This window comes from Doryrhamphus excisus, chromosome 4 (genome assembly GCF_030265055.1).
Source record: "Doryrhamphus excisus isolate RoL2022-K1 chromosome 4, RoL_Dexc_1.0, whole genome shotgun sequence".
Taxonomy (NCBI): domain Eukaryota; kingdom Metazoa; phylum Chordata; class Actinopteri; order Syngnathiformes; family Syngnathidae; genus Doryrhamphus; species Doryrhamphus excisus.
The window spans coordinates 25140029-25284207 of record NC_080469.1 but is presented as its reverse complement, the minus strand read 5'-3'; the positions used below and the strand labels follow the sequence as shown (position 1 = coordinate 25284207).

The 144179-nt window shown below is 35.0% G+C and overlaps 4 protein-coding genes and 2 non-coding genes across 6 annotated transcripts in view; 3 read left to right on the top strand and 3 right to left on the bottom strand.

Annotated features, from left to right (window-relative positions):
* cfap299 (cilia and flagella associated protein 299) overlaps positions 1-2561 on the bottom strand; it is a 70671-nt gene extending 68110 nt beyond the window's left edge. The window contains exon 1 of the mRNA XM_058070057.1: positions 2423-2561. Coding sequence (XP_057926040.1) covers positions 2423-2530 — 108 coding nt within the window. The 5' untranslated portion in view covers positions 2531-2561. The remainder of the gene's footprint in view (positions 1-2422) is intronic.
* A 96-nt stretch (positions 2562-2657) lies between these two features.
* Positions 2658-2730, top strand: trnar-acg (transfer RNA arginine (anticodon ACG)). The gene has a single exon. It is a non-coding gene; the product is annotated as a tRNA-Arg (tRNA).
* Positions 2731-3204: 474 nt separating this feature from the next.
* On the top strand, positions 3205-3277 carry trnaa-agc (transfer RNA alanine (anticodon AGC)). The gene has a single exon. It is a non-coding gene; the product is annotated as a tRNA-Ala (tRNA).
* A 3433-nt stretch (positions 3278-6710) lies between these two features.
* On the bottom strand, positions 6711-13124 carry fgf5 (fibroblast growth factor 5). The gene is made up of 3 exons (XM_058071161.1): positions 12902-13124; positions 11920-12023; positions 6711-7407 (listed from the first exon to the last, which is right to left on the bottom strand). Exons 1-3 carry the CDS (start codon positions 13122-13124, stop codon positions 7048-7050), a joined length of 687 nt encoding a protein of 228 aa, XP_057927144.1. The 3' UTR covers positions 6711-7047.
* Positions 13125-23923: 10799 nt separating this feature from the next.
* prdm8b (PR domain containing 8b) lies at positions 23924-29668 on the bottom strand. The gene is made up of 4 exons (XM_058070811.1): positions 29326-29668; positions 28068-28292; positions 25536-25767; positions 23924-25444 (listed from the first exon to the last, which is right to left on the bottom strand). The coding sequence occupies exons 2-4, from the start codon at positions 28284-28286 to the stop codon at positions 24165-24167; spliced, it is 1731 nt and encodes a 576-aa protein (XP_057926794.1). The 5' UTR covers positions 28287-28292; positions 29326-29668; the 3' UTR covers positions 23924-24164.
* A 26442-nt stretch (positions 29669-56110) lies between these two features.
* On the top strand, positions 56111-143358 carry antxr2a (ANTXR cell adhesion molecule 2a). Its single transcript, XM_058069994.1, is given in 18 exon segments — positions 56111-56621; positions 60918-60989; positions 67153-67224; positions 67304-67385; positions 67468-67572; positions 67676-67744; positions 69413-69493; positions 72900-72960; positions 74514-74609; positions 78460-78529; positions 92372-92450; positions 92519-92614; positions 104494-104517; positions 104519-104545; positions 104608-104697; positions 108963-109133; positions 109205-109285; positions 141189-143358. Coding segments are annotated over 18 exon segments (1485 nt in total). The 5' UTR covers positions 56111-56451; the 3' UTR covers positions 141228-143358.
* Positions 143359-144179: the final 821 nt, after the last annotated feature.

Genomic DNA, 144179 nt, shown 5'->3' with positions numbered 1-144179 from the left:
TCATTAAATTGCAGTATTTTTCAAAAGAAAAATTATTACTTCTTTTTGTGAAAGTACAACTTTTATTTTTTTTTATAAAATGCAGTATTTTCTTGTCACTTTTTCTTTGAATTAGAACTTAAAAGTGCACGATTTTCCAACAAAAATATTTTTCTCATGGACTAAAACTTGTTTTTCCTCTGAAAATTGCCTTTTTTTAAAAATATTTTAAATTTTTTTCCTGTAATTATTACTTTTTTATTTTGTAAAATTGCAGTATTTTCTTATCAAAAATATTTTTCATCTCATAAAAGTCAAATGTTTTTCTCATTAAATTGCAGTATTTTTTTTTAAAAGAAAAATTATTACTTCTTTTTGAGAAATTATAACTTTTATTTTATGTAAAATGCAGTATTTTCTTGTCACTTTTTCTTTACTTATAGTAAAATGGCAATGACTTTGTGTAAATATTTTGCGTAAAATTGGTATTTTTTAATAAAAATTACCACTTATTGAATCATAAAAATTGCAAATTATTCATTTTAGTTATTTTAGTTTTATTTAGTCATTTAGTTATTTAGTCTTTTTAGTTTTATTCAGGAATTTAATTTTTTTTCCTGGGATAATTGAAGTATTTTTTTATTAAAAAAACTATTGCATTTTATTTCTTGCAAAATTGCAGTATATTCTTTTAAAATATTTTAATTTTTTTTTGCTTATAAAGCAAGAGTGGATTTTTTAAAATACTTAAAAATACTTTAAAAATACTTCACTTTGAGCAACTTTCGACAAAACAAGTGCCGCAAGGCATGCTGGGTAGCCAGAAGCCAGGAAACAATACGTATTGCGAATAAGGCGTCCATGTTCTATGAATAAAGATCGAGTGAGGGGGGGTTTCAGACCCGAGCTCTAGAGCTGACGGTTCGATCCCGCGGCTTGCCAGCTCGACGCCGCCAAAGCGCCCCGCCGCGCCCCGCCGCGCCCCGCCGCGCCCCGCCGTGCGCCTCCACCAGAGAGCGGAAACGCTGGCTTCGCCCGCCGTCTTTTGATGTGGCGCCGCAAAAAAACGAGTCCCCAGTTCTGATTTTGGCACAAAAGCCGTTTTCTGCATGAAGGAGCCGACTCAGCGGGAAACCTGGACTCGTACCCGCAACATCCATCCTGGCGACGGAGGTGATGATTTTGTAACGTGACCTCTTCCACCGCCGCTGCGCCTCTCTCCCAGGGCAGGCCCCGCTCCGTCAAAAGGCCCAAACAACGCCGGCCAGGAAAAACAGGCCCCGCTGAGGGATGATTTATCAGAGCCGGGCATTATCGGGTCAGCTGACCCGGCCCGGCCCGACCCCGGTGGGTTAAACAGTGATTGACGACAGCTGATTAGCAGGTCAGATACGGCTTGTTCTGCCCTGGTGTGGACACAGGTGTCCAAACAAAGCAAATGGAGCTATCCTTCACAAGCCTGCCATCTAGTGGACAAAAGGGGGAATTACGTCAAAGACAAAGGAGCCCTTCTACTTAAATAATGTTGTTTTACCCGTAAACTCTGCTTCGCTCTTTATTTTTAATGTTACATTACCCAAGTTTGACTACTGTCTTCCTTATTATCTTTAGATTTTTCATAATACATATAAATATGAATTCTATCATAATTAAATAACCTAATTTAATAATTACAGGTATTTTGCTGCCCCCTAGCGTTACAATTGTGAAGTTGCACCAGACTACATTAATCATTTTGGAAATATTGCGTTCCCTCGCAGAATGGCAGCGTAAAACTAGGATATCATGCACGATAAAAATTATTACATAGCCCTACCGATGCATTGTTCGATACGGCATGGATTATATGACAATTAAATAGTCAATACGGAAGAAAATTACATTTATAATTATATTATTATTATTATTATTGGTTGATTGGTTGAAATGGACGACCCGGAAGCTGATGAACATTGTAAGGTCACCCGGCTCCGCAGTCTTTGGCTAAGGAAGTTAGCATTGTCAACACAAATTTGCAGTATTTTCGTGAAAATATTATATTATTTTTTTCTCACGAATTATTTTTTCTCATAAATAACATTATTACATTATTTTTTAACTTTTCTTCTTTCTCTCAGTATTTTCCTGCATTTTTTTACTTACTTGTTTTATTTTTTTATTTACCTTATTGCAGTTTTTAAATCAATCAATCAAAAGACAGCAGGTTTTGATGTGAACACTTATTCATTAAATTGTTTATACACCGATGTTATTAATACGCCGATTACAAGATTATGTTTTGTTGACTTTGAATTTTTATTTTGAAGTTCCTCCGACACGTGCTCATAAACATATTCGAAGGTTTATCTTAATTCCGCAGTTTAGTCAACCCAGTTCGGCTCTAACTAGGAAACCAGTAGTCACCAGACGTTGAAGTCAAAGTAGCCCAACAAACTTCACTCACTTTCAAGTAAAACAAATCCATCGGTGTCACTTTGGAGTCCAAATAGTCCTCGTAGGCCTTAAATTGGCCCACCGGGTCCTGGAAACGATTGGCTGTGTTGACCTCCATCTTTTACCGGTGTGTGTTTGGAACAGAAGTTACCATGGCGACAATTCTAACTTTTTACGACAGTTGACCGGAAGAAGTCGTGAGAAGTTATATTGTTTATAAACTAAACGTACGTGTGTTAGACACAGGGCTAGTGGCGCAATGGATAACGCGTCTGACTACGGATCAGAAGATTCTAGGTTCGACTCCTGGCTAGCTCGAAATTTTTTCACGTTGTTTTATCTTGAAATAAAATGCTTGTTTTTTTTGTTGTATTTCATACACAGCATTCAATTTAACTAGTTTATTTTTACTGATGGTCAAAAAATAAGTATTTTTCACGTGGTCTATGCGAACTCCAACGTAGGCCGTACTAGCTAACAATGGTCTGATAGATTGGTGGCAGACATGTTGTTTTTGTTTCCCTCCTGACCTTACATTGGACCACAGTGATGTTAGTTCCATGTTGGCTATTCGGCTCCTGCTTTAGTGAACGCCTGGAAAGAAAACCTGGAGTGTAGTTTGTGAGAAAGTTTTTTTGCACAAAACAATTTGGTTAAATATGTTAGAGAACACATAGCGGAAAACTCAAAGAGTACTTAGTTCGTGGTACAAGTTATTTTATACAGTGTGATTTCATTTGACATATGAGAAAACTATTTAGTTGTTCAGTTTGTGGCCGAGCAGCTTCATCAGGGGAATTAGCTCAAATGGTAGAGCGCTCGCTTAGCATGCGAGAGGTAGCGGGATCGATGCCCGCATTCTCCAAAGAATTTTTTTCTTTTTCGTAGAAGAGATGTTGGGATCGGAAACGAGTCCAGGATCTATCCCTCAGCGTCAAACAAAAACCCCAAACCGTATCCTGGCCCTATTCTCTAGACTAGTCTCTTGTCATGTAATAGTGAAGAAACCCAGTCCGGGATTAAATGTTACCAAGTACAGAACACTAATTCGAGCCCCATACCAGATATCTACCCCAAATACAGACTTTGGTCTAAACCTAAACCCAGTCCTAACTGCATTCCCTGGTAGTATGATAAGATTATTGTCGTAAAATTCCAAATTTTTCTCTGTCGATGACAATATTTTTCAGGTAATATTTTGACTTTATTCTTGTAAAATTACAGCTGAATTTTCCATGTTATTTTCTTGTTATAATTATGAAATTAGGGGGTTATTTTGTTTTGTTTCTGTTTTTTTCTTTAATATTTCAACTTTTCTGTAAAAAAAACTTTCAGTTAAAATTGTGTTATTTTTGCTGATATTATGAGATCATTCTCCTAAAAATTATGTTTTTTACATAATATTTTGACTTTATTCTTGTATGAAATTAGGGGGTTATTTTGTTTTGTTTCTCATACTATTATGACTTTATTTTTTTTCTTTAATATTTCAACTTTTCTGTAAAAAAAACCTTTCTGTTAAAATTGTGTTATTTTTGTTGATATTATGAGATAATTCTCATAAAAATTATAATTTTTTACATAATATTTTGACTTTATTCTTGTATGAAATTAGGGGGTTATTTTGTTTTGTTTCTCGTACTATTATGACTTAATTTTTTTCTTTAATATTTCAACTTTTGTGTAATTTTTTTGTTAAAATTGTGTTATTTTTTTTACATAATATTTTGACTTTATTCTTGTAAAATTACACCCGATGTTTCCATTTTTGTTTTTTTTGTTGTTATTTTCTTGTTATAATTATGAAATTAGGCGGTTATTTTGTTTTGTTTCTCATACTATTATGACTTTATTTACTTTTTTTTAATATTTCAACTTTCTGTTAAAAAACCTTTCTGTTAAAATTGTGTTATTTTTGTTGATATTATGAGATGATTCTCATAAAAATAATATTTTTGGGTATCAATTTCGGTATTATGTTCTGGTATATATATTGATGTAATTCAATACGACTGCATGTCTTTATTTGGCATATAAATCTTCATACAATACCATACATGTTTATTATAAAATTTCAGTACAAAAATTTTTTTTTTAAAAAAATCAGAACGTGATCACATCACAGCAGGCAGTGAGATATACACTTTCAATTATTAATTTTTTTTTGTTTTTTCAGGCATAACACATATTTTTTTACATATTAAATAAATTCCCCAAAAAGTGGATTTATATTCATGTCCAATGAAATATTGTCATGTGATAAGAATTGACCTTAAATATTGTAGTGTACTGTAAGTGTTGATCAAAACATTCAAAAATCAGTATGACACAGTAGAATTATCCAAGCACATTAATAAACAATAAATCAATATCTTAAAAGTGATTATTATTAGCTGGGAATTTGCTAGCATCCTCTCCAGAGACTCGGGGTCCTTCCCGGCTGTTCGCCATCCGATAGGGCCACAGCTTGAACCACCAGGTCGTGACTCTGGATTTTTTTGACCCGGAACAGCCGGTGGCTAAATTGATAGATTTGATGGACACTTTTCTTCCCGAGGCCTCACAGCTCCGGTTTCTCGTTTCTTTGCTTTCTAAAGATATAAAAAGAGATAAAACAAGCACATAATGGGACACACCACCAAAATAGTACAAGTATTGTATGTTGTCATGAATGTACATGTTACTACATGCAATACTTGTAGTATTTTAAGCATGAGCGCTCAGCTGGGAATTTTTGGAGGTCTTTCCAAAAGACCCAATAGGCGGAATGGGCGTGTCCCATTATGTGCATTGTTAGCTGCCTCTTTTTAGCTGTTTTGATATCTTTAGAACACACAAGAAAGATTAAGGATTTTGGATGATGGGCAAAATTTTGACTTTATTCTTGTAAAATTACAGCAGATTTTTCCATTTTTGTTTTTTTTTGTTATTTTCTTGTTATAATTATGAAATTAGGGGGTTGCTTTGTTTTGTTTCTCATACTATTATGACTTCATTTTTCTCTTTAATATTTCAACTTTCTGTTAAAAAAAACTTTCTGTTAAAATTTTCTTATTTTTGTTGATATTATGAGATTATTCTGATAAAAATAATATTTTTTTACATAATATTTTGACTTTATTTTTGTAAAATTACAGCTGATTTTTCAATTTTTTGCTATTTTTGTTATAATTATGAAATTAGGGGGTTATTTTGTTTTGTTTCTCATACTATTATAACTTAATTTTTCTCTTTAATATTTAAATTTTCTGTTAAAAAACTTACTGTTAAAATTGTGTTATTTTTGTTGATATTATGAGATTATTCTTATAAAAATAATATTTTTTTACACAATATTTTGACTTTATTCTTGTATGAAATTAGGGGGTTATTTTGTTTTGTTTCTCATACTATTATGACTTTTTTAAAATGATTTTTTTCTTTAATATTTCAACTTTTCTGTAAAAAAATTCTGTTAAAATTGTGTTATTTTTGTTGATATTATGAGATTATTCTCATAAAAATAATATTTTTTTACATAATATTTTGACTTTATTCTTGTATGAAATTAGCGGGTTATTTTGTTTTGTTTTTCATACTATTATGACTTTTTAAAATGATTTTTTCCTTTAATATTTCAACTTTTCTGTAAAAAAATTATGTTAAAATTGTGTTATTTTTGTTGATATTATGAAATTATTTTCATAAAAAGAATATTTTTTACATGATACTTTGACTTTGTTATTGTAAAATTACAGCTGATTTTTCTATTTTTGTTTTTGTTATCATTATGAAATTAGGGGGTTATTTTGCTTTGTTTCTCATAATATTATGACTTAATTTTTTTTTTTAATATTTCAGCTTTTCTGTTAAAAAATTCTGTTAAAATTGTGTTATTGTTTTGATATTATGAGATTATTCTCATAAAATAATATTTTTTTACAAAATATTTTGACTTTATTCTTGTAAAATTACAGCTGATTTTTCTATTTTTCTATTTTTGTTTTGTTTTTGTTATTTTCTTGTTATAATTATGAAATTTTTTTGTTTTGTTTCTCATACTATTATGACTTCATTTTTTTTTTAATATTTCAACTTTCTGTTAAAAAAAACTTTCTGTTAAAATTTTGTTATTTTTGTTGATATTATGAGATTATTCTCATAAAAAGAATATTTTTTTACATAATATTTTGACTTTATTCTTGTAAAATTACTGATGATTTGACAGTTTTTACTTTTTTTATGTGCTGTAGACTGCAAAAACAGCCCCCGGGGAAAGGTAAAAAGGGCCCCCGGGGCCGCACTTTGGACACCCCTGTCTTAGATGCTACATGGTGCTAACGCTAGCACAAGTCACATGCTACAAACGCGTCTGGCTTCGGGACGGAAGTATTCGTCTTTATGTTATGTGTTAGCATCTCAGAGTGTTAGCAAGGCGGCTAACTTATTTTTGCTTTCGTTATTGCTTGCTAGCAGGATTAGCGTTTGGGGGTAACTTTTCCGAGATGCCTCGCTAATCTTGCTAATCTCGCTAACGGGATGTTATCGGTCATGTAGCTAGCTGTGAGCATAGACAAACAATAACAATCCAACTACTCCGAGGTAGCAAATATTGGGAATGTTTGGAAGTCGATACTCGTAACGACGCCGCGTCACTTATCCAAAACGATACTTGGGCCAGTACTTGACTTGTCTGGGCCGCGTTGCCACACGGACGTTGGTTCGATCCGGCGGTTTGGGCGGCGGCGGAGGCGATTCCTGCCGCTCTTTGCCTCCGTCCGTGATGGCGAAGCCGCGCTGGGCGCCGTCGTGCAATCCGACCCTGGGCAAGAAGTGGGTGGAGACGTGCTGGGGTTTGACCCTGGGGCTGGAGCCCATTTTGGCTTTGCCTCGCTTGTTGAGCGCCACGAACCAGTCCCGGCCGGTCCTGTGGTTCCTGTGGATCACCGAGGCGTACGTGTTGTAGCTGTTCTCCTGGAAGCGCTCCCGGAACTTACAGTCGTCCGTGAACAATTCCTACGAGACAAGACCACACGGAAGAGATCAGTCACAACACCTTGGTGTCCTCCCGGTGGAACTGGAAGCGGTGGCCGGGGACCGGGAAGTCTGGACTTCCCTATGAGACTACTGCCCCCAAAACCCGGACCCGGATAAGAAAATGGAATGGGTACTTTTGAAAATTCAGAGATATGATTTTGCCATTTTTTTTCTGTTGTTACATTAATTTTTTAAGGCATTTTTAATGTTTATTATGTTTTACATTTTTACACTTTTTAAGTCATTTTTATTTGTTTTTAAAATATTTTTAAACCTTTATTTGTCATTATTATTTGTGTTTTCGTTATTTTTATAACTTTTTTTTTACTGCTTTTATATTGTATTTTCATTTATTTAAGCCATTTTAACGTTTATTATTTATTATGTTATATATTCTTACACTTTTTAAGTCATTTTTATTTTATATACTGCTTTTATATATTTTTATTTATTTAAGCAATTTTGAATGTTTATTATTTATTATGTTTTATATTCTTACACTTTTTAAAGTCATTTTTATTTGTTTTTAAAATATTTTTAAACCTTTATTTGTCATTTTTATGTATGTTTTAATTATTTTTATAACTTCAGTAATTTTTTACTGCTTTTATATTGTATATTTTTTATTTAAGCCATTTTTAATGTTTATTATTTATTGTGTTTTATATTCTTACACTTTTTAAAGTCATTTTTATTTGTTTTTAAAATATTTTTAAACCTTTATTTGTAATTTTTATGTATGTTTTAATTATTTTTATAACTTCAGTAATTTTTTTAATTTAATTTTTTAATTTTTTTACTGCTTTTATATTGTATTTTTTATTTAAGCCATTTTTAATGTTTATTATTTATTATGTTATATATTCTTACAATTTTAAGCCATTTTTATTTTATATATTTTATATACTGCTTTTATATTTTTTTATTTATTTAAGCAATTTTGAATGTTTATTATTTATTGTGTTATATATTCTTACACTTTTTAAGTCATTTTTATTTGTTTTAAAAATATTTTTAAACCTTTATTTGTCATTTTTATGTATGTTTTAATTATTTTTATGACTTCAGTCATTTTCTTAATGCTTTTATATTGTATATTTTTTATTTAAGCCATTTTTAATGTTTATTATTTATTGTGTTTTATATTCTTACACTTTTTAAAGTCATTTTTATTTGTTTTTAAAATATTTTTAAACCTTTATTTGTCATTTTATTTGTGTTTTAATTATTTTTTTTATAATTTCAGTCATTTTCTTACTGCTTTTATATTGTATTTTTTCATTTAAGCCATTTTTAATGTTTATTATTTATTATGTTTTATATTCTTACACTTTTAAAAGCCTTTTTTGTTTGTTTTTAAAATATTTTAAACCTTTATTTGACATTTTTATGTATGTTTTAATTATTTTTATAACTTCAGTAATTTTCTTACTGCTTTTATATCATATTTTTTTTTACATTCATAAGGTTTTTTTTTAACACTGACAATATTTAAGCCATTTTATATTTTTCATTTTTTTTTACACCTTTTAGTCATTTTAATTTTTATTTCATTTTTTTCATTTAGTTTTAGCTTTAAGTCTGTTTGTTTATGTTCTGACTGGATTTGGCTAAATTTTTTCGGAATTGTCAGAAATGATAAGGGAAGGAACTGATTACATTTGGGACCATTACATTTCTCTCATTTTTGGCTGCTTTTATATTGTATTCATATTGTATTTTTAAAGTCATTTTTGTATTTTTTTAATCCATTTTGATTGATTTTTCCACTTTCATTTAAGTCATTTTTATTGTATTTCTGTGTATTATTTATTATTAATGTATTAATGGTATATTTTTTACACCTACGCTTTTTTGGATGTATGGATTTTTTTACATTTTAAAATGTATTTTTAAAGCCATTTTATTTGTCTATTTGTTTTGTCATTTTTAAAACTTTTAAGTCATTTTATTTGTATTTATTTTTCGTTACCCTTTCATTGATTAATTTTACTTATTTACTTATTACTAATATTTTTGTTTACACTTGCATACAATTTAAATTTGCATGCATTTGAATTTTTTAAACTTTTATTTAAGCTATTTTAAATGTTTTTTTTTAATTGTATTAAATTTTATTTCATTTATTTGTGTTTTTTTTTAGTGCATATTTTGGTTCTTTTTGACAAGCCGAGCGGGCTTTGAAGGAAGCCGCTACATACTAGCTCTCTGCTGAGGGGGATTTGGTGAAACAAAACCGATGTCCCGCAGGGGGGGTGGGGGTGGGGGGCGGGGGGGGCCCTAATCGCCTGCTCGATTTCCACTTCAGCTGTATGTTATCAAGCATCCCAGACTGGACCTAATCTTCTCTTCGCCTTTAATACACGCTAACCGGGGGCCCTGATGCCTGCCAACGTTCCCGCTCACGACCCCGGGTCCCCGTCCAGGCCGGGACGCTGTGCTGTGATGAAAGGATTTGGGTCTCTGTGTGTGTTTGGGAATTTTGGAAAAGTCTTCCGAGTTGTGGCAGCAGTTTGTTCCGCAGCTTTGAAAGCAAAACAAAGGCCGAACAAGATGCGGAGTTAGACAGGGGTGTCCAAAGTGCGGCCCGGGTGCCATTCACAGTCATAATATGAGAAATTTAGGTTGGGCAAAAGTAAAAAAAGTTAAAAACTAGAAACGCACAACCCCATATTGTCACTTACACCGTAAATATTAGTCTTACATTTATAACACCTAGCATAACAGCGCTAAGTGTCTACATCTGAAAATGCTAAAAATGTTTATATAATTGTTAGCATGCCAACAAAAAGTGTACGTTTATATTCGTATGCTGATGTTTGCATGCAAGCAATGGTAACATGCTAACGTTAGCATGCTAACACCTAGTACTCATGGAAAAGCAAAAAAGTTAAAGTTAGTATGTTAAAGTTAGGCTGCAAGAAATGCTAACAACATGTTAAAGTTAAAGTTAGCCTACAAGAAATGCTAACAACACATGATAAAGTTAAAGCTGAAGCTGAAGCTAAAGCTAGTTAAAGTTAAAGTTAAAGTTAGCCTACAAGAAATGCTAACAACACATGATAAAGTTAAAGTTAAAGCTAAAGCTAAAGTTAGCCTGCAAGAAATGCTAACAACACATGATAAAGTTAAAGCTAAAGTTAAAGTTAGCCTACAAGAAATGCTAACAACACATGATAAAGTTAAAGTTAAAGCTAAAGCTAAAGTTAGCCTGCAAGAAATGCTAACAACACATGATAAAGTTAACGCTAAAGTTAAAGTTAGCCTACAAGAAATGCTAACAACACATGATAAAGTTAAAGTTAAAGCTAAAGCTAAAGTTAGCCTGCAAGATTAGCCTGCAAGAAATGCTAACAACACATGATAAAGTTAAAGCTAAAGTTAAAGTTAGCCTACAAGAAATGCTAACAACACATGATAAAGTTAAAGTTAAAGCTAAAGCTAGCCTGCAAGAAATGCTAACAACCCATGATAAAGTTAAAGCTAAAGTTAAAGTTAGCCTGCAAGAAATGCTAACAACACATGATAAAGTTAAAGCTAATGCTAAAGCTAGGCTGCAAGAAATGCTAACAACACATGATAAAGTCAAAGCTAAAGTTAAAGTTAGCCTACAAGAAATGCTAACAACACATGATAAAGTTAAAGTTAAAGCTAAAGCTAAAGTTAGCCTGCAAGATTAGCCTGCAAGAAATGCTAACAACACATGATAAAGTTAAAGCTAAAGTTAAAGTTAGCCTACAAGAAATGCTAACAACACATGATAAAGTTAAAGTTAAAGCTAAAGCTAAAGGTAGCCTGCAAGAAATGCTAACAACCCATGATAAAGTTAAAGCTAAAGTTAAAGTTAGCCTGCAAGAAATGCTAACAACACATGATAAAGTTAAAGCTAATGCTAAAGTTAGCCTGTAGAAAATGCTGACAACACATGATAAAGTTAAAGTTAAAGCTAAAGCTAAAGTTAGCCTGCAAGAAATGCTAACAACACATGATAAAGTTAAAGCTAAAGTTAAAGTTAGCCTACAAGAAATGCTAACAACACATGATAAAGTTAAAGTTAAAGCTAAAGCTAAAGTTAGCCTGCAAGAAATGCTAACAACACATGATAAAGTTAACGCTAAAGTTAAAGTTAGCCTGCAAGAAATGCTAACAACACATGATAAAGTTAAAGCTAATGCTAAAGCTAAAGTTAGCCTGCAAGAAATGCTAACAACACATGATAATGGTACAGTAAGGGATTATACATTGTCTACCCAAGAAAATAGCAAAAACAATGCTAGTATGTTAAAGTTAGCATGCTAGAAATGTTAATTTTAGCATGCTAAGCAAGCAGCGTTGGATGCACGTAACCCAGGGTTGAATGCGTATTCCATTTCCTGTTACCACCGGGTGGCGCTGACACGAATTCAGGAAGACATCTGAGTTATTCGTGGTTACAGTTCAGTAGTGAATTGGCCCCGCCCACATCTTGAGGCTAGCTAGCATGGCGCTCACCGTGGCGTGGAGACGCCCTCTCTTGTTCATGGCCAGGAATCGGTTGCTGAAGACCCCTCGTATGCCGATGACCCCCTGGGACACGGCGAAGAGCTCCAGGACACCTGCAGACACACGGTATTTTTTATTTTTTATTTTTTATTTTTTATTTTTTATTTTTTATTTTTTATTTTTTATTTTTTATTTTTTATTTTTTATTTTTTATTTTTTATTTTTTATTTTTTATTTTTTATTTTTTATTTTTTATTAAAAAATGTTTTACTTCATAATATTGTTAAGTTTATTCTACTTTTTCTCTTAATGTTTTAATATTTTTCCCCAATTTATGTTATATTTAAAACTTTATGCTTGTAATGTTTCTTTTTTTTTTTTAATAATTTTAATTTAATTTATTTCCAAAATATTTTGGCTTCATTCTCTGAATTTTTTCCACAGCAAAAATTTTCCAAAAATGACATGTTTGTTTTTCTCATAACATTTAAAAACTTTTAAAACTTTTTTAAACACGATTTTGAAAAAAATATTTCCTCATATTATATAAATATATATAAATATAGTATAAATTTTCATTAGATAACAGCTTTTTCATCTTCATATTTTGACGGCAGTTTTGTAAAATTATTATTTTTCATGCGTCAGTGATCTTCATGTATCAGTTATGATGCAAAAAGGAAAAGTATGATGATAACCGTAGAACCAGAATCCAGTTATTAGTTTATTAGAGTATTATAGTATTCAGTTTCAGCGTCCGGTGTTCGCTTTTTTTTACACTTGGATGACAAATAAGAACGTTTAAACGGCCACCGTTTGACCCTGGAACAGACTATTTAGTGCGACAAAAGCCCCTTTTTTTTTGGAGGTCAACCAGCATCACTTGAATGGATCGCGGATCTCCAACTTCAAACCGGACCGGAAGCACGTGAGTTGGACTACTTCCAAACGGCGCACGTGAAGCCACCCAAGGGGGGAGGAGGAGACTTACTGAGGCGGTGGGGCTCATGGCTGCCGTTGACTCTGCCGTCGGGATGGATCTGGAGGTGGAAGCCGATGCCCACCCTGCAGTAGAGCCGGCACGTCCTGCGCCCCGAGCGGACCTCCTTGTAATCCTTCTCCTCCTCCTTCTTCTCCTCCTCCTCCTCCTCCCCGCGGGTCGCCTCGGCGCAGAGCAAGTGGGCGAAGGCGACGACGTAAAGGGGAAGCTTCATGCTTCCCGACCCGCTAGGACATTTTCGGAGGCGCTCCCGAGTGCGTGCGTGCGTGTGTCCGCGTGTGCGTGCTCGCACCGGCGGTGGGCATGAGGATATTTATACTTCCGGTGATCTCACTGCCGCCAGCCTGCACGCATGCACGCCCGCGCCAAGACGCACCGAGCGCGTATTTTACGCGCACTGGAATCCTCCAGTATTAGGATGGCCGGCGCCGTATTCACGTCTAATTAGTAGTAATATTAGTAGTAATAGTAGTAATTAGTAGTAATATTACCTTCTCTTACTCTGTTTGCTTTGGAAAATAATTACTTTCCCAAATATTCTTATGAATGGAATTATTAAATGCTAGTCATTATTTTTCGAGATTTTAGCAAAAAATTGGATGTTATCCGGAAAAAGTTCTAAACAATTTTTAAATAAAAATCTTCTCGCTTTTTAAAGTCTATATTTTTTTGTAGAAACTCATCAATTTGAGAAAAAAAATTATATTATTGCCAAAAAGCTATAAACTCATTTTAATTTTTTTTTATTTTTAGAAAACTTGTAATCTTTTTAGAGCTTTGTAGAGCTTTTTAGATTTTAGAAAAATATATTTGAAAAATGATATAAATTTGAGAAATGATATAAAAATCTGTAAAGAAAAAAAAATCTAATTAAATCTGATAATATTCATTTTATAAATGAATCGAGAAGGACTAAAAATAAAGTCTATTAAAAATCTATAAACGTATTTTTTAAATAAAAGTCGTAATATTTCAAAGACACTTTTTTGTAGCTTTAAAAAAATATATTTGAAAAATTGTATAAATTTGTGAAAATAGTTGGGTATTTTTTTGATAAAAATCATATTTTTCTAATTAAATCTGACAATGTTTATTTTAAAAATGAATCATAGACTAAAAATAAAGTCTATAAAAAATCTATAAACGTCTTTTTTTTAGAAAAGTTGTAATATTTCAAAGACACTTTTTTGTAGCTTTAAAAAATATATTTGAAAAATTGTATAAATTTGTGAAAATAGTTGGGTATTTTTTAAATCATATTTTTCTAATTAAATCTGACAATGTTTATTTTAAAAATGAATCATAGACTAAAAATAAAGTCTATAAAAATCTATCAACGTCTTTTTTTAAGAAAAGTTGTAATATTTCAAAGACACTTTTTTGTAAATTAAAATTTTTTTGAAAAATTGTATAAATTTGTGAAAAAATTGGGTATTTTTTTGGAAAAAATCATATTTTTCTAATTAAATGTGACAATGTTTATTTTAAAAATGAATCATTGACTAAAAATAAAGTCTATAAAAAAATATATAATCGTCTTTTTTAAGGAAAGTTGTAATCTTTCAAAGACACTTTTTTGTAGATTAAAAAAATATTTGAAAAATTGTACAAATTTGTGAAAATAGTTGGGTATTTATTTTGAAAAAAATCATATTTTTCTAATTAGATCTGACAATGTTTATTTTTAAAATTAATCAAGGACTAAAAATAAAGTCTATAAAAAATCTCTAAACATAATTTTTAAGAAAAGTTGTAATATTTCAAAGACACTCTTTTGTAGATTTAAAAAAATATTTGAAGATTTTTATAAATTTGTGAAAAAATCATATTCTAATTAAATCTGACAATGTTTATTTTAAAATGAATCAAGAACGACTAAAAAATAAAGTCTTATCATGAAGCTGTCAAAAAATTGGATTTGTGAGCGAGTCAGATTTTCTTTTTTTAGTCGGCCATTGTTTTATTTAAAAAAGTAACACTTCAGAGAATAAAGTCTTATAAATAACTTTATTTAATATTTAAATATTATTTTAAAAAATAATTTAAAAAATCTTAAAATAAAGTCTTGTAAAGTTGAAATCTTTCAAACAGCAAGTTTTTCTAGCTTTTCTGAGCCTATATATTTTATAAAAAATTCATCTATTTGGAAAAAAACCCTCAAGTCATACAGTCTGGTCATTGGGGTGGGTGGAGGCGGGGCAGCTAGCATACACACTGAGTGCAGAAAAGTGTAATAGTCGAAATGAAATGAGTAGATTGTGATATATTGTCATGTTTTTAAATACCGGCCAGTTGGCGTATGAGGCTAATTGTCCGGGGGCCCGGCTGGGCCCGGGCGGGGCCCGGGTATATGTCGCCTGCTATGTAAACAACGCAGTGCTCTTCTAATGGAGCGCCGTTCCTGCCTCGCAGAGCTAATCCCCCCCGCAGTCCCACCAACTCGGAGCGTCCGCTGATCCCGGCTTTTAACGGCTTCTCAGTCCAGCGGGGTTCTGGATGCGAGCCCGAGCCCGTGATCCATCTGAGGGGGTCCGGCGTCCTCCATCATCAGAACGCCGCGTTGACCTTCGTGTGAAGATGATGAAGAAACCATTTGCAGGCTAATTGCTCCTCTGACATGAGACCCGTCATCACAGCTTCCGCTTTGGGGGCTTGGCGTTGGCATCCATCTCCTGCCTGGGATTTCAACCTTCCACTCTTACATGAGCAATACGCTGCAAACACCAAGGTGGAACACACCTAAAAAAAAATTTTTTTAACAAACAAAAAATTACTACTTTTTTTGTTTTGTTTCATGTAATTATTTACATTTTTCTTGAATTCATGCCACCAAAAATTTATTTTTTTTCTTCATAATATTAAAAATTTATTTTCATAAGATTATTTCTTTTTTCTCTTAATAATTTCATTTTTTCTGTTTTTTTCCTGCACTATTTTTTCATTTCTGCTTGTAAATGTATTCCCAGAATTTATATATATTTTTATATATATTTATATATTTTTTCTTTTTTCTATGTTATTTTTTAAAAAAAATGATTTTTTTTTCATAAAATTCCACATTTATTCTCTCTTAAAAAGGCTACTTTTGCATAGGATTATGACTTTTTTCTCTCAATATTTTCATTTTTTCTGTTTTTTTCCTGCACTATTTTTCAATTCCTGCTTGTAAATGTATTCACAGAATATATATATTTTACTATATATTTATATGTATATTTTTGTTTTCTTTTTTCTATGTTATTTAAAAAAAAACATTGACATTTTTTTCATAAAATTCCAAATTTATTCTCTTAAAAGGCTACTTTTGCGTAGGATTATTTATGACTTTTTTGTCTTAATATTTTCCTTTTTTGTTTTGTTTTTTTCTGCACTATTTTTAAATTCCTGCTTGTAAAAGTATTCACGGAATATATATATTTTAATATATATTTATATATATTATTATTTTTTCTTTTTTCTATGTTATTTTTAAAAAACATTGACATTTTTTTCATAAAATTCCAAATTTATTCTGTATTAAAAAGGCTACTTTTGTATTTTGTATTCCCAGAATATATATTATTATTATTTCTTTTTTCGTGTTATTTTAAAAAAACATTGACATTTTTTTTCATAAAATTCCAAATTTATTCTCTCTTAAAAAAGCTACTTTTGCGTAGGATTATGACTTTTTTCTCTTAATATTTTCATTTTTTTTCTTTTTTTTTCCTGCACTATTTTTAAATTCCTGCTTGTAAATGTATTCACAGAATATATATATTTTTTGTTTTCTTTTTTCTATGTTATTTTTAAAAAACATTGACATTTTTTTCATAAAATTCCAAATTTATTCTTTCTTAAAAGGCTACTTTTGCGTAGGATTATGACTTTTTTCTCTTAATATTTTCATTTTTTCTGTTTTTTTCCTGCACTATTTTTCAATTAAAATATATATTTTAATATATATTTATATGTATATTAGTATTTTTTCTTTTTTCTATGTTATTTAAAAAAAAACATTGAATTTTTTTTTCATAAAATTCCAAATTTATTCTCTCTTAAAAAGGCTACTTTTGTATTTTGTATTCCCAGAATATATTTTTTAGATATATATTTATATATATATTATTATTATTTCTTTTTTCATGTTATTTTAAAAAAACATTGACATTTTTTTTTCATAAAATTCCAAATTTATTCTCTCTTAAAAAGGCTACTTTTGCGATTGGATTATGACTTTTTTCTCTCAATATTTTTATTTTTTCTGTTTTTTTTTCCTGCACTATTTTTCAATTCCTGCTTGAAAATGTATTCCCAGAATATATATATTTTTTGTTTTCTTTTTTCTTTGCTATTTAAAAAAAAACATTGACATTTTTTTTCATAAAATTCCAAATTTATTCTCTCTTAAAAAAGCTACTTTTGCGTAGGATTGTGAATTTTTTCTCTTAATATTTTCATTTTGTTTCATTTTTTTCCTGCACTATTTTTAAATTCCTGCTTGTAAATGTATTCCCAGAATATATATATTTTTTGTTTTCTTTTTTCTATGTTATTTTAAAAAAAACATTGACATTTTTTTTCATAAAATCCCTAATTTATTCTCTCTTAAAAGGCTATTTTTGCGTAGGATTATGACTTTTTCTCTTAATATTTTCATTTTTTCTGTTTTTTTCCTGCACTTTTTTTCCCTCCCAGAATATATAATTTTTTGTTTAATTTTTTCTCTGTTATTAAAAAAAACATTGACATTTTTTAAATAAAATTCCAACAGTTAATATTTAGAAGTCTGATGACAAGCATGGAAGTGGAGGCGGAGCTTAATGCGACACATGACACCATGCAGCGTTGCCAACGTGTCCCGGGTCCATCCTGAGGTTTTGGTAGCAGATCGGGATCCCCGTTCCTTTGAAGCCCCCTTTCCCAAAATCCTTATTTACTAAAGAGTCCTTGTCCTTGCGGTCCTGGCTCCTCCCCCAGGACCCCGTGGAACAGGTGTGCCATCAATCTCTCGCCAGCCAAGTCTTTGCCGTCGACGCCATGCCAGCGATTCCAGTCCGGGATATGTCGTGAAGACAGGTACCAGAGAGGTCGGGGGGTCAAGTGAGGGGGGGCATGATGGGTAAATTTGTCTCCTGTCACCGGATGACACTTTAGCTTGTGGAGGTAAAAATAGCAAATGGTCTGTTTTTACATCACATGGCCATGATGTCATCATCCAGCAGGAGGTGGCCGGTCCTAAACCCGAGGAACTTCCTTCACATTCACTGTGTGGGACCGCTTAGGACTACAGAGACCCACAGGGGGCGACACCAGACTACATTGAACCACAGTGGACTACGTACCATTCCGTAGGATGACTCAGGACTACTACATAGGACGACATGGGACTATATAGGACTACTACATAGGACGACATGGCACTCCATAGGACGACATAGGACTACTACATAGGATGACATGGGACTATATAGGACGACATAGGACTACTACATAGGATGACATGGGACTATATAGGATGACATAGAACTACTGCATAGGGTGACATGGGACTATATAGGACGACACAGGACTACTACCTAGTACAACAAAGGGCGACTACATAGGATGACATGAGACTATATAAGACTACTAGATAGGACGACATTTGACTACTACATAGGATGACATGGGACTACAACATAGGATGACATGGGACTATATAGGACTACTAGATAGGACGACATTTGACTACTACATAGGATGACATGGGACTATATAGGACTACTAGATAGGACGACATTTGACTACTACATAGGATGACATGGGACTACAACATAGGATGACATGCGACTATATAGGACAAAATAGGGCTACTACATAGGATGACATGGGACTATATAGGACCACTAGATAGGATGACATTTGACTACTACATAGGATGACATGGGACTACAACATAGGATGACATGGGACTATATAGGACTACTAGATAGGACAACATTTGACTACTACATTGGATGACATGGGACTACAACATAGGATGACATGGGACTATATAGGACCACTAGATAGGACGACATTTGACTACTACATAGGATGACATGGGACTACAACATAGGATGACATGGGACTATATAGGACAAAATAGGGCTACTACATAGGATGACATGGGACTATATAGGACCACTAGATAGGACGACATTTGACTACTACATAGGATGACATGGGACTACAACATAGGATGACATGCGACTATATAGGACAAAAAAGGGCTACTACATAGGATGGCATGGGACTATATAGGACCACTAGATAGGATGACATTTGACTACTACATAGGATGACATGGGACTACAACATAGGATGACATGGGACTATATAGGACTACTAGATAGGACAACATTTGACTACTACATTGGATGACATGGGACTACAACATAGGATGACATGGGACTATATAGGACCACTAGATAGGACGACATTTGACTACTACATAGGATGACATGGGACTACAACATAGGATGACATGGGACTATATAGGACAAAATAGGGCTACTACATAGGATGACATGGGACTATATAGGACCACTAGATAGGACGACATTTGACTACTACATAGGATGACATGGGACTACAACATAGGATGACATGGGACTATATAGGACTACTAGATAGGACGACATTTGACTACTACATAGGATGACATGGGACTATGTAGGACTACTCGATAGGACGACATTTGACTACTACATAGGATGACATGGGACTATGTAGGACTACTAGATAGGACGACATTTGACTACTACATAGGATGACATGGGACTATATAGGACTACTAGATAGGACGACATTTGACTACTACATAGGATGACATGGGACTATATAGGACTACTAGATAGGACGACATTTGACTACTACATAGGATGACATGGGACTACAACATAGGATGACATGGGACTATATAGGACAAAATAGGGCTACTACATAGGATGACATGGGACTATATAGGACTACTAGATAGGACGACATTTGACTACTACATTGGATGACATGGGACTACAACATAGGATGACATGGGACTATGTAGGACAAAATAGGGCTACTACATAGGATGACATGGGACTACAACATAGGATGACATGGGACTATATAGGACTACTAGATAGGACGACATTTGACTACTACATTGGATGACATGGGACTACAACATAGGATGACATGGGACTATGTAGGAAAAATAGGGCTACAACATAGGATGACATGGGACTATATAGGACTACTAGATAGGACGACATTTGACTACTACATAGGATGACATGGGACTACAACATAGGATGACATGGGACTACAACATAGGATGACATGGGACTATGTAGGACAAAAAAGGGCTACCACATAGGATGACATGGGACTACAACATAGGATGACATGGGACTATATAGGACTACTAGATAGGACGACATTTGACTACTACATTGGATGACATGGGACTACAACATAGGATGACATGGGACTATATAGGACTACTAGATAGGACGACATGGGACTCCATAGGACGACATAGGACTACTCTATAGGATGACAAGGGACTCCATAGGACAACATAGGACTATATAGGACCACATAGTATGACGTAGGAACCCATGGGATGATGTAGGACCACATAGGATGACATACTGTAGGACCCCATAGTATGATGTAGGACCCCAAATGATGATGTAGGACCCGATAGGACGACATACGACAACTACATAGGATGACGTGGGACTACGTATATAGGACCATATAGTATAATACAGGACCATATAGTATGATGTAGGACCCCATAGTATGATGTAGGACCCGATAGGATGACATAAGACAACATAGGCCACATTGGCTAACATGTTTGTGTGAGGAACGCCGCCACCTTCTGGAACGGGAAGGTAGTGGTAGAGGAACCTGCTCTTTGTCAGCAACTAGCTGTGTTTGTCCTTGACCTGTCCTTGACCTGCGTGTCTCCGAGCGGCATACATCAGGGTTTGGCCGTGCACCTTGGCCTGGTGTATTCTGGGATCTGGCTACCTGCTCGCCAGGCGTGTCAGCAAAACGTCTGAAATGGAAAAATATGGCGTGACCGTGGGGGGGTCGGGGGGGGGTATGAGTGTGTGTGTGTTGGGTAAGTGTGGGGGGGGGGGTGAAATGGAAGTGCTAGCTTAGCAGAGATATAAAGTGTCCTACCATCCAGTGATGCCAGGGCTAATGTTTCAGTGGACCAATGACACAAGTGACAAAGCATGAGGTCACTAAATATCACTGCTGTGTGTGTGTGCGCATGCGCGCGTGTATGCGTGAGTGTGTGTGTGTGTGTGTGTTGAGATTGACCGGCTAGGATTGCTGACACGGGAGGAGGCGCGTGCCGATGTGAAATGAGATGCAACGGCAGGGACATGCGCACCAACGTTCATCATCACGTGACCCCGGAAATGATAATGGTTTTCCCTCTGTGTTTGATTACGTTGCGTGTTTTCCTCATTCATTATATTAGCTGTAATTCTCTCTTCTGCCGCTGAGCGTCGCTGTTGATCCGTCTTTGACTGTCTCTTTTGCACACGCGCGTGTCTTCATTACGTTATCGAATCTGCCGCGTTAAAATAATGTTGTTGTTTTCTTATTTCCGTCTAAATGTCGTTTTATCGAGGCATAAGCTGATGATTTATTTATTTATTCTTTTCTGTACCACCATAATCTGATGCGTTTACTCAATTGTGTTGACTTTATTGACGAAAATAAACACGGTTATTTTCTTTCAAATCCCACCATCACACACACACACACGCGCTTCGAACGTACAGTAACTGTAAAACCACTGTAAAAAAATAAAATAAAATAAACCTAATTAAATATGAAATGTGTTTTTTTAATAACGTGGAGAAAATGTGTAATAATAATAATAATTATGGGTGTATTTTGCGGATTTTTTAAATAGCAAATAAAGCAGATTTAATAATTATATTTTTAATAATTATTTATTTCTTTATATAATTGTACAGTGTGTACCTACATATGAATATATATATAAGAATTTTTAAAATTGTTTATTTATTTGAAATAAGTGTGTTTTCTGGTATTTAATTTGCACCAAAATTAAAGCAAACGCGGATAAATTCATGTTTCCGTGTTGTTTGCTTCAAATTAAAATAAAAAAAGAAATAGGAAGAAGAGGTTGATTTTCAAAATAAAGCATTTTTTTTAAGAAAATGTGTATTAATAATTATCGGTGTATTTTCCGGATTTTTATAATAGCAAATAAAGCAGATTTAATAATTATATTTTTTAATTAATATTTTTTTCATTTATATAATTGTACAGTGTGTATCTACATATAAAGATATTTATAATAAATTTTTTAAATTGTTTATTTATTTGAAATAAGTGTGTTTTCTGGTATTTAATTCGCACCAAAATGAAAGCAAACACGGATAAATTCATGTTTCCATGTTGTTTGCTACAAATTAAAATAAAAAAATAAGGAGGAAGAAGTGGTTGGATTTCAAAATAAAGCTTTTTTTTAAAGAAAATGTGTGTAATAATTATCAGTGTATTTCCCGGATTTTTATAATAGCAAATAAAGCAGATTTAATATTTTTTTATTAATATTTTTTTTCATTTATATAATTGTACAGTATGTATTTACATATAAAGATATGTATAATACATTTTTTAAATTGTTTATTTATTTGAAATAAGTGTGTTTTCTGGTATTTAATTTGCACCAAAATTTAAGCAAACACGGTAAATTCATGTTTCTTTGTTGTTTTCTTCAAATTAAAATAAAAAAAATAAAGAGGAAGAAGAGGTTGGATTTCAAAATAAAGCTTTTTTTTTTTAAGAAAATGTGTATTAATAATTATCAGTGTATTTCCCGGATTTTTATAATAGCAAATAAAGCAGATTTAATAATTATAATTTTAATTAATATTTTTTTCATTATATAATTGTACAGTGTGTATCTACATATAAACATATTTACAATAAAAAAAATTTAATTGTTTATTTATTTGAAATAAGTGTGTTTTCTGGTATTTAATTTGCACCAAAATGAAAGCAAACACGGATAAATTCATGTTTCCGTGTTGTTTGCTTCAAATTAAAATAAAAATAGAAACAGGAAGAAGAGGTTGGATTTCAAAATAAAGCTATTTTTTTAAGAAAATGTGTATTAATAATTATCGGTGTATTTTCCGGATTTTTATAATAGCAAATAAAGCAGATTTAATAATTATAATTTTAATTAATATTTTTTTCATTATATAATTGTACAGTGTGTATCTACATATAAAGATATTTATAATAAATTTTTTAAATTGTTTATTTATTTGAAATAAGTGTGTTTTCTGGTATTTAATTTGCACCAAAATTAAAGCAAACACGGGTAAATTCATGTTTCTATGTTGTTTGCTACAAATTAAAATAAAAAAAATAAGGAGGAAGAAGTGGTTGGATTTCAAAATAAAGCTTTTTTTTTTTTAAGAAAATGTGTATTCATAATTATCAGTGTATTTCCCGGATTTTTATAATAGCAAATAAAGCAGATTTAATAATTATAATTTTAATTAATATTTTTTTCATTATATAATTGTACAGTGTGTATCTACATATAAAGATATTTATTATAAATTTTTTAAATTGTTTATTTATTTGAAATAAGTGTGTTTTCTGGTATTTAATTTGCACCAAAATTTAAGCAAACGCGGATAAATGCATGTTTCTATGTTGTTTGCTTCAAATTAAAATACAAAAAAATAAAGAGGAAGAAGAGGTCGGATTTCAAAATAAAGCTATTTTATTGTCATTGCATTCAACATGATTCGATCAACTGTCAAGTAGCAAACTCTCCGCCAAAGAGGAAGAAACACCAAAACGATTCCAACGGGACACAAAATGGTACACTTTTGCATTTCAGATCCAGCCGTTTATTCACAGGTGTCGGATCCTAGAACATGCACCCCCCCCCCCCTCCCTAAAACCCCCAACCCCATCCCACCCCCCGACCACCCACCACCACCCCGCCGTGTGGTCTTTTTACTCTATATTTGTAGTATTTGTCTATAAAATACAACTCACTGTACATTTACACGCCTCCACCTTGAGGCCCCCCAGCTCCGGAGCTTGATAAATAGATTCATTTCAGATTCATTTCAGATTCAGTTCAGATTCAGTTCAGATTCAGTTCAGATTCATTTCAGAGTCACAATGCATTTTCACACACACAAAAAAAAAAGGTGTAAGAAGTCCAAGGTGCAAAGGGGGTCTAGTTGTGGGAGGTCATGTGACGTGACAGGTGATGGCGCTCCCGGAAGGACTCGTTGCAGATGGGGCATTTGAGCTTCTCCTCGCGCCGCCGCTTGACCAGCGGCTCCATGGCGTACTCCTTCTTGTGATGCGAGCGCATGTGGTAGACCAAGTCCGAGGTCATGCGGAAGGAGGCGTTGCACTTGGCGCACCAGTTCTGCGCCGGCAGGCACAGCGAGGTGAACGAGGGCGGCAGCAGGGTTAGAGCCGAGGGCATCTGGAGCTGTATGGCGCCCGAGTTCTTGGGCCAGAATGTGGTGGCGGCGGCAGCGGCGGCGGCGTACACGAAGGGGCTCTGCTTAGCCATGCCGCCCGGCACCGGGCAGTTGGCGCCTAGCTCGGCGCCCTGCAGCTTGGCGGCGAGGTGATCGGCTTGGTAGAGGCGGTTGGACGAGATGGTGTCCCCCACCGCCGGGTGGCAGTCCAGCAGCTTGGGGGGCATCACCAGAGGGGAGATCTGCGAGAAGGACGAGCGGGCCGGTTGGCTGAAGGCGCTCTTCCTCTCGCCCCCGCCTCCGCCGCCCTGCTGGCTCACCGAGGTGAAGGCGCTCCCCATGGGCGGCGTCTGGGGCGGCTGGGTCTCCGACAGCACCTGACGGATGTTCAGGTGCTTCTCCGAGGGGTTGCTTCCGGGCCGCCCGCCGTCCTTGTTTTCGGAGTTGGCGCCGGACAGACTTTTGCTGCCGCCGTGGTTCTTCAGGGTCTGGGCCGACTTCTTGACCTCGGTGAAGGCGCTGCGCTTGGTCTCGGAGATCTCTGAGGGTCCCGAGGAGGAAAAGGACCGGTGGTTCTCCTCCAGGCCGTACACGCCTCTGTAGTTCTGCGCCGACGTGGCCAGCTCTTCTTTGGACTTGGACTGCGACAGAACGGGCCTTCGGCACTCCCTGTCCTCCATTTCGGAGAACTTCCTCTTCCCTGAGCTCTCGCTGCAGACCTCCGCCTCCTTGTCCCTCAGCGGACTGGTCCGGTTGTTCTCTAGATCCCGAGCCAGGTTGTGAAAGTCCGTGGAAGGTTTGTTGTTGTCCTGAGGGCTCCCGAAGCCCTCGGAGCGGCCCAGCTTGGGGCTGGTCCTAGTGGGTGTCACGTTGGCTCGGTCCGGGCTGCTCTCCTTAGCCGGCTCCTCGTCCGCCCCCGTCAGGCTCTGTAGTCTTTTGGTGCAGCGGAACCGCAGGTGGGCCAGGTAGGGGAACTCGAACTGGAATCGCTGGCTGCAGTCCGGACACGAGCTGTGGGACGAACCTTTTCAGGAGAGACGCGGTTCTTAGTCTCAGGCGGCACACGGGACAGACAGAACCCCTGCAGGTCTGAAATCCCCCCCAACGAGTCTCACCTTTGCTTTTAGGCGGCGCCCTGCTGGAGCTGAGGAGCAGAAGCTCCACCAGGTCTTTGCCGTACCAAACCAGCAGCTCCTCGTCCTTCTCGATGCGACGTAGCGAGCGGTAGAAGAGCTGGCCGTTCTTCACGTAGGCCTCCAGGTTCTGCTCCTCTTTGTCCCGAGCCGACTGGACCAGCCGGAGCCACATGAGACCTTCTGAGGTGCTGTTGGCCGCCGACGTGTCCACCTGACACACACACACAAAAATTATAGATTTCTCCAAAATATTTCATTCTAACAATCAACCATTTTTATTATTAGTTATTTTGTAACATAATTAATCAGAATTAACTTTTTTTCAAAATGTTTTCATTTTTTTATTCTATAATTATTTTAGGATTGTCTAATTTGTGGGCACAAATATTAATTTTTCCATAAAATGAGAACATAATTCATTATTTTGTAACATAATTAATCAGAATTAATTTATCGTAATTAGTGCTTATTGTTCTTTTAATCCATTTTCTTTTTTTCTATCATTTTTCTATGCTATAATTATTCTAAGATTGTCTAATTTGTGGGCACCAACTCTTTTGAAAATATTAATTTTTCCAGAAAATGAGAAAATAATTCATTATTTTGTAACATAATTAATCAGAATAAATTTATCGTAATTAGTACTATTTGTTCTTTTAATCCATTTCTTTTTTTTCTATCATTTTTCTATGCTATAATTATTCTATGATTGTCTAATTTGTGGGCACAAACTCTTTTGAAAATATTAATTTTTCCATAAATTGTGAAAATAATTTGTTATTTTGTAACACAATTAATCTGAATTAATTTAGCGTAATTAGTGCTATTTGTTCTTTTAATCCATTTCCTTTTTTCTATCATTTTTATATTCCATAATTATTCCATTATTATTATTTTTCCATTATTATTATTTTTCCATAAAATGATAAAATCTGCTGTTGCTGATATTTTAAAAGAAAACCGTTTGACATGAGATTAATATTCCAAGTCATGTAATTTTAATATTAATATTAATATTTACTAATAAACACTAATATTACACTTATTATTTTTCAGTCTTTATCGTGGACGGTAACAAAAACAAAAGCAAAAGAACCATAATGCTTTTGATTCATTTTCGCGTTCACACTACTAATTCATTTCCAATGTGGATTCGGTTCTTTCTGCCGCATTTCAGGCTCTGATGGCTGCTCGTCACGTTCGTCATCGGCCTCCGCGTTCTATATTTTTTATCAAGCACCGATTCCGAATTGAAACCACTTTCGGTCCGTTTACACCCGGTGTGAAATGGAAAAAGAATTCATCTGTTCTAACTGAAGATGTAGTCGCTTTGTAATAATCAACTGAATGAGGTTATTTTCCTATGTAATGGATGTATTTTTAACATTAACATCAACTTAAATGCTACTTAAGTGTGGTTGTTATTATCGTAAAATTATAACATTTTCGTCATAATACTTATTAAATGATTTTTTGTTAATATTTCATTTTTTTCAATTTCTGCTATTGTTTTTTAAAAGAATATTTTGTATTTTTTTTAATATCATTTGTAAAATGCATTTTTAACATCAACTTAAACGCTACTTAAGTGTGGTTGTTATTCTCGTGAAATTATGACAGTTTTTGTCATAATAGTTGGATTTTATTTTCATACAATTATAACATTTTTGTCGTATTACTTAATAAATAATTTTTGTATAATTTTTTTATATAATTTGTAAATGGTATTTTTAACATCAACTTAATCGCTACTTAAGTGTGGTTGTTATTCTCGTGAAATTATGACAGTTTTTGTCGTAATAGTTGAACATTATTTTCGTACAATTATAACATTTACGTCACATTACTTAATAAATAATTTTTGTATAATTTTTTAATATAATTTGTAAATGGTATTTTTAACATTAACATAAACGCTACTTAAGTGTGATTGTTATTCTCGTAAAATTATGACAGTTTTTGTCGTAAGAGTTGGGCTTTATTTTCGTACAATTATAACATTTTTGTCATATTACTTAATAAATAATGTTTGTATAATTTTTTGTGTAATTTGTAAAATGTATTTTTAACATCAACATAAACGCTACTTAAGTGTGATTGTTATTCTCGTAAAATTATGACAGTTTTTGTTGTAATATTTGGACTTTATTTTTCGTGATGTTACTGAATAAATAATTTTTTGTTAATATTTCAATGTTTTTCAGTTTCTGCTACTGTTTGTTTAAAAGAATATTTTGTATTATTTTTTCATATAATTTGTAAAAGGTATTTTTAACATCAACTTAAGTGTGGTTGTTATTCATGTAAAAATTATGACAGTTTTTGTCGTAATATTTGGACTTTATTTTTAAAAAATTATAACATTTTCGTCATATTACTTAATAATTTTTTGTGAATATTTCAATATTTTTTTTTGTTTTTTAAAGAATATTTCGTATTATTTTTTTAATATAATAACACAGCCGGCGTGAAAGGGAAAACGACGTCTCCTGCTCGAACCGGAAGCCTCACCCTGAAGATGTACGGCGCCGTCCGCTTGTCGGTGGCCTTGAGCGCGATGAAGGCGATGCTGTCGTACATGGACGTGTGGCTGAGGACGCACGGCCCAAAGATGGCGCTCTCGGGCACGTCGCAGGTGGTGTAGACGCTGGTGAAGATGTCCGTCAGACACTGCTGCACCGCCTTGGCGTCCCCGTCCCAGACCACCTTGTGGGAGCTCGACTCCTCCATGGCAAACTGCAGGGGGGGGGGTTAGGGTTCAAACAGGAAGTTTTTAGAATGACTTATTTCAACATTTTGGTTTGTTTTAATTAATTCCAACTTCATTACGGCAGCACCCCCATAATAATAATAATAATAATAATAATAATAATAATAATAATAATAATAATAATAATAATAATAATAATAATAATAATAATAATAATAATAATAATAATAATAATAATAATAATAATGTTAATACTAATTAGTAGCTTAATTATTATAATAATCAACAATTAAAGTATGTTATTATCCGAAAATGTGTAATGTTTTTATTTATTTATTCTAATAAACACCCCCCCAAGCCGAGACGCATTCAAGTGCACGCTCGGCTTTCTGTTATTTGAAATGAAAATTAAAAATTAGAATTATTATTATTATCCCCCCCCTCCTCCATTGCTCATTTACATAATCCGCCACTTTGCCCCTTGTGAGTAATTAAAACCGCAACGACACTTCATTATTTTTATTTCCTTTTGCGCGCATGAGGCTTCCGAGGCGCAAATTTGCACAAAAAAAAAAAAAGTTCGTTTTTATTAAAATTATATTTCCATTCAGGAATATTGTTGGATTAAAATTTAAAAAAAAAATTATATAATCGACAGAAATTCGATTATATGTTCCGTATAGATAAATAATGCTTACGGTTTGAAATGAAGAAAATTAAATAAAAATGTTTAATTGTGTCAAAAATAATAATAATAATCAAATAAAAATCAAATTTTAAATAAACAAGCTGATTGTATTTTGTTAATAATAAAGCTCAACACTCAAGCTCCCCCCCCGCAGCAGCTCAGCCGTCCCCCCGCCGTCGGAGCACCGCAACCGGGCAGCCACGGAGGCCGGGGGCCGGTGTCCCCTTCCGCGCACCTGCCGAACCCCAGCCGGTTTTAAATCAGCGCGGTTGGAATCGAACCTTCTTTTGTGCCATTCAAAACATCCTTGTCTCTGTTCCAGCCCCCCCCAAATATAACCCCCCCCCCCTTTTCACCAAAAGCCGTCCTACCTCTTGCGCAGCCTCGGAACCAATAATCCACAACTGGGTCGGCGCCTGGAACCACCGGAAAAATTAAAAAATTAAAAAATTAAAAAATTTAAAAAAAATTTAAAAATAAAAAGCTTCCCTTTTGAAAAAAAAAAAAAAAAGAATAAATGAGTAATAAAAGGGCGGAGTTAATTCTGCGGAGGTTCTGGTGCTCCTGACGGTGTCACAAGCACAACATGTCCCCCCCGCCCGGTGCCGGAGGAGAGAGGCGCGCTGGTGGACGTGTTCCGGTGCTGTGGAGGACTCGCACGCCGACCAGCGCGTTTTGTTGGCGGGCACATAATCTCTCCAATGAGGCGTGTCACTCTGCCTCTGTCTCCTCCTTTTAACTCTTCACTGGCACCGGTGGACCCCTCCCCTCATCACCCCCCCCCCCCCCCCCCCCCCACCTCCAACTCATCATCCTCATTACTGCTGGAATTCTCATCAAAGTGTTTCTCATTTTAATGTTTCATTTATTTTATTCTATTGTTTATTTCTTATCATATATCATAAAGATGATAATTGCATGGATCCGAGTGGAGGTTCGACTTGAACAACCTTTCCAGGTTCCGGCTCCAAGCACCGGCCATGACTGGTAACATCAGCCGGTACTGAAGTCTCCTCAGGCGGCCTCGGTAAGCTCAGCGTCCCGGTGCTGTGCGGTGGAGGCTCCATGCTGCAATACCCCGAAGCGCGCTTAGAGGGCGCCAGTGTCTAATACTGCAAGCGTTTCTCTATTTGCTGCAAAGTGAGTGATAGCATGATTCATTGATTTATATATTTTTTTTATTATTTTTTTTATGAAAAAAGAGGAATATGATGATGACAAATTGATGACGGTATTAAAGTGTAATCATGGACTTTTTAGCTCCACTTGAAGCGACTAATGATACAATTTGAAGATGTCTCGTCTTTTTAGGTGTTTGTCCTTGTCCTAAATAATAAATCTATCACACGGAGGATAAATGTCAGCTCTGCATCAACAAATAAGACCATCATAGCCTCATATTTTTTTTTCAAATAGTCCAAAATAAATCAGCGGCTACAAAGAGAATGCATGAAAAATGAGCTCATGTACTTTTCATTAAAATGTTTACTTATTTTTCCAAGCGACTCGCTGACTAAAAGAGGTAGAAATGACATTTAATAATAAAAAAAAATCCCACCACATACCGTTATTTATTATTTGTTACATTTATGATACCTATTACACAGCCCGAAAGGAGAATGATAAATCATAAAGCCTTTCTTGTATTAAGAATGTAAGCCATCACATGCTAAGCCGTCATGCTCAATAACAACACAAACAGTCTACATTTCTCCTAGATGAACTTTTTCATTTCATCTTTAAATTTTTTGTTTTATTGTACCTAAAAAAAATCAGTCTATGTGCCACAAACGGCCCCCGGACTGCACTTTGGACACCATTTAATTTGATTTGTAACAATCAACTGAATGAGGTTATTTTCCTCATAACATTGCGATGTTATTCTAGTAAAATTATGACATTTTTTGTCGTAATATTTGGACTTTATTTTTGTAAAATTGTAACATTTGTGTCATATTACTTAATAAAAAATATATATATATTTTGTATAATTTTTTATAGAATTTTGTATATAATTTTATCAACTTAAACGCTACTTAAGTGTGGTTGTTATTCTTGTAAAAGTATGACATTTTTTGTCGGAATATTTTGACTTTATTTTCATAAAATTATAACATTTGTGTTATATTACTTAATTAATATTTTTGTGAATATTTCAATTTTTTTCAGTTTCTGCTATTGCTTTTTAAAAGAATATTTTGTATTATTTTAATAGATTTTTTTATATAGTTTTATCAACTTAAATGCTACTTAAGTGTGGTTGTTATTCTCGTAAAATTATGACATTTTTTGTTGTAATATTTGGATTTTATTTTTGTAAAATTATAACATTTTGGTCCTATTACTTAATACATTTTTTTGTTAATATTTAAAAAAAAATCAGTTTCTGCTATTGTTTTTTAAAATAATATTTTGTATTATTTTTTATATAATTTGTAAAATGTATTTTTAACATCAACTTAAATGCTACTTAAGTGTGGTTGTTATTCTCGTAAAAATTATAACAGTTTTGTCGTGATATTTGACTTTATTTTTGTAAAATTATAACATTTTTGTCATATTATTTAATAAATATTTTTTTGTTAACATTTGAAAAAAAAACTTAAATAAAAAAAAAAATTAAGAATATTTTTTTAAGGCTTAGCGTATACAAAACATGTACATGTGTACAAAAAACTGTAAAAATGTGGTAAGGTACCGCATATATTTTTGAGATGTCTTTTCCGCGAAAGAAAATTGCATATTTTTGGAGATAAAAAAAAGCTAAGAAATCAATGAATTTGCAATAAATTATCTTCATCCATTATGTACCAGCTAAAATGCTTTTATGTGTACAAAAAAGTACACTTAAAATATACATAAAATATAGTAAAATCCCTCATTTGATACACTCCTGAATACTACTGCAGTATACACACTGTGACGACCATCATGGCGTCCGCACGCCATTGTTTGGAGGGAAAAACACACTTTGACACTAAACGTGTTTAAGTGCACCGCCCCGTTGCAACCAGCAGAGGCGCTGTTGGTTTGCTGTCGGTTAAAAGCAACATAAACAATCAATATATCTCTTTTTAAAAAATACATAAATTAATAGAAAAATTTAAAAAAATATAATACTAATAGAAAATAATATAATATAATATATGAATTAAAAAAATGTAAAAATTAATAAAATATAAAATGAATTAATCCAAGAAATGTAGTGTAATTCATTTATTTGTATGTAACGTTTTCTAGATACTGAAGACGAAACGTAGAACTACGACTTTCTAAATCATCGCCATCTGATCACCGAAAACACGTTTTTTTTTTCCCCGCATCCGTCAACCAATTTAGTAGTAATGTAAAGCATTTAAAAGCTAATTGGTGCGTTTGTTCCCAATACAAACAAGATTAATGCGTCAAGACCGGCGCTAATCCTGCATTCCGCTGACGAGCAAGTAAATGCTTTAATCCTTCACATGAAATGAACTTGTACACACACACACACACACACACACACACACACGCACACGGGCGCTAACAATAATAAAAATACCGTTGAAGGGACTCAAGGGAAGAGAAAAAAAAAAAGAGGAATAAGAGGAAGGATGAATTAATAATGAGCCACTTTTCTCGCGCTATCCGGCGATTATACAAACGGGGAAAGCGGCCAGGAAATATTGTGTACGGCATATGGCACTTCAGCTGCCATATGTGCCAGTTTTCACAGAAATTGGCAATGACGGCCATGATGGTCAGCAGCGACTGCCAAAAACACAGCCAGGCCCGAACAGAGGGAGTTGGGGGGGGGGGGGGGTGTGGGGGGGTTGATAGCGTATAGCGTTGATGGCTGGCGAGGAGTCCTAGCACCACAGAAGAAGAAGCGAGCGAGAGAGAGAGAGAGTGACGGTTTAGGTCACATGGTGGGACAGGGGTGTCCAAACTTTTTCCTCCATCGAGGGCCGCATATTAAAAATTGAAAATGGTACAATATAAATTTAATTGAAAGAAATACATTCATTTATTTAAAATTTATTTATTTTTTTTTATTTAAAAAAAGCATTTTTTTCTACCCATTTTTACATTTTTTATGTATTTTTTTTTCAAATATTTGAAGATTCAACTTAAATAATAAAAAAACATTTTTTCTGAAATATTATGACATAATAATCCTGTAACTTCCCCCAGCTTTTCTTTTTCTTATAATGTAATGTAAATGTAAACAAAATATATATTTATTATAAATATATTTTATATTTTATTTTATATATATATTTTTCCTAATAATATAATAATATGTTATATATATATTTATTCTGTGTTATAATATAATATTATTATATAATATTGAAAATATTATAATATTATAATATAGAATTAATATATAAAAAACATAGTTTTTTTAAGAATAAACCTGTGATATTATGACAGAAAATAATAACATTTTGGTCGAATAGATTTAAAATCATCAAGAAAAAAAATGTTTTTTAATAACAGTATTATGTGAAACATTCAGAAACAATTTTTGCAAAATTATATTGGGGGAAAAAATGTATAATATTATAAGAATAAAGCCAAAATATTATGGGAATAAAGTCTTAATTACAAGAAAAATATATCGTTTGAAATATTTGGAAAATTAAAAAACAACAACAACAGCAAAAATTGAAAGAAATGGCTGGAATTTTAAAATAATTTAATTTAATTTAAAAAATTGGCAAAAATCATACAATTTAACAAGAAAAATTGTCAATTTTATGAGAATAAAGTCAAAATATTAAGAAAAAAATAGTTGCAATCCAACAAGAAAAAAGTGGCAATTTTACAAAATAAAGTCAAAATTTTAAGAAAAAAAAAGGTCTCAATGTTATGGAAAAAAAGGGACAATTCTACAACAATAAATTCAAAATATTAAGATGAAAAAGGTATAATTTAGCGATGCAAAAGAAGAAATTTTATGAGAGCAAAACTGTTTAATTCTGAGGAAAAAATAATAATCTAATTTTTGAAATATTTTATATTTTTTGTCAATAACATAGAATTTGCGGGAAAAATTGTAACATCAGATTTTTTTTTGTATTTTTTTTTTGCTTTTTTTTTTGCCGAAAACTGATATGGCAATATTATCCAACTGTCAATTTCTGATACTGATATCAGCCGATAATGATACCGATACCGATACCGATGTGTGTAACATGACATATCACCGGTGGACATATGTGTTTTATAAAGCATTATTTTAAATATCGTTTTTGAATGAATGATGAAAAAAAAATCTGATACTGATATCGATACCGATACATTTTTGCTGATATAATTATCGGTACCGATAATTATCGGTCATCCCACGAATAAAGTCATAGTATTTTGGGAATAAAATCATAATATAAAAGGAAACAATAGCATAGCATAGCATAGCATAGCATAGCATCGCAGCACATAGCATAGCATAGCATAGCATAGCATTGCAGCACACAGCATAGCATAGCATAGCATAGCATAACATAGCATAGCAGCACACAGCATAGCATAGCATAGCATAGCATAGCATAGCACAGCATAGCATAGCACAGCATAGCATAGCATAGCATAGCATGGCATAGCATAGCATAGCATAGCATAGCATAGCATAGCATAGCATAGCATGGCATAGCATAGCATAGCATAACATAGCATAGCATGGCATAGCATAGCATAGCATAGCATAGCATAGCATGGCATGGCATAGCATAGCATAGCATAACATAGCATAGCATGGCATAGCATAGCATAGCATAGCATAGCATAGCATAGCATAGCATAGCATAGCATAGAACTTCTGTTCCGCAGCCCCCGTTCGGTCGGCGTGAACCGGAACGGATCCAACGCGCAAGTTGGGGGTGCAAATTCCCCCGTCGCCGGCGTACAACCAAAGCTTGGATGGAAGAATCTCGCTGGTGTTTTTTCCTGGCCGCCATTGAACGCAACATTTGGTTGTCACATTTGGTGTGCGGGAAGCAACACGTAGGTTTCAATTGAACGTTAGCAACGTAAAAGCACACCCAAATCGGCACCAAATGTCCGAAGAAAAGTGGTCCACCCCCCCCCCCCCACTTCCCCCACTACCCCTTCCCCCATCCTCCATGATGGTGGGCCGGGCCAGCTGCCAGAGCCTCTCAAGGCTCCATGCGCACTGAGCCGCCGTGGCAAGACTTAATGTTCCGGCCCGTTCTGGCCCCCGGGGGCGTCCTCGCAAACACTAGGCGACACACAAAAACACACTTTGGGGAAGAGCGACACGTCTGCCTCTGTCAGGACCGCCCCACGTCCTCGCGGACCGTCACGTCGAACACCCCCCCCCAACCCCCCACCCCCCCCATTGGCCGAGCTCTGCTCGTCTCGCTCAACTGGGACGATTCGTTCAGAAGGGGCTTAAAAAGTTTCTTCTTAGGGCTGGTAGGTCGTCCACCCGGCCCCAAACTTACTAATAATAAAATAAAATAAAATAAAATAAAATAAAATAAAATAAAATAAAATAAAATAAAATAAAATAAAATAAAATAAAATAAAATAAAATAAAATAATGCCATTTTTTAATAAATTGAAATTAAATAATATAAATGTACAATTTTAAATATTAATTAAAAATAGTTTAAAATGAATAAAATATCTTATCCTCACGAGGGTGGCGGGGGTGCTGGAGCCTATCCCGGCTGTATGTTCTTTGTTCTATTTAAAGTGAATTAGGTTTTTCAATGAACATATATTGATGTTCTTTGTTCTATTTAAAGTGAATCTGTGTTTTTTTTAAAATATATGTTCTTTGAATGAATGAATGCTCTTTGTTCTACTTAAAGTGAATTTGGTTTTTCAATGAGCATATATTGATGTTCTTTGTTCTATTTAAAGTGAATCTGTGTTCAAGTGTATGTTCTTTGTTTTATTTAAAGTGAATTAGGTTTTTCAATGAGCATATATATTGATGTTCTTTGCTCTATTTAAAGTGAATATGTCTTTTTTCAATGTTCTTTGTTCTATTTAAAGATATATTGATGTTCGTTGTTCTATTTAAAGTGAATCTGTGTTTTTCTAGTGTATGTTTTTTGTTCTATTTAAAGTGAATGAGGTTTTTCAAAAAGCATATATTGATGTTCCTTGCTCTATTTAAAGTGAATATGTCTTTTTTCAATGTTCTTTGTTCTATTTAAAGATATATTGATGTTCTTTGTTCTATTTAAAGTGAATCTGTGTTTTTCAAGTGTATGTTTTTTGTTCTATTTAAAGTGAATGAGGTTTTTCAATGAGCATATATTGATGTTCTTTGCTCTATTTAAAGTGAATCTGTGGTTTTTCAGTGAACATATATTGATGTTCTTTGTTCTATTTAAAGTGAATCTGCGGTTTTTACAACACAAAACAAAAATAAAAACTAAAACTGAAACTGAAACTGAAGCTTAAAATTAAAATTAAAATTAAAATTAAAATTAAAATTAAAATTAAAATTAAAATTAAAATTAAAATTAAAATTAAAATTAAAATTAAAATTAAAATTAAAATTAAAATTAAAATTAAAATTAAAATTAAAATTAAAATTAAAATTAAAATAAAATTAAAAAAATATTAAGAGAAAAAGTCATATTTTAATGAGAAAAAAGTTGCAATTTACATGGCTAATTTAAGAAGAAAATGGAAATCTTAGGAAAAAAACACTGCAAAATGGTGGAAAAAAGTAAATGATGTTTTTACTATTTTATTTATATTTTTTCTTGAGCTATATGTAACGTCAAGTATATCTTTACATCATATCAAAGGGGTTAAGTTGCATCCTTTCGTTGTTCACTCTGTGGCCCTCGCTGCAGGAAAAAGCTTTGGACACCCCCGGGTTAAGACAAATACTCCATTTAGCTTATTAGCATTTTAAGTTGTACGCAGACAGAAAAAAAACCCCAATTAGCAAACATAAAACACCCTCATTGTCACCTTTTTGTGCTCTGAGCTGCTTTTTTTTTCAACGCTGAAGCTGCGTTTGAGTGTCGTGGGGAAGGCCGGCGCCGCCGCCGCGTTGTTTTGATGTGGATGAGGAAGCGTACGGGGACGCAGATGACACATGATGAGGGAAGAATGCCTTGAGGAGGGGCTGTCAGCTACAAAAAAAAAAAAAAAAGAAAAGAAAACAACACCACCGCTCCCGGTACCACGTCGACCCGACCCGCCCCCCCCCCCCCCTGGCACGGGACCACCGCAGGAAAACAACAAATCAAAGCCAGCAGCGCCAAAAAAGCACAACACACACAGATGCAGCCCCCGATGGGGGTACGCCAGCAGCTAGCAGGGCGTGTGTGTGTTTAAAGCAAACACTGGGACACAGCTGCTAAGTGGAGGGCATTCAAGGTGTGTGTGTGGGGGCCGGGGGGCCCCCCCGTGCGGGGAGGGCCTCGGCCTTCCACAAGAGCATCAAAGTTTCATCTGAAAGAGACAAAAAGGAAGCGCAGAGAGGCAGAAAGATGAAAACATCAACGACAGAAAAGATGATTTCTGTGGGGGGGCGGGGGTGGGGGCGGGGGTTGGGGGCGGCGGGGGGTAGTCAACGTTAACGAATAATAAGCAGGTGAATTCTCCTTTAGGAGGCTTAAGGCTTTGTTTTGACAGCACACACACACACACAAGCTGCTTTCACGTCCACGCTCTGGCCGCATGACTTTCTTCTACCAGGCACTTCCTGTTTAGGCCACACCCCCTTTCATTTCACATGGTTTGTGAAATGTTTGGATATTGTCTTTCAATTAATCTTTTTGGAATAGTTAGAAAAAAAACTTGCTCTTTTAATTTATTTTTAGAACAGTAAAAATATTTTAAATATTTCGTAGAAATATAAAAAAATATATGAAAATATTTTTAAAAGCTAACTTGTTACAGTAAATCGGAGTTAACATTATTCTCAAAAATTAAAATTAAAATTAAAATTAAAATTAAAATTAAAATTAAAATTAAAATTAAAATTAAAATTAAAATTAAAATTAAAATTAAAATTAAAATTATACAAAAACAAAAAGTAAAATTGAATCTGAAACTGAAACTGAAGCTGATTAAATTAAAATTAAAATTAAAATTAAAATTAAAATTAAAATTAAAATTAAAATTAAAATTAAAATTAAAATTAAAATTAAAATTAAAATTAAAATTAAAATTAAAATTAAAATTAAAATTAAAATTAAAATTAAAATTAAAATTAAAATTAAAATTATACAAAAACAAAAAGTAAAATTGAATCTGAAACTGAAACTGAAGCTGATTAAATTAAAATTAAAATTAAAATTAAAATTAAAATTAAAATTAAAATTAAAATTAAAATTAAAATTAAAATTAAAATTAAAATTAAAATTAAAATTAAAATTAAAATTAAAATTAAAATTAAAATTAAAATTAAAATTAAAATTAAAATTAAAATTAAAATTAAAATTAAAATTAAAATTATACAAAAACAAAAAGTAAAATTGAATCTGAAACTGAAACTGAAGCTGATTAAATTAAAATTAAAATTAAAATTAAAATTAAAATTAAAATTAAAATTAAAATTAAAATTAAAATTAAAATTAAAATTAAAATTAAAATTAAAATTAAAATTAAAATTAAAATTAAAATTAAAATTAAAATTAAAATTAAAATTAAAATTAAAATTAAAATTAAAATTAAAATTAAAATTATACTATTCAAAGTTTGTATTATCATTATAGCAAGGTCATATTTTCAAAAGCAAAATTCTTCTTCTTCTTTTTAAATGTATTATTATTATTATTATGATTATTTTTCTTCAATGATTTCATGCACATTTAACGAGTTAAAAATCTTTTGATTGTGTTTTGATTTTTTTTTTTACTGTCTGGATTTTTCATTCTGAGACATTTTTCCATGTAGAATGAATATTTTATTATACCTCCAAAGGTAAGTAGACTTCAACATCCAGAGTCTGGATGTGGTTCTGGGGGCGGTAGGGGTCCAGAATGTGGGCCCGGCCCACTTTCCCTGGTGATTTGGGAGCATATGGTTGACAGGATTTGAAAGATTTTAATAAAAAAAGCAAGTCAGTCCTGAGGGATTTCCAGTCAGGGTGGGGGGTGGATGTGTTTAAGGGGGCTGGAAGGAGGGTGGGCGGGGGTCTGAGGGACCTGGGACATGCTGGCAGTCACCAGGGATCTTTTAACTTCTGACCCTGGTGGACATGGATAGCGATGCCTGATGATAATCGCTGTCAAGCGCACCCCCCCCCTGTCCCCCGTCCCCTCAGTCAGAGCTCCTGTGTGACCCCCCGCACCGGGACTGGGGCGACCTCATTCTCCGTCCCGGGAGCAGATTTGACAGCAGATTTAGCTCATAAGCGTGGTCCCGCTTTCAGTCTCCTTTGTCTTTAGCGGCGAGGCCTCGCTCTCACGCGCTCATGCCGCCCACCCGTCCCGCCCCCCGCCCCCCCCTACGTTTGGGCCGGTTCTGCTAAATGAGGCGTGGCCGACTCGCCCAGCTTTGGCGGGAAGGGCGCCAAGCGAAGCGAGCGCTGGAGGACCTGCTCCCACTTTTAATTGCTCGCATATTCTTGGCCTGCCGCCCTCCTCCCAGGAAAGTGTGTCAGAGGGAGGGGGGGGCGGGGGGCCGGGGGGGGGGGGGGGTGCGGTTGGACACATCTTTATTGTTTGATTTGTCAAATTTGTTTGGCAGCTATTGAATTGAGCCCACATGGACGAGACAAACTGTCAAAGAAAGTTCTTTTCATCCCGAAAGCCAAGACTTGGAAGTGCCTGCTTTTCCTTGGATGGTTTTCCAAGAAACACTCGACAGGAAAAACTACCTCCAAATAGCAAAAATTATTATTTATTACTCATTTAAAACCAAAAAAGGTCTACTAAAAGGTCCTAAAGGCCGTTTCTAAAGCTTTGGGACTCTAGCCAACCACAGTGAGAGCCATTATTTACAAATAGCCAAAACATGGAATAATGGTGACTGGTGAAAAAAAAATGTATGGAAACTTTATGCTAGTAAAATTACTTTTTTTCTCATAATATTACGACAATACTGGTAAAATTTTCTTGTAATATTTGACTTTATTTTTGATAAAAAATATTATTATTTTTTTAATTTAATTTTTTTTATTTTTTTTATTTTATTTTCAAACTCCCTACTTGCACATATTATTCACATAATTCCGACTTTATTCCCAGAATATTTGGACTTTCAACCCAATTTTTAAATTTTATTTGTTGTTTTATTTTTTCTTCATAATACTACAACTGTAAATATATGTCTATTTTTAAAAAATCATAAAAATATTAAGAGAAAATGGTGTAATTTAACAAGAATAAACTTATCATATTATGGGGAAAATAATGTCTTTTTAGTCGGAAATATTACAGAAAAATATGTTATTATTTTTTAAAGTAAAATATTACAAAAAACTATAGCAGAAATAAAAAATAGCAGTAATTTTTACGTGAATAAAGTCAAAATGTTAAGAGAAAAAATTATGTTCTAAGACAATTTTTACGAGAATAAACTCATTGAGTTCCAAGAAAAAAAAAGCAGAAATATTAAAAGAAAAAGGTGCAATTTAACAAAAATAAACTTACTATATTATGGGGAAAATTATGTATTTTTAGTCGGAAATATTACAGAAAAATATGTTATTTCTTTTAAGTAAAATATTACTAAAATCAATAGCAGAAACAAAAAAATTGCTGCAATTTTTTTTACAAGACTACAAGATTTTACAAGATAATTTTTTGCGAGAATAAAGTCAAAATATTAAAAGAAAAAAATATCTTCTAACACAATTTTACGAAAATAAACTCATTGTGTTACAAAAGAATAACAGAAATATTAAGAGAAAAATGTGCAATTTAACAATAATAAACAATTTAACAATCATATTATGGGGAAAACAATGTAATTTTAGTTGGAAATATTACAAAAAATATGTTATTATTTTTTACAGTAAAATATTACAAAAAACTAACAGTATTAAATAGTAAACAGTAAATATTAATAAAAAAAATTAATAATAATAAACAGTAAAAAATAGCAGTATTTTTTATGAGAATAAAGTCAAAATATTCAAAGAAAAAAAACACAATTTTACGAGAATAAACTCATTGTGTTACAAAAAAATTACAGAAATATGAAGAGAAAAATTTGCAATTTAACAATAATAAAATTATCATATTATGGAGAAAATAATGTCTTTTTAGTCGGGAATATTACAGAATTTTTTTTAATTGTTTTTGAAAGTAAAATATTACAAAAAACTATAGCAGAAACAAAAAAATAGCAGTCATTTTTATGAGAATAAAGTCAAAATATTCAAAGAAAAAAAACACAATTTTACGAGAATAAAACTCATTGTGTTACAAAAAAAATAACAGAAATTTTAAGAGAAAAATGTGCAATTTAATAATAATAAACTTATCATATTATGGGGAAAATAATGTATTTTTAGTCGGAAATATTACAGATTTTTTAAATTATTTTTTCAAGTAAAATATTACAAAAATCTATAGCAGAAACAAAAAAATAGCAGTCATTTTTATGAGAATAAAGTCAAAATATTCAAAGAAAAAAAACACAATTTTACGAGAATAAAACTCATTGTGTTACAAAATAACAGAAATATGAAGAGAAAAATGTGCAATTTAACAATAATAAAAATAATGTATTTTTAGTCGGAAATATTACAGAAAAATATGTTATTTAAAAAAAATAAAATATTACTAAAAACTAACAAAATAAAATGAATTTTAATTTTTTTTTAATGAATTTGGGGGAGTCATAAAATGATGCGAATAAAATGATAAAATTACAAAAAATATTTAAGAAGAAAGTTGAAATATTTGGTTAAAAAAACAGCAAAGATGGGAAGATTGAAGTTTAAATGAATAATATGCAGTTTTTTCTTGAAATGTTATGAAATATGTTTTTTTTCAATATGAAATATTTGATTAATAAACCTGTTTTCGTTATAATAATGTTGAACTTCGAGGTTTTGCTGAACTTGTGCTTGACTATTTTGAGCTAACCCCGCCCCCCCCTCCAGTCCCCCGCCCCCACTTACACTTAGCGTGTCAGCGTGTTCTCCCACGGGACGGGGGGCGCTTGTGAACTTTTAATGCGATCACTTCGTATCGCCACGTAGGCTGACACGGGTCCGGGGCCATGGCGTCCGTTTTCCCGTACGCAAGCATAAGAGCTTTGGATGGATGGATGGGTGGGGGGGTGGATGGAGTGGAGGCATGGTGTGTGGTTGCCCCCCCCCCCCATCCACGGCTCCTAATGTCATGTTAAAGGACTGTGACAGTAATGGCCGCACTTACAGTACCAGCAAGCGTAGGCCAATCTGGCCAATATTTAGCTGGACGTTGAGCCGCACTGCCTGGGCCTCAAGTCGCGTTAGCTTAACACCAAACGCCACTCAAGCAGGAGGGGGGGCGGGACATGTGTGTGTGTGTGTGTGTGTGGAACATTTGCTGCTTCCCAAAGTCCTTCCAACTTCCCGAGGCGCTTCCGAGCACCTGAATCAAGTTTTTTTCTGGTGGGAGGAAAGGAGAGCAGATTGCTCGTTTTTGCACCCGGTGGGGCGAAGACCTCCGCCAAGGCTCAAACACAGTGCCAGCGGGTAATGGCCGCCGTGTCCCAGTCCGCCGCCATGCGAGTACCACGTAGTAAAAAATGAAATTATGCTAAGAATTTCTAATTGCGTGTCAGCTTTGTCATATATGCTCTTTTTGTGCATTTTCAATGTTATTATTTTTTTCAAAATACTTAAAAATACTTATTTTTTAAAAAATGACTTGACTTTATTTTTGATAAAAAATATTATTATTTTTTTTATTTAATTTTTTTAATTTTTGAAATTTTATTTTCAAACTCCCTACTTGCACATATTATTCACATAATTCCGACATTATTCCCAGAATATTTGGACTTTCAACCCAATTTTTAAATTTTAAAAAATGAAATTATGCTAAGAATTTCTAATTGCGTGTCAGCTTTGTCATATATGCTCTTTTTGGGCATTTTCAATGTTATTATTTTTTTCAAAATACTTAAAAATACTTATTTTTTAAAAAATGACTTGACTTTATTTTTGATAAAAAATATTATTATTTTTTTTAATTTAATTTTTTTAATTTTTGAAATTTTATTTTCAAACTCCCTACTTGCACATATTATTCACATAATTCCGACATTATTCCCAGAATATTTGGACTTTCAACCCAATTTTTAAATTTAAAAAAATGAAATTATGCTAAGAATTTCTAATTGCATGTCAGCTTTGTCATATATGCTCTTTTTGGGCATTTTCAATGTTATTATTTTTTTAAAAATACTTAAAAATACTTATTTTTTAAAAAATGACTTGACTTTATTTTTGATAAAAAATATTATTATTTTTTTTATTTAATTTTTTTAATTTTTGAAATTTTATTTTCAAACTCCCTACTTGCACATATTATTCACATAATTCCGACATTATTCCCAGAATATTTGGACTTTCAACCCAATTTTTAAATTTAAAAAAATGAAATTATGCTAAGAATTTCTAATTGCATGTCAGCTTTGTCATATATGCTCTTTTTGGGCATTTTCAATGTTATTATTTTTTTAAAAATACTTAAAAATACTTATTTTTTAAAAAATGACTTGACTTTATTTTTGATAAAAAATATTATTATTTTTTTTATTTAATTTTTTTAATTTTTGAAATTTTATTTTCAAACTCCCTACTTGCACATATTATTCACATAATTCCGACATTATTCCCAGAATATTTGGACTTTCAACCCAATTTTTAAATTTAAAAAAATGAAATTATGCTAAGAATTTCTAATTGCATGTCAGCTTTGTCATATATGCTCTTTTTGGGCATTTTCAATGTTATTATTTTTTTCAAAATACTTAAAAATACTTATTTTTTAAAAAATGACTTGACTTTATTTTTGATAAAAAATATTATTATTTTTTTTAATTTAATTTTTTTAATTTTTGAAATTTTATTTTCAAACTCCCTACTTGCACATATTATTCACATAATTCCGACATTATTCCCAGAATATTTGGACTTTCAACCCAATTTTTAAATTTTAAAAAATGAAATTATGCTAAGAATTTCTAATTGCATGTCAGCTTTGTCATATATGCTCTTTTTGCATATTTTCAATATTATTATTTTTTTAAAAATACTTAAAAATACTTATTTTTAATACTTAAAATGTCAGATAATTATCGGACATCCCTCCCTCATTCCCAAAATATTTTTGTTGTGTTTCATTTCCATAATACTCTGACTTCAAAATAAATAATGTATGTTTTCAATAAAACAATTATTATTGAAATTATTTTATTTTAATTTTTCCCTCACAAAATTGCTATTTTTCTCCTAATTTTTAAAAATATTTTCATTTATTTTTTTTATTGTATTGTCATAAAATTTACATAAAATTACTTCTGATGTTTTTTCCCCCCCAACTATTTCACTCAATTTCTTGTAAAATATGTAAAAAAAAATGTATTTTCTCTTTAGTAGTATATCAGTAAAATTATTTAAAAATGATTAAAATATTTCAAGTTTATTCTCATAACACTGTAATTTTAGAATATGACTTTATTCTCATAATGTTTTGACTTCTGCTTTATTTCTGAAACTTTTTTCTTGGGTATTTTTATTTCTAATTATGACTTTATTCTCATAAAATGTATTTATTTATTTATTCATTTTAATATATATTTATTCTTGTAACATTATCTGTTTTTTTCCCGCAATTTAATTTTCCTAAAATGTTATTGTTTTTTTTTTTTAAGGCCTCCTTTTTCTTTAATATTTCACCTTTGTGTTATTTTTCTTTGTTTTGTTTTTCAGGACATTATGACTTAATGTATTTATTATTTATTTTATATATATATTATTCGCCATCTTGGCTCGATAGCAAAAGGGGAAGGACCATCTGGAGTGGTTGCAAATCACCATTAAAAAGAAGATAATAAGAAGAAGAGACTAAATATTGCAACCATCATTTCCAGGAAGTGTGCAAGCGGAAACACGGCCTTGCCACCCTGAATAGTCGCCATCTTAGCTAGTTAGCGGAAGGGGGAGTAGTGGAATCTGGAGTGGTTGCAATTCAACATTGAAAAGGAGAGAAGATGAAAAAGCAACAAAAAATTGTAAGCCTAATTTCCGGCAGGCGTAAAAATGGAACCACAGCCTTTCCATTTTGAAGAGTCGCCATCTTGGCTAGTTCGTGGAAGAGGAGGGGGATTATCTTGAGTGGTTGCAATTCAAAAATGAAAAAGAGAGAAGATGAACAAGCAACAAAAAAATATGACCCTCATTTCCGGCAGACGTAAAAATGGAAACACAGCCTTCCTACTTTGAATAGTCGCCATCTTGGCTAGTTCGTGGAAGGGAAGGGACTACGTTGAGTGGTTGCAATTCACCATTGAAAGGAGAGAAATGAAAAAGCAACAAAAATTGTAAGCCTCATTTCCGGCAGGCGTAAAAATCGAAACACAGCCTTACCAGCCTCAATAGTCGCCATCTTGGCTGGTATATGGAAGGGGAGGGGCTATCTTGAGTGGTTGCAATTCAGCATAGAAAAGGAGAGAAGATGAAAAAGCAACAAAAAATTATAAAACCTCATTTTCGGCAGACGTAAAAATGGAAACACAGCCTTCCCACTTTGAATAGTCGCCATCTTGGCTAGTTTGTGGAAGGGGAGGGGCTATCTTGAGTGGTTGCAATTCACAATTGAAAAGGAGAGAAGATGAACAAGCAACAAAAAAATATGACCCTCATTTCCGGCAGACGTAAAAATGGAAACACAGCCTTCCCACTTTGAATAGTCGCCATCTTGGCTAGTTCGTGGAAGGGAAGGGACTACGTTGAGTGGTTGCAATTCACCATTGAAAGGAGAGAAATGAAAAAGCAACAAAAATTGTAAGCCTCATTTCCGGCAGGCGTAAAAATCGAAACACAGCCTTACCAGCCTCAATAGTCGCCATCTTGGCTGGTATATGGAAGGGAAGAGGCTATCTTGAGTGGTTGCAATTCAGCATAGAAAAGGAGAGAAGATGAAAAAGCAACAAAAAATTATAAAACCTCATTTCCGGCAGGCGTAAAAATTGAAACACAGCCTTACCAGCCTCAATAGTCGCCATCTTGGCTGGTATATGGAAGGGAAGAGGCTACCTTGAGTGGTTGCAATTCAGCATAGAAAAGGAGAGAAGATGAAAAAGCAACAAAAAATTATAAAACCTCATTATCGGCAGACGTAAAAATGGAAACACAGCCTTACCTGCCTCAATAGTCGCCATCTTGGCTAGTTTGTGGCTAGTATTTTGAGTGGTTGCAATTCACCATTGAAAAGGAGAGAAGAGGGTAAGTACACAGTGTACACAGTGTACTTCCTGAAGTGTACTGATGGAAGTGCACCAGAAAGAAGAATCCTGAATCATTGAGTTCCTTTCACAGCGTCGCAACGCCGTGACTCACTTGCCGGGGAGGAAGGATGTTGTTTGTTTTGCCGTCGCCATGGCAACCGCGCTGGCTTATTTGGCTGCTTTGTTGCTGTTTTCTTCTTCTTTTTGGGATTCTTTCGCTTTCTTTTGCAAAGTTTAAGCGATGACTGTCGCCGTACGGTCAAAGCGAAAGTACTTGGACCTGGTTGGGGTCATAGGTCAAATACGTGGATGACCTTTGACCCTTTTGCTCTGAAGTCCAATGCTGTTTTTTGGCTTTTTTTTGTTCTTTTTCCTGAATGTGTGTTGTGATTGACAGGTCACCTCTCCCCCTACCCCCGTAATGGCGTCCATGATGGCGTGCGCCGGTCTGAGGCGGGCGTGTTCCGCCCAAACGGCCCCCGCCACCCCCGCCCCCGGTAATCGTTCTTGATTCCTCCTTTGTGTTTCACGCTCGACTCGCCCCTCACGTCAGGGCGGGCGCACCACGACGTGCGCACCATGACGTGCGCTCGACCCGCCCGCTGACAGCCGAGCTCCGTGATGATGAAGAAATTAAGGATGAATTAATCTGTCTGGAAGCGTGCTAGCGGGCCGCCGTGTTTGACTCCGACAGCGCCGCCGCCGCCGCTCGTGGAGGTTGGGACAAACAGGTGCCTTTCCGCTTCCTGGCAGCGACGCTTCCCGCCGCTCGAAAGCCGACCTGACAGCCTTGGAAACAAAGATGGCCGCCGGTGAAATCGTTGATATTCACGTTCGATTTTCATCACGTTTGAAAACACACTCAAACCTCTAAAGTCAAACGGGATGTGTTCTGAGACACTTTGGACTGAGAAATCTGTTCCAGGGTCAAACTGTGGACATCGTGGACAGGGATATTTAACCACGTTGCAGTCTTCTGCTGTTTTTGAGAATCTAATGCAAACACCGGACTCAGAGATCCTCTATGCGGCAGAAGCGAGCTGCTGTTTTTGAGGACGTACTGCAAAAATGCTAGTCAAAGATCCTGTAAATGACAGGAGGGTTCTGCTGTTTTTGAGGACCTACTGCAAAAACAAACCTCAGCGATCCTCTATGTGACCTATGTAAGCTGCTGTTTTTGTGGACATACTGTAAAAATGCTAGTCAAAGATCCTCTATATGACAGGAGGGTTCTGCTGTTTTTGATGATCGACTGCAAAAACAAGCCTCAGAGATCCTCAATGTGACAGAGGTAAGCTGCTGTTTTTGAGGACCTACTGCAAAAACGTATCTCAGAGATCCTCTATGTGACAGAGGTAAGCTGCTGTTTTTGAGGACATTCTGCAGAAATGCGAGTCAAAGATCCTCTATATGACAGGAGGGCTCTGCTATTTTTGAGGATCGACTGCAATAACAAACAGCAGAGATCCTCTATGTGACAAAGGTAAGCTGCTGTTTTTGAGGACATACTGTAAAAATGCTAGTCAAAGATCCTCTCTATGTGACAGAGGTAAGCTGCTGTTTTTGAGGACCTACTGCAAAAACTACCTCAGAGATCCTCTATGTGACAGAGGTAAGCTGCTGTTTTTGAGGACATACTGCAAAAATGCTAGTCAAAGATCCTCGACATGACAGAGGGCTCTGCTGTTTTTGAGGACGTATCGCTAAACAAACCTCAGAGATCCTCTATGTGACGTATGTAAGCTGCTGTTTTTGAGGACATACTGTAAAAATTCTAGTCCAAGATGCTCTATACGACAGGAGGAGGGCTCTGCTGTTTTTGAGGAGCTACCGCAAAAACCCAACTCAGCGTACTAAACATCCTCTATTTGGCATTCATGCTCTGACCGAGTGTTCCGCTGTTTTTGAAGATCTACCACAAAAACAGGAGTGAAAAGATCCTCTATATGACAGGAGGGTGCTGTTGTTTTTGTGGACCTGCTGCAAAAACTCGACTCTGTGATCCTCTATGTAACAGGAGCGCTTTGCTGTTTTTAAGGATCAAAAAGCCTCTGTGATGATTGGGGTGTTTTGCTATTTTTGAAGATTTACAAAAATAAGTGAAAAGATCCTTGATAGGACAGATGAACGTTACTGTTTTTGAGGACCTACTGCAAAAACTTGACTCTGTGATCCTCTATGGAACAGTAGCGCACTGCTGTTTTTAAGAATCAAAAAGCCTCTGTGATGATTGGTGTGTTTTGCTATTTTTGAAGATTTACACAAGTGAAAAGATCCTTGATAGGACAGATGAACGCTACTGTTTTTGAGGACCTGCTGCAAAAAAGCATGGCAAAGATCCTCGACATGACAGGAGTGTTCTGCTGTTTTTGACGATATGTTGCAAAAAGAGGCGATTGTTTGTGTAGCATCCTTTCGTCGCTACAGTTAGCGGGCTAACGCTGACTAGCATGTTCATATTTGAACCGCAAGTAGCTGAGACGCCGGTAAAAACGGAGGTCATCAAACGCCTCCCTTGCTCAGGGCGCAACTAAACGTAGCAGTCGCAGGAACATAGAGTATGCTAATGTGCAACCCACAAGGCATGCTGGGTAACTTCCTGTGTGGGAAAGTTGGGAGCAAATGAAAGGTGTTGTCAAGTAGCAAGGAGACAAGCTGACTAGTCGGGTTGCGGTTTGACTGAATGAGTGCGGCGCTCTCCACAAAAGCGAAGGCGGTCAAAGCGAACGCTACGCTAGCTCGCCGTGTCAGAGCGCTGCGCGGATGGCGGCTGATGGCTGCTGATTGCTGAGGCCCACCGCCGCGGCCTCCCGTCCCCCGGGGGCGAAGAAACACTTTTTTTTAAAAAGAAGAAGGAAGTCTTTGAGGCGCGGGCAGAAGAATCGCGGTTGGCTCGTCACCTCGGCGCTCTCGCTCCAGCAAGCGCCCCGGGCGCCGACGCCGCCATTGTGGCGTTCCGGCTTCATCTTGCCGATGTTTCTGCCAGCCTGTCACAGGACTCTTGGCCGGGGAAGTCCACGCCACATTGTCCGCCTCGCTCGGCCCGGGAAGGACGTTGACCCTTGACGACCTCGCTGGCCGCACGATAGCAAACAATATACAGTACACCGTGTACGGCATACAGTACACTGTACACGGCATACAGTACACAGTATATGGCATACAGTACACCGTAATGTGCAATAAATAAGCATATAGTGGAATAACATGCAATAAATAAACACTTCGAGGAATAACATGTAATAAAATAAACATATAGTGGAATAACATGCAATAAATAAACATATAGTGGAATAACATGCAATAAATAAACATTTCGAGGAATAACATGCAATAAAATAAACATATAGAGGAATAACATGCAATAAATAAACATATAGTCAAAGAATGTGCAATAAAATCATATTTTTGGCCAATATTAGATTTAAATATAGCCTAATAACATGCTGTAAATGAGCAGATTTATGTTTAATAATGTGCAATAAATAAACATATGGTGGAATAACATGCATTAAATAAACATATAGTGGAATAACATGCAATAAATAAACATATAGTGGAATAACATGCAATAAATAAACAAACATATAGTGGAATAACACGCATTAAAAACATATTTTTGTCCGATATTAGATTTAAATATAGCCTAATAACAGGCTGTAAATGAGCGGATTTATGTCTAATAATGTGCAATAAAAACATATAGTGGAATAACATGCAATAAATAAACATATAGTGGAATAACTTGCAATGAAATCATATTTTCGGCCAATATTAGATGAAAATATAGTCTAGTAACGTGCTGTAAATGAGCAGATTTATGTTTAATAATGTGCAATAAAAACATATAGTGGAATAACATGCAATAAATAAACATATAGTGGAATAACTTGCAATGAAATCATATTTTCGGCCAATATTAGATGAAAATATAGTCTAGTAACGTGCTGTAAATGAGCAGATTTATGTCTAATAATGTCCAATAAATAAACATATAGTGGAATAACTTGCAATAAATAAACATTTCGAGGAATAACATGCAATAAATAAACATAAAGTCAAATAATGTGCAATAAAATCATATTTTTGGCCAATATTAGATGAAAATATAGTCTAGTAACGTGCTGTGAATGAGCAGATTTATGTTTAATAATGTGCAATAAATAAACATATAGTCAAATAACATGCAATAAATAACCATATAATCAAAGAATGTGCAATAAAATCATATTTATGACCATTATTAGATGAAAATATAGCCTAGTAACATGCTGTAAATGAGCAGATTTATGTCTAATAATGTGCAATAAAAACATATAGTGGAATAACATGCAATAAATAGACATATAGTGGAATAACATGCAATAAAATCATATTTTTGGCCAATATTAGATGAAAATATAGCCTAATAACATGCTCTAAATGAGCAGATTTATGTCTAATAATGTGCAATAAATAAACATATAGTGGAATAACATGCAATAAATAAACATATAGTGGAATAACTTGCAATAAATAAACATATAGTCGAAGAATGTGCAATAAAATCATATTGTTGGCCAATATTAGATGATATTAGCCTAATAACATGCTGTAAATGAACAGATTTATGTCTAATAACATGCAATAAATAAACATATAGTTGAATAACTTGCAATAAATAAACATATAGTCAAAGAATGTGGAATAAAATCATATTTTTGAGCAGATTTATGTCTAATAATGTGCAATAAATAAACATATAGTGGAATAACATGCAATAAATAAACATATAGTCAAAGAATGTGCAATAAAAACATATTTTTGTCCGATATTAGATTTAAATATAGCCTAATAACATGCTGTAAATTAGCAGAATTATGTCTAATAATAAATATGTCAAATAATAAATTATGTCTATAAATAAAGTGGAATAAAATGCAATAAATAAATAAACACATCAAATGAAAAATGCATAAATAATAATGTAATATTATTAAAATATTAATATTAAAATATTAATGTGCAATAAATAATCATAGATGTGTATTTGATGTATTTATGACCGCTAACATCTTTAAAAAAAAAATAAACGCCAATTAAAATGAGTGAACAATTAGATGTCAAACCTCCTCTTTGCCCCTTTGATGACATCACAGCATCAGCCAAGCGTGACTCCGCCCACCCTCCGCGTGGAAGCAAACGGCGTGCGAAGGAATGAACATGTAATTAAAATCCAATTAGACTTTGATTTGCCAGATAATGATGCTGCTGTGTTGCTCTTCACGTTTGATGAGGTGTGTTAGCGCTAATTAGCTCACTGCTGTGATGCCGAGGTGTGTGTGTGTGTGTGTGTGTGTGTGTGTGTGTGTGTGTGTGTGTGTGTGTGTGTGTGTGTGTGTGTGTGACAGCACCACAATCTTACTAGTCAACCCAGACGAAGAAGAAGAAGAAGAAGAAGAAGAAGAAGTAGCTGGCGAAGCTATTTAGAAGAATCCTCTAGTGGAGTAGAACCCTCAATCAGGCACAGTGGACTCACTGCTAATTATCACAAACTACTGCCAAAATACCAGTTAAAGATCATCTATACGACAGGAGTACTCTGCTGTTTTTGAGGATCTTCTGCAAAAATGTCCGTCAAAGATTTTCTATACAACAGAAGTGCTCCATTGTTTATTTTTTGATCAAAAATGCTAGTCAAAGATCATTTATATGACCGATGTGTTTCGCTATTTTTGAGAACCTTTGCAGTAGGTTCTCAAAAATAGCGAAACACATGTCAAGAGCATGTCCTCTATAGGAGTACTTAGCTAATTTTGAGAAACTACTGCAAAAATACAAGTAAAAGATCATCTATACTACAAGAGCAATCTGCTATTTTTGAGGATCTTCTGCAAAAATGTCCGTCAAAGATTTTCTATACAACAGAAGTGTCCCATTGTTTATTTTTTGATCAAAAATGCTAGTCAAAGATCATTTATATGACCGATGTGTTTCGCTATTTTTGAGAACCTTTGCAGTAGGTTCTCAAAAATAGCGAAACACATGTCAAGAGCATGTCCTCTATAGGAGTACTTAGCTAATTTTGAGAAACTACTGCAAAAATACAAGTAAAAGATCATCTATACGACAGGAGTACTCTGCTGTTTTTGAGGATCTTCTGCAAAAATGTCCGTCAAAGATTTTCTATACAACAGAAGTGCTCCATTGTTTATTTTTTGATCAAAAATGCTAGTCAAAGATCATTTATATGACCGATGTGTTTCGCTATTTTTGAGAACCTTTGCAGTAGGTTCTCAAAAATAGCGAAACACATGTCAAGAGCATGTCCTCTATAGGAGTACTTAGCTAATTTTGAGAAACTACTGCAAAAATACAAGTAAAAGATCATCTATACGACAGGAGTACTCTGCTGTTTTTGAGGATCTTCTGCAAAAATGTCCGTCAAAGATTTTCTATACAACAGAAGTGCTCCATTGTTTATTTTTTGATCAAAAATGCTAGTCAAAGATCATTTATATGACCGATGTGTTTCGCTATTTTTGAGAACCTTTGCAGTAGGTTCTCAAAAATAGCGAAACACATGTCAAGAGCATGTCCTCTATAGGAGTACTTAGCTAATTTTGAGAAACTACTGCAAAAATACAAGTTAAAGATCATCTATACTACAAGAGCAATCTGCTATTTTTGAGGATCTTCTGCAAAAATACCCGTCAAAGATTTTCTATACAACAGGAGTGCTCTGTTGTTTATTTTTTGGTCAAAAATGCTAGTCAAAGATCATTTATATGACCAGAGCGTTTCGCTATTTTTGAGAACCTACTGCAAAAGAGCATGTCAAAGATTCTCTATAGGACAGGAGTGCTTTGCTAATTTTGAGAAACTATTGCAAAAATACAAGTTAAAGATCATCAATACGACAAGAGTACTCTGCTGTTTTTGAGGATCTTCTGCAAAAATGTCGGTCAAAGATTTTCCATATAACAGAAGTGTTCCGTTGTTTTATTTTTGTTATTTTTTTTGTGGCAAAAATGCTAGTCAAAGGTCATTTATATGACAGGAGCGTTTTGCTGTTTTTGAGAACCTACTGCAAAAAAAGCACGTCAAAGATTCTCTATATAACAGGAGTGCTTTGCTGATTATGAAAAAGTAATTTTGAGAAACTACTACAAAAATACAAGTTAAAGATCATCTATATGACAAGAGCAATCTGCTATTTTTGAGGATCGTCTGCAAAAACACCTGTGAAAGATTTTCTATAAACAGGAGTGCTCTGTTGTTGTTGTTTTTGGCGATATACTGCAATAATGCTAGTCAAAGATCCTCTATATCACTGGAGCATTTTGCAATTTTTGAGGACTTACTGCAAAAACACTAGTCAAAGATCATCTATGTGACAGTAGCGCTCTGCTGTTTTTGAGGATATACTGCATAAATGCCAGTCAAAGATTATCTATACAACAGGAGTGCTCCATTGTGTTTTTTTGGCAATACACTGCCGAAATGCTAGTCAAAGATCATTTATATAACAGGAGCGTTTTGCTGTTTTTGAGAACCTACTGCAAAAAAGCATGTCAAAGATTCTCTATATGACAGGAGTGCTTTGCTAATTTTGAGAAACTACTGCAAAAATACAAGTTAAAGATCATCTATACTACAAGAGCAATCTGCTATTTTTGATGATCTTCTGCAAAAATGTCTGTCAAAGATTTTCTATACAACAGAAATGTTCCATTGTTTAGTTTTTGGCAAAAATGCTACTCAAAGTTCATTTAAAATATTAAAAAAATATCAGTTATAAATCACCGATATGGCAAGAGCACTCTGCTATTTTTGAGGATCTTCTGCAAAAATACCCGTCAAAGATTTTCTATACAACAGGAGTGCTCTATTGTTGTTGTTTTTGGTGATATACTGCAAAAATGCTGGTCAAAGATCCTCCATATGACTGGGGTGTTTTGCTATTTTTGAGGACTTACTGCAAAAACACTAGTCAAAGATCATCTATATGACAGTAGTGCTCTGCTGTTTTTGGTGACCTACTGGAAAAATGCCAGTCAGTCAAAGATTCTCCAAATGACAAGAGTGTTCTGTTCTGCAAAAAAAACAAACCAAATCAAAGATCCTTTATATGACACGAGTGTTCTTCTGTTTTTGAGGACCAAGTGCAAAAACGCCAGATTCCAGTGACAGGAATCCACTGCAAAAGAGCAAGTCAAAGATCCTAATGATCTTCCGAATGAGAGATAGCACACTTGTTCAAAGATCCTCTATATCAGAGTGGAGCAAACTAGTGCTGCTTTTTAGGAATCTTCTGCAAAAAAATGCCGGTCAAAGATCCTCTATATTGCTGTTTTTGTGCAAAAAATGAGTCCCACCAAGTGCTGGGAAGTACTTGGCGTGTGTACTGGTGTAAGAGTACTGCAGTGACGGGTAGCTGGTGTGCAGATGAGGAAACGAGAAGATGTTGCTCATGTGTGAGAAAGAGGGAGGGGGGACAGGAGGGGGGGGGGGCGGGGGGGGTGGACAGATGGCGCTTATTCAATCCAACATCCTTTGTCACTTTGTGTTGTTTGCACGCACAAAAGTCACTTCCTGTCCACCCAGCTGACAATTTCAGGGAAAAAACAACAACATGAAGAACCTCATCTAGGTTTGTCCAAAACCCGGCCCGGGGGAGGCATACTGTACGCGGCTCCCGGCTTGAGTCTTATCCGTCCTGCAATGCAACTGTTGAAATATGATGTTGAAATATTCAAGAAAAAGACACAATTTATTTAAAAGATGAAAAAATAAAAAAATCAAAAAATTTTATGTAAATGATAAAAAATTAGGTTGTGAAAATTTTGATAATATACATATAATTATAATATAATAATATATTATACACAATATAGATTATAATATATAAAATATATATTATAATTATATATTAGATATAATTATAAATATAATATACATATATAAGTCAAAATATTATACAAATGAAGTCAAAATATTAATTAAAAAAGTAAAAAACTAACAAGAAAATTCATAATTTTTAAATAATAAAATTATAACAAAGTTGAAATATTAAAGAAAAAGACACAATTTTTTTAAAGATGTAAAAATAAAGAAATAAAATGTAATGTAAATAATAAAAAAATTATTTTGTTGTGAAAAAATGTATAATATACATATAATTATAATGTAATTATTATTATTATTATATATTATAATATATAAAATATATATTATATTTTTAATTATATCTTATATATAATTATATATACATATATAATTATAAATATAATATACATATATAAGTCAAAATATTATACAAAATGAAGTAAAAATATTAATAAAAAAAGCAAAAAAACAAACAAGAAAATTCATAATTTTACAAGAATAAAATTATAAAAAAGAATTATGAATTATTATGAAAACCAATTACAGAAAAATGTTTGAAAAAGTCATAATTAGAAAAATGTACCAGAAAAAAGTTGAAATACTTGAAACAAAACAAAACTGCTGAAATTTTAAGATAATTAAGTGAAAATATTAACAGGAAAAAGTTTAATCAAATGAGACAGAAATTGTAATTTTAGGAGAATAATATTGCAACAAAAATAATGTCATTTTATTAACAAAAGGTTGAAATATTAAAAAATTATATTTTAATTATTTCTTTTTAAGTCTTAATATTATAAAAAAACATGCAAAACAAATATTTTGGGGTATAATCTGGTTTACATCCTTTCATTTTTCACTAGGTGGCCCTCGCTGGAAAAACTTTGGTCACTATTCATTGATTGTCGTCTTTCCCAGCGTCCGTGAAGAGGCGCCATTCACAAATCCCAGCGTCTTGGGAGCCCCCTGAAGGTACCACAAAGTGAAACTCCGAGTGGCGAAGTTGGGTTTGTTGTGTTTGCGTGCTTCATTTCCGTCTATTTCCTCGACGTGTTCGAACCCAGGAAGCCAGGATCGAACCCAGGCTCCGACGAGGATGCGAGTGAGGCAACAGCTATGACGCCTCCGCGGTGATTTCCGCTATTTCGCAGGTCGAGCGGTCAACTAGTGTTGGCTGACACATATACTCGTCACTCGGCTAGATAGCTCCCCTCCAACCCCCATCGATCGACCTCCACGAAGGTTTTAAAATGTCCAAAAAGTCGCATCGCTTGACTTCTCAGGAGGAACTTTTCCACGGGCAAAGTTGGTGGAAAGTGTCCGCCCTCGTTGCACTGCTGCTGGGTGTGCTTGCCTCGACGTGCCGGGCGGAGGAAGCGTCCTGTCATGGAGCCTACGATCTTTATTTCGTCCTGGACAAGTAAGTCCCTGCCTCCCTTACCTTACGGTCTCCTTTTGGACTTTACAGCCACTATCAAGGAGCTTCTACATCACAACAAATCATAACAATGCCCCGCAGATGTGCCCCCTAGTGGCTGTGTGTACACAATTGTAAACAAATATGTTTAGAAATACTTCCTCCAGCTACTTCAGTTTTGTACTTTTTCAAAAGTCTACTAGGTACTACATTGGGTAATAGGAACGTAAAAGTGACTGTAGGGATGCTATTTCATGTATAGAGAGCTCTAATAGTGTTAAACAACATATTTAGAAGGTTGTAAACAAGTTTTCTATGTCTTATTTTCTCATATTATGTCTACTATATTGGGTAATATGAATGTAAAGGTGACTATAGGGATGCTATTTCATGTATAGAGAGCTCTAATAATGTTAAACAACACATTTAGAAGGTTGTAAACAAGTTTTCTATGTCTTATATGTCTTATTTTCTCCTATTATGTCTACTATATTGGGTAATATGAATGTAAAGGTGACTATAGGGGTGCTATTTCATGACTAGAGGGCTCTAATGTTAAAGAAAAGGAATTTAGAAAGGCGTAAACAGGTTTCCTATTGCTTATGTATTATTCTTTGTTATTATTGGGTACTACATTGGGTAATAGCAACATAAAGGTAACTATAGGGATGCTATTTCATGTGTAGAGGGCTCTAATAATGTTAAACAACACATTTAGAAGGTCGTAAACAGGTTTTCTATGTCTTATACTATGTTTAAGTTACTCCTATTATGTCTACTATATTGGGTGATACGAGTGAATGGTGACTATAGGGATGCTATTTCATGTGTAGAGGGCTCTAATAGTGTTAAACAACATATTTAGAGGGTCTTAAACAGGTTTTCCATGTCTTATATGACTTATTTTCTCCTATTATGTCTACTATATTGGGTGATATGAGTGAATGGTGACTATAGGGATGCTATTTCATGTCTAGAGGGCTCTAATGTTAAAGAAAAGGAATTTAGAATGGCGTAAACAGGTTTCCTATTGTTTATGTATTATTCTTTCTTAATTATTGGGTACTACATTGGGTAATAGGAACGTAAAAGTGACTATAGGGATGCTATTTCATGTATAGAGAGCTCTAATAATGTTAAACAACATATTTAGAAGGTCGTAAACAAGTTTTCTATGTCTTATTTTGTCCTATTATGTCTACTATATTGGGTAACATGAATGTAAAGGTGACTATAGGGGTGCTAATTCATGTCTAGAGGGCTCTAATGTTAAAGGAAATGAATTTACAAAGACGTAAACAGGTTTTCTATTGTTTATGTATTATTCTTTCTCTTATTATTGGGTAAGGATTGGGTACTACATTGGATAATAGGACCTTAAAGGTGACTATAGGGATGCTATTTCATGTGTAGAGGGCTCTAATAATGTTAAACAACATATTTAGAAGGTCTTAAACAGGTTTTCCATGTCTTATATGACTTATTTTCTCCTATTATGTCTACTATATTGGGTAATATGAATGTAAAGGTGACTATAGGGATGCTATCTCCTGTATAGAGGGCTCTAATAATGTTAAACACCATATTTAGAAGGTCTTAAACAGGTTTTCCATATCTTATATGACTTATTTTCTCCTATTATGTCAACTATATTGGGTGATATGAGTGAATGGTGACTATAGGGGTGCTATTTAATGTGTAGAGGGCTCTAATAATGTTAAACAACATTTTTAGAAGGTCGTAAACAAGTTTTCTATGTCTTATATGTCTTATTTTCTCCTATTATTTCTACTATATTGGGTAATATGAATGTAAAGGTGACTATAGGGATGCTATCTCCTGTCTAGAGGGCTCTAATAATGTTAAACAACATATTTAGAAGGCCGTAAACAGGTTTTCTATGTCTTATTCTATGTCTAAGTTACTCCTAATATGTCTACTATATTGGGTGATACGAGTGAATGGTGACTATAGGGGTGTTATTTCATGTCTAGAGCGCTCTAATGTTCAACAAAAAAAGAATTTAGAAGGGCGTAAACAGGTTTTCTATTGTTTATGTATTATTTTTTCTTATTATATCTGCTACATTGATTCATAGGAGTGGAAAAGTGACTATAGGGATGCTATTTCATGTGCAGAGAGCTCTAATAATGTTAAATGACATTTAGAAGGTTTTAAACAGGTTTTATATGTCTTATATGTCTTTATAAGCATGTAGGTTTTTCCTATTATGTCTACTATATTGGGTGATAGGAGTGAATGGTGACTATAGGGATGCTATATCATCTGTACTGCTCTAATGTTAAAAACGTATTTAGAAGGTATTTGTGTATGTGTTATTGTCTGTTATGTCCACCATATTGGATTATATGGTACAATGACTGGTAGCTGCTCATCATGAAGTTTCCCGGCAGCTTAAAATGAGCAAATAATAATCAAGTAAATGCGTATTAAGATGGCCGAAAGCGTTTGGAACAGCAGCTGGACGCAATCCTGGCTGACGTTGGGTGTGACGTGTTCAGCCACATGTTGGATCCTGCGGGACGGCGAAGCACGCTCGCGTAAGCCCCAACCACGCCGTCATTCTTGGCCTCGGGATGCTATTTAAAAAAAAAAAAAAAAAAAAAACACCAAGTGTTGCATTCGTGGCGATGATGCAAACCAGGCAGGAAGAGGAGTTGCATCAGCGAGCAGAAGGTTGCACTTCCTGTGTCTCCTAACAGCTGCATGTCACTGAAAGTATTTGTTTTCAGGAAGTGTTTGGGTCCCTCACTCCTGTAAAAAATCTATTTAGAGGGTCATAATCAGGTTTGCTATATTTTATATGACTTATTTTCTCATGTTTGTCGACTATATTGGCTAGTATGAATGTCATGATGACTATAGGGGTGCTATTACATGTCCAAAGGTCTCTCATTATGTTAAAAATTTATTTTAGGTGGTCCTTAACAGGGCCTAAGTGTCTTTTATGTCAAATGTTTTCTAGAATGTCAACTATATTGGGTGATAGGCATGTAAAGGTGACTATAGGGGTGCTATTTCATGTCCAAAGGTCTCTCATTATGTTTAAAATTTATTTTAGATGGTCCTAAACAGGGCCTATGTGTCTTATATGTCAAATGTTTTCGTAGAACGTCTACTATATTGGGTAATAGGCATGTAAAGGTGACTATAGGGGTGCTATTTCATGTCCAAAGGTCTCTCATTATGTTAAAAATTTATTTTAGGTGGTCCTAAACAGGGCCTAGGTGTCTTTTATGTCAAATGTTTTCATAGAACGTCTACTATATTGGGTAATAGGCATGTAAAGGTGACTATAGGGGTGCTAGTTCATGACCAAAGGTCTCTCATTATGTTAAAAAATGATTTTAGAGGGTCCTAAACAGGGCCTAAGTGTCTTTTATGTCAAATGTTTTTGTAGAACGTCTACTATATTGGCTAATAAGAATGTAATGGTGACTATAGGGGTGCTATTTCATGTCCAAAGGTCTCTCATTATGTTAAAAATTGATTTTAGACGGTCCTAAACAGGGCTTCTGTGTCTAATATGTCAAATGTTTTCTAGAACGTCGACTATATTGGGTAATAGGCATGTAAAGGTGACTATAGGGGTGCTAGTTCATGACCAAAGGTCTCTCATTATGTTAAAAAATGATTTTAGATGTTCCTAAACAGGGCCTATGTGTCTTATATGTCAGGTTTTTTTGTAGAACGTCTACTATATTGGGTAATAGGAATGTAATGATGACTATAGGGGTGTTAGTTCATGTCCAAAGGTCTCTCATTATGTTAAAAAATGATTTTAGATGGTCCTAAACAGGGCCTCTGTGTCTTATATGTCAAATGTTTTCTAGAACGTGGACTATATTGGGTAATAGGCATGTAAAGGTGACTATAGGGGTGCTATTTCATGTCCAAAGGTCTCTCATTATGTTAAAAATTAATTTTAGGTGGTCCTTAACAGGGCCCAAGTGTCTTTTATGTCAAATGTTTTCGTAGAATGTCTACTATATTGGGTAATAAGACTGTAAAGGTGACTATAGGGGTGCTATTTCATGTCCAAAGGTCTCTCATCATGTTAAAAATGATTTTAGATGTTCCTAAACAGGGCCTATGTGTCTTATATGTCAGGTTTTTTTGTAGAACGTCTACTATATTGGATAATAAGAATGTAATGATGACTATAGGGGTGTTAGTTCATGTCCAAAGAGCTCTAATAATGTTAAAGTGTCCTCGGTCCTTGTTGTTTAGCTAGCAGTCGCATTTCTCAGCTGATGGTGGACGTTTGTCTCCCTCCAGGTCGGGAAGCGTCGCCAACGACTGGTTCGAGATCTACTCCTTCGTCAAGAACCTCACCGACAGATTCGTGAGGTGAGTCGGCCGCCGTCGGCCTCCTACATTAGTAAATAGCAACTAACTAAGTTATACAGTATACAGTACAGTATACAGTACAGTAGTATAGTGTATTTACTCTGTACACAACACTGGTGTAAAGTGACTATGCATTATATAAAGACATAAATATTTAAAATGGTGGCGTATGGATGCTGTACGCTATTACATACGGAATGAGTACCAGCTTATGGTGATGGACATGTATTTTGATGCAGGAAATAACTTTTTGAAAGGATAAAATAAAAAAAAGCCTTAATTTTTCAGGTAAAACCAAAATATAAACGATAGATAAATACTAAACTAAACTCAATTAAACTCAATTAAACTCAATTAAACTCAATTAAACTAAAATATTTAAATGAAATTAAATTAAATTTAACTAAATTAAACTAAAATATTTAAATGAAATGAAATTAAATTTAACTAAATTAAACAAAAATATTTAAATGAAATGAAATTAAATTTAACTAAATTAAACTAAAATATTTAAATGAAATGAAATTAAATTTAACTAAATTAAACTAAAATATTTAAATGAAATGAAATTAAATTTAACTAAATTAAACAAAAATAAACAAAAATAAACCAAAATAAACTAAAATAAACTAAAATAAACTAAAATAAACTAAAATAAACTAAAATAAACTAAAATAAACTAAAATAAACTAAAATATTTAAATTAAATTAAATTAAATTAAATTTTTCTGCGACTCAAAGTAAACTTCCTATTTTTTGAAGATATGACACAGTTCATAAAAATTAAATTTCATGAAAATAAATTAAAGTTTAATTAAAGTTAAACTGCAGATTTGCGAGGATAAAATAAATAAAATATAAAAATATATATTTTTTGAGAACAAAGTAAAAAAAAAAGTCCAAATAATCAGCCTATTTTTTGAGGTTGAAACAAATTAAAGGTAAATTAAAATAATTTAAATGAAATTAAGGGTTTTTTAATTTCATTTTTTAATTTTCATTTAATTTAATTTTTTTTTTTATTTTAAGGGTGAAATACAATAAAATGAGAGTTATTTCTATTAAATGTAGTCAAATTAAACAAACATATCTTTTGAGTATGAAATCAAATAAATAAAAAATGTAGAAATAATTCTAAAATAAACATATGGAAATAAAATAGTCAAAACATGAAAAAAAATGAAATGAAATCACACAAAATAAAATAAGTTTAGCCAAAACGGGCAAAAATGCTGGATTGCTAACGTGGAGGACCGCACCGGTAAAGGTTCGGCTGTAGGAAACCCTCCCGTTGGCAGTCAGTGTAGTAACACAAAAACCAAATGAAAGTTAATTTCCAAAGGAAATTGGCCGCCCGTCCCTGGAGTGGGTGGTTGGGGGGTGGTTGGGTGGGGGGGTACATTGTGGTCATCCACATCACATCCATACATTTGTAATCGGAATCCTGTCACATTTCACACCTTCGCTTACGGAGCACGAGGCGGCCCCCGTCCCCCCTTTGCACATCCTCTCTCTCTTCAGACAAAAAAATTTTTTTTTTTGCGGCAAAGTCGGAGGCTGGAAGTGTTGGCGCCGCCTGCCAGCACAGGACAGACGGCGGCGGCCCCGCCAGAACCGAGCGCTCGCTTGAAGAAAATAGCAAAAGGCACCAGGTGGGAGTGGGTGGCGGAGCGGAGCGGTCTTCTGGGCTGTGAGAATGGCCATTTGCAACGGGAGCGGCGGCGGGGGCGACGAGGACGAGGAGGAGGAGGAGGGATTTGGGTACGGGCGCCGCACACGTACCCCCCCCTCAGACTCCCCCCTGCTGACAGGCAGACAATGTACAGTAAGACCGGAGTACAATCTGCTGAAGCACGCTCGCTCACCGGGAACGCTTCTGTTCCCGCCATGTGGAGCTAACGGGTGCGCCGCGTCCAACCGCCACGCGTCCGGCCCCCCCTGCTGTGTGTGTTGGCATACCGCGCCCGACGTAGACCGCCGCTGATGTCACAGCTCGGGGGATACAGTAACGTGGTCGCGTGGTCGCGTGGTCGGCCTCGACCCGCCGTCCCGTCGTCCTAATGATTGACAGCGCCTCGGGATTGCCCCCGCGTCTTTGGATTCCCGTCTAAAAGAAGTCCAATGTGTAGTACAGTATTCCCGCTTTTCTTTATATACCGGAAAATAATAAACGCTATGATTTCATTACAATAACCTATTTAAATATTATTAGTAATAATTAAGGAAATTAATGAAGGGGAATTTTTTATTATTAATATTTTTTTCTTTTGTGGGATAAAATAATAAATGGCAAAAAGACATTTTATATGACTATTATATTTAATTAATATATAATTGTGTCATAGTTATTATTACATTATTAATATTACTAATAATTTATATTTTTCTATTTGGTAAATAATGAACAGTATGATTTAATTACAATAACGTATTTAAATATGATTATTAATGAGTAGGAAAATTATTGAAGGGAAATTATTTATGATTAATATATATATTTTTTTTTCTGTGGGATAAAATAATAAATGGCAAAAAGACCAAATCATTTTCCAATGTCATTTTATACGACTATTATATTATATTTAATTAATACATAATTGTGTCATAGTTATTATTACATTATTAATATTAATATTACTAATATTTTATATTTTTCTATTGAGTAAATAATGAACAGTATTATTTAATTACAATAATGTATTTAAATATGATTATTAATGATTAGGAAAATTATTGAAGGGAAATTATTTATGATTAATATATATATTTTTTCTGTGGGATAAAATAATAAATGGCAAAAAGACCAAATAATTTTCCAATGTCATTTTATACGACTATTATCTTATATTTAATTAATACATAGTTGTGTAATAGTTATTATTACATTATTAATATTAATATTACTAATAATTTATATTTTTTCTATTAGGTAAATAATGAACAGTATGATTTAATTACAATAACGTATTTAAATATGATTATTAATGATTAGGAAAATTATTGAAGGGAAATTATTTATGATTAATATATATATATATTTTCTGTGGGATAAAATAATAAATGGCAAAAAGACCAAATAATTTTCCAATTTAATTTTACATAACTATTATTATATTATATTTAATTAATACATAATTGTTTCATAGTTATAATAATAATAATAATAATAATAATAATAATAATAATAATAATAATAATTTATGTTTTTCTATTGGGTAAAATAATTAACAGTATGATTTAATTACAATAACATATTTAAATATGATTATTATTGGTTAGGAAAATTAATGAAGGGAAATTGTTTATTATTAATATTATTTTATAATATTATATTATTATTTTTTTTCTTCTGTGGGATAAAATAATAAATGGCAAAAAGACCAAATACTTTTATTATTATTTATTATTATTATATTATATTTAATTAATACATAATTGTTTCATAGTTATTATTACAATGATAATAATAATAATTTATATTTTTCTATTGGGTAAAATAATTAACAGTATGATTTAATTACAATAACATATTTAAATATGATTATTATTATTGGTTAGAAAAATTAATGAAGGGAAATTGTTTATTATTAATATTATTTTATAATATTATATTATTATTATTTTTTCTTCTGTGGGATAAAATAATAAATGGCAAAAAAACAAATAATTTTCCAATGTCATTTTACATGACTATTATTATATTATATTTAATACATAATTGTGTAATAGTTATTATTACATTATGAATAATTATAATAATTTATATTTTATATTGAATAAAATAATAAACAGTATGATTTAATTACAATAACGTATTTAAATATTATTATTAATATTAGGAAAATTAATGAAGGGAAATATTATATTATTATAATATATTCTATTTAATTAATACATAATTGTGTAAAAGTTGATACAATATTGAAGTCATTTTGTTACATTTATAGTTTGGCATTAGAGCACCCCTCCGCTGCACCGAGCAATGGGATATCCCTGCGGCGATACAGACGAGGAGAGGCTATTCTTCTATAAGATTGTTTACATTTGAATAAAACTTTATTTTTTTGTCTAAATTATGATACATATTGTATATGGCTATTCACCCTAAATATACCAGGATATGACTTTTATCCCTAAATTAAATAGGATATTTTTCCACAGATGGAAGCATCTGGGAATGTCCGAAATGTCATATTGGTACAAAAATAACCGCAGTACACCCCCCCCCCCCCCACCCCCGGCATCTTAGATCCTCTTTTCGAAGCGGAACATGTCATTTGTCACCTTCAGACGTGTCTGTGCTTTTTTTTAAAATCAGTCAGTAATGCTACATTAGCGAGACAATATCCAGTACAGGAAGTACTCTACAGAAACCCCTAGGAACTTTTCCAGTGCTACATTGTGTCTTAAATTATTTTATTATGTCCTCTGTATTGGATAACAGGAGTGTAAAGGTCACTATAGGGGTGCTATATAATGTATAAAGGACTCTAATAATGTTAAAGCATATTTTGAAGGTCATTAACTGGTTTTCTATCTCTTATTTTCCCTTATTATGTCTACTACATTGGGTAATAGGAGTGTAAATGGGACTATAGGGGTGTTATTTCATGTCCAGAGGGCTCTAATAATGTTACAGCGTTTTTCAGAAGGTCATAAAAAGGTTTTCTATCTCTTATTGTCACTTACTATGTCTACTATATTGGGTAACAGGAGTGTAAAGGTGACTATAGGGGTGTTATATCATGTATAGAGGGCTCTAATAATGTTAAAGCATATTTAGTAGGTCATTAACTGGTTTTCTATGTCATATTTTGCCTTATTATGTCTACTATATTGGGTAACAGGAGTGTAAAGGTGACTATAGGGGTGCTATATCATGTATAGAGGGCTCTAATAATGTTAAAGCATATTTAGAAGGTCATTAACTGGTGTTCTATCTCTTATTTTCCCTTATTATGTCTACTACATTGGGTAATAGGAGTGTACATGTGACTATAGGGGTGTTATTTCATGTCTAGAGGGCTCTAATAATGTTAAAGCGTTTTTCAGAAGGTCATAAAAAGGTTTTCTATCTCTTATTGTCACTTACTATGTCTACTATATTGGGTAATAGAAGTGTAAATGTGACTATAGGGGTGCTATATCATGTCGAGAGGGCTCTAATAATGTTTAAGCGTTTTTTTAGAAGGTCATAAAAAGGTGAACTTTATTTTTAAATAATCTTTGTCATTATTAGAACTATTTCTCCTATCTAATTTTCCTAAAATTACAACTTTATTTTGGTACATATATATAAAATAAATATATGTTTTTTCTTCATAATATTCAGAATTTATTCTCATAAAACCACAACTTTTTTTTCTTTGTGGTGTACACCTTTTTTCATCAATATTTTGTATCCCACTTATTATGATTATTCTAAATTTTCCAACAATTTCAACTCTCTCCCATCGTATTTTGAATTTATTTTGGTAATATTTTAATTATTTCCACAACCTAATTTTCCAAAAATGACAACTTTATGTGTTGTTCTGTTTGTTTCTTTTAGAATATTTTTTTCTTTTAATATTTTGACTTTATATTTGTAAAATTCCAGCTATTTTTTCCATGATAGCCGTTTTGAAAAAATATTTTTTTAACTTTCTTTTTCTACGACAAATTTTAACTTTATTCTCACAATGTTATAACTTTTTCAATTAAAAAAAAAAGACAACTTTATTTGTTTTTTTAGAATATTACTTATAATATATATAAATATATATATAATATATATAATAATAATAATATAATATATATAAATAATATTTATTTCAACTTTATGCCATTAAAATGACTATTTTCCTCATAATATTACAGCATTATTCTAAAAAATAATATTTTTACTTTTAATATTTTTACTTTTAATATTTTTACTTTTAATATTTTGACGTCTTTCTTGTAAAATTACAAAAAATTACTTCAGTTTTTTTAGATTTCTATTTCTATAATATTTTTAGAATATGCCGCGGGCCAATAAAAAACACTTTGGACTCCCCTGTCATTGCTTAAAGATGCGTCGTCACCATGGCAACAGCAGCGATGCTCGCTCTTCCCGCTGTTATCAGTGATTTTCCAAAATCCCAAAAAATGTTTTTTTTTTTTTTTATGTGACCCCCTCCAGTCCGAGAATGAGAGTGTCCTTCATCGTGTTCTCGGCCCAAGCTCGCGTTCTCCTCCCGCTGACAGGAGACAGGTAAACATGTCGGGAACGCCACCTCGGCGGGAACGCCACCTCGGCGTGTGACGGCATCGTGTACTTTCTTGTCCCGAAGGTCCCAGATCGAAGGAGGCCTGGAGAAACTACGAGGCGTCACGCCGGCCGGCGAGACGTACATGCACGAGGGCATCAAAGAGGTAGACCCGCCCCCCCCCTCGCCACCTCGCCGTCCATGCGTTGTTTGTGTTGTGCCACTTTTCCCTCACTTTTGTCTGTCAGGCCACAGACCAGATCCAGAAGCAGGCCACCAAGCCCTCCAGCATCATCCTGGCGCTGACGGACGGGAAGCTGGAAGTGTTTGTTCACGAGCTCACCGTCAAGCAGGTCAGACGCTTCCTCGTCCTCGCCGGGATTCCGAGTTTGGAATTGAATTCCTGATTTTTTTTTTTTTTTTTGGCTTTGCTCGATCCGTGTGCTTTCATGGCAGGCCGACGAAGCCAGGAGGTACGGCGCTCGCGTCTACTGTGTTGGCATCAAGGACTTTGATGAGCAGCAGGTGAGAGAAGGTCAACAAAAGGGAAAATCGGCATTCATTTTAGGACATTTTAAGTCAACATTTAAGTCAACATATTCAGTCATAAAATCATAAAATAATAATATAAAATAAAATAATATAATAATATTAAATATAAAATAATATAATAATATATCTTTATAAATATAATAATATAAAATAATATTTTATTATCTTGTAGTTGAAATATTAAAGACCAAAGGCGTAATATTATAGAAAATAAAACAAATAAAATTGTTAAATAAAATGAAATAAAATGAAATAAAATGAAATAAAATGAAATAAAATGAAATAAAATAAAATAAAATAAAATAAAATAAAATAAAATAAAATAAAATAAAATAAAATAAAATAAAATAAAATAAAATAAAATAACATAAAATAAAATAAAATAAAATAAAATAAAATAAAATAAAAATTAAAAAAACAATAAAAAAATGTTATGTAGTAAATTAATGTAGTAAAATTATTATAAGAAACAAACAACTTAATTAAATTATTTCTTTGTAATATTAACTTGGATTAAAAAAAGAAAAAAGTTAAAAAAAAACATGAGAATTGGAGAAAACGGCCGTCGAATTTATGAGAATGAAACCAAATATGAATATTAAAAAAGTAGCAATTTTAGTAGAAAAAACTTTATTTAATGTAGTAAAATTATTATAAAAAACCAACAACCTAATAAAATTATTTCTTTGTAATATTAACCTGGATAAAAAAAAAATAAAATTATGGGACTAAAGTAAAAATTATGAGAAGAAAAATTTAGCTGAACAAGTAAAAAAATAGCTGTAATTTTATGAAAATAAAACCAAAATATTAAGACAAAAACATGTGATCCTAATGAGGAAAATAGTAATAAATAATTATTATTTTTATATTTTTATATTTTTATATTTTTATATTTTTATATTTTTATATTTTTATATTTTTATATTTTTATATTTTTATATTTTTATATTTTTATATTTTTATATTTTTATATTTTTATATTTTTATTATATAATTATTATGTTGTTATTGTTATTATTTGTTAATATTTTTATATTTGTATGTTTTTAGATTTTTATTACATAATTATTATTATATAATAATAATTATTATAGGAAAACAATTGTAGCATAGAGTTGAAATATTGAAGAAAAAAGTCATAATATGAAAAACAATAAAATATTTTTGGAAAATTTTGTTTGGGGGGGCGGGGGGGGATATGTACTATTATGGAAATAAAGTCAAATAATAAAGTGAGTGTGGCCCCCGCTGGAGGATAAAGTTAGGACACCCCCGCCAGTGTGCAGCCAATGGAGGCTTCCGGAACGGCCGCCCTGACCCACCCTGGGACCCCATGACAGGATGTCCACATTTGAGACTTACTTGGAGACGCCTTCCGACATTTCGTCGGCCTGTGCCGAGTCAGTGCGTCCAAGATGGCGTCCCACCGTAACCATTGGTAACCACCCGGCGCCCGCTAAGTCCCAAACAAAGGCAACACGCGTCCCAGTTTTGCGGTGCCACAGTGGTGCCATCTGCTCGGGCGCCTGCTGCCCGTTGTTTGAAAGCAAAGGCTCGCTCTCGCAAAGACGGACGGGAGTCGCAGTCCGAAGCAGCGCGGCCACGCGTCACCACTCCTCTCCCGTGTCGCCCTCGCAGCTCGCCGACATCGCCGACACCCGGGACCAAGTGTTCCCCGTCAAAGATGGCTTCCACGCGCTCAAAGGCATCGTCAACTCGGTGAGTGGGCCTTCTTTCTTTCGCTTGGAAGCGGCACGTTTGGGCGGATGCCTCATTTCCTGTCCGCTTGACCCCAAAGCAAACGTTTGGGGTCCAAGTGCTGGGACCAGAATCTGGTAGGGGTGGGGGTTGCCAGATGTGCCGCAGGAAGTAGGAGATGCTTTTCCACCCACATTAGCTAAATATGAAACGTTTTGTGTCTAACCCTACCTGCCCCCCGTCCGCCCCCAACCCCCGTCCCCAGGGGGACCCCCTCCCCCTCGTCTGCCTTCCCCTTTCCGACATACTTTGTCTATCTTAATTGAATCTTTCATGGAAAAAAAAAACCATCTGCAACACTTGACATCCTGTTGCTGGTAAAATCAGGACTTCAAAATAAAAGAAACATTTTATTTTTTAGTAATATATTTAACTTCATTTGGAAAAATAATAATAATAATAACAATAACAATTGGGCACCAAGTTGTAGCAAATTGGACTTCAAAATAATTTTTAAAAAATATTTTTGTATTATTATATATTTTTTAGAACGGTTCTAATACTACCTGCTAGTCCTACCGGTGGAGGGGGGTTGGGGGGACGGGGGCGCCTATGTCAGGGTGTCAGCTGTCATAGGCTCCAGCATAGCCGCGATGTTGGCATGTTGTGATTTCAATTTGGGGCCCATAAAGAAGAAAAAATGAGCCACATTAGGACCCCGGGCCGGACTTTGGACACCCATGCGTTGCCCCTATTTAGAAATAGCGTTCTGCTTGTTTTCCAAGTGTAAAAAGAAGCGTGTGATTGGCTGACAATCAGGGCACATTGGATCGGCGTTCCAGAAGCAGCGGGGGTCGCCTTCATGGATGCCCCCACCCCCCCGTCTGCCATTCAAGTCAGAGGGGCCTCCTTTTGGGGCGGCGTCATGATGCTAAGACGTATTGGCGTACAAAACATATCTCTCACCTTTGCTCGTGAAAAAAGCCCCCCCCCCCGCCCCCTTTCCTGGTTCCTTTTAACGGAGTCCAAGTCTGTCTCAAGTGGGGACTTTTGGATGTGAGCCCCCTGCACCCCCCACCCACAAATGCTCGTTAGCGTTGTTTGACACCCGGGAAACCCGCTAATGTTATTTGGTGTTGGTGTATTACACACCAAACCACCATCTTTGGCCCCCCAGGACACGACGGCACCCACCCTTCCTGCTACTAGCGTCCTCCAACCCTCCCCGAGAGGGTCCCCTCTTTGGGGGACTCGTACCCTCCTAAATCTTCCTTTCTCTTTCTGTTTTTTTTCTCTTGTTTTTCTACTTCTTTATTTTTCTTAGTCTGCTGCTTTCTTTCTTATTTTTATTTTGGTCATTATTTCTTATGATGATGACTATTATTATTATTCACTCATTCATTCATTCATTTTCTACTGCTTATACTCTTGAGGGTTGCGGGGTGTTATTATGATTATGCTTTTATTTTTATTTTTATTTTTATTTTTATTTTTATTTTTATTTTTATTTTTATTTTTATTTTTATTTTTATTTTTATTTTTATTTTTATTTTTATTTTTATTTTTATTTTTATTTTTATTTTTATTTTTATTTTTATTTTTTTATTTTAATTTTAATTTTTATTCATTTTCTACCGCTTTTCCTCACACGGGTTGAGTGGGGTTATTATGATTATGATTATGATTATGATTATGATTATGATTATGATTATGATTATGATTTTGTTTTTGTTTTTGTTTTTGTTTTTGTTTGTTTTTGTTTTTGTTTTTGTTTTCTACCGCTTATCCTCACAAGAGTTGCGGGGGGTTATTTTAATTTTAATTTTAATTTTAATTTTAATTTTAATTTTAATTTTAATTTTAATTTTAATTTTAATTTTAATTTTAATTTTAATTTTAATTTTAATTTTAATTTTAATTTTAATTTTAATTTTAATTTTAATTTTAATTTTAATTCATTTTCTACCGCTTTTCCTCACAAGGGTTGCGTGGGGTTATTATGATTATGATTTTATTTTTGTTTTTGTTTTCTACCGCTTATCCTCACAAGGGTTGCGGGGGGTTATTATAATTTTTATTTTTATTTTTATTTTTATTTTTATTTTTATTTTTATTTTTATTTTTATTTTTATTTTTATTTTTATTTTTATTTTTATTTTTATTTTTATTTTTATTTTTATTTTTATTTTTACTTTTACTTTTACTTTTACTTTTACTTTTACTTTTTCAATTTTAATTTTAATTTTAATTTTAATTTTAATTTTAATTTTAATTTTAATTTTAATTTTAATTTTAATTTTAATTCATTTTCTACCGCTTTTCCTCACAAGGGTTGCGTGGGGTTATTATGATTATGATTTTATTTTTGTTTTTGTTTTCTACCGCTTATCCTCACAAGGGTTGCGGGGGGTTATTATAATTTTTATTTTTATTTTTATTTTTATTTTTATTTTTATTTTTATTTTTATTTTTATTTTTATTTTTATTTTTATTTTTATTTTTATTTTTATTTTTATTTTTATTTTTATTTTTATTTTTACTTTTACTTTTACTTTTACTTTTACTTTTACTTTTTCAATTTTAATTTTAATTTTAATTTTAATTTTAATTTTAATTTTAATTTTAATTTTAATTTTAATTTTAATTTTAATTTTAATTTTAATTTTAATTTTAATTTTAAAATGGATACTTTTAAAATTAAAACACGGGTGTGTAAGTATCCAAGTGTAGCAAATGAGACCCCTCCTGTATCATCAAGTTGATATGAATAATTAATTAATACCACGGAGGGGGGGGGGGTTGCGATGTCATAAATCAGCGGCAAAGGTATTCCCGACAAACACGCAGGGAAGCGGCCAAATAAGCGGACATCTTTATTCCCGCTGTGTTGTTGTCTTTATCTGGGCTGTGCCCGGGAAGTCATTATCCCGGAATAAACGCTTCCGTATCCTGCTGTCACATTAGCGGCGGCGCTGTAAATACTTCTTCGCGTTCAGATTGAAGCCGCGGGCAACATCAGATGAAAGGTCCGAGTGTGCGATATTGCGGTTAATATGCTTCTTTTTACCGAGTGTGTACTGAGATTTGCATAGTTTGTCCTTTGTTGATTTATTGAATGGGGACAGTGCGGCTGTGTGACAGGGGCTCTCGCAAGGCTCTTTATATGTTAATGCCGCATCCGCCGCTTTTAATAGAACCCGGGGGATGTAATAGTTCCGCATAATTTTCCCATAAAGGCTTCGGAACGCCGATATCCTCACCCCACCGCCGCCCCCGTAGCTGCCAGGCCCCAATCGCGCTGGAGACGTTTCTCAGGTGTTGCACCTTAATCTGTTTTCTAAAGCTGACATAGTTGATAGGCGGCGCGGCGTGATGTATTTGTTCCGGGCCCTGCGGCGATGATGTGCCACTATGTCTCTCTCCGCAGATATTGAAGAGATCGTGCACCGAAATCCTGAGCGTGGAGCCCTCCAGCGTCTGTGTCAACGGTGAGTGGAAGTGTTTTTTTTTTTTTTTTTTTTCTATTGGCAGCTGATCTTAACTGGGATAGCGGCGACGTGTCCTCCGAGACGCAAGCAGCTGATAGCTGATGGCGGCGCATTATTTCACTACAGTCCTCATCAATCTTCTTCTGCTGGGCCCAAAGTGCTGCCCGACAAACTTTTATGTTGCATTTTTGGTCTTTTGGCTGAAAAATAAGACATAGAAAACCTGTTTACGACCTTTTAAATGTTTTTTTTAAACATTATTAGAGACCTCTAGGAATGAAATAACACCCCTATAGTCACCTTTACACTCCTATTACCCAATACAGTAGACATATGAAAATTAGATAAGACACAGAAAACCTGTTTACGACCTGTTATATGTTTTTTTTTAACAGTATTAGAGACCTCCAGATGTGAAATAACATCCCTATAGTCACCTTTACATTACTATTACCCAATATAGTAGATGTATAAAAATAAGATAAGATAAAATGTAAAATATAAGATAAGATAAAATGTGTTTATGACCTTTTAAATATATTTTTTACATTAGAGACCTCTAGGAATTAAATAACACCCCTATAGTCACCTTTACACTTTTATTATGCTATAGAGTAGACGTATGCAAATAACATAAGACACAGAAAACTGTTTATGATCATTGAAATGTTTTTTTTTAACATTATTAGAACCCTCCAGACATGAAATAACACCCCTATAGTCACCTTTACACTCCTATTACCCAATATAGTAGATATAATAAGAGAAAATAAGACATAGAAAACCTGTTTACAACCTTTTAAATGTTTTTTTAACATTATTAGAGACCTCCAGACGTGAAATAACACCCCTATAGTCACATTTACACTCCTATTACCCAATATAGTAGACGTAATAAGAGAAAATAAGACATAAAAACCTGTTTACGACCTTTTAAATGTTTTTTTAACATTATTAGAGCTCTCCAGACATTAAATAACACCCCTATAGTCACCTTTACACTCATATTACCCAATATAGTAGACGTAATAAGAGAAAATAAGACATAAAAAAACGGTTTACGACCTTTTAAATGTTTTTTTAACATTATTAGAGACCTCCAGACGTGAAATAACACCCCTATAGTCACCTTTACACTCCTATTACCCAATATAGTAGACATAATAAGAGAAAATAAGACATAGAAAACCTGTTCACAACCTTTTAAATGTTTTTTTTAACATTATTAGAGACCTCCAGATGTGAAATAACATCCCTATAGTCACCTTTACACTCCTATTACCCAATATAGTAGACGTAATAAGAGAAAATAGGACATAGAAAACTGTTCACGACCTTTTAAATGTTTTTTTAACATGATTAGAGATTTCTAGGAATGAAATAACACCCCTATAATGAACTTTACGCTTTTATTATGCAATAGAGTAGATGTATGGTACGTGGGTGGGCCTGTTTTTCACATAAAAAACTGGGCCAAATGATCAAAATGGCCCCCGAGTCCTTTGTTCTTCCAGTCTTGTCCCGTCATCATCTCCCAAATGTTTCCATTCCAGAGTCCTTCAACATCGTCCTACGAGGGAATGGCTTTGCTCTCGGCCGCAGCAGCGAAAGTGTGGTGTGCAGCTTCATCTTGGACCAGCAAACCATTAGTAAGTTAGTACCTGGTCCCCGTCCTGGTCCCCGTCGTGGTGTCTGTTGTCGTCACCGTCGTGGTCCCTGTTGTGGTCCCCGTTGTGGTCCTTGTTGTGGCCCTCTTTATTGTCTCCGTTGTGGTCTCCGTTGTGGTGTCCATCATGGTCCTCATTGTGGTCCCCGTAGTGGTCTCCATCATGGTCCTCATTGTGGTCCCCGTAGTGGCTCTCGTTGTGGTCCCCATCGTGGTCCACGTAGTGGCCCCCGTTGTGGTCTCCATCATGGTCCTCATCGTGGTCCCCATAGTGGCCCTTGTTGTGGTCCCCATCATGGCCCTCGTTGTGGTCCCCATCGTGGTCCCTGTCGTGGTCCTCATCGTGGTCCTCGTCGTGGTCTCTGTTGTGGTCCCCGTCGTGGTCCCTGTCATGGTCCCCGTCATGGTCTCTGTTGTGGTGCCCATCGTGGTCCCCATCGTGGTCCCTGTTGTGTTCCCCGTTGTGGTCCCTGTCGTGGTCCCCGTCGTGATCGTGGTCCCCGTAGTAGCCCTCGTTGTGGTCCCTATCGTGGCCCTTGTTGTGGTCCCCATCGTGGTCCTCATCGTGGTCCCCGTAGTGGCCCTTGTTGTGGTCCCCGTCGTGGTCCCCGTCGTGGTCCCCGTCGTGGTCCCCATCTTGGTCCCTGTTGTGTTCCCCGTTGTGGTCCCCGTTGTGGTCCCCGTTGTGGTCCCCATCGTGGCCCCCGTTGTGGTCTCCATCATGGTCCTCATCGTGGTCCCTGTAGTGGCCCTTGTTGTGGTCCCCGTTGTGGTCTCCATCATGGTCCTCATCGTGGTCCCCGTCGTGGTCGTGGTCCCCGTAGTGGCCCTTGTTGTGGTCCCCGTCGTGGTCGTGGTCCCCGTAGTGGCCCTTGTTGTGGTCCCCGTCGTGGCCCCCGTTGTGGTCCCCATCGTGGTCCCTGTCGTGGTCCCCATCGTGGTCCCTGTTGTGTTCCCCGTTGTGGTCCCCGTCGTGGTCCCCGTAGTGGCCCTCATTGTGGTCCCCGTCGTGGCCCTCGTTGTGGTCCCTGTGGTGGTCCCTGTTGTGGTTCCCGTCGTAGTTCTCGTCGTGGCCCCCGTCGTGGCCCCCGTCGTGGTCCCTGTCGTGGTCCCTGTCGTGGTCCCCATCGTGGTCCCCATCCGGCCTCCCCGGGAACAGCGAGGCTATGTAGGTCAACTGTGCTCCTTATTTCGGGATGCAGTCTGTTCTGCTGAGAAACAAACGGCATTTGGCGCCCGGAGCTCATCTTCTCAAACACTCATTTGGCGGCGGGTTGGGCGGCATCGGCGGGTTGGGCGGCATCGAACGCTGCCAATGACAACACTTCCCTCCTTGACGAGTTCTTTTCTGATGCCACAGACTAAAATACTTGAGCATATTTTCTCTGCTTTTTAAAGAGCGGGACTTAGTTAGGAAGCGGCCGTCAGCAGATGTCCTCCTGCGCGTCCTTTCTCAGTTTAGTCGCGTTCGGTCGCGTCCGCCCACTTGGGGCCGCCGATTCCCGTTTTTGGCTTCCCGCATGTGTTCCGACGACCTTTTTGACGGCGGGGGCACGTTTTTAATTATGGACAGGCATCATGGCGGCTCTCAAACACGCCGCATATGCGAGACAGATGCTCCCGTCTTCTCTGTCACCTCGGCAGTTGGAGGCCCGGGCGCAAACAAACGACCTCCGTGGCCGAAGACGTTTCCAACCTCCCTGATCCTCAGCAGATGCACGCGCACACACACACACACACACACACACACACACACACACACACACACACACACACACACTCCAAACACATGCTGATGCAGACATACACACACACTGCATGCACAATGCCGCCCAATATTTGTCCCTACAAATATTGGGTTCCATGGAAGGTGGTAAAATAACTCACTATGACAGCGGCATGCTAAAAACATGATACGTCATAACACGAAATGTTGCAAGTATGAAATATCATAACATGAAATGGTGCAACTGTGAAATATCAAAACATGAAATGGTGCAACTGTGAAATATCAAAACATGAAATGTTGCAAGTATGAAATATCATAACATGAAATGCTGTAACTGTGAAATATCATAACACGAAATGTTGCAAGTATGAAATATTGTAACATGAAATTTTGCAACTGTGAAATATGATAACATGAAACGTTGCAAGTATGAAATATGGTAACATGAAATGGTGCAACATGAAATGTTGCAAGTATGAAATATCATAACATGAAATGTTGCAACTGTGAAATATGGTAACATGAAATGTTGCAACTGTGAAATATCATAACATGAAATGTTGCAACTATGAAATATCATAACATGAAATGTTGCAACTGTGAAATATCATAACATGAAATGTTGCAACTATGAAATATCATAACATGAAATGTTGCAAGTATGAAATATCATAACATGAAATGGTGCAACTGTGAAATATCGTAACCTGAAATGGTGCAAGTAGGAAATATCGTAATATGAAATGGTCCAAAACTATGAAATATCGTAACATGAAATGTTGCAACTGTGAAATATCATAACATGAAATGTTGCAAGTATGAAATATCATAACATGAAATTTTGCAACTGTGAACATGAAACGTTGCAAGTATGAAATATGGTAACATGAAATGGTGCAACATGAAATGTTGCAAGTATGAAATATAGTAACATGAAATGCTGCAACAATGAAATATCATAACATGAAATGTTGCAACTGTGAAATATCATAACATGAAATGTTGCAAGTATGAAATATCATAACACGAAATGTTGCAAGTATGAAATATGGTAACATCAAATGTTGCAAGTATGAAATATCATAACATGAAATGCTGCAACTGTGAAATATCATAACATGAAATGCTGCAAGTATGAAATATAACAAGAAATGTTGCAAATATGAAATATCATAACTTGAAATGTTGCAAGTATGAAATATCATAACATGAAATGTTGCAAATATGAAATATCATAACTTGAAATGTTGCAAATATGAAATATCATAACTTGAAATGTTGCAAGTATGAAATATCATAACATGAAATGTTGCAAGTATGAAATATCATAACTTGAAATGTTGCAAATATGAAATATCATAACATGAAATGTTGCAACTGTGAAATATCATAACATGAAATGTTGCAAGTATGAAATATCATAACTTGAAATGTTGCAAATATGAAATATCATAACATGAAATGTTGCAACTGTGAAATATCATAACATGAAATGCTGCAAGTATGAAATAACAAGAAATGTTGCAAATATGAAATACCATAACTTGAAATGTTGCAAATATGAAATATCATACCATGAAATGTTGCAAGTATGAAATATCATAACAAGAAATGTTGCAACTGTGAAATATCATAACATGAAATGCTGCAAGTATGAAATATCATAACATGAAATGTTGCAAGTCTGAAATATCATAACAAGAAATGTTGCAAATATGAAATATCATAACTTGAAATGTTGCAAGTATGAAATATCATAACATGAAATGTTGCAAGTATGAAATATGGTAACATGAAATGCTGCAACTATGAAATATCATAACATGAAATGTTGCAACTGTGAAATATCATAACATGAAATGTTGCAAGTATGAAATTTCGTAACAAGAAATCGTGCAAGTGGGAAATATCGTACCATGAAATATTGCAACTATGAAATTTCATAACATGAAATGTTGCAAGTATGAAATATCTTTCTATCCACCTGCGGTAATCATAATGTTGACCTCCTCTCCCCCATACATATACTGTATGTGCTATGAATAAGCGTGTATTACTGCATAGTGTGATGATGATGATGAATGTTTTACTTTGTTTTTGACAGATCACAAGCCGAGCACCGTTCGCAATGATTACCTGCTCTGCCCTGCCCCCGAGCTCTACCAAGTGGGACAGTAAGTGTTGTGTGTACTGTGTATTGTGTATTGTAGTATTTGTACTGCAAATGCGAGGCATCGGGAGTAAGGACTGTGAACTTCCGAGGCGTTTCCTTTCCATCCAGAACCATTTCTGACCTTAACTCCATTGTCACTTTTATGACAAAAATCAAAGCGCGTCATGAGGTGACAGCGGATGAGTAGCTGTCCGTGCGCGGTGCGCTTTGAAGACCAACGCGTCCTCCGTACGAGCCACCAAGACCTGCAGCGGCGTGGCTACGTGTCAGCGTTTGTAATCCTTAAACATAACAGATGATCACGCAGGCTTTTTAGATGCGGCGACAGATTTCAATGTCCTGGCTGACTGCAATCCAATCAAAAATGTATGATTGTGACTAGCCCAGGCTCCTGGGGGGCTGGAAAACAGATTATGGAGCGTACTTATACATATAATACCGTACCCCCCCCCCACTTGGACTTCAACCTCCCGCTGGATTATCTCTGCTCTGAAGCAAATCATTTTAGTCTTTCTCAAACTAAATCTTCCTTAGCTGAAATGATATTTTGAAAAGATTAGTTGCCATAAAATGGGGATTTAGTATTGCTGTTCCTCTTCGACAATATTTTTGGGACTTAATTGGAACATTGTCTTACATTTGGGATTGTTCACTCGCTAGGTAAATGTTGAAACACCGTTACCCGAAAAACACGGTAACCATGCAAGGTTGGAACGTAAAACACCATAACTGCGAAACGGCAAACACGCAATGTTGTAACTGTGAAATATTGTAACTAGAAACGTGGTAACCATGAAACTTGTTGTCACGAAGAAATGCCGTAACTGCCAAATGTCTAATCGTGAAATGTGCCACGAAATGACGTAACCGTGAAATACCACAGTTGACAAATGTCGGTATGCCGTCTACGTGAACGCTGTAAATATGAAATGTTACACCATTACTGCGAAACGCAATGTTGTAACTGTGAAATGTTGTAATCATGAAACTTCATAACTATGAAATATCATAACAAGAAATCGTGCAAGTATAAAATGTTGTAACATGAAATGTTGCAACTGTGAAACTTCATAACATGAAATGTTGCAACTCTGAAATATCGTAACAAGAAATGTTGCAAGTATAAAATATCATAACATGAAATGCTGCAACTGTGAAATATCGTAACGTGAAGTGGTGCAAGTATGAAATATCATAACAAGAAATGTTGCAAGTATAAAATATCGTAGCATGAAATGTTGCAACTGTGAAATATCATAACATGAAATGTTGCAACTATGAAATACCGTAACAAGAAATCATGCAAGTATAAAATGTCGTAAAATGAAATGTTGCAAGTATGAAAAATCGTAACATGAAATGTTGCAACTGTGAAATATCGTAACAAGAAATCGTGCAAGTATAAAATGTCGTAAAATGAAATGTTGCAACTGTGAAATATCATAACATGAAATGTTGCAACTGCAAAATGTTGTAAAATGAAATGTTGCAAGCATGAAATATCGTAACATGAAATGTTGCAAGCATGAAATATCGTAACATGAAATGTTGCAACTGTGAAATATCGTAACAAGAAATCGTGTAAGTATAAAATGTTGTAAAATGAAATGTTGCAAGTATGAAATATCATAACATGAAATGTTGCAACTGTGAAATATTGTAATGTGAAACGTTGCAACTATGAAATATCATAACAAGAAATCTGTGAATTATCGTAACATGAAATCGTGCAAGTATAAAATGTTGTACAATGAAATGTTGCAAGTATGAAATATCGTAACATGAAATGTTGCAACTGTGAAATATCATAACATGAAATTGTGCAAGTATAAAATGTTGTACAATGAAATGTTGCAAGTATGAAATATGGTAACATGAAATGTTGCAACTGTGAAATATCATAAGAAATCGTGCAAGTATAAAATGTTGTAAAATGAAATGTTGCAACTGTGAAATATCATAACATGAAATGTTGCAACTATGAAATACCGTAACAAGAAATCATGCAAGTATAAAATGTCGTAAAATGAAATGTTGCAAGTATGAAAAATCGTAACATGAAATGTTGCAACTGTGAAATATCGTAACAAGAAATCGTGCAAGTATAAAATGTCGTAAAATGAAATGTTGCAACTGTGAAATATCATAACATGAAATGTTGCAACTGCAAAATGTTGTAAAATGAAATGTTGCAAGCATGAAATATCGTAACATGAAATGTTGCAAGCATGAAATATCGTAACATGAAATGTTGCAACTGTGAAATATCGTAACAAGAAATCGTGTAAGTATAAAATGTTGTAAAATGAAATGTTGCAAGTATGAAATATCATAACATGAAATGTTGCAACTGTGAAATATTGTAATGTGAAACGTTGCAACTATGAAATATCATAACAAGAAATCTGTGAATTATCGTAACATGAAATCGTGCAAGTATAAAATGTTGTACAATGAAATGTTGCAAGTATGAAATATCGTAACATGAAATGTTGCAACTGTGAAATATCATAACATGAAATTGTGCAAGTATAAAATGTTGTACAATGAAATGTTGCAAGTATGAAATATGGTAACATGAAATGTTGCAACTGTGAAATATCATAAGAAATCGTGCAAGTATAAAATGTTGTAAAATGAAATGTTGCAAGTGTGAAATATCATAACTTGAAACGTTGCAACTATGAAATATCATAACAAGAAATCTGTGAATTATCGTAACATGAAATCGTGCAAGTATAAAATGTTGTAAAATGAAATGTTGCAAGTATGAAATATCGTAACATGAAATGTTGCAAGTATGAAATATCGTAACATGAAATGTTGCAACTGTGAAATATCGTAATATTGTATCATACCTAACCTAGATATGAGGTAATAACTCTAAAAAAAAAATCCTGTTTTCGTGTAAATAATTGTGCGATGCATTCATAGCTCCAAACGTGACGCATAAAGAGAGGCTAGTTCCTTAGCCTCGGAGTGTAAACGAGAAGTCAAATCTTAATTAAAGGAGCCATGAAGGTAGCATCTGCTCCACAAGTCGCCGCGTCTTCCGGCCTCCTCGCCAAGCGATGCCGTAAACGACTTCCTGGAGCATCTACATCTGTAAAGGCGCTACGCCGAAAGCGGCGCTGGGCGTCCACGGCTGGCGCAAGGAGGCGGGCTTAATCAAGTGTTGGCTGCCGACGGCGGCCCATTAAGTGGTTAACTGGTCGGGGCGGCGAGTAAACACATCTGCTGGAGGGGCTTTTTAAAAGGTTGTGCGACAGATGCAGCCTTTCCCTTTTTTCCACGCTCGCCGTTGTAAATAATTCACACAGTCCCTGCGCCCCGGACAACCTGCGACGAGCCTCCGAGCCCGGGAACGTCCGTGGCCGCCCATCTGTCGGCCTGGGCCGCAACGGCGGCGCCGCCGGTACGCTCGGTGCCCTGGAAACACGACTCTAGTCAACTGTGGGAACATTTTGGCTTGTTTTTGCTGCTGTTCCACTCGCAAGCGTGGCTCATGAAGGAACGCATCTCAGAGATCCTCGTCCTTTGAAAACCTCGAACCTTCAGGGATGTAAGAGTGGGCGGCCTTGGACTATGAGGCTAAAACCAGACCTTGATGCTATCCTAACAATCGGAAGCTAAGGACCAAGAAGCTAAAACCAGAACTTGATCCTATCCAAACAATGGGAAGCTAAGGACTATGAAGCTAAAACCAGACCTAGATGCTCTCCAAACAATCGGAAGCTAAAACCAGACCCAGATGCTATCCAAACAGTCGGAAGCTAAGGACCAAGAAGCTAAAACCAGACCTAGATGCTATCCAAACAATCGGAAGCTAAAACCAGACCCAGATGCTATCCAAACAGTCGGAAGCTAAGGACCAAGAAGCTAAAACCAGACCTAGATGCTATCCAAACAATCGGAAGCTAAAACCAGACCTAGATGCTATCCAAACAATCTGAAGCTAAGGACTCAGAAGCTAAAACCAGACCCAGATGCTATCCAAACAATCGGAAGCTAAGGACTAAGAAGCTAAAACCAGACCTAGATGCTATCCAAACAATGGGAAGCTAAGGACTATGAAGCTAAAACTGGACCTAGATGCTATCCAAACAATCGGAAGCTAAAACCAGACCTAGATGCTATCCAAACAATCGGAAGCTAAGGACTAAGAAGCTAAAACCAGACCTAGATGCTATCCAAACAATCTGAAGCTAAGGACTAAGAAGCTAAAACCAGACCTAGATGCTATCCAAACAATCATAAGCTAAGGACTAAGAAGCTAAAACCAGACCTAACGGCTATCCAAACAATCAGAAGCTAAAACCAGACCCAGATGCTATCCAAACAATCGGAAGCTAAGGACCAAGAAGCTAAAACCAGACCTAGATGCTATCCAAACAGTCGGAAGCTAAGGACCAAGAAGCTAAAACCAGACCTAGATGCTATCTAAACAATCAGAAGCTAAAACCAGACCCAGATGCTATCCAAACAGTCGGAAGCTAAGGACCAAGAAGCTAAAACCAGACCTAGTTGCTATCCAAACAGTTGGAAGCTAAGGACCAAGAAGCTAAAACCAGACCTAGATGCTATCCAAACAGTCGGAAGCTAAGGACTAAGAAGCTAAAACCAGACCTAGATGCTACCCAAACAGTCGTAAGCTAAGGACCAAGAAGCTAAAACCAGACCTAGATGCTATCCAAACAATCGGAAGCTAAGGACTCAGAAGCTAAAACCAGACCTAGATGCTATCCAAACAGTCGGAAGCTAAGGACCAAGAAGCTAAAACCAGACCTAGATGCTATCTAAACAATCGGAAGCTAAAACCAGACCCAGATGCTATCCAAACAGTCGGAAGCTAAGGACCAAGAAGCTAAAACCAGACCTAGTTGCTATCCAAACAGTTGGAAGCTAAGGACCAAGAAGCTAAAACCAGACCTAGATGCTATCCAAACAGTCGGAAGCTAAGGACTAAGAAGCTAAAACCAGACCTAGATGCTACCCAAACAGTCGTAAGCTAAGGACCAAGAAGCTAAAACCAGACCTAGATGCTATCCAAACAATCGGAAGCTAAGGACTCAGAAGCTAAAACCAGACCTAGATGCTATCCAAACAGTCGGAAGCTAAGGACCAAGAAGCTAAAACCAGACCTAGATGCTATCTAAACAATCGGAAGCTAAAACCAGACCCAGATGCTATCCAAACAGTCGGAAGCTAAGGACCAAGAAGCTAAAACCAGACCTAGTTGCTATCCAAACAGTTGGAAGCTAAGGACCAAGAAGCTAAAACCAGACCTAGATGCTATCCAAACAGTCGGAAGCTAAGGACTAAGAAGCTAAAACCAGACCTAGATGCTACCCAAACAGTCGGAAGCTAAGGACCAAGAAGCTAAAACCAGACCCAGATGCTATCCAAACAATGGGAAGCTAAAACCAGACCTAGATGCTACCCAAACAGTCGGAAGCTAAGGACCAAGAAGCTAAGAGTGGGCGGCCTAGGACGTGTCCAAATCCTCCAGTCCTCGCTGGGTCATCAAGCGCTGGAGTCGCACTCTTGGCGGCGGTGGCATCATCTGTGCCGACAGCTGCGGCGTCGGCTTTGAAACGCTGGCATCTGCTCTCCCCCTTCTTCCTCCACGCCAGGGGAGCCCCCGCAGCCCCCGCTGGGGGCGGCCATCGGGCGGGGAGGTGGCTGCGGTCTTGCAGCAGCATGTCCTCACCTGGTGTTTTCACAATTACGGTGGAAGGTAAAAAATAACTGAGGCCCGCATCGACACCTAGCAGGTACCCAAGCTAATGCAATTGCTCCTCAATTATTCAGAACGCGGTCCCAGGGCAGCTGCTGACGGGGGGCGGGGGGTGGGGGGCGCTCCATCTGCTCCAGCGGGGGTATGGAAATGTTTATGTTAGACATTTACTGTTGATTTGCATCCTTTGTTTAGACAGCTTAGCATCAAACTAGACGAAGTGATCGGCCATTTTCATTCTTAGGATTCTTAGTGCAATGCATTCTGGGAAGTTCTAGAAGATGTGTTGTCAGGTTACGCTCTACCGCGGCGTCCGATGACGGTCGTTCAGATCCATTGGCGTGGTTAACGATGATCACATGGTGGTAGTGCCGCAGACCCCTCCCTCTGTTCCAAGATGGCTTCTCAACCGTAACGTAGACGTCCTATCTAGTCTGACTAAAACCGGACCTAGATGCTATCCAAACAATCAGAAGCTAAGGACTATGAAGCTAAAACCGGACCTAGATGCTATCCAAACAATCGGAAGCTAAGGACCAAGAAGCTAAAACCAGACCCAGATGCTATCCAAACAATCGGAAGCTAAAACCAGACCTAGATGCTATCCAAACAATCAGAAGCTAAGGACTAAGAAGCTAAAACCAGACCCAGATGCTATCCAAACAATCAGAAGCTAAGGACTATGAAGCTAAAACCAGACCCAGATGCTATCCAAACAATGGGAAGCTAAGGACCAAGAAGCTAAAACCAGACCTAGATGCTATACAAACAATCTGAAGCTAAAACCAGACCTAGATGCTATCCAAACAATCAGAAGCTAAGGACTAAGAAGCTAAAATCAGACCCAGATGCTATCCAAACAATCAGAAGCTAAGGACTATGAAGCTAAAACCAGACCTAGGTGCTATCCAAACAATCGGAAGCTAAAACCAGACCTAGATGCTGTCCAAAAAATCGGAAGCTAAGGACCAAGAAGCTAAAACCAGACCTAGATGCTATCCAAACAATCATAAGCTAAAACCAGACCCAGATGCTATCCAAACAATCGGAAGCTAAGGCCAAAGAAGCTAAAACCAGACCTAGATGCTGTCCAAACAATCGGAAGCTAAGGACCAAGAAGCTAAAACCAGACCTAGATGCTATCCAAACAATCGGAAGCTAAGGACTAAGAAGCTAAAACCAGACCTAGACGCTATCCAAACAAACGGAAGCTAAGGACTACATATGAAGCTAAAACCAGACCCAGATGCTATCCCAACAATCGGAAGCTAAGGACCAAGAAGCTAAAACCAGACCTAGATGCTATCCAAACAATCGGAAGCTAAAACCAGACCCAGATGCTATCAAACAATCGGAAGCTAAGGGCTAAGAAGCTAAAACCAGACCTAGATGCTATCCAAACAATCAGAAGCTAAGGACCAAGAAGCTAAAATCAGACCTATATGCTATCCAAACAATCTGAAGCTAAAACCAGACCTACACGCTATCCAAACAATCAGAAGCTAAAACCAGACCTAGATGCTATCCAAACAATCGGAAGCTAACACTGGACCCAGATGCTATCCAAACAATCGGAAGCTAAGGACCAAGAAGCTAAAACCAGACTTAGATGCGATCCAAACAATCTGAAGCTAAAACCAGACCTAGTTGCTATCCAAACAATCAGAAGCTAAGGACCAAGAAGCTAAAACCAGACCCTGATGCTACCGTGACACCAAGTCACTCCAGAATTCCTGCCATCTGCGCCCCAGAGTGCATCCAAGTCAGTCCAAACGTTAGCAACATCTGCAGCATTCAAGAAGGTCTCATCAGGAGCATCCCAGCTGTCAGCAGAGCTTCCTCCCGTCCGTCGGAAGTGGCGGAATGACGACTCTCGGATGCTGAGCGACGGGACTCGCATATGCTCCGCTGTGAATTATTCAGCCTTCCTGATTTTTCCCATCTTTTACGGGAACTTTGAAGTCCATTAGCGTGCCCCTCGTCAGGCGGTCCAGATGTAGAGCATCACCGGAGCTTAGCGTCACCCCGGGGCCCGGCTTTTTGACGCATGTGCCGTCGTCCCACCCAGCGAGTCTTGCGTGGTTTTTTGACAGATCCCTCGACTCGGTCCACGCGCTCAAACGCAACCTTCGACCCGTCGGAACAGCTGCAGTTTTCCTTCCTGGCAAGGATCCGTTTCAATTATTTATCCCCGTCTCTTTCTGTAAACTTGTTTCTTCGGTTCTTCCAGCTGGTGTACGGTATTCCCACCCTGGAACTCCTGACTGGCGTACTCTGAAAAAGTACGACATGGCCGCCGATTGACCCAAGAACGTCTTGGAACGTTGAACTGAACGATGCTACGTTCTTTGCTAAGGAACAATCATAGTCCTTACTGATTATGATTGGGACGCGGTGCATTAAGGATGTCCGGTTGTGTCAGAATCCTGGGCGGGGGGGGCGGGGGCGGGGGGTTGGGCGACTCGCTTGGAAGACTTCCTCCTCCTCTTCCTCCTCTTCATCCCGCCTGATTAATAACCTGCCCGCCATCGTCAGCCATTAAGCTTAAATCGTCTGAATTAGCTTCTGCTGTCAGGTAGCGTACATTCAAGGACCCCGAGAGTCCTTCTTATTTGGCGTCCATACGCGTTTTAGCGTTTGATATTAAATATGTCGTGGAAATACATAAATGTATGAAATTTGATTTTATTTGATCAGTGGTATAAAATATGATGGAACGCCCCCCCCCCCCGATAATTCGAAATTAGAATGATAAAATAATTACTAGTACTTATTATTATTATTATTAATATTATTATTATACAATAATATTATAATAATTATTTGAAACAAATATTACTGTTATTATACAATTTTTTTTATTGTTGTTATTTTATATATTATATTTTTATATATTTTTATATATATATATTTTTTATATATTATTTATTATATAATAGTAATGGTACTAATTCTTATTTATAATTCTAATTATTATTTTTACATAAATATATATATATAATTAATATACATCTTATTCTTTATTATTACTTAATTTGATTAAAGTACAATAATAATTATTGTTATATTTTTTGTTTACATGATGATACTGTATATACTATATTATATACTATAGTTTATACATATATATATTTGTATATTATTTATTATATGATAGTAATGGTACTAATGATACTAATTCTTATTTATACTAATTTTTATAATTAAAATTTTTATTTTTACATAAATATATACAAATAATATAATAATATATGTCAATCTTATTCCTGTTAATTTGATTAAAGTATAATAATAATTGTTGTTGTTGTATTTTTTTTACATGATGATACTGTATATACTATATTATATATTTTTTATATAGATATAATTTTTTAAATATATATTATATATATATATATTTATATATTATTTAGTATATAATAGTAATGGTACTAATTCTTATTTATAATTCTAATTATTATTTTTACATAAATATATATATAATTAATATACATCTTATTCTTTATTATTACTTAATTTGATTAAAGTATAATAATAATTATTGTTATATTTTTGTTTACATGATGATACTGTATATACTATTATTACTATATACTATTGTATACTATGATATGATAGTAATGGTACTAATTCTTATTTATACAAATTTTTATAATTCACATTTTTATTTTTACATAAATATATACAAATAATATAATAATATATGTCAATCTTATTCCTGTTTATTCTGATTAAAGTATAATAATAATTATTGTTGTTGTATTTTTTTGTTTACATGATGATACTGTATATACTATATTATATATATATATATATATATATATATATATATATATATATATATATATATATATATATATATATATATATATATATATATATATATATATATATATATATATATATATATATATATATATATATTAGAAATTAGAATGATAAAATAATTACTAGTACTTATTATTATTACATTATTATTATACAATAATATTGTAATAATTATTTGGAACAAATATTACTGTTATTATACAATAATTCTTTTATTGTTATTTTATATATTATATTTGATATATTTTTTAATATATTTTTAATATGTTATTTATTATATTATAGTGATGGTACTAATTCTTATTTATACTAATTCTTATTTATAATTGTAATTCTTATTTTTTACATAAATATATATAAATAATATACAGTTTTTCCTGTTAATTTGATTAACGTATAATAATAATTATTGTTGTTGTAATTTTTTTTGTTGACACGATGATATTGTATATACTATATATTTTATTTAGTTGCTTTTTATTTATACTTTTAGCGGTAAAATTGCAAATGGGCAAAATTGATGACATTTAAAAACGTGTGCATATTTATTTTTGTCAAATAACAGCATTACAAGTATAACATTTTATACCATATTTTTTTATTATCATCATTTGTCGACTAATATTTCTGATGGTATTTTAAACAAAATATACATAATAATATTTGATTTATTTCAGCGTGTGAGTCTTTTCTCTTCTGTGTCTGCGGCCTCATTTGCATAAAGGAGTTGCGCACAAACGAACAAAAAAAAAAAAAGAGACGGCATAGAAAGAGAGGAAGTGCTCATTACCGGCGCCGTCAGCGTCGGCGTGCGGCGAGGACGTTAACCCGCGGCGCGGTAACAAGCCTCATGAACCCCTATGACTTATTTAGAGGGGTCCAAACGCTGACGCCATAATGGGCGCAATTAAAACACTAATGATGAACGGCACCGCAATTTCCATATGTCTATTATGCCCCGTCCAATTACCGCTGCTTTAATGAGAATTCCGGATACGGAGTACCGCCGAAACGCTTCAAATCCTCCGCTCGGGAAAAAAAAAAAGAATAGAAGAAAAGTGTGTGTGTGTGTGTGTGTGTGGCGTGCGGAATAATAACAAGAAAAGGTCTCTTTGCTTTGGATTTGGGCCCCAGGCGGCGCCCTGGGCCCGCCGATCCTCCCGTGGATCGGAACAGATGAGCGAGCAGACCGGGCGGCCATTACTCGAAATCCCGCCTTCCTTTTTATTTAGTACTCGCTTAAATATTCCGACGCCACTTTTGCACTTTGACCCAACTTGTTGATGCCCGCCGCTCTCTCTCTCTCTCGCTCGCCATCGTCGTGTGTTTAAAACCCGCAACCCCGCCCCGGGTCGGGTCGTGTTCCTCGAGGGGACAAAAACAAAACAACCGTCTCGTTTCACTTTTTCCTTCACGAGTTGCATCACAAACAAAAAAAGGCTGCCATTGTTGTACTCCGGGATCCGGTTGCCATGACAACAGACGCCGCCTCCCGAGTTCGGGCGCGTCTTCGCCCGTTCGGCCCACTGATGGCCGACTGTCATTCGTCGGCTCACGGGAGGTTATTATGGATGATTGGCGGTTATGTGCGGTCTTGTGTTTCTACGGGGGGGGAAGTCCTTCCGGGAATGGAATATGTTCCCTCGGCCATGAACAAGCCTTCAACGGAGGGAGCATATTCCATTCCTGACGGAACGATTGGTGTTCTGTCGGGAATGGAATATGACAGAACGATTGGTGTTCTGTCGGGAATGGAATATGTTCCCTCTGTTGAAGGCTTGTTCATGGCCGAGGGAACATATTCCATTCCCGAAAGGACTTCCCCCACAGATTGGCGGTTATGTGCAGTCTTTGTTTCTGCGGGGGAAGTCCTTCCGGGAATGGAATATGTTCCCTCGGCCATGAACAAGCCTTCAACAGAGGGAGCATATTCCATTCCTGACGGAACGATTGGTGTTCTGTCGGGAATGGAATATGACAGAACGATTGGTGTTCTGTCGGGAATGGAATATGTTCCCTCATTTGAAGGCTTGTTAATGGCAGAGACAGCATATTCCATTCCTGACGGAACAATTGGTGTTCTCTCGGGAATGGAAGATGTTCCCTCTGTTGAAGGCTTGTTCATAGCAGAGTGAGCATATTCCATTCCTGATGGAACGATTGGTGTTCTGTCGGGAATGGAATATGTTCCCTCTGTTTAAGACTTGTTCATGGCAGAGACAGCATATTCCATTCCTGACGGAACAATTGGTGTTCTCTCGGGAATGGAATATGTTCCCTCTGTTGAAGACTTGTTAATAGCAGAAGGAGCATATTCCATTCCGCAACCCCGCCCCGGGTCGGGTTCCTCGAGGGGACAAAAACAAAACAACCGTCTCGTTTCACATTTTTCCTTCACGAGTTGCATCACAAACAAAAAAAGGCTGCCATTGTTGTACTCCGGGATCCGGTTGCCATGACAACAGACGCCGCCTCCCGAGTTCGGGCGCGTCTTCGCCCGTTCGGCCCACTGATGGCCGACTGTCATTCGTCGGCTCACGGGAGGTTATTATGGATGGTTGGCGGTTATGTGCGGTCTTGTGTTTCTACGGGGGGGGAAGTCCTTCCGGGAATGGAATATGTTCCCTCGGCCATGAACAAGCCTTCAACAGAGGGAGCATATTCCATTCCTGACGGAACGATTGGTGTTCTGTCGGGAATGGAATATGTTCCCTCTGTTGAAGACTTGTTAATAGCAGAGGGAACATATTCCATTCCTGACGGAACGATTGGTGTTCTGTCGGGAATGGAATATGACAGAACGATTGGTGTTCTGTCGGGAATGGAATATGTTCCCTCTGTTGAAGACTTGTTAATAGCAGAGGGAGCATATTCCATTCCTGACAGAACAATTGGTGTTCTGTCGGGAATGGAATATGACAGAACGATTGGTGTTCTGTCGGGAATGGAATATGTTCCCTCTGTTTAAGACTTGTTCATGGCAGAGACAGCATATTCCATTCCTGACGGAACAATTGGTGTTCTCTCGGGAATGGAATATGTTCCCTCATTTGAAGGCTTGTTAATGGCAGAGAGAGCATATTCCATTCCTGACAGAACGATTGGTGTTCTGTCGGGAATGGAATATGTTCCCTCTGTTGAAGGCTTGTTAATGGCAGAGACAGCATATTCCATTCCTGACGGAATAATTGGTGTTCTCTCGGGAATGGAATATGTTCCCTCTGTTGAAGGCTTGTTCATGGCAGAGGGAGCATATTCCATTCCTGACGGAGCGATTGGTGTTCTGTTCGGAATGGAAGATGTTCCCTCTGTTGAAAACTTGTTTATGGCTGAGGGAGCATATAACATTCCTGACAGAATAATTGGTGTTTTGTCAGGAATGGAATATGTTCCCTCTGTTGAAGACATGTAGTTCCATTTCTAACGGAACAATTGGTGTTCTGGTTTTATGGGGATATTTTCCGTCTGTTGCTGAATGCTTGAGGTTTAGCAGAGGGAACATGTTGCATTCCCAAGAGACCCAAAGTCCCCCTGAAAACGAGTGGAATAGAATATTTTCCTTATGCTGAATGCTTGTCGATAGGGGAGGGTAATATTACGAATGGAACGTATTCCCTCTGCTCTGAACAAGACATGTTGAAGGCTTCTTGGTAGCAGAGGGAACATATTCCATTCCTGACGGAACGATTGGTGTTCTGTCGGGAATGGAATATGACAGAACGATTGGTGTTCTGTCGGGAATGGAATATGTTCCCTCTGTTGAAGGCTTGTTAATGACAGAGAGAGCATATTCCATTCCTGACGGAACGATTGGTGTTTTGTCAGGAATGGAATATGTTCCCTCTGTTGAAGACTTGTTCATAGCAGAGGGAGCATATTCCATTCCTGATGGAACGATTGGTGTTCTTTCAGGAATGGAATATGTTCCCTCTGTTGAAGACTTGTTCATAGCAGAGGGAGCATATTCCATTCCTGACAGTACGATTGGTGTTCTGTCGGGAATGGAATATGTTCTTCCTGTTGAAGGCTTGTTCATGGCAGAGGGAGTATATTCCATTCCTGACAGAAGGAACATATTCCATTCCTAACAGAACACCAATTGTTGGGCCCACCCCCGCAATACCCCCAATTCCCAGATGCTTTAAGAGACTTCCAATGGTGTTTCGTGAAGGTGTTAGGAATGCCATATTTTCCCTCTGCTTTGAACAATGTGGAGTGAATGTTGTGTTTCCTGTGCCATAATGAAGGCCTGATGCAAACGTTTTCCCTTCCTGACAGGACCATGGACGTTCTCATCAGCCTGAACAACGGCAAGTCGTTCATCAGCAGCGCCTACACCATCACGGCGTCCACGTGTGTGAGTGTGTTTCCTTCGCCGCTTCTTTGGAAAACAGCAGCCATGACATGTTGGTGGTGCCTTCGCAGTCGGACGGCCTGGCGGTGGGCATCGTCATCCTGGTGCTGCTGGCGCTGGTGGCTCTGGCCCTCACGTGGTGGTTCTGGCCCCTCTGCTGCACCGTGGTGAGTCTGGCCTGCGTGGCGAGCGACCGTGTTCCGTGCGTACGAGCGCCTTGGTTGGCAAAGGCGGGTTCCCGCTTCATCTGTCGGCAAATGTAGCAAAGTTTGGGAGGGAGGAACAGATGGCGGCAGGACGACAAAACTATGACGACAATATGCGACGCAGACTTAAACCAACACAAGGAGCTCTGGTGGTTTACTGGAAATCAACAACATTTTTATTTTTTTATGGAAAAAAATTCTGCTGAATTCCTGTCCGTCATTTATTTTCCCAGAGGGAACCCTGGAAACGGGAATAATAATTAATTATAATAATTTAATAATTTAATAATCACGAAAAAATAATTTTAAAAAATTCTGCTGAATTCCTATCCATCATTTATTTTCCCAGAGAAAACGGGAATAATATAATAATATAATAATATAATAATATAATAATATAATAATATAATAATATAATAATATAATAATATAATAATATAATAATATAATAATATAATAATATAATAATATAATAATATAATAATATAATAATATAATAATATAATAATCATGAAAAAAATAATTAAAAAAAATATTTGAAAAAAATTCTGCTGATTTCCTGTCCATCATTTATTTTCCCAGAGGAAACCGTGGAAACGGGAATAATAATTTAATAATTTAATAATTTAATAATTTAATAATTTAATAATTTAATAATTTAATAATTTAATAATTTAATAATTTAATAATTTAATAATTTAATAATTTAATAATTTAATAATAACAAAAAAATAATTTAAAAAAATTCTGCTGAATTCCTATCCATCATTTATTTTCCCAGAGAAAACGGGAATGATATAATATAATAATATAATAATATAATAATATAATAATATAATAATATAATAATATAATAATATAATAATATAATAATATAATAATATAATAATATAATAATATAATAATATAATAATCATGAAAAAATATTTGAAAAAAATTCTGCTGAATTCCTATCCATCATTTATTTTCCCAGAGAAAACGGGAATAATATAATAATATAATAATATAATAATATAATAATATAATAATATAATAATATAATAATATAATAATATAATAATATAATAATATAATAATATAATAATATAATAATATAATAATATAATAATCATGAAAAAAATATTTTAAAAAAATTCTGCTGAATTCCTATCCATCATTTATTTTCCCAGAGGAAACCATGGAAGCGGGAATAATAATATAATGATATAATCATACAATAATATAATATATAAAATAATAATATAATAACAATATAATAATACAAATATATAGAATAATAATAATCACGGAAAAAATAATTGAAAAAAATTCTGCTGAATTCCTATCCATCATTTATTTTCCCAGAGATAATGGGAATAATATAATAATATAATAATATAATAATATAATAATATAATAATATAATAATATAATAATATAATAATATAATAATATAATAATATAATAATATAATAATATAATAATATAATAATATAATAATATAATAATTATATTATTATATTATTTCTGACATGTCGTACAAACACCAGAAATGGAAGGCCAGATCAGGAAGAGACCTGATTGGCTCAAACATCAATGGGGGCGGGGCTTCCAATAGAGCAAACAATCCCATTTTCAAAGTAAAAAATCAGCCTTCCGTTGTGACATGTTGTGAATGTGTTAAGACCACAGACCATTTGCCCCCCCCCCCCACGGCGCTTCCATCACCTAGCAACACCCAGCAAAGAAGCCGAAACAGGAAGTGAGTGTGATCTCACAAAGTCACTCGACAAAAAGATGGCAGCGATTAGCGTACGACAGATTGCACGGAAGCGAACAAAATCTTTTATTTGTGTTGGGGGGGGGGGGCGGGGGCGGCGTCGGCGTTACCTGGGGGAGCCGTGCGATTAATAGTAAGCGCGGAGATTGTTTGCACTTTTTGTCGGATTTGGATGTGCCGCGCTCGCCGCCAGCGCTCCAACTTTGATGTTGTTGCTGTGTTTTGGCTACAAGCGGAAAAATCGTCTGCTAAGCCAGTGGAAAAAATATAAATATTATAAATATTAAATTATAAATTATATTATAATATATAACAATAATATTTTAATATTTTTTGACAATATATCATATAATAATAATATTGTTATTATATATTATATTAAAATATTTAACATTATATTCTGAACTGTATATAGTGTATATTTAATCCCAGCTTTGTATTACAAATATTGTATTATAATATAATTATATTATATAATATATAATTATATAATTATAATATTGTATTATAAATATTCCAATATTTTTTTAATATTATTTTCAATATTTTTCAATATTTTTTATTCCAATATATTTTTTATTTTATTTCATTTAAAAAATTACATTATTATTTTTATTATTTTTCCAAGATAAATGAATGTCCGTGATATCGGATACAAAAATTAATAAATATTCACAAATAATATACTAATATAATAATAATCACGAAAAAAGTAATTGAAAAAAATTCTGATGAATTCCTATCCATCATTTATTTTCCCAGAAGAAACCGTGGAAACGGGAATAATAATAATATAATAATATAATAATATAATAATATAATAATATAATAATATAATAATATAATAATATAATAATATAATAATATAATAATATAATAATATAATAATATAATAATATAATAATATAATAATATAATACAAATATACGTATATACTAATATAATAATAATCCCGAAAAAAATAATAGAAAAAAAATCTGCTGAATTCCTATCCATCATTTATTTTCCCAGAGGAAACTGTGGAAACGGGAATAATAATAATAATAATATAATAATATTATAATACAAATATATACATTAATAATATAATAATACAAATATATATAATGATATAATAATAATCACGCAAGTGTCAACTTTATTGTTCTTTATTTTGTCATATTACAACTTTCTTCTTTCCATATTTTAGTAAAATGACTGCAGATTTTGTCCATTTTCATAATATTATAATTAGAATGTGCCGCGGGCCAATTAAAAAGCGCTTTGGACCCCCCCCCCTCCCATCTCACCCCCCCCCCCATCTCAGGCCTGGCATAGCCTATAGTTCTTTGTGGAAGACTAAACTCTCTCTGCCCTCGGGCCCTTTGGAAAACAGTCGCAGCCACTTTAGAAAAATCCACAACAGATTATGATGTGGGGGGGGGGGGGCACAGATGGCGGTCTTTTCCTGTGTCGATGATTTTTCTTTTTTTTTTTTTTTTTGGTTGTTTTTTGTGATAAACGCAAACGCGCCCTCCGCCGGTGCCGCCGCCGCCGCCCCCTCCCCCTCCCCCTCCCGGTCGTGATAGACGTCACCTGGCGTTGTGGACCTGAAGGGACGGGCATCCAGGATGCGATGGAAGCATATTTTGGAAAACCAACAAAGGCATTAAAATGTAAACCCCCTGCAGCATGTCTGGCCGCCGCCGTGTTTGTCTTGGTGGAGGGAGCTGCTGTTGCCTTCCACCGAGGGACGCGGCACAAGAGGAGGGCCATGTGTGCCTTGTTAATATTTAAACCCCCAGTCTGCCAGGATACGCCGGTCGGGACGAGGCCACGCTTCCCGGCTCGTTCTCTTTCACCCCCCCACACCCCCCCTCCCTCCTCTCCTCGTGTGGCTCCACGCCAGTCGAGAGGTCGCGCAAGCTGTGTGGAGCGGTAATTTCTTTGTTTGTCGTTCATTTGGAAATTAAACACAAAACGGCACGGCACTCGGACCGAATCAAAGGCGAACGCGGCCTGGAAGCACATGACTGCCGCGTCCAAATTACAAACCATTCCCGGCGAAATTGGATGCACTTTTGGACGCGCCCCCCCCCCCCTCCTTGATGTGCTAATCATGAGTCACGTTGTCAAAATAAAAGTGCGCTGGACTCCGGTGGCACCCGTTTTTGAATTCTGGTGCGGTCAGTCCAAGTCCAAGTCCAACAGATATCTCTCAGACCGATGGAAGTCCATTTTGATCTATGATTAATCACTTATTCAACTTAACTTGCTAATATGTTAATATGCTAACATGCTAACATGCTAATATGCTAATATGCTAATATGCTAATATGCTAATATGCTAATATGCTAATATGCTAATATGCTAATATGCTAATGCTAATATGCTAGTGCTAATATGCTAGTGCTAATATGCTAATATGCTAATATGACGGCATTCTGTCATTTATCTTTCGCTTCATGAAAAACGGTAACACACAGTTACAAATGGTGATTAATCCTGATTAATTTGATAAAAATCTTGACTTCCTTCATCAGTAGGAATTGGATGCACTTTTGGACGCCCCCCCCCCCCCTCCTTGATGTGCTAATCATGAGTCACGCTGTCAAAATAAAAGTGTGCTGGACTCCGGTGGCACCCGTTTTTGAATTCTGGTGCGGTCAGTCCAAGTCCAACAGATATCTCTCAGACCGATGGAAGTCCATCTTGCTCAAGCTAATTCAAGATTTATCATTGAAGGCTGTCAAAGTAGCTCGTTAATAGCACAAAGTCATTTTATTCATCACTCATCAATGAATTTGATCTATGATTAATCACTTAATCAACTTAACTTGCTAATATGCTAACATGTTAGCATATTAACATGCTAATATGCTAACATGCTAATATGCTAATATGCTAACATGCTAATATGCTAACATGCTAATATGCTAATATGCTAATATACTAATATGCTAATATGCTAATATGCTAATATGCTAATGCAAATATGTTAGTGCTAATATGCTAATATATTAATATGCTAGTATGCTAGTATGCTAGTATGCTAGTATGCTAGTATGCTAGTATGCTAGTATGCTAATATACTAATATGCTAATATGCTAATGCTAATATGCTGATATGCTAATGCTAATATGCTAGTGCTAATATGCTAATATGCTAATGCTAATATGACGGCATTCTGTCATTTATCTTTCGCTTCATGAAAAACGGCAACACACAGTTACAAATGGTGATTATTCCTGATTAATTGGATAAAAATCTGTTCTCGTTCTAAAAGTTGCTAAAGTCAAACTTTGCTACGACTTCCTTCATCAGTAGGAATTGGATGCACTTTTGGACGCCCCCCCCCCCCCTCCTTGATGTGCTAATCATGAGTCACGCTGTCAAAATAAAAGTGCGCTGGACTCCGGTGGCACCCGTTTTTGAATTCTGGTGCGGTCAGTCCAAGTCCAACAGATATCTCTCAGACCGATGGAAGTCCATCTTGCTCAAGCTAATTCAAGATTTATCATTGAAGGCTGTCAAAGTAGCTCGTTAATAGCACAAAGTCATTTTATTCATCACTCATCAATGAATTTGATCTATGATTAATCACTTAATCAACTTAACTTGCTAATATGCTAACATGTTAGCATATTAACATGCTAATATGCTAACATGCTAATATGCTAATATGCTAACATGCTAATATGCTAACATGCTAATATGCTAATATGCTAATATACTAATATGCTAATATGCTAATATGCTAATATGCTAATGCAAATATGTTAGTGCTAATATGCTAATATATTAATATGCTAGTATGCTAGTATGCTAGTATGCTAGTATGCTAGTATGCTAGTATGCTAATATACTAATATGCTAATATGCTAATGCTAATATGCTGATATGCTAATGCTAATATGCTAGTGCTAATATGCTAATATGCTAATGCTAATATGACGGCATTCTGTCATTTATCTTTCGCTTCATGAAAAACGGCAACACACAGTTACAAATGGTGATTATTCCTGATTAATTGGATAAAAATCTGTTCTCGTTCTAAAAGTTGCTAAAGTCAAACTTTGCTACGACTTCCTTCATCAGTAGGAATTGGATGCACTTTTGGATACATAAATGGTGATTAATCCTGATTAATTTGAAAACTGTGATTAATTTGATAAAAAAATCTGTTCTTGTTGCTAAAGTCAAACTTTGCTATGACTTCCTTCATTGATCATTGATTAATCACTTAATTAACTTAACTTGTTAATATGCTAATATGCTAATATGCTAATATTCTGTCATTTATCTTTCGCTTCATAAAAAACGATAACACACAGTTACAAATGGTGATTAATCCTGATTAATTTGATAAAAATCTGTTCTTGTTCTAAAAGTTGCTAAAGTCAAACTTTGCTGCGACTTCCTTCATCAGTAGGAATTGGATGCACTTTTGGACATAAATGGTGATTAATCCTGATTAATTTGAAAACTGTGATTAATTTGATTTAAAAAATCTGTTCTTGTTGTAAAAGTTGCTAAAGTCAAACTTTGCTATGACTTCCTTCATTGATCATTGATTAATCACTTAATTAACTTAACTTGTTAATATGCTAATATGTTAATATGCTAATATGCTGTCATTTATCTTTCGCTTCATGAAAAACGGTAACACACAGTTACAAATGGTGATTAATCCTGATTAATTTGAAAACTGTGATTAATTTGATAAGAAATGAAACCAGTTGGGAACCAGTTCTACAAACCTTCCACTGATTGGGTGAAATATACGTAAACGTACAAAAACCAATGACTAAGGATTATCGAAACCAGTTGGGAACCAGTTCCACAAACCTTCCACGTGACCTATGGTTTTGAACAGATCGGGCCAAGAAAGCCTTCTACGGTATCCCGGTGTCTGACCTTAGACCCTTGGACGACCATCACGTTATCCCACCCACCCGTGTGCAGGTCATGGACGTTCCCACGTGGCCCCGTCCGTTCCCCCCCCCGTGTTGTCATGTGGTTTTAGTCGTTAGTCGGATTTTAATTACGCATCAAAGTACCGCTCCACACATCTGTCCATCAGGTAGCCGGGAAAGAGCATTTGTGCGATGCCGTATTTATCCCACAATATGTCCCGAAAATCTGCTCGGTAATTACTGGGCAAGCGGGGGAGGGGTGGTAGGGGGGTAATCCTGCGAGCGTAAGGTGTGGTGGGAATGATGTTGGGCAGCGTATGGAAAGGTCGCCGTTGCCCGGATTTGCTTTACAAGCGCCCGCGTGTCAAAGAGGAATTAATTAACCCTAATTGATTATTTTTCATCATTCTAATGACGACGGCGTGTGATGGCGTCCCGACGTTTTACGGTGTGGGAAACAGCTGTTAGGATCTATGATATGCTCTTTCCACCCCCCCCCCACTCGCACCCCCCCCCCCCCCCCCCCACCACCGCTCCGCAAAAGCAATTTAGCAAATGCATAAGCAGCCACCACACGCTTTCTTGGATGACTTATGGACAAAAGGTCCTTTCCCCTTTTGCTGAGTAGTATTATGGAAATGGGGAGCATTGAACTCGTTCAATAGCGGCCATTTTTCAAAAGACAACCACTCACTAGCGGCCATTTTTAGACGACTGTGACTCCTCCTTCAAGGCACACCGAATATTTTGTTAAGATTTGACTCCTGTGTTTCATTGTTGAGTTTACCGTTTTTTTTTAGTAACCAGCAGTAAAAACATATAGGTCACTTTCAGGAAAATATCAGTTCCTAACTAAAAAAAAACCAAAAAAAAAGTAGAACTGTACCAATATATTTATTCACAAAAATAATACCTTGGGCTGCACGGTGGTCGAGTGGTTAGTGACCCGAGTTCAATTCCATCCTCAGCTATCTCTGTGTGGAGTTTTCTCCGGGGACTCCCAGTTTCCTCACACATAATTGTCCTCTCCAAATTGTCCATAGGTATGAATGTGCCCTGTGATTGGCTGATTGGCCACCAGTCCCGGGTGGACCCCACCTCTCGCCCCAAGACAGCTGGGATAGGCTCCAGCACCCCCAGTGACTGACTGAATGAATGAATGAATAATACCTTGAACTATTTAAAAATTTTGCATTTGGACAAGTGGTTAGCATGTTAGCATGTTAGCATGTTAGCCACACAGTCAGGAGATGGCGAAGACCTGGGTTCGAATCTCTGCGGAGTTTACTCGTACTCCGGTTTCCTTCCAATTCAAAAAAAAACATGCTAGGTTAATTAGCGACTCCAAATTGTCCATAGGTATGAATGTGAGTGTGAATGGTTGTTTGTCTATATGTGCCATGTGATTGGCTGTCAGTCCCGAGTGGACCCCGCCCCCTCGCTGGAAGACAGTAAATAAATGTCTTTGTCTTCCTATTGGAAGGAATCAGGCCTAAACTCAACCAAAGTGTCCAATAAGACTACTTTTTCAATCCGTCTGCAGGGAGTGGGGAGGGGACGGGGGGACGGGGGGACGGGGGCGATTATCTGGATCCAGTTGAAACTAATATCCCCAACATCTCTTCTTCTTGCGGGCTCAGCTTCTAAAACCTGCAGCTCATCGTCCGTATATTCAGGCTCAAAAAGATAAAACCGCCGATCCTCATTTGGCCAAACGTGGTCTCACGAAGGCTGCCATGATTAGCGGCGGCAAGCTAGGAGTTCAGTTTGGACTTTTTTGTAGATGGCACATTTTTTTTCTCTTCATATTTTGACTTCATTCTTGCAATATGACAACTGATTTTTTTCATTTTTGCGGTTTTAGTTTTCCAGTTTTTAGTTTTTTGTTTTATGTGCCAGAGCCAATAAAAAAAGAGTCGTGGGCCGCACATAGGCCCCGGTACGCACTTTGGAAAACAAATGTGTTAAATAATAGGCCTGAAAATAATAAAAAAAAAATGGATATAACTTAAATCCAAGCAAAATTCAATATCAAAATTAAAATAATAAAAATGTCTTAAACGTGTAAAAAAATAAACTAAAAATTACTTAATAGTGTAAAAAATATTAAAAATAGAAATGATGTAAAAGTGTTTAAAATTATTAAAAGTACAAATGTGGTAAATAATAGTGTAAAAAAATAATTTAAACAATAATAATGACTTAAATAAAAGTGTAAAAAATAATTTAAACAATAATAATGACTTAAATAAAAGTGTAAAAAATAGGTTTCATTTAACTTAATTACCAGTGTAAAAATAACGAAATTAAAATCAGAAAAATGTCTCAAAAGTGTAAAAAAAATAAAATAAAAATGACTTAATAGTCTAGAAATGGCGTAAAAGTGTTTAAAATTATTAAAAGTAAAAATGTGTTAAATAATAGTGTTGAAAATAATTTAAAAAAATGCATATAACTTAAATCCAAGCAAAATTCAATATCAAAATTAAAATAATAAAAATGTCTTAAACGTGAAAAAAATAAACTAAAAATTACTTAATAGTGTAAAAAATATTAAAAGTAGAAATGACGTAAAAGTGTTTAAAATTATTAAAAGTACAAATGTGGTAAATAATAGTGTAAAAATTATTTAAACAATACTAATGACTTAAATAAAAGTGTAAAAAATAATTTAAACAATAATAATGACTTAAATAAAAGTGTAAAAATAACGAAATTAAAATAAGAAAAATGTCTCAAAAGTGTAAAATAAAAATGACTTAATAGTCTAGAAATGGCGTAAAAGTGTTTAAAATTATTAAAAATAAAAATGTGTTAAATAATAGTGTTGAAAATAATTAAAAAAAAGGTCTTAATAGTGTAAAAAATAAAAATTGAAATTACTTAAAAGTTCTTAAAATATTATTATAAAAAATAATTAAAATAGAAACGAAAAGCGTAAAAGTGTTTAAAATGATTAAAATGAAAAATGTCTTAAATAATAATATAGCAAATAATACACAATAGATATAATTTAGGGGGTCACCACAGCAAATCAATCTCTTCAATATCAAAATTAAAATAATAAAAATGTGTTAAAAAAATTAATTTTAAAAAATGGATATAACTTAAATAGAAGCAAAATTTATCTTCTTTCTCTTTGGGCTTTTCCCTTCAGGGGTCGCCACAGCAAATTAATCTCCTCAGTATCAAAATTAAAATAATAAAAATGTGTAAAAAAAAAAATAAAAATGTCTTAATAGTGTAAAAAATAAAAATTGAAATGACTTAAAAGTTTGTAAAAAATTATTAAAAGTAATCAATCTCCTCAATATCAAAATGAAAATAATAAAATGTCTTAAAAATGTAAAAAAAATAAATAAAAATGTCTTAAAAATGTAAAAAAATAAATAAAAATGTCTTAATAGTGTAAAAAAATATATTGAAATGAAAAAAAAATATTATTATAAAAAATAATTGAAATAGAAACAAAAAACGTAAAAGTGTTTAAAATGATTAAAACTAAAAATGTGTTAAATAATACACAATAGATATAATTTAATGAAAGTGAAAATAAAAAAAATGGATATAACAAATAGAAGCGAAATTCATCTTCTTTCTCTTTGGGCTTTTCCTTTCAGGGGTCACCACAGCAAATCCATCTCTCAAAATTAAATATAAAATTAAAATAATAAAAATGTCTTAAAAGTGTAAAAAAAAATAAATTAAAATGACTTAATAATCTAAAAAAATACTAAAAATAGAAATGACATAAAAGTGATTTAAAAAAATTCTGTGTTGTATGGAATGTAGCATAAAGAATGATCTCGGAGACGCCACGTATGTTTCGGCGGGGGAAAGGTTGTGTGACATGTGACAAATGTCGGTGTCAGACTCGCCCGGCGTGCTCGGATGCGCACGTCGTCAAAATAAAAGTCCGGCAGAGGCATCCTGTCCGGGAGCGGGATGGCGTTGTTGGCGAGCTGCCACTCACGCCTCGTAAAACAAGCGTAAAATAATGAATAAAAATGACTTAAAAGTTAAAAAAATAACAGAAATAGAAATGACATAAAAGTAAAAATGTGTTAAATAATAGTGTAAAAAAATAGCTAAATAAAAATGTCTTAAAAGTGTAAAACAATAAATACAAATGACTCAATTGTGGAAAAAAAATACTAAAAATAAAAACGACATAAAAGCGGTTAAAATGGTTAAAAGTAAAAATGTGTTAAATAATAGTGTAGAAAATAATTTAAAAAAATAGTAATGACTTAAATAAAAGTGTAAAAAAATAGGTATAAATTAACTTAAATACCAGCTTAAAAATAACTAAATTAAAATAATAAAAATGTCTTAAAAGTGTAAAACAATAAATAAAAATAATATAGTAGTGTAAAAAATAATACAAATAGAAATGACGTAAAAGTGTTGAAAATGATTAAAAGTAAAAATGTGTTAAATAATTAAAAAAATAATACTGACTTAAATAAAAGTAAAAAAAAAGGTATAACTTAACTTAAATACCAGTGTAAAAACAGCAAAATTAAAATAATAAAAATGTCTTAAAATTGTAAAAATAAATAAAAATGACTTAATAGTCTAAAAAATAACAAAAATAGAAATGATGTAAAAGTGTTTAAAATTATTAAAAGTAAAAATGTGTTAAATAAGCGTTGTTGGCGAGCTGCCACTCACGCCTCGTCAAAGGAAAGACGTCGGCGTCTGTGACTGACTGCCTACGTGCTCCCCCTCAGACTGGGGCTGGATGGCCGCCCGGGGGACGCCGCCCCCCCCCCTTTTTCACCATCTTATTGGAGCTAATTAACTCCTTAGGACTTTGTGATTGAGGTAGCGGGGAGCGGGAAGGGGGGGGAGGCATGGGAGCACTGAACCCCGTCCAATTAATTAAGAGCCAAACGGGACGCCCCCCCCCCAGCCCCCACCCCGTCAACAAGTTGATTTTCAGCTTTCCTTTATATTTACACGAGGGGGCGGGGGGGTGATGTTGGTTTACAATCCTTGTAATCAGTAGTCAGCAAAGGAGGGGGTGGGGGGCGTGGGGGGCGTGGGGGGCGTGGGGGCGGGGGGGGCGGTTCCTATTTTTGACTCAGTCGCCCGTCACCTGTCAGCCTCTCGTCACGACACCGTGCCTTCGCCGACATCTCCTGATGGACTCGTTGCTGACACGCTCCTCTCTTTATCCAGGTCATCAAAGACCCGCCGCCACCGCCCCCCACCTTCACGACCCCCGCCACCCGTGAGTACCGCTGCCGTGAATATCACCGCCGCATAGCAAGTTGAGCCAATATTCGATTTCAGGAGCCCGAGCCGCTGGCCAAGAAGAAATGGCCGACGGTTGACGCCTCCTACTACGGAGGAAGAGGAGCTGGAGGCATCAAGCGCATGGAGGTGAGCGTTCCCTCGTGGGGATGGGGACCCTTCCCCAACCCATGGGAACCCATCAGGGGCCCAGACCCCCCTACTGGAGTATTGACCAGCATAAATACACATCACTATAAGAAATACAGACATGAATGAATACATTAATGATACAATAAAATGACTATTCATCACTTCAATAAAAGTAGAAAATATATAAAGAACCATTTATTGAAATGGTTAAAAATGACTATAATAGTACTAAATTACTTTTTTTAAATTAAATTATTTAAATGCAGTAAAAGTATAAAATATGTAAGTAAAATTACATACATAAATAAAGTATTTCAATAAGTGTACAAATGTGTAAATATAAAAGGAAGTGTAAAAAAAACTACTTATAAAATGTAAATACTGTAAAATAAATAAATACATGGATGAAGGAAAAAAACATTTAAAAAAATTCATAAAAATTTAAAAAACAATCATGACTTAATAAAAGTGTAAAAAAATGAATAAAAAAGACTTAAAAGTGTAAAAAATAACAGAAATGACATAAAAGTAAAAATGTGTTAAATAATAGTGTAAAAAATAATTCAAAAAATAATAATGACTTAAATAAAAGTGTAAAAAATAGATATAACTTAAATACCAGTGTAAAAATAGCTAAATTAAAATAATAAAAATGTAGTAAGTGTAAAACAATAAATAAAAATGATTCAATAGTGTAAAAAAAAAAACATAAAAATGACGTAAAAGTGGTTAAAATGGTTAAAAGTAAAAATGTGTTAAATAATAGTGTAGAAAATAATTTAAAAAAATAATAATGACTTAAATAAAAGTGTAAAAAAATAGGTATAAATGAACTTAAATACCAGCTTAAAAATAACTAAATTAAAATAATAAAAATGTCTTAAAAGGGTAAAACAATAAATAAAAATGACTTAATAGTGTAAAAAAATAATAAAAAATAGAAATGACGTAAAAGTGGTTAAAACGATTATAAGCAAAAATGTGTTAAATAATATTGTTGAAAATAATACCAACAGGATATATAAAGTAAAAATGTGTTAAATAATAGTGTAGAAAATAATTTAAAAAATAATAATGACTTAAATAAAAGTGTAAAAAAAATAAGTATACTAACAACTACCAGTGTAAAAATGGCGAAATTAAAATAAAAAATCTTAAAATTAATAAAAAAATAAATAAAAATGACTTAATAGTCTAAAAAAATAACAAAAATAGAAATGATGTAAAAGTGTTTAAAATGATGATAAGTAAAAATGTGTTAAATAATAGTGTAGAAAATCATTTAAAAAAATAATAATGACTTAAATAAAAGTGTAAAAAATAGGTATAAATTAACTTAAATACCTGTTTGAAAATAGCTAAATTAAAATAATAAAAATGTCTTAAAAGGGTAAAACAATAAATAAAAATTACTTAATAGTGTAAAAAAAATAATAAAAATAGAAATAACGTAAAAGTGTTTAAAATTGTTAAAAGTAAAAATGTGTTAAATAATAGTGTAGAAAATAATTTAAAAAATAATAATGACTTAAATAAAAGTGTAAAAGAAATAGGTATAACTTAACTTAAATACCAGTGTAAAAACAGCAAAATTAAAATAATAAAAATGTCTTAAAATTGTAAAAAAAAATAAAAATAGAAATGACTTAATAGTCTAGAAATGAGGTAAAAGTGTTTACAATTATTAAAAGTAAATATGTGTTAAATGAGAGTGTTGAAAATAATACAAAAGGATATAACTTAAATACAAGCAAAATTCTTTCTCTTTGGGCTTTTCCCTTCAGAATTAAAATAATAAAAATTATGTAAAAATGTAGAAAATATAAATAATAATAATATATAATATATAATAATATATTATAAATATAATAATATATAAAATAATATACAATATAATATATATTATTACATAATATAATAAATATAATATACAATATAAAAAATTATATAATATATAAAAAATATACTAAAAATAAATGACTGAAATAAGTGTGAAAATATTAAAAAAGACTATAAATGGCGATGATGTGATGACATGTGCTGCCCAAACAACTGTACGCCAAAAAAACACACCACTCTGAACGCGAGTGGCGTACCACCACCAGTGGGGTCGGGCGGGTGGGGGGCTGGTTGGTGGGCGGCTTGGCGTTGGAGTCATGTGTGTCAACTTGAAGCGGGTCAAGACAAAAGCAAAGCGCTGATGCTCGGCCTTTTCTCCGCTGCCAGAAGTTTGTCGAGTTCGCCGACCATTCGCTCGCCCGTCCGCCCGTCCGTCCGTCCGTCTCGATGTTGACGACTTTGACATGACAGGCTGTCTTTCGCCGTCCAGTCCCCATCGCGTCACGTCATCGCCGCCATGACGGATTGAGGCGCCGTCAAGATGACATCTCCATAGCCCCTCCCCCCCACCATCACTTCCTGTGAGCTCATATGAATCCATAGCAGGGATTTCCCAGCATCCTCGGGGAGCTTCTACTTTGTAGTTCTTCCCGTGGAGCTTCCATACCTTCTCTCTCTTCTTCGTGTTGCTGCTTGATCGACATCCACCTGTCGTCACGCGCGGGCAAAACGTCTTCCGCCGCCGCCGCCAGCAATCCAAAGAAGGCGTTGAGAAGATCTTTTATTCATGACGAAACGATGGAGGCTCCTTGATGATGGCGGAAAGCTGTTGTCGATTGTCACGGCGTAACCTGCAGCTCGGAAGGGGCGGCGCTAATTACTCACCTCTTCGTCTTCCGAAGCGCCTCCTCGCAGCAGATGTGATGCGTTGCGTTTGAACCCGGCGTTCGCACCCCCCCCCCCCGTGTGAGTGTGATTAGCGCTCCGTTGTCTCCCTGGAGACTCGGTTCGTCCTCACGCTGCTGGGAAGGAGGGACCCGTGGGTCCGCCGCCTGCAGCAGATCCAGACGTGACTGACCTGTTTGGGACCAGAAACCTGCACCTCGTACGCGAACCTCCAGTCGTCGGGGCTGCCCAAATGTACCAATTTGGTGCTTTACTTTAGTAAATGTTAGAAATGGTGGAAAATACAGCTAAAAAGGACTTAAAAGTGTACTTAAAATGAATACAAATGACTATAAAAATGTGTATGAAATATAATATAATAATAATAATAATAATATAATAATAAATAAATAAGATGTCAAATATAAATAAATCTAAGAAAATATATAATATATTTATAAAAGGATAAAAGTGACTACAATCAAAACATTAAAATATATAAAAATAACTGACTTAAGTAAAAGTGGGAAAAAAAATTATAAAAATAAAATGACTTCAATAAAAGTAAAAAAATAAAAATTACCTAAGTATAAAAATAATACAAATAATGAAAAAAATTATTAATAAAAAGTGTTCACAATTCTAAAAATAAAAATGAGTTAAATAAAAGTGTAAAAATAATACAAATAAATACGCCTTAAATAAAATTGTAAAAATTAAAAAAACAATAAAAGCTTAAAAATAATACACTACTATAAATGATTTAAATACAATTATAAAATATATAAATACATAATGCAATAAATAACAATTAAACGACATACAAATCTACAAATACAAATAAATATGATATAAATGTAAGAAAATATACAATATAAAAATATATATTTATAAAAGGATAAAAGTGACTTAAATTAATATATATATATATATATATATATATATAAATAACTACTTAAGTAAAAGTGAAAAAAAATTATAAAAGTAAAATGACTTCAATAAAAGTAAAAAAAAATTAATGAAAATTACATAAAACTGTCCACAATTTTTAAAATAAAAATGAATTAAATAATAGTGTAAAAATATTACAAATAAAAACGGCTATAAAATAAAATAAAAAGGTTAAAAAAGCAATAAAAGCATAAAAATAATACAAATGACTTAAAATGATTTAAAATGACTTCAATAAAGTTAAAAGAAATATTGAAAATTATGTAAAACTGTAATAATAAAAATAAAATAAAAATGAGTTAAATAATAGTGTAAAAATAAAAAAGCAATAAAAGCATAAAAATAATACAAATGGCTTTAAATGATTTAAATACAATGATAAAATATTTAAATACATATGCAATAAATAAGAATGAAATCAATAGTTTCAATAATGAATAACTTCAAAAAAAAGTAACAAATATATAAATATAATAATTCCAAATGAGAAATAAATAAGTGGGTTGCAATTGAATGACCTTTTGTAAATGTACCCCCCCCCCCCCCCCCCCAAAATGGCGTCTCACCGGGCAACGCTACACATGCAGGTGCGCTGGGGCGAGAGGGGCTCCACGGAAGAAGGGGCCCGCCTGGAGAAAGCCAAGAACGCGGTGGTGTCCATGCCCGAGGACGCGGAGGAGCCCATGGTGAAGCGGCCCGCCTCCAAGCCCCCCCGCACCTACCACCGGGCCGAGAACAAGTGGTACACGCCCATCAAGGTGCGGACTGCTTTAGGAAAATCCATTTTCTTTGCTTGGTCCTAAAACCAAGGTCGCTCTCCTTCCCTCAGGGTCGTTTGGACGCCTTGTGGGCTTTGATGCGACGGCAGTACGACCGCGTGTCCCTCATGCGACCCACCTCGGCGGACCAGGTATGTTGGAGAAACCTTTCTAGGTTTTGGAAATCCAAGTAAATACATCTGGAATAGGTGCAGATTCTGGTAGATCTAGAAAGCTTTGTGTGTCGGTTATTGTGTGTAGCTGCTCTATAGGAGTGCACGACTCAACACAAAGGGCCGAAAAATTTGCATAATATGTCCCGTGTTTAATATTTAAAGTATTATTTTACCTCAGAAGTTTATTCTTAAAAAATGTAAACTTTCTTCATAATAATAACAATAATAATAATAATAATACATTTTATTTATTTATTTATTTTATGCATTTTATGTAACTTTTCAAAATACTCAAAGACACTTTTCTAACGTAAATGTATTTGTATTTTTTTCCCTAAGCAAATTTTCTAAGAAAAAGTTACAACTTTATTTGGGTATTTTTCTGGTAATATTTACAATTTTTCTTTGATAATTCAACTCTATGCTGGTAATGACATTTTTTTCATGTAAAAATTTCAACTTTCTTCATAAATGTATTTGTATTTTTTTTTTTTCAAAATTTCAATTCCCCAAACTAATTTTCTAAAAAAAAAGTTACAACTTTATTTTGGTATTTTTCTGGTAATATTTACGATTTTTTCTTTGATAATTCAACTCTATGCTGGTAATGACATTTTTTCTTGTAAAAATTTCAACTTTCTTCATAAATGTATTTGTATTTTTTTTTTTCAAAATTTCAATTCCCCAAGCTAATTTTCTTAAAAAACAGTTACAACTTTATTTTGGTATTTTTCTGGTAATTTTTCTGGTAATATGATTTTTTTTTCTTTGATAATTCAACTCTATGCTGGTAATGACATTTTTTTCTTGTAAAAATGTCAACTTTTTTCATAAATGCATTTGTATTTTTTTTTCTAAATTTAAATTCCCCAAGCTACTTTTCTAAAAAAAAAAAAAAAAAAAAAAGTTACAACTTTATTTGGGTATTTTTCTGGTAATATTTACAATTTTTCTTTGATAATTCAACTCTATGCTGGTAATGACATTTTTTTCTTGTAAAAATGTCAACTTTTTTCATAAATGCATTTGTATTTTTTTTCTAAATTTAAATTCCCCAAACTAATTTTCTTTAAAAAAAAAGTTACAACTTTATTTTGGTATTTTTCTGGTAATATTTAATTTTTTTTCTTTGATAATTCAACTCTATGCTGGTAATGACATTTTTTTCCCTTATGATATTATAAGTTTATTTTCAGAGAATTGCAACTTCTGGTTAAAATTTAACCCCCCCCCCCCAAAAAAAAAAATTTTTTCCATAATATTTTGACTTTATTCTGGTAAGGTGATAACTTTATCCTTAGTTTTTACGAATATCAAAGACTTTTATCCGTTATGTTTGACAGAAACAACAACTTATTTTTTTAGATTATATTTTTCGAATGTGCCGCCGGCTGCAAATGGGCCCCAGGCCGCATGTTGGACACCCCATACTGAATGACATCCTGTGGGATGCATAGATTAGACTCCCGTGTTTCATCAGAAAGCAACAGTTTGTTTTTATCTTTTTCCGTTCTTTAGTAATGAGCAGTAGAACATCGGTAAGTTTCAGGGAAATATCCGTTCCCAACTACAATCGCTTTGACGCCATATGATGCTATAAAATAACAATTGGAGTCCCTGAAGTTGAAAGTGTGAGGAACGGTGTATGTGGATGTCACATGACATGGAAGGGGGGGGTGCATCACAGTGAGGTGGTGGTGGTGGGGGGGGGGGGGTGGGGGGGGGGGGGGGGTGGGGCGGCTTTGATGGCGGACAGGAACCCTCCCGGGTCATGAATGTTTCAACGCGCCTCATCCGCCGAGGTCCCGGGACTCGTACAGGTGTAAGGAAGCAGGTTGTCAGCGACATCTGTTCGGCACGGGTCGCCGCCCTCCATCTTTCCCACGGGCACCCCCCCCCCCCCCCAAACCCCCCCCCCCCCCCCCCCCCCCAAGCCAAAACTCTCACACAGTCCAAAGCCACTGTTGGATTTCCAGCACATGCAGAAAAGAGAGACAGAGATGTTTTTTTGGTCCCCCTCCGCCCCCACGTTTAGAGCCCGGGGGCCTTGGACACCAAAGGTAGAGTGGGGGTGGACACAGCTGCAGTGGCGAAGTGGCCCCGGGCGCAAATAAAGACATGTAATGTGCTTTGACTGCGTTGTCGGTGAGCGCCGGGACCCGGGGAGGCACTTCAGAGCCAACTTAACATCTGCCGCCAAGTTTTGCCCCCGTCGACTGGGGACAGCAGGTAGGGGAGGATGGAGGGACGGGGGGGGCACGGATGGATGGAGGGATGGATGGAGGTTGGCCTTATTTTGGCGGGGACTTTTTTCCCCCAGAATTCTCCCTGCTTTGATTTAAATAATAATAATAATACTAATAATACTAATAATAATAATAATAAAATAATAAAAAAAAAAAAATAATAATAATAATAAAATAATACTAAAAATAATAATAATACATTTTATTTGTATAGCGCTTTTCATACTACTCAAAGACACTTAAGAGTGAAGAAAAAAGAAATAAAAATTTATATGACTGTATCCCAATAATATTTTAACTTTATTTTGCAAACATTAAAAAAATATTTTCATTTCTTTACTTTTTTTTTTTTTTTTTTTACAATTGTTTGCATTTTTTTTTTTTACAAAATTTACAATTTTATCCATTTCTGTTTTATTATTTTCCAAGTGTGCAACTTTCTTCCTGTAAATGTTATTCTTATAATAATAATAATAATAATAATAATAATAATAATAATAATAATAATAATAATAATAATAAATTTTATTTTGCAAACATTAAAATTTTTACAAATTTTTACTTTTTTTTGTACAATTTTCTGCAATGAAAGTTTCAAAAAAAAGACAATTTTGTTGTTTTGGCTCTCCTATAATATTACAAAAAATATATAAATATAATATAATATTTTGTATTTATTATATATAATAAAAATATTTTGTATTCCATCTTGATGAGTAATTTTTTATGTTAAAATTTAGTTTGTTTTTAAAATCCAACTTCCCAGAATTCTCCCTGCTTTGATTTTAAAAATAATAATAATAATAAAATAATTTTTAAAATAATAATTAAAAAAAAATAATAATACATTGTACTTGTATAGCGCTTTTCAGACTACTCAAAGACACTTAACAGTGAAAAATAAAGAAATTAAAATATATATGACTGCATCCAAATAATATTTTGACTTTATTAAAATTTTTAAAAATTATTATTATTTTTTTTTTTTTTTACAATTTTCTGCAATGAAAGTTTCCAAAAAAAGACCATTTTGTTGTTTTGGGTTTTTCCTAATATTACAAATGAGAAATTTCCTTGTAATATTATGATGCCATAGTTGTAAAATTATGACTTTTTTTCTCAATATTTTGACTTTATTCTTGAAAAATGACTGCATATTTTTTTTTTATTATTTTCATTGAAATTTATTTAAAATGTATTTAAAATAAATGTGTTTAAATGATATTAAATGATAAGTCGTTTCTGGGAGGTAGGCATTGTACTCCAGTCCCATAGGGGGCAGTAACTGCATCACAAAGATCACTACCGCACTCGGCCCCGGTGCAAGCAGACTGTAACGGACTTTTTTCCCCCAGAATTCTTAAAAAATAATAATAAAAAAAAACCAGCTGTGTGCGATGCATCCAAACATGGCGGCCAAAAAGCAAACAAGCTCTGCTCTTCGCACACACACACACACACACACACGCCGCCCGACAGGAAGCTGTGCGCGAGTAGGCGAGCTGCGACGGACGGCACAGGCGGCGGACTGGTCGCTCTGGTTGTGTGTGTGGGCTTCCAGTTGGATTTCCATTTGTTCCTCTCGCTTCGCATCTGTTCCTCACCAGGGGGACGTGTGGGCCGGGTGCTGCTGGAGGTTGGTTAGCGCTATTAGCGCTATTAGCTGCCGGACCTCGCCGCTCTACGCTACAATATCTCCTTTCTTTCACGCCGCCGTGGCCTTTCTTCTTCTTGGCTTTATGTAATTGTCCTTTCACTGGACGACTTCCGTGCAGGGAATATTTAGTCATCCTTTCATGCTGGGAATTTTTTTTCTCTCTCATTTTCCACTTTGTTACATTTTATTCAGCAGCATTTGCCACAGGACCGCAATCTATTTGTGGTGGCGGCGGGTTGTGATCACGTAGACCGGGGGTGTTCAAACCACACATGAAAATTTGTGAAAACATTTGATTTTTATTCATAATAATAATAATAATAATAATAATAATAATAATAATAATAATAATAATAATAATAATATAATTAAATTATTATAAATTATATATAGCATAATATAAATAATAATAAAAATATGAAATCATCTTTGTAAATTTATTCCGACATTTTCTCCCCATCCCATTTTCCTAAAACAAAAACAATTTGTCGTTTTTTTTACTTAAAAAATATATTACTACAAATTTTATATGTTTCTCATAAAATTGCACAATATTTCCTCATAATATTATATAAAGATTTTTTTAATGGAAAATTGCTACTTTTTTCTTGTAATATTTTCAATTTATTATTGTAAAATTAGCTCTTTTTCAAATTGTTTTTTTTACTTTTATATATAAATATTTAAAATACATTTAATAATATTTTATATTTTATTATTAATATAATAATATATATTAATATAATAATATTTAATATTTAAAATGTTCCATGTTTCTCATAAAAGTCTATTTTTCTTGAATATCTCAACTCTATGCTAATAAAATGACATAATATTTCCTCATAATATTATATAAAGATTTTTTTATGGAAAATTGCTACTTTTTTCTTGTAATAATTTTCTATTTATTATTGTAAAATTAGCTGTTTTTCAAATTGTTGTTTTTTTACTTATATATATAAATATTTAAAATATATTTAATAATATTTAATATTTTATTATTAATATAATACTATATATTAATATAATAATATTTAAAATTTTCCATGTTTCTCATAAAAGTCTATTTTTCTTGAATATCTCAACTCTATGCTAATAAAATTGCACAATATTTCCTCATAATATTATATAAATATTTTTTAATGGAAAATTGCTACTTTTTTCTTATAATAGTTTCAATTTATTCTTGTAAAATTAGCTGTTTTTCAAATTGTTGTTTTTTTTACTTATATATATAAATATTTAAAATATATTTAATAATATTTAATATTTTATTATTAATATAATATAATATATTATATAATATACTTTTTGCTACTTTTTTTACTCATTTTGTGATGACTTTTTTCTTGTAATATTTTTAATTTATTTATTTTAATTTTTATTTATTTATAATATTATATAAAGATTTTTTTAATGGAAAATTGCTACTTTTTTCTTGTAATAATTTTCAATTTATTATTGTAAAATTAGCTGTTTTTCAATTTTTTTTACTTTTTAAAAAAATATTTAAAATATATGTAATAATATTTAATATTTTATTATTAATATAATATAATATATAATGTACTTTTTGCTACTTTTTTTACTCATTTTGTGATGACTTTTTTCTTGTAATATTTTTAATTTATTGTTGTAAAATTAGCTTTCTTCCTGTAAATGGTATGCTTAATAATAATAATAATAATAATAATAATAATAATAATAATAATAATAATAATAATTTTTATTTGTATAGCACTTTTTTCAAAGACACTTTACATTGAAGAAAAAACATAAAAAAATATATGACTGCATCCCAATAATATTTTGACTTTATTTTGCAAACATAAAAATTTTATACAAATTAAAAAAAAAAAATTACAATTTTTTGCAATGAAAGTTTCCAAAAAAAGACAATTTTATTGTTTTGAGTCTTTCCTAATTTTACAAATGAGAAATTTCCATGTAATATTTTGATGCCATACTCGTAAAATGATGTCTTTTTCTCTCAATATTTTGACTTTATTTTTGAAAAATAACTGCATATTTTTCTATTATTTTCATTTCTTGTTAAACAAAGTCATTTCTGGGAGGTAGGCATTGTACTCCGGTCCCGTAGGGGGCAATAACCGCATCACAAAAATCACCGCTGCACTCGGCCCCGGTGCAAGCAGACCGTAACGGGCGTGGGTGGGCGGCGTCGGTAACGGGTGTCGGTCCAGCGAAGAGAAGCGTCGTCGTCGTCGTCGTCGTCGCGGCGAGGCAGATGGCGGCTGGCTGATAAACAGGCGGACGTTAAAGGGAGCTGTATGTTAGCGGGCGTGTTTACATTCAAACTAAGACCATAATCCGCCCGCACGGCAGCCCGAGATCCGAGATCCGAGATCCTCGTGCGAGACTTCTGTTCTCTCCCGGAAAAATATGTCCCATCTTCCATCCGCAGACAAGCTGTCGCCGTAGTTTTGTCATCTGTTCAGGGCGATGGAGGAGGGGGGGGGGGGGGGGGTAAATGACGCGTTGGTGCCCAAGCGGAGATGAGGAATTGTATGTACGTGGATACGACAGAAAGAGGCCTTCGTTTTCATCACCGACATCATTTTTTCGATACTTTGATAATATCAATAAAACCCCAATGTCAACTTCTAAGTCTTTTTTTTTGCTTTTTCTTTTTATTTAATTCAATATTGTTTTAGTCAATATTCAGACAAAAATCAGAAATTTTTATTTTTTTTTTACATTTTTTTTACATTTTTTACATTTTTTTTACATTTTTTTTTTTACATTTTTTTTACTTTTTTTAACATTTTCTTTTACATTTTTTACATTTTTTTACATTTTTTTTTTACAAAATTTAGAATTTTATCCATTTTCTTTCCAAGTGTGCAACTTTCTTCCTGTAAATGTTATTCTTATAATAATAATAATAATGATAATAATAATTAATAATAAATTTTATTTTGCAAACATTAAAATTTATACATTTTTTTTACATTTTTTTTACAATTTTTACATTTTTTTTACATTTTTTACATTTTTTTACAAAATTTAGAATTTTATCCATTTTCTTTCCAAGTGTGCAACTTTCTTCCTGTAAATGTTATTCTTATAATAATAATAATAATAATGATAATAATAATTAATAATAAATTTTATTTTGCAAACATTAAAATTTTTACATTTTTTTTTACATTTTTTTACATTTTTTTTTTTACAAAATTTAGAATTTTATCCATTTTCTTTCCAAGTGTGCAACTTTCTTCCTGTAAATGTTATTCTTATAATAATAATAATAATAATAATAATGATAATAATAATTAATAATAAATTTTATTTTGCAAACATCAAAATTTTTACAATTTTTTTTTTTACAATTTTCTGCAATGAAAGTTTCCAAAAAAAAGACAATTTTGTTGTTTTGGCTCTCCTATAATATTACAAAAAATATATAAATATAATATATAAAAATGAAATATTTTGTATTCCACCTTGATGAGTCATTTTTTATGTTAAAATTAGAACTTAGTTTGTTTTTAAAATCCATCTTCCCGGAATTCTCCCTGCTTTGATTTCAAAAATAATAATAATAATAATAATAAAATAATTAAAAAAAAAATAAAAATAATAATTGACAAAATTGACAAAAATGACACTGATTCAAAATCAGAAATATCTCTTATATAAAATATCTTTTGCACAAAACTGTGTTTAATATGTCAACTCCACACCACTAAAATATTAATTCTACCTTTAGAATTTGCCTCCCCCCACACAAATTTACAACCTAGTTTGCTTGTTTTGTTTTTTAAATTTTTTTTTAAATGTATTTTTATTTTAATATGTTAATTATCTTTTTTTAAAAACTTTTTCTCTCTTAATATTTTGACTTTATTTTAGTAAAAATTCTTGCTGTTTTTGTGTTGCATTTTTGCTGTGGTGTTCTTGTTAAATTCTACCTTTAGAATTTGCCCCCCCCCACACACACAAAAAATTACAACTCAATTTGCTTGTTTTGTTTTTCTAAAAATTTTTAAAATACATTTTATTTATTTATTTTTTTAATACATTTTTTCTCTTAATATTTTAACTTTATTTTGGTAAAAATTCTTGCTGTTTTTGTGTTGCATTTTTTTGTGTTGCCCCCCCCCCCCCCCCCCCCCCGAGTAGCTTGGTCTCTCCCATGTAGAGGTCATTGAACTCCTCACTAGCATCATGGCACATTTAGCTAACCGAAGAAAGCTTTTGCATCAAAGCCAAAGAAAAAGCAAACGCCACACAAATGCCGCAGAGGTCGGGGTTCGATTCCAGACATTCCAGAGGCGTGTGGGAAGGAGAGTATGTTTCCCAGTCGCAGCTTGACGGGGACGCGGCTCTAGCGGCTCTAGCGGTTCTAGCGTCTGTAGAACAATGGTGCTAATAATGCTAGTATAACAGTGCTAATAATAGTGCACAGCAGCACCTTTTATGCAAATGTTTTGCACCTTCTCCCTCCTCGTACAACAAAAGCAAACATTTGTTATTGTTAGCAAGAAGCCGCGCTAACAGATGCACGCGTACTCATCCTTTCACGCCTCGCGTCGTCCCTGCGCGGCGGCGTACTCCTTTGTTCCCGAAACCGCCACGCGTCCTTGCGTGTTTTTATTCTTCACCGTCGGCCCACGTCCTCCAGCTAGCGAGCTACGGGTCCGATGAGACAATATGCTAATGCGGCGCTAATGTATGCGCTAATGCAGAATAAACACAAGGGTTTTTTAAAGTGACGCGGGGACGAGGCCGGGCGCCGACGCTGATTTCACAATAAGAGCCTTTAATGGAAAGTAAACAACCTGGCAAATGACATTACGATGAAACGAGCCTCCAGATCAGAGAGCATGAGATCGGCTAATTAACACGGCTAATTGGAACTTAACCGCGGCGTCACAGCTAATGAAGCGTTGGGAGAAGAGGCCGGGTTCCGATTGGGGGGGGGGGGGGGGACGCTGGAGTGGAACGCCACTTTGGAAGTAGAAAAGTAGAACCGCTGCTCCACTGCAGTGACAGGAACCGAATGAGGTGGTTCGGGTATCTGGTCAGGGTTCCTCCTGGACCCTTAGAGATAAGGTGAAACTGATCGGTAGTAGGCCGGGGAAGACCAAAGAACCCTGGAGTAGAACAGCTGCTCCTCTGCAGTGAGAGGAACCGGATGAGGTGGTTCGGGTATCTGGTCAGGGTTCCTCCTGGACCCTTAGAGATCAGGTGAAACTGATCGGTAGTAGGCCGGGGAAGACCAAAGAACCCTGGAGTAGAACAGCTGCTCCTCTGCAGTGAGAGGAACCAGATGAGGTGGTTCAGGTATCTGGTCAGGGTTCCTCCTGGACCCTTAGAGATAAGGTGAAACTGATCGGTAGTAGGCCGGGGAAGACCAAAGAACCCTGGAGTAGAACAGCTGCTCCTCTGCAGTGAGAGGAACCAGATGAGGTGGTTCGGGTATCTGGTCAGGGTTCCTCCTGGACCCTTAGAGATCAGGTGAAACTGATCGGTAGTAGGCCGGGGAAGACCAAAGAACCCTGGAGTAGAACAGCTGCTCCTCTGCAGTGAGAGGAACCAGATGAGGTGGTTCGGGTATCTGGTCAGGGTTCCTCCTGGACCCTTAGAGATCAGGTGAAACTGCTCTTCCACGTTTAGGGGAGGTGTTCAGGGGACGTCCGTCCGGTACTAGGCCGGGAAAGACCAAAGAACCTTGGAGTAGAACCACTGCTCCTCTGCAGTGAGAGGAGCCAGATGAAGTTGTGCAGGCATCTGGTTAGGGTGCCTCCTGGACCTTTAGAGATCAAGTGAAACTGATCGGTCGTAGGCCGGGAAAGACCTAAGACCTTGGACTAGTACCACTGCTCCTCTGTGCTGAGGAGGTGTTCAGGGCCCGTCCGTCCGGTAGTAGGCCAGGGAAGACCTAGGACACTTCGAGTAGAACCCAGACGAGGTTGTGCGGGAATCTGGTCAGGGTCACTCCTGAACCCTTAGAGATCAGGTGAAACTGCTCCTCCATGTTTAGAGGATGCAGATGAGGTGGCACCTCCATGGGGAGGTGTTCAGGACACCTCCGACCGGTAGTAGGCTGGGAAAGACCCAAGAACCTCAGACTAGAACCACTGCTCCTCTGTGCTGAGGAAGTGTTCAGGGCCCGTCTGTCCGGTAGTAGGCCGGGGAAGACCTAGGACACTTAGAACCATGGAGTAGAACCCAGACGAGGTTGTGCGGGCATCTGGTCAGGGTATCTCCTGGACCCTTAGAGGATGCAGATGAGGTGGCACCACCCTGAGGAGGTGTTCAGGGCCCGTCCGTCCGGTAGTAGGCCAGGGAAAGACCTAGGACACTGAGTACCAGGAGCCAGATTCGGTGCCTCGGGGTATCTCCTGGACCCTTAGAGATCAGGTGAATCTGCTCTTCCACGTTTAGAGGATGCAGATGAGGTGGCACCTCCATGGGGATGTGTTCAGGGCACGTCCGTCCGGTAGTAGGCCGGGAAAGACCAAAGAACCTTGGAGTAGAACCACTGCTCCTCTTCAGTGAGAGGAACCAGATGAGGTTGTGCGGGCATCTGGTCAGGATATCTCCTGGATCCTTAGAGGATGCAGATGAGGTGGCACCACCCTGAGGAGGTATTCAGGGCACGTACGACCGGTAGTAGGCCGGGAAAGACCAAAGAACCTTGGAGTAGAACCACTGCTCCTCTTCAGTGAGAGGAACCAGATGAGGTGGTCCTGGACCGTTAGGAGGAAGAACCGGGTCTTCCCAAGAAGAAAAGTACTCTAGTGCCCCAGTGGGGCGACAGGACCCCTTAAGCAAGGCATCGAAACCTTGCTAGTTTTTGTTGTTGTTGTTTTTAGCAGTCATGCTGTGAAGCGTCCCTAATTCAAATCAACTTTATTTGTCAAAACAAAGCCAACGTGTGAGCCGTGTAATCCCATAATTCTTCCGCACCTTTTCCCGTGCCTTCACTTCCTCCTCTCGTTGCCACCAAATAATCCACGTTGACCCAAAGGGGGCGGAGCGACAAGCACCAGCGGCGCCGGCTAGCGTGGACGGACGGCGTAGCGGCGAGCCGTGGGCCTCATTAGTTCTATCAGCGGACGGCCTTGTTAGCCCTAACAAGTAGCCAGCTGACAGCTCCATTCGGCGACCACCCACCCCCCCACACCCACCCACCCACGCCGCCCACACACACGGGAGAAGTGACAGCTTTAACGATGGCGGACGGCGAGCACGGGCCATTTACGAGCGGCGCTCTCTTAACCAGATTAGTTCTTTTTACGTGAACCCGGGAAAAGTAGGGCAGATGTCTGTATGACTGGTTGTAAATTTGATAATGACCGCCATGTTAATCCCCCGCCACCCCCCGCTTCCTCCCCCGCCCGGCCCCGTCACGCCGCCCCGGACCTGGCTGGTAACAGGATTAACCACGGGGAGGGTCTTTCTTCAAGCGGGGGGGGACCTTGTTGTTTTTACGGAATGTAGCTTGTTTGCTAAATACAAGGATGAAGAGTCTTGAACCAGTCATGATATCATGCTAATATATCACTGTATATGCTACATCATGCTAAGTGTTGGCATGCTAAAATTAGCATATTGGATTTTTGCTACTTTCAAAGGTTAGCACGCTCAAAGATAGCATTTAAATTTTTTTTTTGGGTATAAACTTACACAAACCCAAAGCGTTATCATGCTAAGTGTTGGCATGCTAAAATTAGCATATTGGATTTTTGCTATTTTCAACGATTAGCACGCTCAAAGATAGCATTTAAATAATTTTCTTAGGTATAAACTCACACAAACCCAAAGCGTTATCATGCTAAGTGTTAGCATGCTAAAATTAGCATATTAGATTTTTGCAATTTTCGAAGTGTTATAAACTTACATAGACACTTAGCTGACACTTAGCATGCTCAAAGATAGCATTTAAATAATTTTCTTGGGTATAAACTTACACAAACCCAAAGCGTTGTCATGCTAAGTGTTGGCATGCTAAAATTAGCATATTGGATTTTTGCTATTTTCAAAGGTTAGCACGCTCAAAGATAGCATTTAAATAGCATTTAAATTGTATTATTTATTATTATTTATCATTTTATTATTTATTCTTATTTTATTATTATTTAGTTTTTATTATTATTTAGTTATTTTATTATTATTTATTTTTATTTTATTATTTAGTTATTTTATTAGTTATTGTTTTATTTTTATTTAGTTATTTTATTATTTTTTATTATTTTATTATTATTATTATTTAGTTATTTTATTATTATTTGTTATTATTTTATTGTTATTAAATATTTTATTATCATTTATTATTATTTTATTATTATTTAGTTATTCTATTATTTATTATTATTTTATTATTTACTAATATTCTATTATTATTATTTAGTTATTTTATTATTTTTACTTATATTTTTACTTAGAAATAATAAATAAGGTAAATTCCTAAGAATGTCCACCAGTATTGTTTTCCAGGTTGCTAGCATAGGTTGCTAGCATAGGTTGCTAACGTAAACAAAAGTTAACATGCGTGCAGATTTAATGTCATTTATTAGCAAAGCTCCTGATCCCATCTTATTCCGTTTAGGATTACTTCCTTGTTTTCATTTAGGAATACATCAAAATATGTTTTGGGATTCTTGGCTCATGTTGTTGTTGTTTTTGGGTCCAGACCATACCAGACCCAGACTAGACTAGACTAGACCCCCTCCTTAGCCGGTGAGATCTCGTGTTTCCTCTCCATTAGCTGATGGTTCTTGTTGTATCTGGGTGGCCTGGGCTGGTACCTGCACTCGGACAAAGGATGGTGGGCAGTGCGTGTGGAAGGGTGGAAGGGAAGGGGTGGGGGGGGTATAGTTTGGCGCCCCCCGGCCTGATCCGATCTGACCTGATGTTCCGCCAGCGCCTGGCTTTCCCCGGAACCCCTCAGACCTCGGTCCTCGGCGCGGCTCCTTTTCTTCACGGCGTATTAAAATCAAAGGATCTTGGCTTTAATTAAATGACATTATTGTTAACGTCAGCGTCGCAAGGGGGCCGGGGTCTGTCGCGTGCGCTCGGCCCCCTGACAGACATATAGAGATGGGGGGGGGGGGGGGCATACATGCGGTAATGTATTCTAATGCTCCCCTCCTCACCCTGCGCTGATTTGAATTTTTAAAAGGATGGAAGCGGGGAGCCATGTTATGCATGGAATATGTTCACAGTGAATATTCAATCAGCGCGCTCTTATTTTGTATACATGAATGTAACAAGGTGGCGCCGGCGCCTAATATGGACTGAAGGGCCCCGGTGTGCGCCGGGGAAGCGCCGTTTGATGGCGGGCCGTGCGCCATCGCGTACACGTGCGGACGTCGAGTCGACATGTTGGCACGTTTACGTTTACGAGTCGCTTTATTTTGAAAGGATCGCTGAAGTGAAATAATACCCCAATTCAGGCGACTCTGGGGTCCTGGAGCTTCTTTTTCTACACCCACTTCCTGTTGTGACGCCCAGCATGTCACATGACTTGTGGACCCCCTCCCCTTGCAGTTATTCCTCATGGGTCTCCAAACGGAACCCTCGTATGACTTTGGAACGCCCCACAGGAAGTTCTGCACTGAAACTGACTCTTATGTCTAGTACCCGGGTAACACTCCCAGCAAGGTTCTTAAGGGTGCAGGGGACTTTGCCCAATAAGTCGGCATGTGGTTTGTGGACTCGGAGAAGGTTCCTTCAGGAGTACTCCAGGAGTATCAGTTATCGGACCACCTAAAGTTGGACTCCCTTCCTCTAATGGATGGACACTGCCAGGACTTTATGGACCGGCAGCCATGGCATTGTGGGGTTCTGGTTTGGTGGCTGCAGGATCGGGTCTTGGTTTTTGCAGCTTATGTGGTCCTCCCGGCTTTATACTTTTTTATGAGATTTTTATGAGATGAGTTTTTTATGATGAGATTTTTATGAGATGAGATTTTTTATGAGATTTGTATGGGATTTGTATGAGATTTTTAATGAGATGAGATTTTTATGAGATTAGATTTTTATGGGACTTGTATGAGATTTTAAGGAGATGAGATTTTTAATGAGATTTTCATGAGATTTTCATGAGATTTTCATGAGATTTTTATGAGATTTTTATGAGATTTTTATGAGATTTTTATGAGATTTTAAGTCTCAATATTACGAGAATAATATAATATTACAAGGAAATATCGATACAGTATCGTGGAACAAAGTATGGACCGGCAGCCATGCCGTTGTGGGGTTCTGGTTTGGTGGCGGCAGGATCAGGTCTTGGTTTTTGCAGCTTATGTGGTCCTCCCGGCTTTATACTTTAACTCCCCGTTGGCAGCATGATACTAGGCTCACGATTACGATATATCACAAAAAAACAAAAAAAACTTAAACTGTATGATGGAAAGCAGGAAGTGAACAAATGTAACAGTTACTGAATGTAAAAGTACCAGATGGAGGGGTAGGATTTAATAAGCTTTGCTTCTGGAAAAAACGGTAGTGATTTTATGAGATTTTTATGAGATTTGTATGGGATTTTTATGAGATTTGTATGGGATTTTTATGAGATTTGTATGGGATTTGTATGAGATTTGTATGAAATTTTTATGAGATTAGATTTTTATGGGATTTGTATGAGATTTTTATGAGATGAGATTTTAATGAGATTAGTTTTTTATGATGAGATTTTTATGAGATGAGATTTTTATGAGATTTTTATGAGATTTGTATGGGATTTTTATGAGATTTTTATGAGATTTTTATGAGATGAGATTTTAATGAGATGAGATTTTAATGAGATGAGTTTTTTATGATGAGATTTTTATGAGATGAGATTATTATGAGATTTTTATGAGATTTGTATGGGATTTGTATGAGATTTGTATGAGATTTTTAATGAGATGAGATTTTTATGAGATTAGATTTTTATGGGATTTGTATGAGATTTTAATGAGATGAGATTTTAATGAGATGAGATTTTCATGAGATGAGATTTTCATGAGATTTTCATGAGATTTTTATGAGATTTTTATGAGATTTTTATGAGATTTTTATGAGATTTTTATGAGATTTTTATGAGATTTTAAGTCGCAATATTACGAGAATAATATAATATTACAAGGAAATATCGATACAGTATCGTGGAACAAAGTATTGCGATATAAACACGTGGGTACAAACAACCAAGATGAGTTTCCTCCATGACGTGGTTGGGATCTGACCGGTAGTAGGACTCAGGGAAGACCCCATGTCGGAGAGTCGTGGTCTCTCCGTGTCCGGGGAACTCCAGCACCGCCCCGACTGGTTGGTCGCCTTATTTCCAGCAAACGTCCCTCATCCGTGACTTGCGAGTGCAGCAGATGTCGTCTTTAAGGACGCTTCTCCTCTTCCGGGCGTATGAATAAATCAGCGCCTTTCATAATTGATGGAGTCAAAGAGTTGCAGATGTGACAATAGTTGGCAAAACGCTGCAGCCGCTAATTGAAAACATCCCTTGGAGTGTTGCCAGATGTGCGTGTCGTCTTGCTGCTTTGTGGCCGCGCCGCGTTCAGGACTGGCTTGAAACGTTACATTTTTAGGCTAAAAAAAATGGAGTTATTTTTACTTCTAATATTATGACTTTACTCTTGGAAAATTGATTTTTTTTTTTAATATTTAAATAATATTTTTAATATTTAACTAAATGCTCTTGTGATGGTTTTTTGTCATTAGATTTTAACTTTTTTCAATTTTTTGCTGTTTTATTTTTGTTTCTTTTAATTTTACCAGTCTAAAAAAATGACATCATCCTTTTTTTAATATGTAATATTTAATATTTCACTTTATGCTGCCAAAGTGATTTTTTAAACATTTTTTTTACTATTAGTTTAATTTCAGAAATTTTTTTTGACCGTCTTAACATTCTTATTGTAAATTGTACTCTCGTAATTATGAATTTTGTCAGATATTTTTGACCTTGTTTTTGGACTTTCTTTATTGTGTTGTTTGCTTTTCAAAATATTACCACATTAAAACATTTTTTTATTTTAATATTTCAACAAAAATTATGATTTTTTTCTAATTAGATTGCTACTTTTTTCTCTTAATATTTAGACTTTATTATTTTTAAATGTAAAAAATTTAAAAATATTTTTCCATTTTTGCATTTAGTAATAAATAGCAATAATAATAAATAGTAATAAAAATAATAAAGTCCAAACAAAAAGTTGTATTCTAACAAGGGAAAAAGTCACTTTTGTGACAATAAACTTAAATATTGACAAATAAACACTGAATAAGTAATACATAAGTGTAAAGGTGACTATAGGGGTGTTATTTAATGTCCAGAGGGCTCTAATAATGTTGAAAATGCATTTAAAATGTAGTAAAGAGGTTTCATACGTCATATTTTCTCCTATTTTGTCGACTATATAGGGTAATAGGAGTGTAAAGATGAATATAGGGGTGTTATTTAAAGCCTAGAGGGCTCTAATAGTTTTAATAATATCATTTACAAGGCCGTAAGCAGGTTTTCTTTGTCATATTTTCTCATATTTTGTCGACTATATTGGGTAATAGGAGTGTAAAGGTGACTATAGGGGTGTTATTTCATGTCTAGAGGTCTCTAATTATGTTGAAATCAATGCAACACGGTTAACACGCCGATGGATGCGTCTTTGCCCCGCGTAATAAAGCGGCTTATTAACCTTAATGACAATGTGATCTTTTACAGTTGATAGCTTGTCTCGCCCCTAATTAAAGAGGAACCGTGAACACTTTTAATTAATGCCCAAGTGCGCTGATGGCTGTCGTCATGGCGACATCGCCGCCGATTCCTCTGGAGTAGGAAACCCGGCGATTCATTTAAGTTAAGTAAGACGAAAATGACACTGAACAAATGACGCGATGTCTGTGAACACAACCCTCATAATAACAATAACAATTCCAATGTTGTACTGCTATCCGAGAGTAGTATAGTTTAGTTGTTTGCGGGGATTAATCAGGATTAATTAGTTCAAGAGCTTTGATTCGATTGATCTGATTAAAATTTGTAATCGTTTGACAGCCCTAATAAATATATTACATATGTACTATTTAGTACTTTATTTTTTACTTGATACATTTGTATACCTTAATTAATTTCAATTATACCTTTATAATTAAGTATACCTTTAATTCATTAAAAATTAAAAAAATTAAAGTTTAAGTCTAAAATTTAAAAAAAGCCAACAGCACAAGAACAAAATGGAAAAAACGGTAGTGATTTTATGAGATTTCTATGAGATGTCATGAGATTTTTTTGAGATTTTTATATTTTATGAGATTTCTATGAGATGTCATGAGATTTTTATGAGATGTTATGAGATTTCTATGAGATGTCATCAGATTTTTATGATATTTTTATGATATTTTTATGAGATTTTTGAGATTTCTATGAGATGTCATGAGATTCTTATGAGATGTCATGAGATTTTTTTGAGATTTTTATGATATTTTATGAGATTTCTATGAGATGTCATGAGATTTTTATGAGATGTTATGAGATTTCTATGAGATGTCATCAGATTTTTATGAGATTTTTATGAGATTTTAGAGATTTCTATGAGATGTCATGAGATTCTTATGAGATGTTATGAGATTTTATGAGATTTCTATGAGATGTCATGAGATTTTTTGTTAGATTTTTATGATATTTTATGAGATTTCTATGAGATGTCATGAGATTTTTATGAGATGTTATGAGATTTCTATGAGATGTCATCAGATTTTAATGAGATTTTTGAGATTTCTATGAGATGTCATCAGATTTTTATGAGATTTTTATGAGATTTTGTGAGATTCTATGAGATATCATGAGATTTTAATGAGATTTTAATGAGATTTTAATGAGATTTTATGAGCTTTTATAAGAAATAAAAGTTCATGACAAAAAGTCAAGTCGTAATATTACGAGAATAACAAAATATTACGAGGAAAGATAACGTCACTTTAGCACAATAGCTAGTTGAAATATTTCCCCCGATCCCGACCTAATTTTCCCTAAATTACAAATTTATTTATTTTTTCTATTTTTTCTTTGATATTTTAATATTATGCAACAAAATATGATTCTTTTCTGGTAGTTTTCTTTTGAAGGTATATTTTTTGAATGTGCCACAGGCTTGTAAAAAACGGCCCCCGAGCCACACATTGGATTCTCCTGCTTTAATGCTAAAATGAATAAGTTCTGATTTAAAAATGTCCGTCTTTGTCTTCCTTGCCATCTTTGACATGGCCGCCGTCTCTCACGTCCGTCTTCGCATTGGGCCAACGGGGGTGGGGATGGGGGGGCGGGGTTTCCGGTGGCGGTGGCAGCCTTGCTGGCCGGTGACAGTGCGTCTAATTAGGACTTAAACGTGCGGGCAGCAGGTTTGTGAAGGTTACGCTGTCGGTGCGGCAGGAAGTGATAAAGAATGGAGGCGCTGATGACATGTGACGTTTCCACCGGGGGATGATGCAAACCGCCGCTAATGAAGCCGCCATTGGGGGGGTCACATGGGGCCAATGGGGCCAAGCAGGTTTTCTATGTCATATTTTCTCTTATTATGTCTACTATATTGGGTAATAGGAGTGTAAAGGTGACTATAGGGGTGTTATTTCGTGTCTAGAGGGCTCTAATAATGTTCAAAATGAATTTAAAATGTCGTAAACAGGTTTCATATGTCGTATTTTCTTTTATTATGTCTACTATATTGGGTAATAGGAGTGTAAAGGTGACTATAGGGGTGTTAGTTCATGTCCAGAGGGCTCTAATGATCTTAAAAATGCATCTAAAAGGTTGTAAACAGGTTTCATATGTCATATTTTCTCTAATTTTGTCTACTATATTGGGTAATAGGACAGTAAAGCTGACTATAGGGGTGTTATTTTATGTCTAGAGGGCTCTAGTAATGTTCAAAATGCATTTAAAATGTTGCAAAGAGGTTTAATATGTCATATTTTCTCTTATTTTGTCGACTATATTGGTTAATAGGAGTGTAATGGTGACTGTAGGGGTGTTAGTTCATGTCTAGAGGGCTCTAAAAATGTTACTATAACATTTACAAGGTTGTAAGCAGGTTTTCTATGTCATATTTTCTCTTATTATGTCTACTATATTGGGTAATAGGGGTGTAAAGGTGACTATAGGGGTGTTATTTCATGTCTAGAGGGCTCTAATAATGTTAAAAACACATTTAAAAGGTCGGAAACAGGTTTCATATGTCTTATTCTCTCCAATTATATCGACTATATTGGGTAATAGGAATGTAACTGTGACTATAGGGGTGCTATTTCATGTCTAGAGGGCTCTAATAATGTTAAAAAATAATTTAAAAGGTCATAAGCAGGTTTCATATGTCTTATTTTCTCCAATTATATCTACTACATTGGGTAATAGGAGTGTAAAGGTGACTATAGGGGTGTTATTTCATGTCGAGAGGGCTCTAATCATTTTAAAAATGCATCTTAAAGGCCTTAAGAGGTTTTATATGTCTTATTTTGTCTACTTTATTGGGTAATAGGAATGTAACGGTGACTATAGGGGTGCTATTTCATGTCGAGCGGGCTCTAATAATTTTAAAAATGCATCTTAGAGGCCGTAAAGAGGTTTTATATGTTTTATTTTGTCTACTATATTGGGTAATGGGAATGTAACGGTGACTATAGGGGTGCTATTTCATGTCGAGAGGGCTCTAATCATGTTAAAAATGCATGTAAAAGGTAGTAAAGAAGTTTCATATGTTATATTTTCTCTTATTGTGTCGACTATATTGGGTAATAGGAATGTAACTGTGACTGTAGGGGTGCTATTTCATGTCTAGAGGGCTCCAATAATGTTAAAAATAATTTAAAAGGTCATAAGCAGGTTTCATATGTCTTATTTTCTCCAATTATATCTACTACATTGGGTAATAGGAGTGTAAAGGTGACTATAGGGGTGTTATTTCATGTCTAGAGGTCTCTAATAATGTTAAAAACACATTTAAAAGGTCGGAAACAGGTTTCATATGTCTTATTCTCTCCAATTATATCGACTATATTGGGTAATAGGAGTGTAAAGGTGACTATAGGGGTGTTATTTCATGTCGAGAGGGCTCTAATAATTTTAAAAATGCATCTTAGAGGCCGTAAAGAGGTTTTATATGTTTTATTTTGTCTACTATATTGGGTAATAGGAATGTAACTGTGACTATAGGGGTGCTATTTCATGTCTAGAGGGCTCTAATAATGTTAAAAATAATTTAAAAGGTCATAAGCAGGTTTTCTATGTCATATTTTCCCTTATTTTGTCTACTATATTGGGTAATGGGAGTGTAAAGATGAGTATAGGGGTGTTATTTCATGTCTAGAGGGCTCTAATAATGTTGAAACCCATATTTGGAAAGTCATAACCAGGCTTTCTATATGTTATGTGTCCTATTTTGTGTAGTAGGAGTGTAACTGTGACTATAGGGGTACATCGTGTACTTTGTGTACACTTGTACGTGTACACACACACAGTCAATGTGTGAGTGGCCATCTTGGGGCGGGGTGTTGCTGTTTCACGACCAGCATCACATCCTCGCCGGCGTGGATGATCAGCATGCGGCCTGATAAGCATATTCTCATATTGGGCCTCAGCTAACGAGACGCTTCATCAGCACGGACGACCTCGCCGTACTTTACTGCCTCGTAAATAACAACTTTATTTGCTCCTCGCTCACAGATTTAAAGCTGACGCTAACATCACTTTGAAGTTTGGAGGGACGACGGTTGATACCCGACCACATGGTAGACTACTTCATAAGAATGTAGGAATATTATGAAAAATAAATCAAATAGTGGTCATTTATGGAAAATTTTATCGCAGAAAAAGTTAAAATGCGATGACATTAAAGTCCAAATATTATGGGCATCAAATGCTAAGAAAATTTTACGAGCATAAAGTTGAAATATTACAGAAAAAATATGACATATTTAGTAATTAATTAATTAATTTATTTATTATTTATTTATGAATTAAAAAAAAAATAATGCCACAGTTTTTGGCCAATTTTTAAATAAAAATTGCCACCACATTCCTGCTTTTTGTCACTTTTCAATTGTATTTTTTTAATGCTACAGTCCACCAAATTATTATTCATTTAAAAATGCTTTTATTAATTTTAATATTTTCTATTTATTTTTATAAATTTAATGATGACATTAAAGTCCAAATGTTATGGGCATCAAATTTTAAGAAAATTTATTTGATAACAGTTTAAATATTCTGGGGCAAAATACAATAAAGTCCAAATATGAAGAAAAAAAACTATATTCTATATAAAAAATATTCTCAAGTTGCAATTATACATAAAGTCTTAATATTATGAGGAAAGCTAATGTGATTTTACAAGCATAAAGTTGAAATATTACAGAAAAAATATGACAAATAAAACAACAAAATTACTGATGTTTTTATTGGACTTTGAATTTATTTATGTATTTTTTTTCGAATGTGCTGAGGGCCATTTTTTTTAAATGCCACAACCCGTCAAATTAGTGCTTTTTTTTCCCCATTTTTGTTTTATTTATTATTATTTATTTATTAATTGTTATTTTTTTAATGCCATAGTTTTGGCCAATTTTTATATAAAAATTGCCACCACATTCCTGCTTTTTTTCACTTTTCATTTGGTTTTTTAATGTCACATCCATCAAATTATTATTCGTTAGAAATGCTTTTATTAATTTAATTTTTTCTATTTATTTATATAAATTTAATTGTGTTTTTGACCAATTTTTACATAAAAATTGCCACCACATTCCTGCTTTTTTTCCACTTTTCCTTTGTATTTTTTTTAATGCCACAGTCCACCAAATTATTATTAATTAAAAATACTCTTTTTAATTTAATTTTTTCCATTTATTTATATACATTTAATTGTGTTTTTTGGCCAATTTTTAAATACAAATTGCCACCACATTCCTGCTTTTTTTCCACTTTTCCTTTGTATTTTTTTTAATGCCACAGTCCACCAAATTATTATTAATTAAAAATACTCTTATTAATTTAATTTTTTCCATTTATTTATATACATTTAATTGTGTTTTTTGGCCAATTTTTAAATACAAATTGCCACCACATTCCTGCTTTTTTCCCACTTTTAATTTGTATCTTTTTAATGTCACAGTCCACCAAATTATTATTCATTAAAAATGCTTTTATAAATTTTAATACTTTCTATTTATTTATATAAATTTATTTGTGTTTTTTGGCCAATTTTTACATACAAATTACCACCACATTCCTGCTTTTTTTCACTTTTAATTTGTATTTTTTTAATGCCACAGTCCACCAAATTATTATTAATTAAAAAATGCTTTTATTAATTAATTTTTTTCCATTTATTTATATAAATTTATTTGTGTTTTTCGGCCAATTTTTACATAAAAATTGCCACCACATTTCTGCTTTTTTCCACTTTTCATTTGTATTTTTTTTAATGCCACAGTCCACCGAATTATTATTCATTTAAAATGCTTTTATTAATCTTATTTTTTTTCTATTTATTTATATAAATTTATTTGTGTTTTTTGGCCAATTTTTACATAAAAATTACCACCTTATTCCTGTTTTTTTCACTTTTACTTTTGTTTTGCAAATTATTGAGTTAAATATTAGTTTATTATTTCATCACAATTAAAGTTGAATCAGTGAGCAGCAAATTACACACACACACACACACACACACACACACGCACACACACACACTAATCATGCTCTTTGTGGCTGTGATGAGAGAATTAGCTATTAATGCTTTTGTTCGCAATCGGGCTTAATCACGCCGACGGCAGGCGAGCCTCGTTAGTCTTAGAAGGCGCTGATTGAAGCCCAACGCTTTCCTAACGACCATCCCAATATTCAGTCCGATTCCATTCTCCGATGACGTCAGCCTCTCTTGTCGCATGGCCTGCCTTTCTTCTGCACGGGGATCACATGCGACCTTGTGTTGCATGCCGCTGGTGGGGGGGGTTGGGGGGGGTTTGGACCATTGACTCGTACACACACACTATCATTATCACATTTTAATGTTTTATTATTTCATATTTTAATATTTAATAATATTTTAATAATATTTAAAAATACATAATATATTTTCCATATACTTGAAAATCATTATCATAATATTAAAAATAATCATAATAATGTATTCCAGTATTTTTATATTATATAATATATTTTATAAATATAAAAATATTTTATAAAATTTTATTATATAATATTAATATTTTATTATTATATTCGTACACACACACTATTATTATCACATTTACATCTTAGCTTTTTGTGGCATTAAACACTCCAGTACTGCATTCAAAAAGATATTCAGATATTTTTAATATCTTATATACTTTAATTATTTCATATTTTAATATTTAATAATATTTTAATAATATTTAAAAATACATGACACATTTTCCATATACTTAAAAATCATCATCATCATAATAAAAATAATCATAATGTATTCCAGTATTTTTATATTGTATTTTATATTTTATAAATATAAAAATAAAATATAATATTTTACAATATAATATTAATAATATTTCATTATTATATTCGTACACACACACTATTATTATCACATTTACATCTTATCTTTTTTTGGCATTAAACACTCTAGTACTGCATTCAAAAAGATATTCAGATATTTTTAATATCTTATATACTTTAATTATTTCATATTTTAATATTTAATAATATTTTAATAATATTAAAAAATACATGGCACATTTCCATATACTTAAAAATCATCATCATAATAATAAAAATAATCATAATAATGTATTCCAGTATTTTTTATATTATATAATATATTTTATAAATATAAAAATACAAATATTTTATAATATTTTATAATATAATATTAATAATATTTTATTATTATATTCGTACACACACACTATTATTATCACATTTACATCTTAGCTTTTTTTGGCATTAAACACTCTAGTACTGCATTTAAAAAGATATTCAGATATTTTTAACATCTTATATATTTTAATTATTTCATATTTTAATATTTAATATTATTTAATAATATTTAAAAATACATAACATATTTTCCATATACTTAAAAATCATCATAATAATAAAAACAATCATAATAATGTATTCCAGTATTTTTTTATATTATATATTTTATATTTTATAAATATAAATATAAAAATATTTTATAATATAATATCAACAAGATTTTACATTTATGTCATTATTTTATTTTATTATTTTATTTTAAATAATAATAATTTAATTCAATTATTTAATTTTAAACTAGTTCCATTGAAATTTCTCTTTTTATTTTAAACTTTTTCTCCATCTTTAATTTTAAATTTTGTATCTGTAATTTTTTTTTATTTTATTTTAAATCTTATGATCCAGTCGTGTTTTTTTTTTCCAACAAATATAGTAGCTGAGTCTCGACTAAAACGACCGCGTTTCTTCGGGCGAAACATCGAAAAAAAAAAAAAAAAAACAGTAAATTAAAACTGCCATCCTTTATTGTGAAGCCTACTTTGCACTGAACAGGAAGTGTGTTGCGTATCGATAATGAGCTGATCGTGGCGGCGTTAACGGAGGTGAAGGTCATAGAAAGAAGGATGTTGCCGTGTGTGTAAAAGCCAAAGAAAAAGCCCAACGAAAGTCGTACTACGCAGGAAGTACACCGCGTCTTTGGCTTCCGAGGCGCGTGCTAACACTTCCTGTGTCTTTGACGGACAGTCGGTTAGCGACAAAGCTCCTGAACAATCCCTCCTCTGTCCGACGGCGCTGGCGTGGCTCCACGCCGCTGATGATGATTTCATCATCTTCATCGGCGTGGCACGGGGCCCCCGCTAGGAGAGCAGAACGTTCACACTACAGCTATTTGGACGGCGATGGCGGCGGCGGTGATGGCGGCGGCGGTGATGGCGGCGGCGGCGGCTCCGTCCGGGTCCCTCGGTTGGATGGTGCTCGTCCATTAGTGCCATCTGTGCCGTCTGCGAGGGGGCCCCCGTCCCCGCCAAAACGATTGGCATTTCCCTGGAACAGGCGGCGGCACGGCGGCGCCCACAGCTTTTTTTCCGCATGCCAAGGATACGCGCTTGGCCCCGCCTCCAAACCGCGCAGAGGCTCGGGCGGGTAGAAATTGAGAGCCCAGCGGGGGAAACATCTGCCGGGGGACCTGACTGACTGTGACGGAAAGACACCCGCAAGGCATGCAGGGGAGTTACCCAGCATGCCTTGCGGGTTATAAACGTCCATATAATTAGTGTTGCGACATGCCAGTGGGTGTCGGCTCCGCAAATGAGTTCGTTAAATCCGTGCAGACGACGAAGGTCGCCGACGCGCCGACGACAGCCTGCGCTCCATATGTTGACGCACGCTCGCCGAACTTTTTCGCACAAGCTGGGTCCCGGGTCTCGGGCCTTCAGAACCACCCGTCCGCCCCCCCACACTTCCCCCATTCCCCCCGTCAACGCTCACTATGATTTTTACATTATTAGAGCCCTCTATTCAATACGTAGCACCCCTATAGTCACATTTGCACTCCTATTACCCAATATAGTAGACATAATAAGAAAAAATAAGACACAGGAAGCCTTTTTATGACCTTTTAAATACGTTTTTTTAACATTATTGGAGCCCTCTATACAATAAGTAGCACCCCTATATTCACCTTTGCACTCCTATTACCCAATATAGTAGACATAATAAGAAAAAATAAGACACAGGGAGCCTTTTTATGACCTTTTAAATACGGTTTTTAACATTATTAGAGTCCTCTATACAATAAGTAGCACCCCTATAGTCCCCTTTACACTCCTATTACCCAATATAGTAGACATAATAAGAAAAAATAAGACACAGGAAGCCTTTTTATGACCTTTTAAATACGGTTTTTAACATTATTAGAGTCCTCTATACAAGAAGTAGCACCCCTATATTCACCTTTGCACTCCTATTACCCAATATAGTAGACATAATAAGAAAAAATAAGACACAGGAAGCCTTTTTATGACCTTTTAAATACGGTTTTTAACATTATTAGAGTCCTCTATACAATAAGTAGCACCCCTATATTCGCCTTTGCACTCCTATAGCCTCCATCAGAGGAGTGTGCTTGTGTTCTGGGCGTACGTGGTAGAGCTAGCTAAGGACGGCTTCAACACCGGCTGCACACTGACTGCTCTGGTGTATATCAGAAGATGGAGATATTGTACGCCCGTGGTTCATGCGCTGCCACAATCTGAGAAATGTCCGAGTCGTCGGTGTTCATCAACGCCTTTGGCCGAGTCTCAGGTGGCTGTGATTTCCCAGCAGGCCAGATGGCAGCACTGTGTGGGTAGTGTGTGTGTGTGTGTGTGTGTGTGTGTTAGCTGGGGCTAGCTGGCGTCAAGATGGCCAACAGTCTTGCTCACACACACACACACACACACACACACACACTCCTCCTCGTGGCCGTGCAGCTGTGCTTCTACCTCCACATTCTACCGCTGACGTACGTTCTTTGGAGCGCTTCATTACTTGGAGATGACGATCCTGCTTTGGTTGTTCTCTTTTGGGCAATTTTATCGGAATCTTTGTGATCCTTTAGCTTGTCAATCAACAATAAGTAGCACCCCTATAGTCACCTTTACACTCCTATTACCCAATATAGTAGACATAATGAGAAAAAATAAGACATAGAGAGCCTGTTTGCGACCTTTTAAATATGATTTTTAACATTGTTAGAGTCCCTGAAACAAGAAGTAGCACCCCTATAGTCACCTTTGCACTCCTATTACCCAATACAGTCGATCTAATAAGAAAAAATAAGACATAGAAAAATCTGTTTCTGACCTTCTAAATATGATTTTTAACATTGTTAGAGCCCTCTACACAATAAGTAGCACCCCTATAGTCAACTTTGCACTCCTATTACCCAATATAGTTGACATAATAACAAAAAACAAGACATAGAAAAATCTGTTTACGACCTTATAAATACGATTTTAACATTATTAGAGTCCTCTACACAATAAGTAGCACCCCTATAGTCACCTTTGCACTCGTATTGCCCAATATAGTTGACATAAGGAGAAAAAATAAGACACAGAAAGCCTGTTTCTGACCTTTTAAATATGATTTTTAACATGATTAGAGTCCCTGACACAAGAAGTAGCACCCCTATAGTCACCTTTACACTCCTATTACCCAATATAGTTGACATAATGAGAAAAAATAAGACATAGAGAGCCTGTTTGCGACCTTTTAAATCTGATTTTAACATTATTAGAGTCCCTGAAACAAGAAGTAGCACCCCTATAGTCACCTTTGCACTCCTATTACCCAATATAGTAGACATAATAAGAAAAAATAAGACACAGAAAGCCTGTTTACGACCTTTTAAATACGGTTTTTAACATTATTAGAGTCCTCTACACAATAAGTAGCACCCCTATAGTCAACTTTGCCTTCCTATTACCCAATATAGTAGACATAATAAGAAAAAATAAGACACAGAAAGCCTGTTTACGACCTTTTAAATACGGTTTTTAACATTATTAGAGTCCTCTACACAATAAGTAGCACCCCTATAGTCAACTTTGCCCTCCTATTACCCAATATAGTAGACATAATAAGAAAAAATAAGACACAGAAAGCCTGTTTATGACCTTTTAAATAAGTTTTTTAACATTATTAGAGTCCTCTATACAATAAGTAGCACCCCTATAGTCACCTTTGCACTCCTATTACCCAATAGAGTACACATAATAAGAAAGAATAACACATATAAAGCCTGTTTATATGTTTCTGATCTTCTAAATGTGATTTTTTTACATTAGAGCCCTCTATTCAATACGTAGCACCCCTATAGTCACATTTGCACTCCTATTACCCAATATAGTAGACATAAGAAAAAATAAGACACAGAAAGCCTGTTTATGACCTTTTAAATAAGTTTTTTAACATTATTAGAGTCCTCTATACAATAAGTAGCACCCCTATATTCACCTTTGCACTCCTATAGCCTCCATCAGAGGAGTGTGCTTATGTTCTGGGCGTACGTGGTAAAGCTAGCTAAGGACGGCTTCAAGCGTGGATCCTAAAGATCCGCGGGCGGCACGGAGAGGCGCGGGTGCGCTGTTTGCAAAGAGGGCCGGCGTTAAGACGTAGCGACTTTAGCGTGTCGCACTTGGAGGAAGTAAAGAGGCGGATTAGCAAAGATTCTTTGTCAAAAGTGCTAGCCGAGTCTTGCTAAGCCGGCAGCTTATCGCTGCGGAATAAGCATCTTGCTACTCAATTACGAGTCTGACGCTCGCTAGAGTTAGCGCGCCGCCCGTCCAGATGGACCCCGGTTTTGGTGACCCAAATAAATAGTCGGGTGGGGGGGATTGGGGGGCTTGGTCGCTCGAAGTTTTGGGCCCTCTCACTTTGTACTTTTTGTACTCGGAAAGTCCTACTGGTCATTTTCATGATGGCCTCCATAGCTAGCTTACTGTTGTGATGGCTAATCACGCCCTCGTGGGGACCGTCCTGCTGTCGCCCTCGTGGGGACCGTCCTGCTGTCGCCCTCGTGTCGCCGCCGCTGTCCAATTTCCCGTCCTGACTCATCAGTTGGCGTCTCTGCGCTCTCGTCATATCCCGACGTCAGTCCCAAAGTCCACGTGTCCCCCTGGTCCCCGTGGTCCCCCCCGGTCCCCCATCGGTCCAACAGTAAAAGCCACCCAAATCCGCCGCAGTGACGGCTTTGTCCAAAACAGCATCTGATGCGCCTTATTTGTTTGACGGAGAGATTAGCTGCAGAGGGTCGGCGTCGGAGGGGCTTACGGCGCCGGCATGCGCAGCCCCGCCCCTCCGGCACTTGCCAAATAGTGAGCCTCGGAAGATTCCGCCGACCCCGGCAAAGTCTGGAGTCCAGATATGTGATCAGGATGTCTTTAGAAGACGACTCCAAAACCTGCTAACCTTCCACTTTGCGTCAACATTTGCAATAAATATTGTGGATGGTAGTCACATGACAGGAAGGAGGAAGTGTGAGAGCGTGTTTAGTTCCGACTGTCATAAAAGCGTCTCTGGTTTTCTCCCTTTTTTTAGTTGGGAACTGATATTTCCCTGAAACTTGCCTATGAAAGTACAGTAGCCAGTAGATAAAGGTACACAACACAACATTCTGTGGGTTTTTTAACATTGTTAGAGCCCTCTACACAATAAGTAGTACCCCTATAGTCACCTTTGCACTCCTATTACCCAATATAGTAGACAAAATGAGAAAAAATAAGACATAGAAAGCCTGTTTATGACCTTATAAATATGTTTTTTAACATTATTAGAGTCCTCTAGACAAGAAGTAGCACCCCTATAGTCACCTTTGCACTCCTATTACCCAATATAGTTGGCATAATAAGAAAAAAAAGACATTGAAAAATCTCTTTCTGACCTTCTAAATATGATTTTTTTTACATTGTCAGAGCCCTCTTCACAATAAGTAGCACCCCTATAGTCACCTTTGCATTCCTATTACTCAATATAGTTGACATAATAAGAAAAAATAAGACATAGAAAGCCTGTTTACAAACGTTTAAATACATTTTTAACATTATTAGAGTCCTCCAGATAAGAAGTAGCACCCCTATAGTCATCTTTGCACTTCTATTACCCAATATAGTAGATATAATGTGAAAAAATAACACTTAGAAAGCCTGTTTACGGCCTTTTACATGTGTTTTTTTTTTAACATTATTAGAGTCTTCTAGACGAGTAGCACCCCTATAGTCACCTTTGCACTCCTACTACCCAATATAGTTGACATAATATGAAAAAAATAACACATGGAAAGCCTGTTTACAACCTTTTAAATATGATTTTTAACATTACTAGAGTCCCCTAGACAAGAAGTAGCACCCCTATAGTCACCTTTGCACTCCTATTACACAATACAGTTGACATAATAAGAAAAAATAAGACATAGTAAGCCTGTTTATGACCTTATAAATATGATTTTAACATTATTAGAGTCCCCTAGACAATAAGTAGCACCCCTATAGTCACGTTTGCACTCCTATTACCCAATATAGTAGACATAATGAGAAAAAATAAGACATAGAAAGCCTGTTTGCAACCTTTTAAATATGATTTTTAACATTATTAGAGTCCCCTAGACATGAAGTAGCACCCCTATAGTCACCTTTGCACTCCTATTACCCAATATAGTTGACATGATGAGAAAATATAACACATAGAAAGTCTGTTTACGACCTTTTAAATACAAATTTTAACATTATTAGAGTCCTCTAGACAATAAGTAGCACCCCTATAGTCACCTTTGCACTCCTATTACCCAATATAGTAGATATAAGAGAAAATAAGACATAGACAAATCTGTTTCTGACCTTCTAAATATGATTTTTTAACATTGTTAGAGCCCTCTACACAATAAGTAGCACCCCTATAGTCACCTTTGCATTCCTATGACTCAATATAGTTGACATAATAAGAAAAAATAAGACATAGAAAGCCTGTTTACGAACTTTTAAATACAATTTTTAACATTACTAGAGTCCCCTAAACAAGAAGTAGCACCCCTATAGTCACCTTTACACTCCCATTACCCAATATAGTTGACATAAGAAAAAAATAAGACACAGAAAGCCTGTTAACGACCTTTCTTAGCAGTTGAATGGGCTAAGTGTTTTTTCCTGCTAACTAGCCAGCAAACAGGAAGTCACTCCATGGCGAGCACGCCCTCCGCCAAGGCTATGAGCCGTCTATCATTCAATGCTAACCAAATGAAGCGTTTGTGTGTGTGTGCGTGTGTGTGTGTGCGTGTGTGTGTGTGCGCGCAAGCTAGCGGACCGTCGGCGTATTCGCTGTGTGAGAGCTCCCTCTTGGTGTCGGCCGGCTAACTGTTAGCGAGCGGCTGCTGCTCTGAGACGCTCTCTCACACACACACACACACACACACACACACACACACACACACACACACACATGTGCACACGCACACCACGTACCTAAGATGCTGGTTGTTTATTTCCAGCTTAAATACATTTAGTGTCATTTCTTTCAAACCGGTTAGCATGTAGCTAGTGTTGACGTTTATGGTTATTATTTTCTTATTCCTGTATTTTCCTTTCAATTTGTATTTGTTTATTGATTTTTTATATATTTTATTTATTATATATATTGTTATATATGTAATATTAATATCTATTATCTATTTTTAATTTGATATTTAGAGTGCTGTGTAAATATGTATAATTATTATATATATTATGAGTATGTGTCATCTATTTTTTTAATGATTATTTATTTGATTATTTTATTTATTATATATGTTTTTATATATGTAATATTAATATCTATAGTCTATTTTTATGTTGATATTTAGTGCTTCTTAAATATGTAGAATTATTATATATATTATGAGTATGTGTCTTCTATTTTTTTAATTTATTTTATTATTTTGTTTATTATATATATTTTTACATATGTAATATTAATATCTATAGTCTATTTTTATATTGATATTTAGAGTGTTGTGTTAAATATGTAGAATTATTATATATATTATGAGTATGTTTCTATTTTTTAAATTATTATTTAGTTGATTATTTAAAAAAATATTCAAAAACCAACAAGATTCTGCTTTCAATATTTATATTAATATATTGATATCAATATGCATGTATGATGTGAATTTATTTTATTATTTTTTCATTATTTCTATGTATTATTATTAATTTCTGTGATGTGAAATGGACCAAATTGCTGCTTTAATATTTGTAGTGTTTATAGATTATAATTTTTAATATGTAGAATTAATGCTAACATTTTTTTATTTAAATTAATTATTTATTATATGATTATTTTTATTAATTTAATGTATTATTTCTAATATATTCCAGTCCTAATTGAGTATAATTCATAGAATAATATTTGAACATGTAGTATTTTGCACGTATTATACTAAAATGATGATTTTTTGCTCTGTGTTGCTTTCAGGGACGCTGTGTCAATTTCAACCGCGTGCAACGTCGCTAAAAGAAGACGAAGACGCCGAGGACGCCGCCGCCGCCATGTGCTCAATTTCACACTTTGCTCCGCTTCCTCACTAAGTTATTTCTACTTCCTTGCTTTCATTTTTATGCGGAAAAACACGCCGACCCTGAACGCATCGCATATTCCGACCATATTGACAAAGGGAGACAAAAAGGGTGGCGTTTGTCAGAAGAGCCCCGGCGGGGCGGGGCGGGGCGGGACCCCACCGGAGTCCAAGCGGGTTCACCCGTCGGCGACGTCTCGTCAGCGAGCGGCGCCGATGAACCTCGTATGCCCGGCGGCCGCCCTTTTTTTTTTTTTTTTTTGACGTCCCGATGTGTTCATGTGCTCACTGAGGAGTGCACACGCATGACGGGCCGCGGACAGGACGCCCCAAGGTTGGGGCCGGTTGTAGACTTTGCCCTTCCCGGGACACCTTCCCGTCATCAGGAAATTAATAGAGCGTTATTCCACCGCGGGTCAAGCGGGGGCCCGGTTGGCGTTTTGAGGGATGGATGCCTCGCAGACCTTGACACGGCGTTTGGCGTTTTCCCACAGTCTGCTGTGCGCTCGGCAAGGCATGAAACGGGACTTGGGACTCGGGTGGACGCCTGGACGCTCCGCGTCGCACGGCACCGACGTTAAAATTATATTTTAATTAAAAATAATTAAAAGCAACAGCGAGCAGCCGCCTGTGAAGACACGCCCCCTTTTTGTCATTTTTTTTTTTTTTTTTTGGACATCGGGAAAGGAGGACACCCGGTCCACCCGGTCCCTGGACGTCCGGAACGCAAACCCAAAGCAACGGATGCGACGAACGGATAAGTATTGTTCATTCCCAGAAAATGAGGTCCCCGCCCGGCCGGGGCCGCCCCCGCCCCTGCCCCGCCCCCCAAAAAAGCAACCTATTTCTATATATCGAGCGGGCGGGGGGGGCGACGGAGAACTGGGGGGGGGGGGCGTGGGCTTGAAGAAAAAGGCTCGAATGATCCAGTCACTTCGGATTCGGGACTTGAGATGGCGAGTGGAGATTGGAGTGGAAACCTGACAAAGCGCGGCGCCCTTGACGGGAAGCGGTATGGACAATGACCAGTGGCGGGGTCAGTGGCGCGTCTGCGCGCACGCGGGGGGGGGGAGCTTATCACATGACACTAAAAATAAGTCCAAGCAACGTCAACTTTCAACCGTCCCAGGGGAACGCCAACGCCCCGGCTAATTATTATTCCTTTGTTCCCGCCTCCACCTTGCACCGCGCGAGCGCCACGTCCCCGACAACAAAGAATTTTTTATTTTTTTTTTTTTTTACGTTTTTTTTTTGCGTCTTCGCCTCAACACGTATAAAAAAGTATTTCCCGATAGCATGTTTTTAAAAAAAAAACATCACCGAATTCACGTGCATTTTTTTTTAACGCGGTGAACAATACCTTCCTATTGTTTTTATATTATTGTATTTTTACACTCAATACAGACTGTATAAAAAAAAAAAAAAAAACATGTGTGTGTATGGTGTGTGTTTTTGTCCGCGCCAACACGCGTGTGCCGGTACTGGTGAACACGCTAAAGGGGATCTTTAATTGGGCCCGTATAGATTTATACGGGCCGACAGGGACCGCCATTATACACTCGCACTACATGTGTGTGTGTGTGTGTGTGTGTTTGGACAGGGTGGACAGTGGGCAACTTCTCCCCCTGTGAAGTCACCGGAGGCGTGACAAACACACACACACACACACACACACACCATCCCTCCGAGGTCTTCATCGCCCCAAAAATGAGGTCTTGTGTTTAGTAAAAAAATATGCACTCGTGCACCTTCTGCTTTCTCCATATTTGTGTGTGTGTGTGTGTGTGTGTTTGTGTGTGTTTTCCCGTGCTAAACAAACCAAAGATGACCCATAAAGAACACCAAAATACTCCCGTTAACGGTGTTATAGTAATAAAGTTTTTTTTTTCAAATAGAATATCCTATACTATAAATAATAATAATAATAAAAAAAATAGTACACGTGTACTAGTAATGTGAGGATGGATGATGAAGTATGGATATTTACATGGATACTCAAATACCAACATGGATAAGTTTGATATTGAAATCAAAAAAACTTTATTTGTAGAGTACTTTTCATACAGGAAATGTAGCACAAAGTGCTTTATATGTTAAAAAAAAAAAAAAAAAAATCCTGATAATGATATTTATCAAAAGGTTTATCCTTTGAAAGGACTAAATATTTTCATTTTATTTATTATTTTTTTTATTTGTAATATTTTTTTATTTTATTTCACTTTTTTTGTCATTTAAAAAAAAGTTTTTTTTATTTATCATATTTTTATTTTATTTCACTTTTTTGTCATTTAAAAAAAATGTTGCGCATATTTTTCTATATTTTTATTTTACTACATTGTAAATCGCATCACTACCTCAACATAATTCAATAAATTATGTATTTATTATTATTTTTTATTTATCATATTTTTTTAATATCGCTTTTCTTTTTTGTCGTTTAAAAACAGTATTTCACATATTTTTCCTACTCACATCACTACCTCAACGTACTTCAATAAATTATGTATTTATTTTAATTTATTTTAATTATTTTTTTTATCTATTTTTTTTATCATATTTTTTTAAATTTTGTTTCACTTTTCTTTTTTGTGGTTTAAAAAAGGTCAGGTGTTGGGTCAGGGTTATGGGTTAGGGTTGGGTTCAAGGTCAAGGATTAGATCAGGGTTATGGGTTAGGGTTGGGTTCAAGGTCAAGGATTAGATCAGGGTTATGGGTTAGGGTTGGGTTCAAGGTCAGGTTTTAGATCAGGGTTATGGGTTAGGGTTGGGTTCAAGGTCAGGTATTAGATCAGAGTTATGGGTTAGGGTTGGGTTCAAGGTCAGGTATTGGATCAAGGTTATGGGTTAGGGTTGGGTTAAAGGTCAAGGATTAGATCAGGGTTATGGGTTAGG

What these genes read in the sequence shown, in the direction of transcription:
- prdm8b (XM_058070811.1), bottom strand. Translation starts at nt 28,286, where the DNA reads ATGGAGGAGTCGAGCTCCCACAAGGTGGTCTGGGACGGGGACGCCAAG. An exon ending in CGGCGCCGTACATCTTCAGG is followed by an intron (nt 25,768 to 28,067) that starts GTGAGGCTTCCG and finishes TGTGTGTGTCAG; the next exon opens with GTGGACACGTCGGCGGCCAA. An exon ending in GGCGCCGCCTAAAAGCAAAG is followed by an intron (nt 25,445 to 25,535) that starts GTGAGACTCGTT and finishes TCTCCTGAAAAG; the next exon opens with GTTCGTCCCACAGCTCGTGT.
- fgf5 (XM_058071161.1), bottom strand. Translation starts at nt 13,124, where the DNA reads ATGAAGCTTCCCCTTTACGTCGTCGCCTTCGCCCACTTGCTCTGCGCC. An exon ending in CCATGAGCCCCACCGCCTCA is followed by an intron (nt 12,024 to 12,901) that starts GTAAGTCTCCTC and finishes GTGTGTCTGCAG; the next exon opens with GTGTCCTGGAGCTCTTCGCC. An exon ending in GAGGGCGTCTCCACGCCACG is followed by an intron (nt 7,408 to 11,919) that starts GTGAGCGCCATG and finishes CTTGTCTCGTAG; the next exon opens with GAATTGTTCACGGACGACTG.